The sequence below is a fragment of the Nerophis lumbriciformis genome, linkage group LG15 (assembly GCF_033978685.3).
Source record: "Nerophis lumbriciformis linkage group LG15, RoL_Nlum_v2.1, whole genome shotgun sequence".
Taxonomy (NCBI): domain Eukaryota; kingdom Metazoa; phylum Chordata; class Actinopteri; order Syngnathiformes; family Syngnathidae; genus Nerophis; species Nerophis lumbriciformis.
Window position 1 is genome coordinate 46,622,248 of NC_084562.2, and position 144,179 is coordinate 46,766,426.

Here is a 144,179-nt window from a genome sequence, read left to right on the forward strand (position 1 = left end):
AAGGAAAATGCCAATGCTGTTGCAAAAAACTGGCCTGACATCCTTACTGTACTACAGTATATGCAGTCGGTTTGGTTTTTTGGTCGGTTTTACCAAAAATTGTTATCTGTTATCTGTCCATTACATTGTTCAAAACAAGTAAGGAAAATGTTCCCATTCTAATTAAATTGTTGAAGTGGCATGGTGGCGAAAAGCTAAGCAGGAAGGCAAAGTTCTCAATTTACCAGTCAATCTACAGTATGTTTGTACCCACACCTATGGTCATGAGCTTTGGGTAGGTAAAATCATGGATACAAGAATTAGTTTCCTCTGTCGGGTGGCTGGACTAAGTGTTAGGTAAGGAGCTATTTTGTTCAGGAAGAGCTCAGGATAGAGCCGCTGCTCCTCACCATTGAGTGGGGCGAGTTGAGGTGGTTTGATCTAGTCCAGATACTTCCTGGAAGTCTCCTGGTGAGGCCTAGGGTAGGTCTAGGAAACGGGAGAGGGATTATGTGTCTCAGCTACTGGGTGGAACTGGAAGAAATGCAGTAGACCTGAAAGTCTACTAAAACTGGTGCCTCCACAACCTGGCAAAGCCACATTTCCACCTAAGGATACAGTTTGGTTTGGTACAATTGCCACTTGCAGGGTGTGTACTTGTTTCTTCTCATTCCTATTTTGTTATCATTCCACGGCAGATGGTTGTCCAAAAAAAGACAGATGGACTTTTATTATTAATTCTTCAAAGGGTAATTGGTATTCCTGTAAAATGGATATGGGAACTGCAAGAAATTATCCCCAATAATGTTTTGATCAATATTTGGCTTATAGTGATTGCCTGTGAATATTCTTATTCTTTCAGGTCAGGAAACTGTAGGGTTTCTGGTTAGAACCCAGCTACCTTGATCCCAGTCACTGCTGCTTTGTCTAGCGCAAGATATTTCACCAATCTTGCTCCAAGTGCCACCCACACTGGTGTACGAATGTGAATAAAGTTGGTATGGTATGGTATAAATGTTTGGTGGTGGTCGTAGAGGCTTTTGGCACAAATTGGCAGGCCACATTTTGATCAGTTTATACCTCAGGGCAGCTGTTGCTACAAGGGTAGCTTACCACCATCACAGACTGTGATGCTACTAAATGGTGGGCTTCAGTCTAAAACACTTTGATCTATCTATCCAATCTCTATTAATATTCTTATGTATTTTGGGGGGAATTTAATCAATCCTGACTGGATTGTTCAGATTGACTTTGAAAACAATCTTTACCCCTCATTCAAGCAGGTTTCATCAGTTTATACTCAGACTTATGTCGGACACTTCAATTCTAAGGGCATGGTGGCTGAATCCAAATAATTCATCCTCCTCTATCCTCTGTTCACCACTATCATCCAAGTTATTGTTGTGAACTTCCTTTTTACGGTGAAGTGACGAGTGCAAATCTCATATAAAGTCACAATAAGAACGTTGTGCTGCTATACTTAGCTTACTTAGGTAAACGTTGCATGGTGTTGTCATTTAAATGTACATGAGAAAAATATCTTGCAGATGTACTACTTGATACTAAGTAAGCAGTACAGGCCAAAAGTTTGGACACACAACCTTCTCATTCAATATGTTTTCTTTATTTTCATGACTATTTACTTTGTAGATTGTCACTGAAGGCATCAAAACTATGAAGGAACACATGTGGAGTTATGTAATTAACAAAAAAAGGTGAAATAACTGAAAACATGTTTCATATTCTAGTTTCTTCAAAATAGCCACCCTTTGTTCTGATTACTGCTTTGCACACTCTTGGCATTCTCTCGATGAGCTTCAAGCCCACCTGTAAATTGAAAACCATTTCAAGTGACTACCTCTTGAAGCTCATCAAGAGAATGCCAAGAGTGTGCAAAGCAGTAATCAGAGCAAAGGGTGGCTAGTTTGAAGAAACTAGAATACATAACATGTTTTCAGTTATTTCACCTTTTTTTGTTAAGTACATAAATGTGTTCATTCATAGTTTTGATGCCTTCAGTGACAATCTACAATGTAAATAGTCATGAAAATAAAGAAAATACATTGAATGAGAAGGTGTGTCCAAACTTTTGGCCTGTACTGTATATGTAGACTGGTTTGGCACTGGTTGCGGACTTGGAGAAGGCATTCAACCGTGTCCTTCGGAAAGTCCCATGGGGAGAGCTCAGAGAGTATGGGGTATCAGTCCACTTGATTGTGACGGTCCGCTCCCTATATGATCGTGTCAAATCTTGGTCGGCATTGCTGGCAGTAAATCTGATCAGTTTACAGTAAGGTTTGGACTCCGCCAGGGCTGCCTTTCGTAACCGATTCTGTTTGTGACTTTTATGGACAGAATTTCTAGGCCCACTCAGAGTGTTGAGGGGATTAGGTCTCTGCTATTAACAGATAATGTGGTCCTGCTAGCTTCATCTGGCCAGGATCTTCAGCTCTCACTGGACCGGTTTGCAGCACATCCAAGTCCAGGGTTTCTCGCACAGAAAATCTATCTGAAAATCTATCTATCTCTGGGATGGAGACAGGATCCTGCCCAAAGTGGAGGAGTTGAAGGAACCTTGAGGTCTTTTGCACGAGTGAGGGAAGAGTGGATCGTAAGATCGACAGGCAGATTGCTGCAGTGTCTGCAGCGATGCGAATCCTGTATTGGTCTGTTTTGGTGAAGATGGAGCTGAGCTGTAAAGCAAAGCTCTCAATTTACTGGTCAAGCTATGTTAAGTCACAAGTCCAAGCAGCCGAAATTAGTTACCTCCATGAGATGGATTTTGTCTTTCTGGAGGGAGCTCAGAGTAAAGCGGCTGCTCCTTCACATCGAAAGGAGGTGTTTAGGGCGCGTCTGACTGGTAGGAGGCCACGGGGAAGACCCTAGGACACATTGGAGAGATTGTGTCTCCCAGTTGGCCTGGGAACGCCTTGCGATCCCCCGGAGGGAGCTGGACTAAATGGCTCGGGAGAAGGAAATCTCGACTTGTCTGCTTAGGCTGCAACCCTTGTGAACCGACCTCGGATCAGTCAATCAATCAATCAATCAATCAATCAATCAATCAATCAGTCCGCAGTGGTCCTGACGTGCAAATCGGTCGTACGACCTGGGTATAGGGGCGAAAGACTAATCGAACCTTTAGAGACTTTAGAATTAGATATCCAGGAAGCTGGTCTTTTTGTTTTGGTTGCTTAAATCTATAGCAAACAAAGGGCTGCACAAGCTACGATGACATCCTCGGCTCAGATAAGCGGGGGAAGATGGATAAATGGATGGATTATATATGTAATCCAAGTAATATTTACTGTGGCAAAAAATGCAACTTTATTTTTCCAGTGTTATTTTGTTCTTCTCTCTCGGTTTAACAGCCACCTATTGCACAAGAGTGTGCATTGTTGTCTACAGAACCCCTGCTTGAATTTACAGTAATGTGTTGTGGTATTACAGAGGCTTTTGATTACATTTTCATATTTGCCAACCCTCCCGAATTTTCCGGGAGACTCCCAAAATTCAGCGGACCTGAGTGAGGACAGCCTGTTTTCACATCCGCTTTCCCACGTTATAAACAGCGTGCCTGCCCAATCACGTTATAACATCTATGGCTTTCAGAGAGTGCACAACTGCGCACACAACAAGGAGACGAAGCAGAAGAACGAGGAAGATACAGCCATGGCGATGCCGGCAACGAGTAAAATGAAGAAGTACGCTTGTAAGTTCCAAAAAGAATGGAAACAAGAATTTCAGTTTATCCAGGACTGTTCGAAGGGGAAGGGGTATGCTGCCTGTAAATTTTGTAGAACTAACTTGTCCATTGAACACGGTGGCCGAACGGATATACTCAGTCATGAACGGTCAGCGAAGCACAAAGCGGCGGCAACGCAGCACCGGTCACAGCCCAGTATTATGGGCCATCTCGCTAAATGGAGACCCGATAGTGTAACATATGCGGAGACAAAAAGGGCTATGCTGATAGCTGGAAGCAACATCCCGTTCTCATTTGTGGATGTCTACAACAAATCCGTGAAGGATATGTTCCCGGATTCAGAGATCGCTCGCCAGTACGCAAATGGCAGAACAAAGGCTACTCAAATAGTGAAAGGTAAGTGTTTTTTTTATTTTTAGTAAGCAGCAAGCACAGTACAGTTAGTAGAACAACTGTGTTTTCATTACTGTATATTTGATCAAGTCTTTCAAGTACAACAATGAGTAGATGAGTGTTATGTGTGTGTATATGTGTAAATAAATGAACACTGAAATTCAAGTATTTATTTTATTTATATATATATATATAATATAATAAATATATATATATATATATATATATATATATATATATATATAGCTATAATTCACTGAAAGTCAAGTATTATATATATATATATATATATATATATATATATATATATATATATATATATATATATATATATATATATATATATATATATATATATATATATATATATATATATGAAATACTTGACTTTCAGTGAATTATAGCTATATATATACTCCTCCCCTCTTAACCACGCCCCCCCGCCCTCAACCACGCCCGCTTTTAGCGGTGAAAGCAGAAGTCTTTGTGCAACTGTTTTCTTTTTTCATTCAACAAGATAACCACCTTCAAAAATAAGCACAAGTCTACTCTTGTTTCGATTTGTTCATTCTTTTACGTGCTTGTGATTCATATTGCCATTTGGAGGCCAACTCGTCTCTCCCCCTGCATCTAACTGCTCGTCGCCGCAATCGACGTTAATCATGTTAATTATTGCAGTTCAATAAACCGCAACATTATCTTTGGACAGTTATGGATAGTGTAGTCTAGGGCAGTGTTTTTCAACCACTGTGCCGCGGCACACTAGTGTGCCGTGAGATACAGTCTGGTGTGCCGTGGGAGATTATGTAATTTCACCTATTTGGATTAAAAATATTTTTTGACAACCATTAATTATAATCTGCAAATTATGTGGCGTTGTTGTGTGTCGGTGGTGTCCAGAGCTCGGCAGCGTAACCGTGTAATGCTCTTCCATATCAGTAGGTGGCAGCCGGTAGCTAATTGCTTTGTAGATGTCGGAAACAGCGGGAGGCAGTATGCAGGTAAAAAGGCGTCTAATGCATAAACCAAAAATAAAGAAAAGGTGAGTGCCCCTAAGAAAAGGTATTGAAGCTTCGGGAAGACTATGCAGAACGAAACTAAAACTGAACTGGCTACAAAGTAAACAAAAACAAAATACTGGACGACAGCAAAGACTTACTGTGGAGCAAAGACAGCATCCACAAAATACATCGGAACATGACATGACAATCAACAATGTCCCCACAAAGAAGGATGAAAATCACTTAAATAGTCTTGATTGCTAAAACAAAGTAGATGCGGGAAAATATCACTCAAAGGAAGACATGAAACTGCTACAGGAAAATACCAACAAAAGAGAAAAAGCCACCAAAATAGGAGCGCAAGACAAGAACTGAAACACTACACACAGGAAAACAGCAAAAAACTCAAAATAAGTCACGGCGTGATGTGACAGGTCGTGACAGTACACCTACTTTGAGACAAGAGCTATAGTGATGCATGCTTGGTTATGGTTTAAAGTCATATCCAACAATTGCGACAACGACTTTTTATTGTCAACTGAGTTTCGTTTTTTAAATGATTTCTGCTGGCGGTGTGCCTCCAGATTTTTTCAATGAAAACAAAAGTGCCTCGGCTCAAAAAAGGTTGAAAAACACTGGTCTAGGGGACCAAAACTGCCTTTTGCGCTATTACAGTACGTCAGACAACTTGCAACAGTTGGCGCAAAATACAAATACAGTACCTCAAATTTCTTCTTTAATATAGTAAAATTCAGTGGCGGGCCGTGCGTTTCCCACCTAGGCCTTCAATGATGTCCTGTATAGAATTTGGGGGAATGGAAAACATGTTTTGACCTTCACAATCCAGGGTGAGTAGTGTGAGTGGATGGTTGAAAGGTCCAAATCGGGTAAAAAAAAATAGCACAAAAATCTGAGAATTTTGGGCGTTATGGAACTTTTAAAATGTCTATTCATTGAAATTTCCCGTAAATTTGGGCATTTCGAATAATCTGGGATTTTTTTTAATATAGCACAATAGTCCAAGATGATATGAATGGGTTGGTGTTTGAATCGGTTGAGAAATGTTGACGTAGTAACACTTTGAATTGAAAATTGGTACTTCGGAACTCCTGGAACTTCAGGAAAACCAGGAATTTGTAAGAAAAAAAAACGTGACTATGGCAGTAGACAGGAAAGACCAGTGTGTTGTTTTATTTAATTTTAATAAGGATACAATGTTATGCAGAGGTGCACTCGAATACAGATACCCAGACTTTGAGGCTGATATATTAACTACTATGCAGTGGCATGTCCAGACTTTTCAAGGGTGGCACAGGTGTGGCACCTAGTTTTACAGGGGTGGCCCCCATATAACAGTCAGTCTACCCTAGCTACTATAGTAGGTTACCACGGTTACCACCACTAAGTATGGAGTAAACCTTAAGACAATTGCTGACATTAAACAAGATTGCAAAACATTGAGCTATTACAGTACGTCAGACAAAATACAAATACAGTATGTCAAATTTCTTCTTTAATATAGTAAAATTCAGTGGCAGGCCGTGCGTTTCCCACCTAAGCATTCAATGATGTCCTGTGTCCACTGATTACCTCTCAAAATACCATAATTTATGTCACCACATGACCATTGCTGGAGAAATACTATACAGGCATACATTTACACACTATTGGGCATTGAATCACAACCAACAGTGTACAAAACGGGTTATTTTCTGGCGCATTTAACAATCAATAAACCCGCATCAGCAATTAAAACACATCTTATGTGGTACTGTCAAAATTAAAATTGCAAAAAATATATTAAACGTGGAAAAATAAAGAAATAAAATATCTGAACTCACAATTTGTAGAACCCATTCAAGATGTAGTTTCTCTTTAAATATCCTTCTTGAAAATGGCCTTGTGTGGCCTATGTGTTGTCTTGTCTAATCATAAAAGATGCAGACGAGGCGTGTTGGCTGAGTTCTTAAAGTTTACTCCACAGCGTGCTCATCAAAAATATCCCTAAGCATCCCAAACATCCCCATGGCTAAACGGGGCTACTGCCAGAGCCGGCCCAAGGCATAAGCGTACTAAGCGCTTGCTTAGGGCCCCGCGGCCACCAGGGGGCCCCCAAAAGCAATTAACAAAAAATTCGTATTTTTTATTTTGTGCATGTACGAGTCTGACTGATGATTTCTAAATGATCAAAGATATATTATTGTACAAAAACACAATTTTAGGTCAACAGAGTGCTGCTGCTGATCTAGGCTTAGTGATTCTTCCTGCCTCTCTTTAAATGTAAAGCTGCCTCTGCTGCACCTGTGACGTTTGCCGCCTGCTATGGCGTCACATTAGTGCCAAAAATCCGAGCGCATAAAAACTGTTATCGCGCGCTGATTCTCCACTTCGTGCGCGCGCGCGACACCCTTTTGCGCGCGAAGTGGAGAATCAGCGCGTGATAACAGTTTTTATGCGCTCGGATTTTTGGCACTAATGTGACGCCATATCTTTCCTCTCAGATTCAGACAGGACTGAGCAGGTGATCAGAGGACCACTGTCTATTAAGGAGAACTTTTCATTCCCCAAACGGCATGATGGCCGAAGTTTTCATTATCATTATACCTACAGACAGCTAGTCAATGGGGAAAAAGTCAAGCGTAGCTGGCTGACTTATTCAAGAAGTAAAGATGCAGTCTATTGCTTTTGCTGCAAATTATTTTCCAAAAAGTCCTTAAAACTGGCAGCCGAGGGACAGCGGGATTGGGTCAACATAGGTGCACTGCTGAAACAGCATGAAAACAGTGAAGATCATTGTAGCAACATGGTGAAATGGAAGGAATTTGCCTTGCGTCTTTCAAAGGGGAAAAGTATTGATGAATTTAACTTCAGTAGACTGCGCTCTCTTTGTACAAAGTAAACATTAAATATGAACAATTAACTAAAAATGTAAACTAGTAATTAAAGACTAATAAGTACAAGACTGATGAGACAAGATGACTCTTTTACTGTAAATACAAAGCTTTATCACTTGGACTGTTCAACCCCAGGCCACTCTTGTAGCTGAATGTTTTCTACATTTTAAGATTAGGAACCATATGTGGCACTCTGGACATCATTCGTTCATTCATTGGTATTATTTATGTTCTTAACTGGGCCACCCCCATATCTTTATAAATGACATGTCATTTGTAAAGACATGCCAGGCTGACAATAGGATAATGTAAACAACACTGCCAGAGCCGCAATGAGTTTATAGTAGGTGTGTGAATGATCAACAATCAATATTATTGGCAGAAATAGAGGGCCCCAAAATCAAATTTTGCTTAGGGCCCCATGGAGGCTTGGGCCGGCACTGGCTACTGCGCATGCTCTTCACAGCTGTGGCATGCTGGATAATGGAGTTCTTATGTTAATAGCTCATAACTTCACAATATATATCTGCCTTAGGCCAGCTAGAAGGCCTTACTGACAACAACTCGTGATCTGATTGGCTATCGCAACTGTCTGTCAAATGTTTGTGCCCGTTCACTTAAAATGCACGGACGCCCGCATTGTTGATTCTAAAGGCCTCGGACAGATTTGGTACAGCATGACAACATAAGCTAGCTGAATTCTGATTGGATAAAAACTCTATAACCTAAAAACAACAGCACTGGAAGAGGCATAATATGACATGAAGAGAATATGAACACTTTTAGAAATAAAGGAAAGTAAATTAAAAAATACTTTTATTTTTTAATTATGATCATAATTTCTGGTTATGTTAGGCCAGCAGAGAAGGACTTGCTGGTCTTGACGGCACACCTATGGTAAAATTGTAACATTCATAAACCTTTATTTAAACATAAACAGATTAGGTCCTCATTCAAATCCAGTCTTTACATTGCTGGCAACAGAATAATTTAAAGGGGAACATTATTACAATTTCAGAAGGGTTAAAACCATTAAAAATCAGTTCCCAGTGGCTTATTTTATTTTTCGAAGTTGTTTTCAAAATTTTACCCATCACGCAATATCCCTAAAAAAGCTTCAAAGTGCCTGATTTTAACCATCGTTATATACACCCGTCCATTTTCCTGTGACGTCACATAGTGATGCCAACACAAACAAACATGGCGCATAGAACAGCAAGCTATAGCGACATTAGCTCGGATTCAGACTCGGATTTCAGCGGCTTAACCGATTCAACAGATTACGCATGTATTGAAACGGATGGTTGTAGTGTGGAGGCAGGTAGCGAAAACGAAATTGAAGAAGAAACTGAAGCTATTGAGCCATATCGGTTTGAACCGTATGCAAGCGAAACCGACGAAAACGACACGACAGCCAGCGACACGGGAGAAAGCGAGGACGAATTTGGCGATCGCCTTCTAACCAACGATTGGTATGTGTTTGTTTGGCATTAAAGGAAACTAACAACTATGAACTAGGTTTACAGCATATGAAATACATTTGGCAACAACATGCACTTTGAGAGTGCAGACAGCCCAATTTTCATCAATTAATATATTCTGTAGACATACCCTCATCCGCGCTCTTTTCCTGAAAGCTGATCTGTCCAGTTTTGGAGTTGATGTCAGCAGGCCAGGGAAGCTAGGGTCGATATGTTTCTCTTGATCATCTTCGGTGGCATAAGGGACGGTGTGAGCCAAGACATCCAGGGGGTTTAGCTCGCTCGTCTGCGGGAACAAACTGCCGCCATTGCTTGCCGTGCTACCGAGGTCCTTTGTCCCTGAATTGCCCACACACTCCGGCAGATTCAATGGGGGTCTGGCGGCAGATTTCTTTGACTTTATCGTTGGAAATGCATCTGCTTTGAGTGTCGCAGGATATCCACAAATTCTTGCCATCTCTGTCGTAGCATAGCTTTCATCGGTAAAGTGTGCGGAACAAACGTCCAATTTCTTGCCACTTTCGCATCTTTGGGCCACTGGTGCAAGTTGAATCCGTCCCTGTTCGTGTTGTTACACCCTCCGACAACACACCGACGAGGCATGATGTCTCCAAGGTACGGAAAACAGTCGAAAAAACGGAAAATAACAGAGCTGATTTGACTCGGTGTTTGTAATGTGTTTGAGAAAATGGCGGATTGCTTCCCAGTGTGACGTCACGTTGTGACATCATCGCTCCGAGAGCGAATAATAGAAAGGCGTTTAATTCGCCACAATTCACCCATTTAGAGTTCGGAAATCGGTTAAAAAAATATATGGTCTTTTTTCTGCAACATCAAGGTATATATTGACACTTACATAGGTCTGGTGATAATGTTCCCCTGAGTATTTACACAACAAATGAATGACCTGGACTAAGTAGAACTAGAATCACGGTGGAATAACAAAAGATGGTGAGACTGAGATAACGGTCAAAACATATGAATGTGCCCGGTCTTGTGTTGGCAGGCAAACACTTTAAACACGCTTGTGTAAAAAATATATATATTATAACTAAAATGACTTACGTTTAGTGAAGGACCACGAACGTCTGGAACCTGTCTGCTCATCATCAATCAAAACAGAATGCCCGCCACACGGATATTGGCGCGTACCACCCCCTAGACACACCCCTGCAGCTATGCCACTGTGAAGGAAATGCCTGACTTGATTGACACCCTGGAGCTTATTATCTTATAGTCGACCATTCCCATTTCCATTAGAGACAATACTATTCAGATGAAATTACATTAGTAAAAGTACAGGAAACATGAGGAAGATATTGTCGCTGTCCCATGAACTCTATGTACAGTATCTGATTCCATCGAACATATCCCATCTGAATTAGGATGAAAGGCAGGGTACACCCTGGATAAGGACTGGTTTTGACTTTTTAACGGATGATCTGAGTTTTGTGGTATGTACTCCTTAAGGGGAACTGCAATTTTTTGGGAATTCTGATGATCTTTTACAATCCTCTATGTGAGACAATCAGACGTATATTTTTTATTTTTTGTGCATTTTAACTTGTAAATAAAAGCTAGAAAAATTCAACTAACAATGGAAGTAATGGGATTTGCTCTATTCCGTCTATAAAGCTTTTTTTTTTTAAACACCCAAAAACCTCCAACAACATTTTACATACACGCTGTAAGTATGTTTGTAGTGTGGTAACAAGCATATCCATAATAACATGTAATATTTCCGTATTTTGCTCATTTTGAGCATTCAGTGGCACATTAATTTCACAGACGCATCAAAACTTTAGCTAATTCCTTCAACAACAACATGGCAGACTTCATGAGAGACAACAACGACTACTTTGGGACAAATGATGATCCAGAACCTTATATTATTTATCCTGAATATACGAATGGATGAGCTACAAGTCTTAGAAGCTGTGTGCTAAATAGATCCAGCAAGTAGCACTAAATGCTAAACAAGAAATACAAACTACACAAATAACTGGAATTTGCAGTTCCAGCAGGAATTGCGTGTGAATGCCCTATGAGTCGACGATATGCATGAGTGGAACTGAAATGCTTGAATGTCCAGGGTGAGTGGAGTGTGTGGATGTTGGAATGGGGTCGAATCGGTTGAGAAATGTGAGATATGAAGAGGTTCGTATATTGCCTATTAATTTTCAATGGGGAGAAATTCCTGGTAATTCCAGGTAATCAGGGAATTTTGGGAACCGGGAAACATGCTGGCTTGAATGTCCAAGGGGAGTGGAGTGTGTGGATGGTGGAACGGACAAAATCAGATGAGAAATCTAGGATATGCAGAAGTTTGTATATTGCCCATTCATTTTCAATGGGGAGAAATTCCTGGAAATTCTCGAGAAACCCGGAATTTGGGTGAGTAGTGTGTGTGGATGTTTGAAAGGTCCGAATCGGGTAAAAATATAGCACACAGATCTGAGAAATTGGGGCGTTGCAGAACTTTTAAAATGTCTATTCATTGAAATTTGGAACTTTCTAAAAAAATTAGATTTTTTTAAATATAGCACAATAGTCCAAGATGCAGCTGAGATATGCTCCAGCACCCCCCGCGACCCCAAAAGGGACAAGCGGTAAAAAAATGGATGGATGGATGGATGGATTTGAATGGGTTGGTGTAGGAAATGTTTGAATCGGTTGAGAAATGTTGACGTAGTAACACTTTGAATTGAGAATTGGTATTTCAGAATTCCTGGAATTTCAGAAGAAGAAAAAAAGTGGTAGACAAGAAAGACCAGTGTGTTTATTTAATGTTATTAAGGATACAATGTTATGCAGAGGTGTACTTATAACAATTTTATAGACAAGCAGGAGAAAATGGATGGATAGATAGTAGGGCTGCGAACTTTTGGGTGTCCCACGATTCGATTCAATATCGATTCTTGGGGTCACGATTTGATTCAAAATCGATTTTTTTTTATCGATTCAACGCGATTTTCGATTCAAAAACGATATTTTCCTGATTCAAAAGGATTCTCTATTCATTCAATACATAGGATTTCAGCAGGATCTACCCCAGTCTGCTGACATGCAAGTAGAGTAGTAGATTTTTGTAAAAAGCTTTTATAATTGTAAAGGACGATGTTTTATCAACTGATTGCAATAATGTAAATTTGTTTTAACTATTAAATGAACCAAAAATATGACTTATTTTATCTTTCTGAAAATATTGGACACAGTGTGTTGTCAAGCTTATGAGATGTGATGCAAGTGTAAGCCACTGTGACACTATTGTTATTATTATTTTTTTTTTTTATAAATATCTAATGATAATGTCAAGGAGGGATTTTTAATCACTGCTATGTTGAAATTGTAACTAATATTAATACTGTTGTTGATAATATTCATTTTTGTTTCACTACTTTTGGTTTGTTCTGTGTCGTGTTTGTGTCTCCTCTCAATTGCTCTGTTTATTGCAGTTCTGAGTGTTGCTGGGTCGGGTTTGGTTTTGGAATTGGATTGCATTGTTATGGTATTGCTGTGTATTGTTTTGTTGGATTGATTAATACAAATTTAAAAAAAAATATATAAACATAAAAATAAAATAAAATACACTAAAAAAAAAAATCGATTTTTTACAACTGAGAATCGATTCTTAATCGCGCAACGTGAGAATCACGATTGAATTCGAATCGATTTTTTCCCACACCCCTAATGGATAGATAGTCGCAGTGGAGACAGGGAGGGGGAGACTTTAGTCTTAGGGGGCACTACAGAAAATAATTGAGAAGCATGGGGATAGGTTGATTGGCAACACTAAAATGGGCCTAGTGTGTGAATGTGAGTTTGAATGTCGTCTGTCTATCTGTGTTGGCCCTGTGATGAGGTGGCGACTTGTCCAGGGTGTACACCGCCTTCCACCCGAATGCAGCTGAGATAGGCTCCAGCAACCCCCGCGACCCCGAACGGGACAAGCGGTAGAAAATGGATGGATGGATGGATGGATGCCTTAGCTGCATTGTTACTGTAGCCACCTCACAAATGCTGTATATTACAAATTAGAAAACATTTAAAAAAAAGTCATTTGAGTTCTTGTCTCACATTGGCATTGTAAATAAGTGGCAAAATCCCCCCCCCCCCCCCCCCCCCCCCAAAAAAAAGTGCAGTTCCCCTTTTTAAGTATGTAACCAAACAACCTCTTTTGTGTTGTGAGAAGCAAACATGTGTTTGCAAAAGCTTATGTGTTGTTTGTAACATTTACAATTCAGTTCTCGTCATATTTGAGGACCCTGATCCAAAAATAAGAGCTGTCAAATTTCCTACAGATTTCCAGCATATGCCCCCCAGTGCATATCCTTGCATTACTGGGAGAGATACATTTGTTGCTTAGCAACAACTACAGTTTGCTGCATGCTACATTATGTTCCAAACGCGATATGCTTCATGACTTTTAATGATGGTTCGGTCGCAGTTGAACGAAGGCACCAATATGGATGTTGTTTGTTTTTGGGTGTGAATTCATCTGAAAGAAAATTACATTTGAGGATAATTAAGCAGCCACTATTGCCTCTTTTTTAATCCTTCTCATCATTAGTAATTTACAGCAATTTACTGTTTAGCTGGAATATAAGATCATGTCTGCTGTGGGGCAGTAGAAATTTCAAGAGTCCAGAATATCAAACACATTGTTATTATTAGCTATAAGAAATCCTCATCAGCACAAAACATATAATGTGACATACCAAATCAAATCAATTTACACAGAATTGTAGGGATGGGTACAGATTTTGGTACTTTTTTAGGCACGGACCAAAGTTGTGTCGGTATACTACTGGGTACTACCATATTTTCATACCTTTGTTACATTCGGTTGCAGACTCGGCCGGCTCAAACACTTGGCAGGTTAACAAGCACTCAATCAATCAATCAATAAATTCCTTTATTGTCATTGTCATAATAACACTTAAGTCATAAATGAACAACGAGATTTTGTTTGAGCTTTGTCCAGCAGCATAGAAACTGCATTGATGTGCAGGTTGACAATAGTTTACATTTTAGCATTGTCAGGAAGATGGCGAATAGAGGGATGTGGGGGTGGGAACAGTCAGATGTCTGATGGGTGTTACGTTGATGTTGCAGCAATGCAATGTCCAGAGCACAATTATTGAGGTGGTGAAGAGTGAGGTAATAAGATGGTCCGGGGCAGCAAAGGGGCAGGCTGTTCATTTAGCAGTCTCACAGCCTGGGGATACAGACTGTGAGACATTCTGGTGGTCCTGGCACGAATCGATCTATATCTCCTTCCAGAGGGTAGCAGGTTGAAGAGGCCATGTGCTGGGTGGTATCTGTCCTTCAGAATGTTGTGTACTCGCTTTAGGCAGCGAGTTGTGTACATGGCACTCATCTCTGGGAGTATCGTCCTTGTAATTTTCCCCGCCGCTTTAACCACTCGCTGGAGGACCTCAAGCTGCAGTCAGAGAGAACCCAGTCGGACTGCCTTAATGATAAAGTTAAAGTACCACTGTTAGTCATACACACACTAGGTGTGTTGAAAGTACCCTCTGCATTTGACCCATCCCCTTGCTCCACCCCTGGGAGGTGAGGGGAGCAGTGAGCAGCAGCGGTGGCCGCGCTCGGGAATCATTTTGGTGATTTAACCCCCAATTCCAACCCTTTATGCTGAGTGCCAAGCAGGGAGGTAATGGGTCCCATTTTTATAGTCTTTGGTATAACTCGGCCGGGGTTTGAACTCACAACCTACCGATATCAGTGCGGAAACTCTAACCACAAGGCCACTGAGCAGGTTTTCAATAATGTTCCAATTTCCCATGCCAGAAAACACTCAAACGCACAGTAGGACTCCACTTTTCAAAACGCGCTAGCTCAATGCTAATTTACATTGGATTTGCCATACACATGCTACTGATAAGCATTAAAGATCTTACATGGCGATTTCAACACCTCCAAAAACAGCTGGTGTGTAATAAGTACACTCCTGTCTTTACAGTTTAAACATGTTTTAGGGCGCAACAAAAGACTAGATTCAGCTTACAGGCAAAGACTACTCCCTGACTAGGCAACAGCGTAGCCTATACAGTTCTGCCATCTCATGTCTTGGAATTGTAACTGTGTGCAAAGTCTATTATATAATACCTGTAAATGAGACTCAGAACAGACTAAGAAATCAAGATATAACAACTGGACAGCACAGTAATAATCATTATCAGCTCACTTAATTGTTAAATTTTAAAAATATATTTTATTTTCTTAAACAAATTGCCATTTATTAACACATGGACACACACAGAAGTACCAGAAATTGGTATCGTTGAGTACCGATTTCGATTCCCACGCTGCCAGGAACACATCCCTTCTGAACTTGTAATTAAAATGTATATAACCTAAACAGCTAAATGCTTCACCAACAAAAGACTAGATTCATCTTACAGGCAAAGACTACTCCCTGACTCCGTAACAACGTAGCCTATACAGTAATGCCATCTCATGTCTTGGAATTGTAACTGTGTGCAAAGTCTATTATATAAAACCTGCAAATGAGACTCAGAACAGAGTAAGAAATCAAGATATAAGAACTGGACAGCACAGTAATAATCATTATCAGCTCACTTAAATGTTAAATTAAAAAATATATTTTATTTTTTTAAACAAATTGCCATTTATTAACACATGGACACACACAGAAGTACCAGAAATTGGTATCGTTGAGTACCGATTTCGATTCCCCGCTGCCGGGAACACATCCCTTCTGAACTTGTAATTAGAATGTATACAACCCAAAGAGCTAAATGCTTTCCCAAATGATTACCCTCCACATGTCATTGTATCAACTAAGTGACAAGAGTATTTGTTGTGTTGCACATGAGATTGCTGCTCTTTTTGGACTCTGGAACTGCAGACTTCAGCCTCATTTTGAGTCGTTATGATTATTTCTGTAGCGGATTGAGGCAGCTGCCATTGATAGAGAAGCAATTTCATCAATGGATGACTTTATTAGGCACATACATTTATTGTAAGGCAGGGGTTCTTAACCTTTTTGACCTCTGGGCCCACCTTTTCCACTACAGAGGGCCCCAGGACCCACTAAAAAAAATTAACACTGAATTAGAAATCTTACTCTTGATTTTAGTCATATTCAATAACCTACTTACGGTTTAACAGGATACACCTTGCCTAATGATATGAAACTAGGATTGTCCCGATACTAATATTTTGTTACTGATACCAAAATGTATTTCGATACTTTTCAATACTTTTGGATACATTTCTAAATAAAGGAGACAACAAAAAATGGCAATATTGGCTTTTTTTTTTTTTACAAAAAAACTTACGGCACATTAAACATATGTTTCTTATGTCAGGCTTGGTCAAAAGATAGGACTCAGATGCAGAGTAGGGATAATTTGGCAGGCTTTTTTTTTGAAAGCTTACTTTTACCTCCAGAGTCAGGGCAATTCAATATAGGCTATAACTAACCTAGTCGGTGAAAAAGGTTACAAAAAAAGGAACAACCGAATATCACGCCAAAAGGAGGAAAACACAAAAACAATAACGAATTATACTTGGCGCCGTATATTCTATGAAATTTATTATAAACAAAAAACGCTCCAACAGGAGGAAGAAACAATGGCTATGAAACTTCTAAACTTTCTCTAATCTAATAAAGGTTAACAAAAAATAGCACTCAAAAAATTGAGGAAAAGGAAGAACTGTAAGAAAAACTGAAAGCCCACCACTTCGGCTGAAAAACTAAATAACAAAAAATCACTCTGCTGAGGAGGAGAAAAAGAGAACTCAAAATAGCAATGAAGGAATTCAGGATCAAGGTATTCAAACACGAGACGAGGCGAGGCATGGACAGGAACCTAGAGAGGCACGAATAAACGAGACAATCTGGCACAAAACAAAGGGAGGCGTGGGCTTATTAGACACATGAGGGTAATGGGGAACAGGTGGAAACAATCAGGGATCAGGGATGACGTCAGACTGATGACACAAAAGGAAGGGCAAGTGACCTTTCAAACTAAACATGCAATTCACAAGACAGAAAAAACCAAGACAAGACATCATTCACCGCGGTGTGACATCTTATTGCAATCAAAGAACAATTTTGTTCTTAAATAAAATAGTGAACATTCAATACAACTTGTCTTTTAGTAGTAACTAAGCAAACAAAGGCTTCCAATTTGGCTGCTGACGAATGCAGTAACATATTGTGTCATTTCTTATTCTATTATTTTGTCAACATTATGAGGGACAAGCGGTAGAAAATTGATTATTAATCTATTTGTTCATTTACTGTTAACATCTGGTTATTTTGTGTTTTAACATTTTCCATCTACACTTCTGTTAAAATGTAATAAACACTTATTCTTCTGTTGTTTGGATGCCTTACATTAGTTTTGGGTGATACCAAAAATGTAGGCATCAAACCGATACCAAGTAGTTACAGGATCATACTTTGGTCACAGGGACATATTTCCTGAGTTTATAAACTTAATATACATTTTAAAAAAGGAAAAAAGATATTGTGACCATAAAAAAATATCGACTAGATACGCTCTTGTACTCGGTATCATTACAGTGGATGTCAGGTGTAGATCCAACCCATGGCATATGTTTACATTGAGGAGAGCCAGCTTGCTGTTAGCGGTGAGCTATTGTATCCTCTTACGGTGTGTAGTGTAGCATGATTAGCTGTTCTTCGTCCTGCAGGGATGATACTTGTAAGAAACGTACTTTGCCGCCACGGAGGCGAGGATTAGTGATTCAGAAGTAGCTAAAACACTGTCTACTGCAGATAGATGTTAGCTGCTAGCTATAGCCATGTTTTTAAGCACATCTTGCTGAGCGGCGTTTCAATGTTATCGCTTCACCTTTTTAAGTCAAAATGAGTCCATTCTCCCTTTCTGTCTACACACCGTGTCTGCTTGTAAGTATTCCGTGCGTGTGCGTTGCTGAACATGCTCCTCTGCTCATAAAACCAGCAATGTCACGACGTGACGATGGCGCGCTGTCATGCCCATAAAAAAAAAAGGGAACCACTATTTTTTAGAGGCAGTATAGTACCGTTTTGAATTCATTAGTACTGTGGTAGCTTTTTAGTACCTGTATACCATACAACCCTAAATGAAATATGAAACCATGCATTAATCACAGAGATTGCTATTTATTTAACACATAAACCTTAGGCATAGGTTAGGCTGATTAGACAAAAAAATTACTAATCAAATATACTTCAAATATTTTAAATTGACATGCAATAACTGCTAAAATATTTGAAGTAAAGAAATAATAAATGTGTGTCTTAACCTCTTAAAGCCCAAGCTGTTTGTTTACGTGGTTTTTTTTTATTTCTCTTTGCTATTTGGGCTTATTGGACCCTAATTGGAATAAAAACTAAAAATCACCTTTTAATATGATGCACTTAGTCCATAAGTGCACAAACGTGTACTTCATGTGTAGTGACAAGCACATTTTAATTTTTACACTTTTTTTTTCCAAATTCCATTGTATGTTATACTCTTCTGACATCACCAGATAGCAGTATAAGTGTCCATATGTCGGCATAGACCACACAATTTTGTAAATAAGAGTTAAAATGTGTTGTCCACGCATGGGGCCACTAAGGCCTTTAGAGGTTAAGTAAACTGTCAATAAAATTAAAGTGAATTGAAAATACAACTTCACTACTTTAGTCATAATTTTTGCGATTAATAAATTTCTCTATGACTTTAGCTCTAGACTTCTGTTTGAGATTGTCATTACTGCCACACGTGGTGGAAAAGTGTATTACAACTGAGTACCGCTGAGAAACAGATGTTTTTTGGTGACCCAACAGTGGTTAAGAAACAGTAGTGCATAGGTGACTGAGCGTGTTGACCTCATTTTGAGTTCTTGTATTTTATTCCCATATGTGTGATATTGTAAAGAACCTTTGTGGAGCGATCACACCAACGAGGGGAAGTGTGAGTGCTCTGATCCGCACTCACACGAGCCAAACATGCCAGACTTTGGGTGCAGCACGTGTAGAATTGGCCTCGTGTGCGTATACACCCTTACGCCCTTAAGCACATACACCAGGGGTCGGCAACCCAAAACGTTGAAAGAGCCATATTGGACCAAAAATTCAAAACAAAAATCTTTCTGGACCCGCAAAAAAATGTAAAGTCTTATATAAGTGTTATAATGAAGGCAACACATGATGTGAGTGTCTATATTAGCTATAATAGCCTACTATCAAAGGCTGACGCAAATCTTCGTTGACAAAAATGTTGTATTTGAAAAATGTTTCTAAACATTTTTGCAACATTGGAAAATGGAGGCTTCTCACAGGATGAGATAACTTCCGGAAATGAATGTCTCAGAATGGCCAAAGCTATATATATATATATATATATGTGTGTGTGTGTGTCCAAGTTTAAGGAAACGGCAGGCTGTCTTCTTCTAAAGGATTTATTACAATCTTTGCATGCTGGGTAACTTTTGCTGTGGTCTGGAACAACATGGCACACAAACAACTAGAGAAATGCAGCCAATATTAAATACAGATAATGTGTCATGAGACATGCAAATATAAATTAAATACACAGAGGACATAAGTAAAGGAAATTAAATAAGCTCAAATATACCTCCAAACGAGGCATAATGATGCAATATGTACATACAGCTAGCCTAAACAGCATGTTAGCATCAATTAGCTTGCAGTCATGGATTGACTAAATATGCCTGATAAGCACTCCAGCAAATCAATCAAATCAACAAAGCTCACCTTGGTGCATTCACGCACAGCATAAAACGTTTGGTGGACAAAATGAGACACAGAAAAAGTGGCATAAAACACGTCTTTCTGTAGCAGCATCGGAGAAATTTGTACATGTAAACAAACCACGATGAGTTCACGGATCGCTGAAATTAGTAGGACAAAACGGTGCTTGCCAAATACTCTCATCAGTGAAGCATGGATAACATAAACAGTGTGATTTCTAACAATTAGGAAGTTTCTCCTACAGAAAATATATTAAAACAAGAAAAAAAAATGTTTTCTTCATCTTTTTCAATTTTCACACATCTCTGAAAGAGGTCCAGGGAGCCACTCGAGCCGCGGGTTGCTGACCCCCGACATATACGTATACCCACTACAACCCCACCAAAAGTATCAGATTAGAAATCGCATAAACCTTTTTTTTTGTGGCACATACATGCGGCGTACACAATTTAGCCAAATTGTTCCCCTTATTAGCCATAATGCAATTTACAATGAACAATTAGTATATTATTAAATCAGAATATTTTCCAATACATCCCTTCTCTAAAACATATTTTTACTGTAATTTCAAAAAAGATATGGGAGCCTGTGGATGTACTGAATGTATCATAGGCGCCATTTCTGCCAGTGGGGGCTCGGTGTGTGTGTATTAGTGTTGTCCCGATACCAATATTTTGGTACCGGTACCAAAAGTATTTCTGTACTTTTCGGTACTTTTCTAAATAAAGGGCAACACAAAAAATGTCAGTATTGGCTTTATTTTAACAAAAAAATCTAAGGGTACATTAAACATATGTTTCTTATTGCAATTTAGTCCTTAAATAAAATAGTGAACATACAAGACAACTTGTCTTTTAGTAGTAAGTAAACGAACAACGGCTCCTAATTAGTCTGCTGACATATGCAGTAACATATTGTGTCATTTGTCATTCTATTATGTTGTCAACATTATGAGGGACAAACTGTAAAAATGTATTATTAATCGACTTGTTCATACACAGTTAATATCTGGTTATTTTCTGTTTTAACATGTTCTATCTACACTTCTGTTAAAATGTAATAATCACTTATTCTTCTCTTCTTTGATACTTTACATTAGTTTTGGATGATACCACAAATTTGGGTATCAATCCAATACCAAGTCGTTACAGGATCATACATTGGTCATATTCAAAGTCCTCATGTGACCAGGGACAAATTTCCTGAATTTATAAACATAATATACATTTAAAAAAAACGTAAGAAGATTTTGTAAGGTTAAAAAATATCGATGTAATCATAGTAGTATTGACTAGATACGCTATTGTACGTGGTATCATTACAGTGGGAGGAAGCCGGAGTACCCGGAGGGAACCCATGCAGTCACGGAGAGACCATGCAAACTCCACACAGAAAGATCCCGAGGCCGGGATTGAACTCACGACTACTCAGGACCTTCGTATTGTGAGGCAGACGCACAAACCCCTCTTCCACCGTGCTGCCCTCCAAAGACATGCACCTGGGGATAGGTTGATTGGCAACACTAAATTGGCCCTAGTGTGTGAATGTGAGTGTGAATGTTGTCTGTCTATCTGTGTTGGCCCTGCGATGAGGTGGCGACTTGTCCAGGGTGTACCCCGCCTTCTGCCCGATTGTAGCTGAGATAGGCTCCAGCGCCCCCCCCCGCGACCCCGAAGGGACTAAGCGGTAGAAAATGGATGGATGGATGGATGGATCATTACAGTGGATGTTAGGTATAGATCCACCAATGGCGTTTGTTTATATTGTAGCGTCCCGGAAGAGTTGGTGCTGCAGGGAATTCTGGGAATTTGTTCTGTTGTGTTTATGTTGTGTTGCGGTGCAAATATTCTTCCAAAATGTGTTTGTCGTTGTTGTTTAGTGTGGTCTCACTATATGGCACATGTTTATGACAGTGTTGCCGTTGTTTATACTGCCCCCCTTAGTGTGACATGTATGGCTATTGACTAAGTATGCTCTTCATTCACTAGTTTGTAGCTGTGCCCAAAGTCAAGATGATTATATCAATAATTCCTTTTTCGGCACGATTAAACCTTTGGTTATGTTTTGTTAATTATATACTATATGATTTAGGACTTTTTTATTATGTAAAATGGACCAAACTCGCCATAAAATTAACAACAACAAGATTGATTTTTCAGAAATTAATTTAAAGATTGAAAGTTGCCATCAAACTCGGCATCCGTGGGTGCTTGGGCCCCGAAGCACCCACGGTATCACAACAACATTGGCGTTGTTAGACCTTCTTAAGCCCCCCTAAATAATTTGGTGGGGTTTTTTTTTTAGAAATACATGCCGACATATTCATTATAAAGTGGCCCAAATATGAGTTTAAATAAATAATCATACAACCTGTTATTATTCACTCAGTTTCCCCTCACTTCGTAGCATAAGGTAGAGAGCCCCTTTAGTGTGTCGGTATCCAATCCATTCCACTTGTTCATATAGAAAATGCCCACATCACTCAAATTCCAGTCCGCATTTTCTCTGCGACCTTGCTTGCGGTCCTGCAGGTGTACGCAGCACATTATCTTCCTTTACAATGAGTGAAGCTGCACAAAATCTTGTGTGTGCAATTGTAAATAATTTAGTTTTTAAGTTTTGTGTTTCTTGTAGAATCTATATAAAGTAATGTACATTAGCCTATTGTTAAAATAATGAAAAAAAACATCATTAAATATATTTGTTTTATTGTATTGTTACATTAATAGCTGTTGTATTATTATAGGATGGCTTGTTAAACATTTCATAGGATTTTCAGAGAGAGGAAAAACCAAGACATTTAATATAAAATGTAAAATGAATAAATACATAAAAAGAAAAAGAAAAAAAATGGTTAAAAGCCATCGTCCCGGGGAGCATTTAATTTCGTCCCGTGCATTTTTTTTTTAATGATAATAATAACAATGAATAATTTCTAAGTCTTTGTTAGCCGTTTGTGAAGTTTTGTGCTCGTGCGTAACGTTTGCTCGCATCCTGTGCATCTCCTGGGGGCTAAGCCCCCCCTGTCCTCAAAAGCTAGTGACGCCCCTGCACAACAATATTATAAATGATAAATGGGTTGTACTTGTATAGCGCTTTTCTACCTTCAAGGTACTCAAAGCGCTTTGACACTACTTCCACATTTACCCATTCACACACACATTCACACACTGATGGAGGGAGCTGCCATGCAAGGCACTAACCAGCACCCATCAGGAGCAAGGGTGAAGTGTCTTGCTCAGGACACAACGGACATGACGAGGTTGGTACTAGGTGGGGATTGAACCAGGGACCCTCGGGTTGTGCACGGCCACTCTTCCACTGCGCCACGCCGTATTAAATTAACACAAAAATCCACATAGTATGTCAATAAATACAACATTTAGGATGAAAGTGAGGACACAGGCCAACCTTACAGTCAGGTAAAAAGATGTGTTTTACACCACTCGTTTTTATGGGGGTGATGGAGTGAAGGGGGAATCAAACTGATATTTAGCCCCTACTGGCTTTTTTTCCCCCTGCTTTTGTTTTATGCAAAGCTCTTTTTACCACATGGTAGTGACAGATTGTTTGAGCTGAAAGGAAAAGCCATTCGAAGCTAATTAAGCAGCCATTCCAGCCTCTATTCGCAGGCAGCAGGGAGAGAGGAGCGCCGGCATTTGTCAGCGCCGTACCCAACGTGGGTTTAATTGACGTCCCTGGGACCTGACTGACAGCTTCTCCTACTCTGGGCCAATCACAAGCCGCGAAGAAAAAAAGCCGGAACCCCATTGGCTAAAGTCTATGGCTAGGGGGCGGTCGCACCCACGTGGGGTAGTGCATTGAAAACAACACGTGATAGGCTGAGGCGCTCAAGCACGGACGTGTAGTAGCTTACTGATTGGCTGGCAGAGAAAGCTTGAGGTCTTCGAAATAGGTCGACCAATTCTGGATATGGAATAAGGGGGATGCATTTTAATCTTCGTTTTATTGCAACTCATGGTGTGTTTTTTTTAATGAGTCTCACTCGAGTTAAAAACATAAATAGAATTCTTGTACGTATAGTCAGAAAGAGAAGCGCAAATTCAACACGGATATAAATGACTGCTTTCGCGTTTTTGAACAAGTTGTTGAACCTCGCCCGACTGTCACTCGGGATCCAAAATGGCGAACGCGTGACGTAACGTCTTCATCCACCAATCAGACGGCTGTTTCCCCACGTGGGAGCGGCGCGTTTTGATTGGCCGAAGCACCCAATTGGTTCGGGGGTCTTCTCGAGGCTGTCGCGTCCGCGTGTCAGCGCTCAGTCTGTGTGTGCGTGTGGTTGAGCGCGCGACGGAGGAACCTGCTGTAAGCTAGCTCCTGCCATATTTCACAACTAGCGACATTTTTTTTTTATTTTTTTTATTTTTTTTTTAATCAACCACTGCTATTTCACAACATTCATACACAGGACTCAGCGGAAGACGTTTTTGGCTACTGTTGGATTTAATCTTAAGAAAGGTTATATATCGTTAGGGGGGAGTGGAGGTTCCGAACTGAGGACATCCGCCGCCTCCGGAGTCCAAAAGGGGGGGAAGACGACGTTGGATATTTTCCCCACTTTTCGATGGCGACTTTTACAAGTGAAGGATACTACTGCGGCTTTTGTGTGGATATTACAATTTAAACCGTGCGAGAGGGAGAACACGGGGGAAATCCGTGGAGACAAAGGTAACGCGAGCGACATGAACAGAGCCGCTAACAAGGGTGGCGTTTGTGTGTGTGTGTGTGTGTGCGTGCGCGCACGCGTGTAGTCGCGCGCGCCCGTGCGTGTTTGTGTGCGTGCGTGTGCGTAATGACAGCCGACTTTGTTCCTAGTGTTTGGAATTGGACCACCAGAACAAGTCACCGTGTGTGTTCTTTACACGTCCGGCGGCTCACAACTCGTTACATTTACGAGGAAACAAGCACCGTGTTTGCTGAGGGTGTGATCCGAACCATCAACTTATGCACCGGAGTTGTTGTTTTGCAGTAACTCACAACAATGGAAATGTATGGATTCCATTTTTACGACCACCTTCTCACTGGTGTGTTTTGTTTTTTTTGGCGTGTTTGTGTTTTTAGGTGTGTAAGGAGAAGGAGAAGCCCCGATGTCCGTGGATTGAGCGCCTCGTCGCATCCGCTAACGGTGCTTTGTCCTCCGCCATCCTGTGCGACCTGGGGAAGGGGGTGGTGGCGGCGGTGGTGATTTACTACACCTGGATTACTTTAAGGAAAACACAGGGGGGAAAATAAGACGTTTCCCCAGCGTGAAGGACCCGATATGTATCCACAAGGCCGTCATCCGGTAAGTCGTTGTTTGATTTGTAAACTGGCCTCCTTGAGTGTGGAGTAGTGTTGTCCCGATACCGGTACCGGTACCAAAATTATTTCAATACTTTTCTACGGAGCCCCTAAAAGGACATGGAGGGAAACAAATGTTTTGCGAGATCTCGCAATGCTTTTTGCGAGACATCGCAATGCTTTTTGCGAGATCTCGCAATGCTTTTTGCGAGATCTCGCAATGCTTTTTGCGAGACATCGCAATGCTTTTTGCGAGACATCGCAATGCTTTTTGCGAGACATCGCAATGCTTTTTGCGAGACATCGCAATGCTTTTTGCGAGACATCGCAATGCTTTTTGCGAGACATCGCAATGCTTTTTGCGAGACATCGCAATGCTTTTTGCGAGACATCGCAATGCTTTTTGCGAGACATCGCAATGCTTTTTGCGAGACATCGCAATGCTTTTTGCGAGACATCGCAATGCTTTTTGCGAGACATCGCAATGCTTTTTGCGAGACATCGCAATGCTTTTTGCGAGACATCGCAATGCTTTTTGCGAGACATCGCAATGCTTTTTGCGAGACATCGCAATGCTTTTTGCGAGACATCGCAATGCTTTTTGCGGGATCTCGCAATGCTTTTTGCGGGATCTCGCAATGCCTTTTGCGGGATCTCGCAATACCTTTTGCGGGATCTCGCAATACTTTTTGCGGGATCTCGCAATACTTTTTGCGGGATCTCGCAATACTTTTTGCGGGATCTCGCAATACTTTTTGCGGGATCTCGCAATACTTTTTGCGGGATCTCGCAATACTTTTTGCGGGATCTCGCAATGCTTTTTGCGGGATCTCGCAATGCTTTTTGCGGGATCTCGCAATGCTTTTTGCGGGATCTCGCAATGCTTTTTGCGAGACCTCGCAATGCTTTTTGCGAGATCTCGCAATACTTTTTTACGGGATCTCTCAATTTTTGCGAGATCTCTCAATAATTTCTGCGGGATCTCGCAATACTTTTTTACGGGATCTCTCAATTTTTGCGAGATCACGCAATCATTTTTGCGGGATCTCGCAATACATTTTGCGAGATCTCGCAATACATTTTGCGAGATCTCGCAATACTTTTTGCGGGATCTCGCAATACATTTTGCGAGATCTCGCAATACTTTTTTACGGGATCTCGCAATTATTTTTGCGGGATCTCGCAATAATTTTTGCGGGATCTCGCAATACTTTTTGCGGGATCTCGCAATACTTTTTGCGGGATCTCGCAATACTTTTTGCGGGATCTCGCAATTATTTTTGCGGGATCTCGCAATAATTTTTGCGGGATCTCGCAATACTTTTTGCGGGATCTCGCAATACTTTTTGCGGGATCTCGCAAAAGTTTTTTTTTTCCCTATGTCAGTGAACCGTAAGTAAAACAGACAAAGCGATGGAAGAGCCTACCCATCATCCGTGGGAGAAGTTTATCGATTTCTATGTTAGTATTGGCCTAACATATAAAGACACCAAATCGTATTAAGGTCCCACAACAGAGCACAGATGATGGGTAGGCTCCCGCATGCTCCCGCTCCACCATCGCGGTGTCTGTTTCACTTCCGGTTCACTGACATAGGAAAAAAACTTTTTGCGAGATCTCGCAAAACATCCCTCCGTACTTTTCTAAATAAAGGGGACCACAAAAAATTGCATTATTGGCTTTATTTTAACAAAAAAATCTCACGGTACATTAAACATATGTTTCTTATTGCAAGTTTGTCTTTAAATAAAATAGTGAACAAACAAGACAACTTGTCTTTTATTAGTAAGTAAGCAAACAAAGGCTCCTAATTTAGTCTGCTGACATATGCAGTAATATATTGTGTCATATTTCATTCTATTATTTTGTCAAAATTATTAAGTACAAGCGGTAGAAAATTAATTATTAATCTACTTGTTCATTTACTGTTAATATCTGCTTACTTTCTCTTTTAACATGTTCTATCTACCCTTCTGTTAAAATGTAATCATAATGTATTCTTCTGGTGTTTAGATGCTTTACATTAGTTTTGGATGATACCACAAATTTGGGTATCAATCCAATACCAAGTCGTTACAGGATCATACATTGGTCATATTCAAAGTCCTCATGTGTCCAGGGACATATTTCCTGAGTTTATAAACATAATATACATTTAAAAAAACCCCGAAATAAGTTGTTGTGATGCCAACAAATCTCGACGTAATCATAGTAGTATCGACTCGATACGCGACTATATTTTGGTATCATTACAGTGGATGTCAGGTGTAGATCCACCAATGGCGTTTGTTTACATTGTAACGCCGGTGAGCTACGGTGTGTAGTAAAGCATGTTTAGCTATTCTTTGTCCTGCAGAGATGATACTTGTAAGAAACGTATTTTATTTGTCGCCATAGAGGCAAGGATTAGTGATTCAGAAGTAGCTAGAACACTGCCGACTGGGGCTGGACTTTAGCCGCTAGCTCGTTTCAGTGTTATAGCTTCACCTTTATCTTTAGTTTTTAAGCCAAAATGCGTCCATTTTCCCTTTTCTGTCTACACACATTGTTTGTTTGAAAGTACTCCGTGATTGTGCGCTACCGAACATGCTCATCTGCTCATAAACCAGCAATGACACGACGTGACGATGGTAGGGACGCGTGGGGGGTGGATCGGTACTTTTCAGAGGTGGTATAGTACTGAATATGATTCATTAGTATCGCAGTACTATACTAATACCGGTATATCGTACAACCCTAGTGTGGAGAGACCAGAAGTAAGGTTTTGGTATAGAGCATTAACACATTTAGGAACCTAATTGTTTTATAAGTACAGTGGTACCTCAGGTTTTTGTGAGATAGGCTCCAGTCCCTCGCGACCCCAAAAGGGACAAACGGTATAAAATGGATGGATGGATGGTTCCGAAAGGTCTGACGAAGACCGAATTGTACGAAAACCGAAGCATTTTCCTCATACGAAATAATGCAAATCCAATCTTTGCAGACACAAGACATTGATGCATTGATTATACATACGTGTCATTTAAAGCTGATTTCGAAACAATGTTGCAAAATAGTTGTATTTGTAAGTTGAGACAGTGTTCAACGTCAAATCCACGTTATTGGTTGGGAAATGACCAAAATTCAATGGTCAAATCAACATCACAACCTGACATTGACTAAACATTAAATAGCATGTTGTTCCAACATTAAGTTTGAGTTGCTCAACGTCGGGACCTAATTCAACAAGTTCTGAACATTGTTTTACTCGGTACGTGTCCTAGTCTGATTGTTCAAATAGTTCCTTTTTATGTACTTTCACACCTATTGTGAAGTCCTAGTGTCTATGCACACTCTCTAAAGCGACTATTGGTTATACAGCATGGGCTCTCTGTACACTGGCGCTTATTTCCTTTCAGTGCAGATACATGTATTGCTTTTCCGGTTGACCTATGACGTCACACCAGGCATCTGCGGTTCTTTACAAATCAACAGTTTAGCTCCATTGTACCTGATGTCGGCTGTAATATTGGCATAGATTAGAAATTTTACGTCTCTAATGGCTATGCAGATGTTAAATAGCAGACAGCATCAAGAAATAATCTTATAATGCGCTACGAACTTGACGCTATTACCAAGAATGTATCGGGCCGGATGCAGGTCCGGAGCAAAGAAAGACTGGCGGGGGAGAGTTTTTTCGAGAAATCTGACTAATTTAGTGCATGGACACGCACTGAATGTCTCTTGTCTGCTGGGATGAAATAATGCGCAATACATATAAATAGACTTTCACGTGTCCTTTATCTTTTATTGAAGACTCTTGTTGGCGTATAGCAGAACCATGTGGACGCTGTTCTGCTCTAATTTGTTTCAAACCTAACTATAAAGGGGTCCTATTATGCAAAATCTCCTTTTCTTACCGGATTATTTGTATTCACCTTAATGTCACGTCCGGCTCATTAAATATCCGAGGCTCGAAGTGGTGGTCAAGTGAGCGTCTGTTGTCAAAGCATTCAGGGCGGCTTTTCGCCTTTCTCAAAGAAAAATGCCCAATACTTGCGTTGTTTTAGGGTGTTGGAACCGTTCAAATCGCGAAAAAGATACAAGTTTCTTCGGAGTTCCTCGAGAGGTAATCAAGAAGGCGAAAGAATGCACAATTTTACGAAACGACGACGAGAAAAGTTGCTCTCAAATATAGCTTTCTAGTCCAAGAGAGCAGAGTTGAAGAACGCACAAGTTTGCAGTAATCACACCGTTAAATGTTTGTTCAATATACTTTTAATGTTTAGTATTTCTCATTTAAGTATTGTCTTGGTATTATTTGTATTTTATCTTGTTTCGGAGTTCTTAAAACACATTTTTGCTACAAATGTTTTGTAAACCACCAACTTGGCGAGTCTAAATAAAATAAATAAAAAGTAAGCAAAACCTAAAAGAGTTAAGCTTTACCAAAGGCAGCAATCAATAAATGAAGCTTTCAGCACAAACACAACGTTAAGCTCTACAGTTATATTTTGATAAAGACGGGTAAAACTACACATACTCGTTACGGCGCGTGCAACAACAACAAGGCAAAATGGCCCAAACTTGCAGTAAGCTGTGATCACGTCTCCCTCTTCTTACACAACCAGCCAGGTGTTCAGTGGTGTCTTCGATTATCTTTGAGTAAAGACTTGTTGGCGAAGAGTGGGAAGGGAAGAACCACGTGGGTGCTGTTCTGTTACAAACGTAGCCATAAAGGGGTCCTATTATGCAAAACCAACTTTTCTTACCTGTTGGTACCTGCTTTTGTGTATTTAGGATCCCATAAGTCCCGAAAATTTTAAATCAAACCATGGAGGCATGTCCGAGATATTTATTAAACAATCTTGCCCTCTTTAAAACATGCTCCAAATGAGGCACTTGTAATTTGAGACTTTAGTGACATATTTTGCTTTAGTTACATCAACGGATAACTCTATATATGGTAGAGGTTTACCCAAAGAGATTTGCGAGATTTTGCCATTTTTATTCAGTTGTAATCAATAGTGACGCGTTCCATTTGTACCGGGAAGTCGGAATTTCCAATTTCATAGTCGGATTTCCTACTCAGAAATTGGAAGAGTTCTCCTTTCCCCGGAGTTGGCTTCAAAGATTATGGCTATTATAATAGACACTTCTGTAATATCTGTTATTAGCACTTTTGCCTATTTTTTATTGCACTAAATCAGCCATATACGATGTATCGTTGGATGTTGTTGGAAGTTGTTTATATTCAGATAAGGCAAGTGGTAAGAATAGCTTTTGGGGAGGTGGCCATTTTAATATAATACCTCATAACTGGAATAATTATAACTCTGCTGTGACATTATTCCCATCTCCGACTTCCAACTTCTGAGGTTAATGGAATGCACCATATTTTATTTTGAAATCCTCTCTTTTTGGGACAGACTGGCTCGTACATCTAAATGAATGCTGAAATCTTCTGTTATTCTCATTTTTAATAAAAAGTACCGTGTTATGTTTCTAAGTGATATTTGTCACTATACTCAATATGGAAGCGCTAAAAACTACAACATAGCTGACGAGGTGGATGTTTGTATTCATGTTATGTAGACCACAAGGAATTGTTTTAAATAAAGAAAAACACATATGACCCTTTGGGTAGTGCACGCTTAGAGCTATATACTTGCTCAATTGAACTTTAGGATAAGCTTTCACAGCAGGTACAATCATTGAACACACTGGCCGGACTGTCTTTCTATACTGCTGTGTTAACTAGGAACTTTACCTTTTTATAATCCTGCCGTAATGTCCTATAAGCTATATCTTGATATAAATTGCAACTCCCTGCGATATTGATATATATCACAAATTATTATTTGGTATTTCAATGAAAAAGGAACCATTTCAAAACGTGATTCAAAGGCTCTCAATTTGGCTGATCACGTATGCGGTTACATTGCGCCATTCCACATTTTTATTAATCTGCTTGCTAAATTACTGTTAATATCTCGTTACTTTCTGTTGTAACAAGGTTCTTGCTACACTTCTGTTAAGATTTAATACGCACTTATTCCTCTGTTTAGATACTGTACATTATAAGGCGATACTAGAAATGCTCAAAAGCATCAATCCAATACCAAGTAGTTACAATTTACAGCTGCAGTATTGGTCATACCAATGCCAACACTGACACTTACAGTTTTCAAGATCAATAAATTATGAACTTCTTCGTCACAATTGTAATCAGACAAAAACACAGAATGACGATATAACAATATTGATTAATATTTACTTTATTACCAACTATTGGCTCTGATTTGAATCCTATGGCTTTCTCCCTAAAGGACCTACTGTGTCCAGGGACCCTTTTCCTGAGTTTAACAACAACAGAAACAACAAAATATTTTCTGATGGTAAAAAAATATAGATCTGATGACTAGCATATACAGATATTATACTTAGTATCGTTACTGTTGTAATTTGTGTCGGTCTTTCTACCTCTGTTTACATTCAAAAGCTCAATCTTAGCCGTTAGCATATCCTCCTACGGTGTATAGTGTAGCATGTTTAGCTATTATTTGTCGTCCAGTGACGATGCTTGTTAGAAACATAGTTCATTTACCACCATTGAGGTGGTGGTGGGGATTAGTGACTTATAACTAGCTTTGCACTGTGGAGGGACATTAGCCGCTAGCGAGAATGCTACTGTGCATTGAGGATGTGTCAAATTTGCGTGACACAGAATGTGTCATCAACATCCATTATCGCAATATAACGATAATATTAAAAGCTCTTTTGTCGGCCAAAATTATATAAATTATGTCATTGTTTAAACTTCACCTTTTGTAATTGGCTTCAAATTCTTTCTTAAAGTCAATGTTTTGTAGCTTCTTTATGACAGCTTCTTTCTTTTGCCCTATCATGGACTATTTTGCAGCCATATTTAATCATTAGAAAGAAAAAAAAAAAAGGCACAGCAACTAAGTTAGCAACACATATATATTTTTTGGGGGAGATCTCAATTCGGCTGAATGTTATGCGGGCAAACTGACCAGTCTGTTATGCTGAATGAAACCCAAATCGTAGTAAAAGTGGGGTGTACAAAAACGAATGAACCGCTTACAAAGCTGAAGGACGGTACATACGTCAGCGTTTGGCAGAAGCGTGAGGTCATAAACAAACAGATTTTTTCACCCATGGCATCTCCACACTTTGCAGGCACCTCACCAGCCAGGGCAGCCGGGCTTCAAATTCACAGTGGCAGAGTCATGTGACAGAATCAAAGACGAATTTCAGTTCCTGCAAGCTCAGTATCACAGGTAATGTGAACCTAATACGTGTAAACATCACTGGCTTCCTGTTGGACAGTAGAGAGAGGCCTCTGTTTTGTTTTCCATTCATAAACCAAAGCACTGCCATGCTAATTAAACATAATACCATTTATTTACATGGCAATGCCAGACAAAATATTCATTTTGATTGCCACAGAAGGAGCACAGAGTTAACTATTTCTTTCTCCTTCTTTTAAAAGTCTTAAAGTGGAGTACGACAAATTGGCCAATGAAAAGACCGAGATGCAGCGCCACTACGTCATGGTAAGGGCAAACATTGTAAAAGTGTCACTTGAATTTATTGTGGCATACCCTCCCTTAAGCCTCAGGTAAGCAGTCACAGGTGTTGCAGAGCTGTGATGTTTTGCAGACGCCATGTTAGTGTTCGTGCCTGCTATGGTGTTGTTGACTCACTACGTCTGTGTATTCATCGGATAAGAAGCGGCGGGCCGGGGGTGCAGCTGAAACCCGAGCAGGGGTCAAATGTCCAACTATTGATTGTGGGGTGTGACCACCCCCCTCTGAGGCCCCGGGGTCCTCTTTATGACCTGGTGTGACCCTTCTCAACACACCCAGCATGACCCACTGGGGGTTAATGACCGCTCTGCTGGCTTTGTGCATGAATCAAAGGCTTTCTCATATTTTTTTCCTCCTTTAACTATCCCAACCGGACACTTCTGACTCCCAGAGGGTTGTGAGATATAAGAGGCACTTGGTGTGTTTTTCATCAAACCATAAGATAATAAAGGTCACTGGTCTGTCTTAAGATGTATTCGGAATAATCCAATTGATTTATTGCAGTCCAACTGTACTGCATATGTTAAGTTATAAGCCAAGCTATTAATCATCAGACAACTTTGAAACTCGTAAATCAGGCTGTGAAGTGTATTTATTTTATGTACTAGACACCATGTCGATTAATATAGCTTCCAATACTGTACAATGAAAACAACTACTGTAATAGGTATCTTTACACCATGTGGCTGCATTTGGGCTTAGTTACAAACAGTATACCACAGACGTAATTAATTGATCTGTTGTTGATTTACCCCCTTAAAAATACATGAACAATCAATTTTTATGGTGGAATAGAATATAAACGAAATAACCAGTAAAAGCTAAATATACAAACATTTGTTATTGAGTGAAATAAGTACTTGATCTTTAGGTAAAACATTCCTTAGTACTTGATGGAGAAAACCTTGTTGGCAAGCATAGTGATCGGATGTTACTTGTCCTGGAACTTTTGAGGCTGTTGCTTGATAACTTAGTTTTAGATCCCTCCACAGATTTTCTATGGGATTAAGGACCAGTGGCTGTTGAGGCCACTCCAGGATCTTAATGTGCTTCTTCTAGAGACACTCCCTTGTTGCCTCGGCCTTCTGTTTTGGGTCAGTGTGATGCCTGAAGACCCATCTACCACCCATCTTTTGTGTTCGAGTTATCGTCTTTCTGTCTCATTGGCAGAGAAACGGCCTCAAAACTGAATGTTTACACCTCCATGTTTGACAGTATGCCAAATGTAACTGCCTGCTTGCTCTTCCACCATGATACGGACCACAGACTTCCGACTGGTCGCATACATTTTTTTAGGGTTTTATTACTTTTGGTTTTGTCCTGCCTCAAAAGTAATGAAAAGTTAGTCAAAACAAAAGGAACAATAGCCCAAATTGAGTCTCAGCAAAGAAATAGGCAATGCACAAATATGAGCATTTTATGAATATGATATTGTAGCGTCTACCGAAATGTTTTTAGAATGACAATGAGGTGGTCGATCAACAATCGCTTTACTAAACAAAGTGGAATGAACTGTCACCGTAACTACGTCAATACAGCATCAGCATTGAACAACTATCTGTTCTCTCAACAAGCTCTCTGCCACCCTACACAGTGAGTTAAGATGATGCCATAAAGCTCAATTATGGTTTTATGTGGCCACATCACATTCTTTTAAGCTTTCAGTCATTCAGGTGTTGATTGTCAAACTTCAGACGGGCCTGTGCATGTGTCTCCTTGAGCAATGTGACCTTGTGGGCACTGAATCCATTACAGGGAAGTCTGTTACCAATCTTTTCCTTGGTTTTTTCTTGACTTTGTTGAGCTCTTTAACCATCTCCACCCTTGTAATTCTTGATCCTTCACCTTTTTCAGAATCATACTTATTACCCCATGAGTTGAAATCTTGAATGGAGCTGCAGAGCGAGGGCGATTGACTGCTATTTTGTATTCCTTCCATTTTCTAATGATCGTGCTAATAAGAAATTACTAATTTTTGTGCTTCATGGGCACATACAATGCACAGTCTGTGGGGGTCAGAATTTCTGCTGTTTTGTTAGGGGATCAAGTTGTCATTCAGTCTCTCAAATTTAAATAAACTGATAACCTTTTAATATTTTCACATTTGTATTTGTTGATATTCTTTTTTTATATTAAATTAAACCTACACTAAGAATACTTGACTGTTCAAGTCTTTAAAAGGGGGTAAACTTACAAAATAATCAGGGTATCTGATAATTTCTCCCACTGTCTCATGTTAAACTCATCACAGAATGTGATATTTCTTTGATCCCATATGTACAGTATGTAATTTTAGGTTTGTATCATAGATTAAACTTCTTGAAATTGTTCTATTTTATCTGTGTTAGTGGAAACCACTTGAACAGAAATGTATTTATTACTGAAATGTTTCAAAGCATGAAGGGAATGTAGCAACCTAATGTGAATGTGACTATTCATAGTATTCATAAGCACCATATCGTCAATATTGCTGTCTTTGTGTAAATGTGCCAGGCTTGCAATGTTCCCAATTCAACATAATTAGTATTTATACAGTGATTTGGTTTATATCTTGTGACCATTAGTATGCACTAATTATGTATTATGTCTTATTTTCCACCTGCAGTACTATGAGATGTCCTACGGGCTCAACATTGAAATGCACAAACAGGTATGTAGCCATATCTGGCCCTTGTCTATGTTTAGCCAAAACAGTCTCTTTTTTTTCTCCCAGTCTTTGAGGAAGATATACACACACATGCACACACACACAACCTTAGTTTTGTACCCTCATCTAGAGATGCCTTTAGGAGGCACACAAACTGGATTCCTTGAGTGAAAATTCTGACAGGCTAAACAACAACATGAAGGGTGCACCGCCTGATGAGGGTGGTTTGATAAGATTAAAGTGAAGTATTTGGCAAACTGTCCAAGACTGTGTTTTAGTGTGGGCTCTGTATTTTCTGTTGTGTGTATGTGCATGCACGTTTCACAGGGGAAGTCTTCCTCCCTTGTGCCAATTGCACAAAAAGCTCATTAGTTCAGCTGCCAACCCGATCGGGCATCCTGCTGTAGGGAACTACTGCTAAAGATGAGAAGGACAAAGAGATCTGCACTTTCATACACCAGCCAAGGACTCACTTCAGTAAAATGGAAGTAATGAGGAAATGGAATCGGTCTTTAAATGCTCACATTTGATTGCAAACTGACTTTGATAACCCAATAACCGACACTTTCAGTAACAGCAGAATATATTATATAGCTCGGAGTTCGCATGAGATCTCATTAGATTGTGCTCAGATCTTCCTAATGTTGCGGCTGGTGAGTGTGTTGTGTGTGTGTGTGTGTGTGGGGGGGGGGGGGGCGGTATAGTTTGGATTCAGGTGTTGTATCTGAACTAGGAAAGTGAGTACATTCATAATGGAAGTCTATTTGTTTGGTTTGATGGGTGATGAGAATATTTTGATCCACATGACAATGTCTGGAAATTTTGGCCTAAAACTATAACTAAATTATATTTAATCAGCATAGTTTAAAGGGGACAGACGGCCAACTGTTTTTTCTTGTTTAGGGACAAGCGGTAGAAAATGGATGGATGGATGGATTTCCAATTTCTCAGATTGTTACATTCTGTTTCGCGTCGCCTTTTCCTACTAATTTTCACGTCCTTCCCATACGCTTATATTGCGTCCCTCTCCTGGCTGCCCCACTTCACCATTGATGTGAAGTGAATGATGGCCCTCGTATCATTAGCTGTGCAATATGATGAATGACAATTTGACGGCGGTCAGAAAGAGCGCAACGGAAGAGGTGTGGAGACGGCGCTTGGATCAGCTGGAACAGCAGCCTACTGCACAATTCATCAGGCAGAGACATTGTTGTGGGTATGTGCTTTGTGTATCTGTGCGCACAAAGTTTTTTTGTTTTATAAACCAGCTCGATGCCCTCTCCTTCCCACATTGAGTGTTGTCTGTTAGGCACTTATCACCAGCAAGGGATGTAGGGGTGGTTGTTCTGTCTGCATGCTGGTGGCGGTGGACAAAACAAGTGGGTTTAAGTGGGGAAGGATACAGGAAAGGAGTGAGAGGCCTCAGGCTAAATGGGTTAATCGACTGGTCCCTGTGTGTGTGGGTGTGTGTGGGTGTGTGTGTGTGTGTGTGTGTGTGTGTGTGTGTGTGTGTGTGTGTGTGTGTGTGTGTGTGTCCTTTTATTTTATCAATAAGCCTGCTGGTGTCAACGGAGCACTCTGAATAATGCATGATTCCCACCACCTCCCTTATCCCAGCCTTGATGAGCGGGTGTTTGTGATGACATCAGCGAGAGGTAAATGGACAGCCTCTGGCCTTGGATTATTGGATGTAGGCAGCCATATTACTTTGCTGTGCTGGAAGATTTATTGCGCTGTGCAAAAAGACATAAAGTCACTTTGTTGTTATCACTACAACGCAGGATAGAGAAGCAGAGTAATAAGTTCATGCACTCTTTTTTGCATATGTACAAATGCTTGTAGCCCTTATATGGTAATGCCACCCATATCATTACAAACGCACACGTATAATCGCATATTCTGATGCTTCAATAATGCTGCAGTGCTGAGTAGATGCTTGCGAGGCTGCAGGGTGGGGAATAATTTGTTTTGACGTGTCTGCAATGAAGGCAGAGACTGCACGCTGAAGGTAATCACCCTCGTTTGCTGTCAATAAGTGATTTTAATTAGTGCAGCTCATTAGGCGGTCTCAGCACCCTGCCCTGCTGACTTTGGTTGTGTGGGTTGCTCTCCTTTTCCATGACCGATGTTCTTTTTTTGTTTTTATCTCTTTTGCATTCTTAGCATACATTTAGATGACAGTTTTGTTGCTAGTTTTATGTGGCTTCTGTTGCACACTAGGTGGCCTTGCTGTGTGTGTCATGTCAGGACTTGTTAAAAACTCTTCAGGGCCTCTTTTTTCCTTTATCAAAACTGACTTCCTGGACAGTGGAAAAGTGTGAGAGGAGAAGCAGAGAGTAGCAGAAAGTGGGCTTATGCAAATGAATAATTTATCCAGGATTCCTGGAATTGTTTGCCAAGGTGATGATGGCCGACCTAGCTGTAAGCCAAAACAAACTTACTTCGCGAACACACAGACTGCCTCTCAAGGGAGGTTGATGGGGTTACTAAGGTTCTCTGTAAGCTGGTAGCTAGGCAGGAAGAACTAGGGGAAGAAAAGTATTGTGTACACTTAAGGCTTGGCATTATGGCTGAAAACTATCACGATATAAGTTTTTCATATTGGTCGATCAAAATTTATATTTTTATGATCTACGGAAAATATGGACCAGGAGAAAATATATTCAATGTAAATGTTAACAATTTTATTTAAAATGTAACTTTCCTCAGTTATTAAGGCAGCAAGGAAAGTAAATGTCAATACAAGCATGGAAAACACTCAATCAATGTAAATACAATTCTAAAGTCACAATACACACTTAACAATAACCTATTTCAATTAAGGTGCAAACATAAGGAATATGTAAGAAATGCGTATTGAAGTGTAACAACATAGTATAAAAAATTTAAATACAAACAAACCTTGGAAGAACTATTTTCTCTAGGTTTACTGCCAGGAAGTTATGGTGTCGGTGTAACATTTATTTTGGTCTGTTATTCTTATTTAAATATGAAAATAAATGTATATTATGCAGTAATTATTATTTAAATATTATTGGACCAAATAATTTTTTCGAAGTAGTACATTTGTTATATTTTGTTATTTATTTTAGTTATATAGTCCTGCGCTTTAGTTCATACCTGTTGTTTCCGTACATCCAACTACGGAACGGACGTGGGTTGAAAAGAAAAGATGAGGGCGGCGAAGGACTACGGTCCGTTGGGAAAAAAAAAAAAAAAGTTTAAGTTTTATTGACAATTTCCTTACTCTCTGCAGCTAGGGCTGAGCTGGTAATACGATATCAATATATAATGTGTTCGATAACATATTCGATATATAGTTATATTTTTGGGTTGGAAAAAACAAGAAATTATGAAGCAAGATTTGTTTAATGAAGTCACTCTCGCTTTGGGAACCCAGGAAACAGGAAGGGTCACTGAGCAATTGAAGGGACACGCTAACAGCCAATTACGTAACAGTATCAACTACACTTTTCCTGCTGTTCAGCTGCCAGTCCCATACCGTAGTCGAGGAGTGCAAGGGAGGGGGAACTTTCCCTCCAGGGTTGATGTTTTCGTCGGGGTAATACCCTTGACTTTACCCCACAATAGGTCTGCTATGTTTCACTTTCGGGTCGGAATGACGAGGCCGCCGACTTGTTACAATTTGGTTGCTTTATTCTTATTACTGCAGGACACAACCCGACACATTCGCCTCCCGTCTTACTGTCCCACTGTGGATACTCTGCATGGAGTGAGAAGAGAAACTATGATATCTTGATCTATCAACTCAATAACAGAAAGTTGTCTTTCGCTCACCAAAATACTGTGTAGTAGTCAATAGCTTATACACTACTACTACTACTATCTAGTGTCTCAAATCTACAACTACCTTCGAATCTACTTTATTTTATTTAGTAATAAAATATATCTTATTTTTGCGCTCATCGTACCTGGCTACCAGACACCATCTCCACTGATAAATAGCACCCTTGGTAAATTGGAAAGTGTTTTACTGTATTTATTTGCAGTAAAGTCATAAAATGTATCAATTATTGATATCAATCGATATAAAAAACGTATATTGTGTTATAGTATTTGGCCATATCGCCCAGCCCTGTCTGCAGGATTAATTTTTTATTTCTCTCCTCGCTTCATGCAAATAATCGACAGCGAGATATATTAATATTGTTTTATTAGCCCAGTCCTATGTACAATTCATTGCCCCTGTCCTTACTTTTACACTTAATCAGTGACCGTGGCTATTAGAGCATACTTGCCACATCCCGATTTTTGGGAGAGTCCCGAATTTTAGTGCCCCTCCTGAAAATCTCCCAGGGTCACCATTCTCACAAATTTCTCCCGATTTCCACCTGGACAACAATGTTACCACTAATGTAAGGTTTGCACCTGTGTCCTGCACACAGCAAATCTATGCCGCACACTAAATCAAATTCCATCTGAACTGCAAACGAAATAAACATATCATGTATTCTGTATGATTTTGCAATGCACCTGTGAGTGGCAAGTGACAACAAGTGGCCACAACAGATAATGATCGTCAACACTGTTCAATTATTATTATTCAACGTCTGTGCTTTATGGAGGACAGGAATTCCATTGAACACTTTGAGCAAAACTGTTAATATTTGGCTGTAACCACACCAAAAACATTCGTAAAAAACTTCTACAGAGCAAAACTGGTCATGGACAAAGTTACAGGAATGCACACTTTATCCCATGCTTACATCTAATTGTGCAACTAAATGTGATCTCTGAAAGGGGTACAAATATTCATAAGCAGGACTCCCACCCAGATTTACAATACTAGTAGCTCATTAAAAACAATGTTTTTTTTGTTATTTTCATTATAAGTGGGCCAAATTATCTCTGTTGAAAAATAATCTCATGGAAATGACTGCTCTCATTTGATTTGAATTATGTCTGGTTAGGGGAGTGCTTCTGAAATATTTTCTGTGATGACCCCCCCCGCTCTCCCCCATGACTATAAATAGTATAATTTGTCTATAAAATTGTTGTAACTATACCTCTGCATAACATTGTAAGCTTGTTAACATTAAAGGAAACAACACACCGGTCTTTCCTCGTCTCCCAACATGGTTACAGTGAAGCCGAGTGCTACATACGCGTCATCATATTCTGGTACGGTAATAAAAAAAATAAAAATAAATAAATAAATATATATATATATATATATATATATATATATATATATATATATATATATATATATATATGACACTTCTCCCTTGTGGACCTTTTGAACAATGTACAAAAAAAAGAAACAAGATTGACAGAGTAGCGATAGCATAAAACGTCTTCTACAGGATGATTACAGCGCCAACAAAAGAATATGTTTGATAAAGACACCTTTCTTTTGCTCCTCTGCAAGGACGCCACTTAAGTTAGGTGTGTATGTACTGAAAATGCATTTTTTTTTTCATGCATTTGTAATGGACTACATACAACAGCTCCAAGTGCCTCTTTCTTTCTGTGCTCTGTCTGAGAAGATAATTCCCAAACAACCCCCTACATCATATGCCACTTGTTTTCCACGGCAATTGAATACTCGTCAGAGACTCTGCTTTCCACTTGAGGGCTAATGCCTGCAGCGACAAACAGCCAAATGGCTTTCAACGCACCATTGACAGAAGGATGCAATGGATAGAGAGAGAGCCTCTCCATGCTGTGCTGCTGCTAAACAACCCTGAGTACCTGTAATTGTGGAGCTGCATTGAAAAACCTGTCAGCCTGAAGGCTTCTGTTTTCAATGGTTTGAAGTGACAAACTTCCAGTGCCTGTCTGTGCTGCTAAAAGCACCATTAAAAGTTGTCCCATTTAAAGTAGGAGTAATGCTGCACAAAAGCGCTGTGTCAGTGTGATGTTATCAGTAGTTTTCACCCTCAAAATGGCTGTTGTGATAATTAAACATGGCCATTCACCCTTCAGACCTCAAATTATAGGCCTGGAAAGTGATTACATTTGAAAAGGAAGCTGCTCATTTAGGAGTGTAAAATAATATAATGGCAGTATTGAGCAGCTGAAAGGCTAGCATGTTTGTGACATGGCGTTATTGTAATTAAATCGGTGTTTCAGCCTCAGAATTAATTTGAATAAGGCCAATGATTTAGGAATGTTTAACAGATAATACAGCTTGGCTCTTCAAACACCTGGTGCTGTGGATCCTGATAGAAGAAGGCGCTGTCTGAAACTTATGTGTTTCGGTATATGACAAATAGATTTTTAAATACGTTTTAGTAGGGCTGCAGCTATTGATTATTTTAATATTCCAGTAATCTATTGATTCATTTCTTTGATTAATCGAATAATTTGATAAAACACACTTTTGTCTTTGCTTAAATTTAACTTTAATTAAAGAAGGTTTTTTTTTTCTAATCACCTTTCTTCTTTCTTCTTATAAATGCACATTGAAACGTCACTAAAAGATTACAAAAACATGTAGCCTAAAACTAAATATAATAAACAGATAATAATGAACGAAACCAAACAAAAATACTCTGAAACTATGTTAATTGACTGACAATGTGTTTAACCATTTAAGACATACATATTTGAACATCTTAATTGGGGGGTGGGGTTTCATTATTGGACAAACATCTCATTAGGATTAACATACAAACTGTAGATGTTAACATGTCACATGTGTTTTATTAAAACAGCCGTTATGCAAGTCAAACAAATAAGATGACGTTAGACTTTTGTTTATGCTTGTTTACTGCTCTAAACACAAAGGGTGCTTTTTGTCAATGCATTATCAAGGTTTTGCTATTGTGAAAAGTCAGCTCTCTTTCATTGCGATGTCCCTATGCTCACTATCCCCCACTTCTTTGAGGCATCTTTGTTGTCACCTCGCTTCTCAGCACTCCGTTTCCGCCACATAAAACTCGGGCTGGGCGATATTGCTGAAAACTGTATCACTAAACATTTTTTCTATTGATCGATATTGATAATTATGTGTTTTATGGCTTATTTAAGCCTGCCAATAAAAACAGTAATGCAATTTCCAACTTACTAAGGGTGCTATTTAGTGGAGAAGGTGTCTGGTAGCCAGATAGGATGAGCGCAGCTAAGGTGGGACAATAAATGCAGTCAATTTGGTGTTTGTTTCAGTTTTGAGACACTTGATGGTAGTAGTGTATAAAGCTATTGAACACCACACAAAGTAGTTTGGGAAGCAACTATTTAAACCGACACATTGGAAGTGTCAGGGTGTTGCCGCACTGTCTGTTTTAAAACCAACAAAACTAAAGACAAGTTTCTGTTCTTGAGTTGATTCATCAAGATATCACTCCATGCAGATAATACACACTGCCACAGCGAGTCAGGAAGACTGCACAACCAATCTTGGTAGTTGATACTGTTACGTGATTGGCTGTTAGCCTGTCCTTCCCATTGCTCAGTGACACTTCCTGTTTGCAGGGTTTGCATTTTATATTGATATTATGTGTCTATCGCGATATGTATTGGTATCGTTTCAGCCCAGTCCTACATAAAACAGACCACAGCAGTGAAGGTACGCACCCACAGCGCGACTTGCAGCACCAGTACAGTAGGTGCATAATTCTCGTGCGCTCTTTTGCAGAAACAATGTCAGCGTATTTTAACTTCCGGGTACTCCACGTGGGCTGGATTTTTTACATTTGTATTAATTAGCCTAATTAAAGAAATTGTTGAAGCAACAAAATACAAATCAAAGTTTTTTTGTAATGCAATTAATCAATTTAATTGAAGAATCATTGCAGTCTTATTTCAGCATATGGCAAATGGATTCATAGACACTTTTAGAACCATATGGTCGCTTTGTTGTGGTCAACAAATCGATGCTGGTTCTCATGAATGTCCATTGTGTTTGCCTTGGTGTTTCTCTGATAGTGCAGTATGTCAGCATGCGGCTGTTTGCTATGCCCTATGTTATTTCTCTTGTAGCCATTTTCCAAGGAAGCGGTATGATGGTGAAACACTCATGCTATTGTGTGTCATTGTATGCAGCCCCCGCTAATGACGATGGTTTATGAGTCTCCAAAGAGCCCCCTCTCATGCACGTCTTCTTTTTTCAGCCTCCTTTCTCACTTACCCACTCCCTGTTATCCCTCATTAATTTCCTGTGCCGATCACATCGACAGGCTGAAAATTCAATTTAATGACCTGCCTCTGTGCTGCACCTAATATGATTTTACAGGCTGTTCTGGTCAGGACCCCGGCCTAATTTACATAACGATCATCCCTGCCAGATAGCGTTGTCCCAGCAACAGAAGAGGCGAAGAGGGGGATAAGTGAGGAAGCAGGGGAAGGGTGGGTTGGGGGTGTAATGTGTAGTAAAGATTAGCTGGGAGGGCTTTGAGCAAGCGTTGGCAGAAGGAGGGAGGCTGGATGAAGAGAGACAACAGTGAGCCTTATAGGTCAGGCAGACAACAGAGATAATTCTTTGCCCTGCTGCACCCCCTCTTCCGTCGTTCTCGTCTTGAGTGACACAACATGTTTTGAAGTGGCACCTCCTTTCTACTCACACCCATTTTCACAGTTAAGCACATTTAAAGTTGAACATGAGTGGAATGCGGCGCGCACACCTGCTGGGATTCCACACTTAATCTCTCAGAATCAATTAGTTCACCTCCCCCAGTTCCGTCAAACCACATTGCCTTAGTGTCAAATCACAGCATTTCACATCACAGTTTCTTGCTATCCCTCTTTTTAGAGCTTTTCAGCTCCTCTTCATCCCCTCCTCCTTTCTATGGAAAGTGAAGATTAAAAAACTTAAATGGGCTTGGGAGGAACATTTTGGGACCTCCAAGTGCTTTAGGCTGGCACTGCAGCCCATTTGTCCAGAAGCAGCTTTATAAAGTACTCCAGCTGCATGAAACCCTGCAGCATCGTCTTGCTCTCCCAGCTAATAATCTGTGGTCAATACCAAAGATGCCGCTGATAGATAGAGAGAGAGAGAGAGAGAAAGAGAGTGAGAGAGTTAAAAGGCCTGCTTCAGCCTGCCCCAAGCACTCAATGGGCAGTAATTATGAAGTATGGACCTCATTAGTTTCTCTCCAGCCAGATGGCATTAACATATTTCAGCCTCTTAATTAAATAAAGGCCTCAGTCTAATGGAGGCGAGAGAGCGTTGGACGTTATTTTGTTTTGGGCAAACCCAATTTAGTTAAGGGGTACAGGGTCTATCCAGCTGGACCACACAAAGATTGTTTTGCACATAGACCAATACACACTATGTTTTATTGTTTGCAGTCTGTGCTCACTGTGTACCCTTGACTGCCTTTCTGATATTTTGTTTCCATTCCCCTGCAGACTGAAATTGCCAAACGCCTCAACGCAATCCTCGCTCAAATCATGCCATTCTTGTCACAAGAGGTAAGTCTCACTTGCAAACTACTAAAATGGGACAACTGGAGCAATTTTGTTTACAGGGTGCACTTGAAAGTCGCCCATTATCTGTTTTAAGATGTAGCATTATATTAATGAATAAATACATTTAAAATATATATTTTTAAACATTTATATTAATAAATTAAGAATTTTACATTATTGTTTTAAAAGGGTCATATCATGATTTTTTTTTCTACATTTAAAACGCTTCTTTGTGGTCTACATAACATGTAATGGTGGTTCTTTGTTGAACAATTTACATAGATTTTGTTTTACAGACCTATTTTCAAGCCATTTTATTTCTCCCAGCTACAGTACAGGTCTGGAACTATACGCTGTCTAAGGTTAAACTTCTACCGAGTCTGTAACTTTCTAATGCTAGATCCTGGACGTATACATGTGTATATTGACAATAAAAGGATTTTCGAGTCTGTATCATGTGACTAACTCTGCAGCACGGCTGCTTCGAGTTGTAAAAAATAGAGGCTAACGGATGTCATCTACATTACGTAATGAAGGATTATTTAAATTTACTTGTCCACTGCCAAACACATTAGGCACTGATCTAATTAAAAGTAGTTTTATCGGAAATTATTATTGTGTTTTGCTGGAAGACGGTGACGCAGTTGTCTTACATTATGAGGCTAAGCTGGCTACACAACAAACCGAGCTAACATTGCTAAAGGCCACTCCTCTTGACAAAATTGGTGCAGCTCAGCTAAATTTGTTGGTTTTCTGACATGGACTTGTTTCTTCAGCATTGTCCACACGTTTAAGTCAGGACTTTGGGAAGGCCATTCTAAAACCTTAATTCTAGCCTGATTTAGCCATTCCTTTACCACTTTTGACGTGTGTCATTGTCCTGTTGGAACACCCAACTGCTCCCAAGACCCAACCTCCGAGCTGATGATTTTAGGTTGTCCTGAAGAATTTGGAGGTAATACTTCTTTTTCATTGTCCCATTTACTCTCTGTAAAGCACCAGTTGCATTGGCAGCAAAACAGGCCCAGAGCATAACACCACCACAACCATGCTTGACGGTATGAATGGTGTTCTTGGGATTAAAGGCCTCACCTTTTCTCCAAACATATTGCTGGGTATTGTGGCCAAACAGCTAAATTTTTGTTTCATCTGACATCACATGAACAAAGATAAGACCTTCTGGAGGAAAGTTATGTGGTCGGATGAAACACAAATATGCTTGCAATATGTTTGGAGGAGAAAAGGTGAGGCCTTTAATCCCAGGAACACCATTCCTACTATCAAGCATGGTTGTGGTGGTATTATGCTGTGAGCCTGTTTTGCTGCCAATGCAACTGGTGCTTTACAGAGAGTAAATGGGACAATGAAAAAGGAGGATTACCTCCAAATTCTTCAGGACAACCTAAAATCATCAGCCCGGAGGTTGGGGCTTGGGCACTTCATATTCTCCACTGCTCACTGGTGTTGCCATATCTGAGTTATTGTGTAGAAATATGGGGAGATAACTACAAAAGTACACTTCATTCATTAACGGTGTTACAAAAAAGATCAGTTAGAATAATACATAATGTTGGATATAGAGAACATACAAACCCTTTATGTATTGAATCAAAAATACTGAAATTCCACGACATAGTGAATTTGCAAACAGCTACAATTATACACAAAGCAAACTATAACCTGCTACCCAAGAATTTACAATTCTTCTCAAAAAAAGAGAAATATAATCTTAGAGAAAAATGTAATTTAAAACATTTGTATGCACGTACAATACTTAAGACCTTCTGTATATCTGTATGTGGAATTCAATTATGGAATGGATTAAGCAAAGCAATCAAACAATATACTAATATGATCCACTTCAAGAAACTCTTCAAACTTAAAGTGTTTACAAAGTACAAAGAAGAAGAACCATGACAAACATTCTGAATGGATTTCATCCATCCATTCATTTTCAAAATAAATTAATACAGCCCCATTCCTGGGTGGATCTCGCGTGAGCGGAAGGTGAGGGGGTTAATCGTTTTGCGTCGCAGTCTGCTGAACATGATGGAAAGCGCCACTCTTCATATCAACTGATGCTGTGGTCACAGTTTGAATTGCTACAAAACACATTTTAAAATATTCAACACTGTACTGCCGTCTGGCGACTGAAGTAGACGTCCATCCATCCATTCATCCATTTTCTACCGCTTATCCCTTTCGGACTGCACTGTCCAATTCGTCATGATTCATGTGTCAGGCAAACCGTAACGAATGCCCTTTTTGTTGTGCAAAGGTTGTGGAATAAAATATGTTATCTTGCAGAAGCTTAATCTACTCAAGTAAAGTACATGAGTCAGCTAAGGCAGTTAATGTCTTAAATGTCGCAACATTCTTATTTTTGAGCCTGCAGAAATATATAATGAACGGATGAAAAAAATACAGATATATTTTCCATGACTGATAAATTCTGTTTGTTGTGTTTATTGTAGCATCAACAGCAGGTGGCTCAGGCTGTTGAGCGGGCCAAACAGGTGACAATGACTGAGCTGAATGCGATCATCGGGGTACGTGGACTTCCCAATCTGCCTCTCACTGTGTGTATATCCCCTCTTCTATCTTTTTTTTTAATCTGACCTGAGGACAAGGGCAAACCTGCATACACAGAGGAGGGCTAGCACCCTAAAGACACAAAGATTGTAGCAATTCTAGAGTGCTACATTATCCTTGGAGGTTGCTTTGTATATAAGACAACCCTGGGAAAGGGCAATAGATTCAGGAAAAAAACACAGTTGAAAATAATGTATGTGTTATTAATCAGAAATTATTTTTCATTTACCTTTCCTGTTATGGCATTTGAACATTCGGACAGAATATCCTCTTCACTTGTGCAGACTTGCCTCGGTCTTTAGTGTATATTATTTTGGCTGGAGTTTACAATGTTTGCAATGTATTTTAAATGCAGTGCTCATGCTGTGGTCAGCAAACAGTGCTGTTTAAAATGTATATATATATATATATATATATATATATATATATATATATATATATATATATATATATATAATTTCACTTTTTGTTACTTCGCCACACTTTGTTTTCATGACAGTTTCCAGCTAAGTAGCTTTCCTCCATAGTCAACCCAATTGAGTAGTGAAGTCAGGATGGACACTGTAATCACAGCTGAGGCTGTTTTGAAGCTTAACGTTTTGTGTATACCTTGACATATGCTGTTTGGATCGACTGCAGTGTTTGCTGTCTAACAGAAATTATTGCCGTCTCTTTGATTCAATGTGGCGCAATTTAAGGGAGTGTTCTTTAAACCTCAGTAATTGGTCTTTTAATAGCTACAAGCCAACAAATACGCATTCTGCTCTCGTCAAAAAGACCTTTTTATTGATGTGGTCCTTCATCTGCTTTTATTTAAGCACTAGACGATTACTAATAGCCAGCTTGGAACCAGATGTAAAAGTGACCCTTTTGATTAGTCCTATGTAGCAGAGGTTAGTCAGTGGTTAGCTGGTCCCACTGGCAGGGGGTCACGCCTAATGAGAGTTGGATAGTGCAATTCCATTAAACTAAATGAGCCACGAGCACAACCCCCCAGTTTTAAAGATAATTACTTCCTATTTCCCCTTGAAAAGGGGTCAGTCTGTCCGCAACAGGGTTGACCTTTCTTTAATTACAGATGGGTAGGAACAGACAAAACACAGGCAGACGAAAGAAAAGCCTAATTATTTGGTTACAGATGTGGCAGGTAATCAATCTCCCTTCAGAGAGACTGTGGGATTTGACATTAAAAGATTGGCAGATCCTTAACAACATGTAAGGACTTTGGTGTGCCACAAGATGTGGATAAATGCCATATTTTCCATTATGTGCATGAAAAGCCACTTGTCATTGTCTCCACATTTTGCGGTGTCTTACACAATTTAGGTCGCACACATTGTTATAATATTCAACACAAAAAACATCTATATTCTGTGTAGGGGTTTGCCGATTTATCGGCCACCGATCAGTATTGACTGATTTTCATTCAAATGTGTGATCGCCATTGCTGATGAATGCCTTTCAATATGGACCACAAGCGCTGATGCCCTTGGGCTGATACTGTATTTTTCTGTAGTCCCCCAGCTGACAAGCTAGCAGCTAATTGTGTATCTCCATTCACAGTATGGCGCCGCTCCCCTAATCAAATAATAATCACCACCATTACAGCAAATGAACTGCATTTCTTAGCCTAAGTGTCATTATCATGTACATTATTACTAAAGGACAAGGCTAAACATGTTATACACTGAGAACTTGTTCCACGCCTGTTTTTGCAAAAACAAAGTACTGGCAACACTTTTCTTTTCTTTGGAACAAACACTCTCATTAGTGTTAGCATTAGCCATATTTTGAATCGCTGCTAAGGAACTAAGGGGGCGGGCAAGGGCTACAGAAGCTCATGATAGCAAAAAGTATGCTGGAGTAAAAAACTAAAAAATATATATTTTAAATCACCTGCAACAACTAAACTCTAATTTATCGATACAATTTATGTATCGCTTGGGCCTATGATCAATACTAGAGAGATTAGATTGATACATGTATATTCTCATAGATTTAGATTGGTCAGATCTAGTCTGACTAATCCAGTCTGACTAGATCTGACCAATCTAAATATAACACTAGATCTGACTCAGCAAAGTCTTTGACCATGAACAGATGAAGTCTACTTTGATGAGAGGCGAAACATCTTCTAAGACAAACCAAACAGTCCTGTTGCGATCGATCGATTGAATGCCCTGATAATGCAATGACCTGGATGAATGAGAACATCCATATAGGCACATTTGTATATGATAAAAAAAAAAGATGAACTAATTTAAATATTGTCTTGATATTGATAAACCGTCAGTAGCACTCACCATACATACCGTATTTTTCGGACTATAAGTCGCAGTTTTTTTCATAGTTTAGTTTCCAGTGCAACTTATATGTTTTTTTCCTTCTTTATTATGCATTTTCGGCAGGTGCGACTTATACTCCGGTGCGACTTATAGTCCGAAAAATACGGTACATTGAAAAATTTACGGTTTGTACATGTAGGCCTGGGCCGATAGTTAATAAGTCAAATAAAGTAGCATTACGAATAGTATTGCGAAGACATTTGTCATGTTATGTTGGTGTTCCTCACTCAGAAGCTGCCCGTTTTTTTGTATATCAACTGTTATTACATCTGCTTATCCTTCAGTGTTCATAATGTTACTTTGCAATTTTGGTTTAAAAACGTCTTAACTTAATTGTCAGTTAAGTGTTTTATTTGTGTATATTTGAGCCCCCCAAAGCCTCCTTAACATATTGTATTGCTTTTAGTTGTGATTTTTATTCAAGTGCAACATTTTGCCCACAAAGTATATTTTCTTGTTAATATTTGTTTGTTTTATTTAACTTTGGGATTTAAGTTTACATTACAATGGTAAAATATATGAGAAATACAAGTTTATTGCATTTCAAAGGATATACATGCATTATTATGTATTATCATAACATCAATGGTTAATTTGGTCCCTTTAAAAAATAATGGCAATAATATCGTTCATCGACAATAGTTTGTAGGTCAACTATTGTTGTCAAGCAAAATTTGACAACACATTTTGCTTGTCAAGCAAAATTTGTTATCGGCCCAGGCCTAAGTGCATGTGATCGGTATCGACTGATTTCCCTCATGGATGATTGATCCTAATGGATGATCCTTAATTATTTGTGTTGGATATTAGAATCCTGTATTGATTTGAAGCTTCAAACTGATTGACGTGATTTGTAAAAAAAAAAATATTTTGCTAAAACATTTTTCAACATAATTCATCAAATGATTGTAAAGATAATAGTTTGATTGATCAAAAATAAAATGCATTTCTAGTGTTGGCAACATGTTGAACAATGTTAAAACGCTCAACACTAAAACAAAGAAGTGCTGTCACACCCATTTTTTTTTTCATAATTTACTTAACTTCCTGAACATAGCACAAGATTGTACTCAGATAATCGCTGAGTAATTTCCTCATATACTGCATGTAAATTCCAGCCTGTGGAAACTGCTACTACTTTAATTGTTTTTCTTTTTTTAAATGTTTTCTTCTTGCGCACAGCAAATCTCTCTCTGGAAGCTTTGCATGCTTACTTTTATAAAGGAGCTCATGTTACCATACTATTTGAATGTGTGGGGTTATATGCTTCGACACATTCACTACAATAGGTTTGACATTAGTTTTAACCAACATGCCTGAGATCTAAATCTAAACAATGTATGTACTTGGTAATGGCAGAGTCCATACATGGTTGTACTTCTATCTTCATCTGTCTGAATCTCTTCTTGCCGTCTCTTCTTGATCTTTTCGCAGCAGTAGCTGCCTCACTTTTCCACCCTGATGGTCAGAAATCACTCATTCTATTTAAAATGGTTTGCTTTCAACCTAAGATGTATCTATTTTCAAAATACTTTAAAAGACAACACCTGACTTTGTGTGTGTGTGTGTGTGTGTGTGTGTGTGTGTGTGTGTGTGTGTGTGTGTGTGTGTGTGTGTGTGTGTGTGTGTGTGTGTGTGTGTGTGTGTGTGTGTGTGTGTGTGTGTGTGTGTGTGTGTGTTTAGATATTTCTGGCCTTTTTTTTAACATGGTCACATCACAAGAAGATATGATTATATTGAACTACAAAGCAATGACACAGCAGCTTAATCAGCACAAACATTTGCTGTCTGCTTGTGTAATCATATCAGTCAGGTGTTTTTAGGTAGGTAATGTGTGGTGATCATTGTCTCACTTGTTAAGCCAGTCTAACAGCTGCCTTGTGCTGGTGTTGATGCTTGCTCTGTTCTGCTCGGCTCTGTTCTGCGGGGAGTTGGCTTTGCTTTGCCTAGTTAACTTTAATTGCCTGTTTCCTGTGGAAGTTGCTTGAGCTGCAACGGCATTTACGCATAATGAAAAAAGATAAGAGTAAAAGGAAGCTAGGTCTTTACCCATGAATATTGAATTGGAAGCAATTTATTTCAGTCTCCCCCATTCCTATCTTCTCTTCTCTTCCCCACCCCATCCTCACCCTTTTCCCTCACTCGTCTGCCCAACCACATCTTGCTAATGAGGCTTCTTGATAACGATCCCCACACGCTTTTCCTCATTAGGCACACTGAATAGGAACGGCCCTGCCCGAATCCCAAACTCGCACTCTTTCATTCTCCACTCTTTTATTTATTAATTCTGTCTCGCTGCCTCTGTTTTCTCTTTTGCTGCTTTTTGTTTTCCACCTCAAAGGTATGCTTTTGCCTCCACACTAGGGCTGAACGATTATGATAGAAATGATAATCACAATTATTCTGATTGATATTGTAACCCCGATTATTTACACGGTTGTTCATTAATTTGAAAACATGAGTATTTATTGTACCATAAAAACTAAACTTTAAATATAGTTTTAAAAAACTGGATATAATTTAGTACAAATAAGCCTCGTGGCTTGGTTGGTAGAGCGGCCGTGCCAGCAACTTGAGGATTCCTGGTTCGATCCCCAGCCTCCGCCATCCTAGTCATGTTCGTTGTGTCCTTGAGCAGGACACTTCACCCTTGCTCCTGATGGGTCTTGGCTAGTGCCATGTAGGGCAGCTCCCGCTATCAGTGTGTGAATGTGTGTGTGAATGGGTGAATGTGGAAATAGTGTCAAAGCGCTTTGAGTACCTTGAAGGTAGAAATGCGCTCTACAAGTATAATTCATTTACTATTCCATGTAAATAACAATAGCAATATGTTAAATACGTTTTTTTACCATTTATACTTACTTTACCCCCATAGTGTGTGCTTTTTGAGTAAAATACAATTAAATACAATGTTTAATTAAATGCAAAAATCCTCACATTTATTGGTGCAATAAATCTTTTGACAATTTTGACAGTATTTTATGTCAAAGCATAATAATCTTATAAATGTATCAATAAGTGCTTTAAGTACATTTTGCTTGTGTAGGGTACTTTTTTTTGTTTTGTTAGATTTGGCGCACCGTGCTATTATTCTTAAGTTTGGGAAGTGTGCTGTGCTGTTGTTCTCAGCTTGACGAGTAAAGAGGCGACTCACTTAAGGCTGGAAAAAAAAGAAAGAAAGCGCTTCTAAAGTTGCGATCACTGTTTGTACGTTGATCTTACATCGAGGATGTCATTCACAACAACAGATGAGATGTGTTGTTGGTGTATGGATTGTTTCTGTTAGCTTTAGCTTCGTAGGTTTGTTGCTGTTTCAACCATTTTGACATAATTTACTTCAGGGTGGAGCGGTTGAGTGTGTTGGGGATAAATGTAGGATACATTATTTTCCCAAACAAATGTTCCTTATCTTTACAATGACAGTATTTTACTCGCATGTCAATTTCCCTGATATTATTTTGCGTTTATCAGCGGATTCTGTTTTATTGGCCAATTATGTGACTCTGTCCGCGGTTACGTGAATGCGGAAATCCTATGCCTTACTTTTTTGTTGAGTTTAGTGATTATTGATTAGGCATACTAGCGTTGTGTCAAAAAGTAGCAACCATGGTGGGATCCCAAATTTCTCTGAGACATGCATTTTTTTCCACTCAATCGCTCCTCATTTGTTTCACTGTCACAAGCTCCGGACTTTGCACGCACGTTGCCAGGCCCATTGTTTTTTTTCCGTGAGAAGCTATAATCGAAATTTTAATTACCGTATTTTTCGGACTATAAGTCGCAGTTTTTTTCATAGTTTGGCTGGGCTCCAGTGCGACTAATATATGTTTTTTTCCTTCTTTATTATGCATTTTCGGCAGGTGCGACTTATACTCCGGTGCGACTTACAGTATACTCCGAAAAATACGGTATATCTAATTGTCCAGCCCGCTGCACACCTTCACAATATTGACGAGTGGTAATGCTGCATTCTCTTTTGCTTCTATTTTTCCAGTTTGAAGTACTGAGCTGAATAATTCTGAATAATTCCCCGCTTCTAAATAAACATTTATATGCGGTATAACCTTTTCCCATTTACTGTAATGAATGTATGGATGGAGTAATTGAGGTTGTATCCAGTATCAGAGTAGCAATATTTTTTTTTTTTTTGGAGAGGCAGTTGATGGATGTGATAAGTGTTATTTAACCTTGTTTTAAACCACTTGCCTCCCTCTTGCCTGAGTGGCTGTTTAACTCCTGTCTATCGACTCACTCTCTGCCCGGACTGCCAGACATCCGAGGCCTCTTGGGAGTTGTCTGAACGCGTGCATCTCTCTGCTGACAGCATTCTTTTCAATGTTTGTAAATGTAGGCATTATGTTTTATCCCAATCAAAGTTACTCTGCCTGTACTATAATATTCAGACAACCTTCTACATCAGGGGTCAATGCAGATCATTCAACATACATAAACAGACTTTGGAAAACTATTTTCAAAATGGCCACTTGACTCTGTACTTACGGATTAAATACAACAAAATAATTGTAATCAAATTTAAAATTTTGTAAAACTGTCACTGTTATGTATAAAGCACATTGACTAGCAAAAAATGGAGAGTGGACTACAATGGTGGACGCTGGCAAATTTTCGGGACTTATGCAGCTCTCAAATACACATTAGCAGGTACCAACAGGTGAGAAAAGTTGGTGTTGCATAATATTGCGAAACAAAACACCAGAGAATATCTCCTTATAGGTTCCATTTGGGGTCCTTATAGACACATCATAATACATGTATGTTGAAGCACAGTACATCTGACTACAGTAGCTGTAATGCTCCGCGTTTCATCAATATTAGTGCGACTATAGAAAGCGGTGTGTAATGTTCTATATTCTCAATGAAACATCGTTTTGCTTACGGGTATTTTTTAGCATCATTTATTGAACAGGCGTCAACTTGCAGTCCACACGTATCTCTTATATTGCCATCTACTGGTCACACTTACCGTGTAAGCACAACCAGAATTAATAACGTAATGTAGGCGCACTGAGTTAGAAGCACTGTCGATTTTTGAGAAAATTAAAGGATTTTAAGTGTGCCTTTAAGTCTGAAAAATAAAGTTATTTAATTTGTTTGAAAAAGTAGCACCCAAGTGATTATATGGAAAGTGTGAACATACAAACAATAAGTACAGCTTGCTGCTGCTACTAACACGAATAGCTTTAACAATTTAGCTGCTGATAGCGTTGTGACCAACTGGGCTGATATTTTAACTTGGAACTATCAGTATTAGGCGTAGGCCAATAACAAATTTTGATTGACGATATATTTACCAACAAATTATTGCCAATAAATGATATTTTTGCCATAAATTTTATGAGACCAAATTAAACCATTTATTTAATAATACGTATTAATATATCCTTTCAAATGCAATAAACTTATGTTTTTTCTGTATTAATGTTGTAATTGAAATCCATCCATCCATTTTCTACCGCTTGTCCCTATCGGGGTAGCGGGGGGTGCTGGAGCCTATCTCAGCTGCATTCAGGCGGTAGGCGGGGTGCACCCTGGACAAGTCGCCACCGCAAATTAAAACGTCTAAATATCCAAGTTAAATAAGACAAACAAATAACAATACAATATGATTTGTTCAGAAAATGTTGCACTTAAACATTACAGCTAAAAGCAATAACATATTTTAAGGAAGGTATGGGGGGCTCAAAAATACACAATCATAACAATAAATAAAATAGGTAAATAAAGTGTTGAAAAACAAAGTTGCACTTTAATATATATTTAGGCAGAGGTCGAGTTGTACATTAACTGACAATCAAGTTACGACCCTCTTAAACAAAAGTGCAAAGTAACAATATAAACACTACAGTTTAAACAGATACATTAACAGGTCACATGCAAAGTAAAATTAAGTTTGGCAGCTTCCGAGTGAAGAATACCAACATGACCGCACTTTTAAAAATGCTTGTTTTATAACCGTATTAAATGGCAGCATGTCTTTAGCTTTGAGGGGCGGTATAGCGTAGTGGGTAGAGCGGCCGTGCCAGAAACCTCAGGGTTGCAGGTTCGCTCCCGGCCTCTTGACATCCAAATCGCTGCCGTTGTGTCCTTGGGCAGGACACTTCACCCTTGCCCCCGGTGCCGCTCACACTGGTGAATGAATGATGAATGAATGATAGGTGGTGGTCGGAGGGGCAGTTGGCGCAAACTGGCAGCCTCGCTTCCGTCAGTCTACCCCAGGGCAGCTGTGGCTACAAATGTAGCTTACCACCACCAGGTGTGAATGAATGATGGGTTCCCACTTCTCTGTGAGCGCTTTGAGTATCTAACAATAGAAAAGCGGGATATAAAATCTAACCCATTATTATTATTTAGTGATGTATTTAACCACACTTTCTGTGAGTGCACACTATTTTGCACTGTTTTGTTTACACTGTCGGTGACTGACCTGTCAGCTGGCTTCTTTACCAAACGCGAAGTGAGTAACAAGTGAGTTTGGACTGTCGAGTGGTTGTATTTCAAGAGGGTGTTGTTGTCGTCACGCACATTCGGCAAACTGGCTCCTCTGTGTTGATAGACTCAACTTGTTCCAAAGGTTTAAACTAAAATATTCCCACACTGACGAAAGGGACAAGCGGTAGAAAATGGATGGATGGACGGTACGGTGGCCTTTGGTTTTTTGATCATTTTGTCCTCGTTAGCTGCTACATGCTAACTAGTTGCACTGTCTGATGCTAACGGGCCACCCCGAGTCGCTGTACAAAGAGTCAAAGACACCTAATGAGGGCAAGATAATTCACCCCCTTCTGTTCATTCTGCTATGGTACAAATGCGCATAGCTGCTAAAAGCGACGACAAGCGTGAATGCTCTTGAAGCATGCGCATGCCGATTTTTCGACACTGAAAAACTTACCGATATTCATTTCCATTTATCGTCGGTTAATTGACTTATGAAATATCGGCCCAAGCCTAATCTGTATTATTATTAAAGATGACGCACATTTGCAGGTAGCAATGATGTCAAACAGCATATGCAGAATCATCATTTTAAAATGGTATTTTTACATTTTAAAACGTCTTCATTAACCCGCGTAGGCAACTTGTTTTGGTCTTGCATCCCTACACAAACTGTAACATTGTTAATCGTATTTAATGTGATTTGTACCGTAGTTGTTAATACAATTTTGAAATCTCTATTTTCTTTAGTTTTTAGCACACATGCTTTAAAATTAGCAGGTTATAAACAAAAATGTTGATATTATTTGATATCAGAGGAGAGGAAAAAATGTATCATGACCATTTTTTTTTTAACGCTTAGCCCTAGTTGCACATCTGATAATCTGATTGCAACGACGACATAGTGGACGCAGAGTATGTGGAGGGACACGCCATTTTCTGGCCTATAATTCCGAGTTGGATAACGTTAAAGTCATTTTAACAAGTTGGCGCTCATACAAAGGCTACAACGTTACATTTTTTTCCTTGAGCATGCACTGAGCACAGACAGTCACTACTTTTCCATGTACCAAATTAGCCTGACTCCTCAAATAGTTTGGTTTTATGTATTTTCACACTTACATGTGAAGTCAGTGACTACGTTTACACTGCAGGCCAAAGTGGCCCAAATCGGATGTTTTTGAGATCAGATTTTTTCCAGCTGACTCACTGAAAGTAAAATGTGATTTTTATCAGATTCCAGTGTAAATGTAAAACACATCACTGGCATGCGCACTTTGATAAAGTGAAAACAAAGGAAGTTAAACGGGAGGAAGTCGCTGCTACTACTACAAAATAAAAATAAAAGTTGCAAACCTTTAAAAATGAGTGTTCTTTACGTGAAAGTAAATGAAAGTAATATAATGTATGAATGGATTTATATAGTGTAATATATTTGGGAGGGTTGTAATCTTTTTATGGCTAAGTAGAGGAGATTGGGACATCAGCATGGATCTATGGGAGCCTTATTTTTCAACTATCATGTAAGCAAATGCGTCACAGTGTCAATTCCGGTCTTTCAACAATCGCTATTTCTTCGGAATCAAAATATATATTCATTTATTACATATAGCCTATTATTTGTGCACTATTGACAAGTGATGCACCGCAAATTTGGTCTTTTTAAATATAAACCGAAACTGTGTGTTGTAATGAAATATCCATTACTGCTGGCTACTGCGTCTTACTGCGTGATGTAGCTTGCCCAAAGCTGACGAAAAAAATCCCATTCAGGTCACATACAGGTCTGATTGCGTTTAGACAGAAGTAACATTTAAAAGATCAGATTCCAATCGGATTCAGGACGACCTCCTAATGTGACCTGAATTTGATGGCAAAAGATCAGACTTGAAGCACTTTGGGGCGTTTAGACTGGCAAAAAAAATCATATCTGTGTCACTTGATGGCAAACAAATCTGATTTTGTGTGCAGTGTAAAAGGGGCCAGTGTCTATGCACACTTTCAAATGCGACTATTGGTCATATGTCATGTGCTTACCGTACACTGGGGAGCACTTATTTCCTTTTAGCGCGGGTTAATGTATTGTTTTTCCGGTTGACCTATGACGTCATACTAGGCATCTGCGGCTCCTTGCAAGTAAACAGCCTAGCTCTGTAGTACCTGACGTCTGTCGTAATATTGGCACAGATTAGAAATATGTCTCTAATGGCTATGCTGATGTTAAATAACAGACAGCATTAATAAATGATCTTGGATTGTGCTACGAACATGACGCTACTACCAAGAATTAATCGGAGCGGATGCAGGTCCAAAGCAAAGAAAGACGGGAGGGAGAACATTTTTATAAAGGAATTTTTGGAAGAAAAATCATGGAAACAAAACTTTCGAAAGTGTCAGAGTTCATTCATAAGGCTCTCTGGATTAATGGAAGGAGTTTTAAATCCAAAGGAAAAGACTGTTCGTGCCCTGGCTGATACTGTTCCAGATGAAGGTTGCTGTTGTTCTGGACTATCTTGCCAGTTGTGTGGAATACAGAGTTATTGCTACTCAGTTGGCTTGCATAAATACAGCGTGAAGAGGTTTGTGCACGCTTTATTATTTGCGTTTAATAAACCTGCTTCATTCTCTTCATTTCATTCGTATTTTATTGGAGAGTCCGAATGAAGCTGGCATTCTGCATTTCCTTAGCTACCTTCTTAGATAAGTCTCCGTTTCTTTTATTTCTCCCATTGATGTACTTCAAAATGTTTTGTTCTTTTATTTTGTTAAGCAAATTAACAGTCTCCTCTTCATTACAATTGTTGTTAATGTCTTTATTAATGGTATCTGTTTCTGGGTTATATCCCGCGCGTTGAGACTGGCGCATTCGCAATACGAAGGGTCCCCTCGGTAGCCCACACCCACTGGAGAGATCTGGTTTTCAATTGCATAATCCAGCTGTGTTAGTCCAACTTTTCAGAAACCAAACACGATCGGCTTAAGGTGTTTCCATGGGTTGCAGAATGCTCATTTAGAGCCGAACTATTTGAGAAATCGACCTAATTTAGCGAATGGATATGTACTGAGTGAGACAGATGCTCTGACTCTGGAAACCAAGGCAATGCCATAGTCTTGACTTAACGGTGTTGCTGTGTGCAAGACTGGACTGGCCATTGATTGATGGATGGAGGTTTTTTTGTGTATTTTTTTTTTTGTTTAATTTTTTTTAACTCTCCCAGGCTATCCCGGGGACATACTGCTGCAGACAAGACAAAACATTTTTATAAAATGTCATCAAATAAACTTACTACCTCCTTTTATACCGCAAAAGATGTCATAGTGTTTTGTAATTTGGAGAGCAAACTGCGTGGGTTCGATCCCCCAGCTTGGTTTGTGGCAGATTTGGGGAAAAAAACCTACAATTCTGTAGTTCACTGTATTGTTAATTTTGTCAGCACAAAAATAAATTGTACTACCTATGGATGGGCACCGATACCCAGTTCCATAATGGCACCACTGCCCGCGTATGCGGTAGTACCCTGACCAAAAATAGCTATCAATGCTTCATTTTGGTGCGAAATGAATGTGATGTCAGTCATTTGCAACACGTGCTTAGAATTGATATTGTGAAAGTAACGCCTTGTAAGTAATGTAGAGTTCCAACAGAAGCACACAGAGTCCACTGTTCTTTTTAAACTTATTACTGTCCTTAACACGCCAACAGTATAACACGGTTAGCGTGTTAGGCTAGCCAGTAGCCACAATGACAACAAAGCTTTTTCCTCATTCTGCACCAATGACTGTTATGGCAAACAAGGTTGCATCGACAAACCCCTGGAATGAAGAGCAGCATACATATTACAAAAGTTGTGTTTTGCTTTTCTATATGTTCTGTATTGCTGCAATAAAAATGAAAAATTGTTGTGGATTGTATTTGTTTTACTTACTTTTGATTATATTACTTAGTTGTCATTTAATGTATATAATTGAAGTGTTTCAATAACTAGACTGTTCAACTCGAATGTCACAAAATTTCATGAAAATAAAAAGGGTTTTGTGTTTTTTTATTTTTTAAGTACCGGTTCAGGCACCATTTAAGCACTGGCACCATTTTTCAAATACGGATTTGATACGATTATCGGTTAAAATGTTAATGATACTCATCCCTACTACTACCCAAAATGCTTGTAAATGCATGATGAAAATAATATTGCTTATTATCAATCTGTCCCTCTCCATTCTGAAACACATGCTAATGCCCATGGATAGCAGGATTCAGTGTCCTTGTGTAAAAGTGCACACAATTACATTATCACATTTTGCATGGTTCCGTAAAATAAGCAACGGACGATAAACACCGTATCGACTGTAACAGCCTTGATGCTCTTATTTAGCAGAATCTCCGTGTAAAAGAGGCTAGTGAATGAGGTGTGTCAGCTGGCTGGTAGTCACTGTCAGCCTGATATTATGAATAAATGGATTGGCCTAGAAATACTGTAATGTTGGTGTAAGCCAGCTCTAATGCATGCATAGAGTGCAGTCATTCATGGATTCACTTCCCAGCCGACCCACTTGTCTCCTCTTCGTTCTTGTCTCCCTGTACTTGTTTGTAGCAGCAGCAATTGCAGGCGCAGCACCTCTCCCACGCAGCCCATGGACCCCCTGTGCAGCTACCCCCGCACCCCTCGGGTTTGCAGCCACCTGGCCTGCCTCCTGTGACTGGTGCTGGCTCTGGCCTGCTGGCGCTTGGTGCTCTCGGCAGCCAGGCTCACCTGCCTGTAAAGGATGAGAAGAACCATCACGACCTGGAGCACAGAGGTGAGGAGCACAGCATGACGCACGCACTGATTGAATAGATTTCAAAATTAACATGTGAAAATGTGTTGACTAGATTTAATGGGGTGTAGGTATGGTTACAGATTGTCCATGATCTATAATTAGAAATGTAAAGACCATTGGTGCTGGTCCATTCAGCAACAACAAACTAATCACTAATAATGATGATTTTTACCACCTGCATGTATTATAAATGATGCCTCACTAGACTGTAGTCCTGAAATTAATTTTGCATAGTTGGTCACATTGCACATTACTTTAATCTTTGACCTGAATACTATATTACATGTATCTGATGAAAGCAGTGAGATGTTGTTTCACCCATACTAATTTGTGTTTTGCTTTTTTCCTCTCTTGGCCCCTCATCTTTTCACTCACCTTTGGCTATTGCTCTGAAAGAACGGGAGTCCAGCACGGTACGTTTTTACTCTCCATATTTTTCTGTGTCCCATGTGTGTCCTTACTTTGTTGGTGAATATGTCTATCCGAAAGGGCTCCATCGAAACCATTGCCACCCGATGTACATTTTGTGTATAACAGTGCTCTTGCACAAGGGTATTGGCTGACTGAAAGCAAATGGTGAAGTCTGCCAAATATGAAAGCACCATCTATTCCAGAAGGAAAATGACTCCAATCACAGGGAGCGGATTAGTAGGCTTTAATTTCATTACAATTAAAAATGACTTTGACTTTTCTTCTATTCTTTCCTCTACCACTAGTGAATTTACTCCAGTATTTATACAAATCCCTTTCAGCTACTTTTATCCTGACATTTTTCTTTGTAAACATTTTTTCTAGTCCACGTCTCGTTAACTCCATACACCAGTCAGTCAATTTACCATCCCTATCGCTTGCTGTTTTCTCTTCCTAGCTCTCATGTTAAAGTCCCTGTTTATTGGACTGGATTATAGCGCTCAGATAACTGGAGCGTAATGCTCTGTTGGAGGGGCCAGATTAGGTTCCCAACTGACTGGCCTTTGTGAAGGGATCCCAAACCGCCTCCATCTTGTGTCGTGACAAGCACCCGCCAGTGCGGGTTTACCTGATCCTGCCGCACCTTTTTTCCCCAGTGTGCACCCACTCAGGCTTCAGGGCTTCTTATTCTCTTGTGTGTTGTAATCCAACACCAGACTCTGTGGAAAGTAAAGGGTGATTGAGTCTAAGCAGCCCCTTTAAAGGTCACAGACGTGCAAACAAAGAGAGGCTGTATTCTGTCAATCAAGTTCGTTTCAGAAGTTGCTGCAGAAATTTCCAATGAAGACCTGGCTAGTTGTGAAAGAAGACGGAGAAGTGTGCTGGCAAAGTGGAGAGGGGTGCTTGTGTTAATGAAAGCAAGTGCCATTTTTGACATGGAGCAGCAGTCTTTCGGCATTACAGTGGTACCTCAACTAACGAACACATTTTGTCCCACGACCGAGCTCATACTGTAACTCAGAACACTCATATCCTAAATCAGCCCCGCTCATTAAAATTAATTGAAATCAATTTAGTAATCCGTGCTTGGCTCTCCCAAAAAAAACACAATTTTAACATGTAACATGCTTTTTAAGAAGAAAAACAATCTTTTAGATAATAAATATTATTTTAAAAAACATTAGAATGCAGCTGAGATAGGCTCCAGCACCCCCCGCGACCCCAAAAGGGACAAGCGGTAGAAAATGGATGGATGGATGGATGGATTACAATAGTGGTAAAAACAGCTGCAATATTTAATGAAATAATATGATAATATTGTTCAGCATTAACGTATTATCCAGGCATTTAAGCTGCACCCATCAAATTTTAGAATAAATCAATATTTTTACATATATTAGCCGCATCGGACCATAAGTCACTGGTATATACCGATTCGAAATATTTTGTAAATGTTTATTTAAAGTACATACCTTAATTGTTTACAAACACTGCCTGTTACACGGCAGTAAAACTGATGATAAAAAAACTAACAGTGTCATTGTCATGGACCCATATGCTGCGGAAGCTAGCTCTCCAATCCGCTAAACAGATTCAATATTTCCAGGGTGACGTTTTGGTGAATTTACAAAATTGAAACGTTACAAAAAGAGTGCCCCTGTAAGTTAATAATACTAACAAAAATTGTAAAAGTGTCAGCATATTCGCTTATGCTAACGACGCTAGCTTGATTACATTACAATAGCACATACAAATATGCGGGAAAACACAGACTTCACACATGGGACGGTTTAGGAAGTATAAATTGTTTGTCATATTGAAAAATGTACAAAGTGAGTGATGGAGTGATGTATGAAGAATCCTTTTTGAGCAGAAACGCTATAGACGAATAGTAAATGAAACGCGATATACTTCCAATTCAAGGCACAAAATCGGAAGTATATTTTAAATTTGCAGCATCTGCAGAGCGCGACCTCACCTAAAAGATGGCGGCATAGAACCAACAATAACACACCTTTCCAATATCTCTGCTTGTGTTTTATGAAAACTATTTGTTGAATACAAAACATTATGGCCATAAGCTGGACCATATTATAAGCTGCGGGGTTCAAAGCAGAGGAAAAAAGTAACTGCTTATAGTCCGAAAAATATGGTTAGTGTCTCTTTCTAAGTAACAATACGAACTCGATAATCATTTGTGTAGTATACGAACGTATTTGAGTGACGAACCAGACAAATAAGTGTTGACTACAAGAGATACTGTATGTATGTCTGTATACCAAGGTAGTGCTCGGCGTACTGTTTGTTAAATTAGGACTAAACAGAACAAGCTGAAGCACGGCAAACATGGCGGCAGGCCTGATTCGTTGAGATATAATTTTAATGGCTTGTTTCTTTTATTCGGTCGCGCTTCTCTTCTTCTGTGCACTAACTTTCTCAATTCTGATAGTTGGAGGGCAGGTTTGTGTCGATCTCTGAGCGGCGCTCAAATGTGCACGTCAACTGTACTGTATAATCAAAACAAATGTTTCTTGTGTAAACAAACAAAGCAGGTACAGTAACGTGTACTAATGTATCAACTCTTGATTGCTCAAACGGCTCGACCCTGCGACAAATACTACTGTAACCGGCAGTGGAATGGGTTCGTAACTCAAATTATGTTAGCAACTTTTAAAGCATAACAAATAGCCGAGAGACGGCTCGTATTTCAAATTAATCTTAAATGTATGTACTCGTAAGTTGAGGTACCACCGTATTCTTTTTGACATTCTTTGCCTATGTCAGACTTTTCCCTCGACAACTTAATGTGTGTCTCTCTTTTGCAATGAAGACAAGGGTGTGTTGCTGTAGAGTTCTCTCCTCATTCTACATCAATGCCTGTCAGCCTGTTTGGCTGCGCCTCCCCGACGATGCCCAGACTACAAAAACCATGCTTTCAGCTCCTAAAAGAGTGCCAGTGCATGAGGGCATTCCCACTAGTGGGGAGAAGCCCATTGCCACACTGCTATGCTCTCATTACTTGCCAAGTTCCTTTTCATTTTACTTTCGCCTTTCTCCCTCTTTTTTTCACATCCTTTTGTTGCCTATTTATATTCTGTTTTTCCCTGTTGGTGACACCCTCTTCATTGTATCCTCACAATGCACTCATTTCTGTAGTTTTTCAATGGCTTCTTTTTATCTGCGCTAATTTCCACTGGAGATGTTTTTTTGTTTTTTTTAAACTTGCTGTCAGTCCATTAACAATCTGTTGTCTCTGACCTGGCACGCATGCACACAGTTATTAACTTATTGGATTCAAACTAAGAGACTCTGGCCACTTCCATATTACTGTTTTACAAATCTCAAGTTTATAATGTCCACTATATTCGCTCATATCCTTGTTTGGTTGAAACTTGCCAAAGTTGCTCCAAGCGTGTCTCCGAATATTTTACTTTGTGGATTAGTCAGGATGTTTGAACACAAACATGTCCTCGGTTTTCTTGTGCTCTCACCACCTTGATCTGTCCTGTACATAGCTTTGCTTTAGGCGCTACTGTTTTCGTCTTTCACAAATGATGGGTTTTCTCAGCTGCCACCCCTCTGTCCTCTCCTTCCCCTTCTACCACAAATCATTCCAGCGCCACTGTGCACTTGGCTTTAGTCAATATTGCCACAGCTTTGACTGAAGAATACATCCCAGAGTCATGTCTAGACTTAAGTAAAGTGTTAGCTAGAAGTTGGCAGAGCATTGCTTTCTTCATCCCATACATCTGGCACTATCCTTTACAAAAAATAATTAATGTGTGTACTTGTCACTCATGCCAAGGTGGAGGAAAATGACAGACTAGAGGCTCAGTTAGTTCCTTTACATTTTTACCATTATTCCTTCTTTCCATGTAATTAATTAAAGAGTCATCATCGTTTGGTGTACACTGATAAAGCTGTGTTTTGTTTGTTTGCAGAATAATTCTGTGTCACCGTCGGACAGCTTGCGGGCAGCAAGTGAGAAGCACCGTGGCTCGTCAGATTATGGACTTGATCCCAAGAAACGCAAAGTGGATGACAAGGACAGCATGAGCAGATATGTGAGTGTACTTGCTTCTGTCAAAACATCAGCAAGCGCAATTATTTGCTCAACGCACGCAAACCTAACAAAACCTAAACATACTGACAATAGCTAAATCCTGGATGTAACGTTTACCCACTACTATACTATGTGGACAAAAGACAAGACATTGGATGGATTTAGTTCCCAACACTCATTCAAGCATGTCTTTATGGACCTTGATTTGTGCACTTTGTACGCCATTTTGAAATTCCAAACAAAGATTAAGGAAAGTTTCAGGAAAACTAACCCAACTCCTAAATGATAAAAGTTTTCCATCCATCCATCCATTTTCTACTGCGTGTCCCTCTCAGGTTTCTATTAAGAAAATTCAAAAGCATACTTTTGTCCATATAATTGTGGCGTCTACTGTATAAATCACGTCAACACAATTTTCACTTATATTAGAATTGTTCTGCAAAAACGCATTTTTAAACATTCGTTTTCGCGTCCAAGTATCACTTCTGCGTTTTTTTATGAAATATCGCTAAAATACGATCTAAAATAAAAATTTGTTCAATGCTTGCTTCAGCCGCAGGTACTCGCTGTTCCTCTAGCCTAAAAGCTACATTAAGTTGCAGGACGGGCAGACCAAAACAAGGTCGCTAGTTAGTTTAACCATCGAGCTAGCTTATCTGTTCCGAATCAGTTGTAGTACTAGAGTATTTTTATTAGCTAGTAAGAAGGTATATTTTTAATGTGACTGATTGTAAACACAGGTCACAACTCCGGAAGTATATTACCTGAGGGGGCGTGGCTTCAGGGTTGAGTTGAGTTACTTTTCTGAGTTCTTTGCATGAATGTTATATAATTTTACATTGGTTTGGTTTTAGTGTATTTCGAACATGTACGCAGTCACAATATGTTAGATCATACAATTTACATTTTCTCATTTCTCCTAACATGTCTGAAAAGGAGTAGGTAGAAGCAAATTGTGTTTAGTCTTACCCTTTTTCCAATTTATTGCTATTACTGCCATATATGATCACTTCCTATTTTTATATTGTAACACAATTTACATCAATGAAATACAACAGTTCTCTTGATAAGCAGTTAAGTCAGTTATAATTCCCATAATGAGATGGGTTATATCTCATTTTCAATAAGGTTCAAGACGTTTACAAATTACAAGGAAGAGTAATTTTGATAAATACTTCCAGTTTGAACAGCCTCTTAAAGTGGATCATATTATTAAATTGTTTGACTTATTTGCTTACTCCACTCCATAATTTAATTCTACATAATAAAGGTCTTAAGTGTTGTAAGTGCATACAAGTGTTTTAAGTTAAGTTTTTCTCGAACATTACGTTTTCAGTGTTAATAATGTTAGTAAAATACCTACTGAAAAAACAAGAAAATAAGTGGTACATTACATGGGACGTGTAAGTTTAAAAAAGACAGCCAAATAAGGTTGGTAGATGAGAATAATTGTAAAGGTAAAAGGTAGTGTAGAAATGCACCCAATTGCAGACATTGTAGTCTTGATTTTTAACATTTTCTTTAGGGGTTTGCGTGGCAGCACTTCGTGCTGATTGAAATGTTCCTCTTTTTTTCCTCAAGGGGTGCTCACATTCCTGAAACTTTATTTACTTAATTATTCCCTTCATACAAGTTGTTAGTGATTTTTAATTTTTTTTTACAATATTAGTGTTTACCTTGTCCTGTGTTTGGCTTGTCTTCATTTCAGGACAGTGACGGTGACAAAAGCGATGACTTAGTGGTGGATGTTTCCAATGAGGTGAGACTGCGTTAGGACAAAGCTGCTCAGCCGCATTCCACAGTGTGAATGGTGCATGGAGACTAAACACAGCTGTCTGGGGGGGAAATCAACACCATCCACATTGTTGCCAATAAGTCTGTCCTAATGTTGGCTGTGTGTGCAAGGGTGTGAGTATTCTTTGTTGTAATTCTTTTGGCATTCATGCATAAAATAAGACAATGATAACAAGGAGCAGGTGAATAAGGAGTGTTTGTGTATGTGAACGTTTGAGCACACACAAGTCTATATATTATCTGTGTTTGCACATGAGGCCCCAGTTTGTTTGACCTACATGCCAGTCGCTTTCCTCTGGTCTGTTTGCTCAATCGCTCTCCTCGTCTGTCTCGTTTATCTCTGTAGGATCCAGCCACCCCTCGGGCGAGCCCCGCTCACTCTCCCCCAGAAAACGGACTGGACAAATCACGGCTCCTCAAAAAGGACGCAGCACCCAACAGCCCTGCGTCTGTCGCATCATCGGGCAGCACACCATCCTCCAAAGCAAAGGACCACACCCATATGACTGTGAGTGACACTCTAAAAAAAAAAAAATCGACTTGGTGAAATGATGGTGCTCTAGAGGGGGGTAAGAGGTTTTAACTGACAGACTAAAGGGTATTTGTCAAGTGAAGTGGGTGTTTGTGTGCAGGCCTAGTATCCAGGAGGCTTAGCAGTTAGCTACTATGCGGGGCTTGAAGGGGCAGTGGGTCGATGCACTCTGTGGAAATCAAACCCTGTGGCTTACTCTTCTCAATCGCCTTTATGGCTTAGCCAATAAATGGTTGTTTCTTCCTCACTGAGGCTATAAATAGCTCGAGACGTGCTGCTTTTTCCTTCCTTGTTTTCTGTCATCTCTTCCTCCTTTCTTAAAATGCTACTACCCAACATTGTCCTGATCCACTGGTTTGACATGAACTATACTTGTGTTCTATGATATGGACATAAACATATATCCTGATGACGATATACATCACGATATAGTAATTTTTTCTTATAAGTATACATATATACACATGCATCCATCCATCCATCCATCTTCTTCCGCTTATCCGAGGTCGGGTCGCAGGGGCAGCAGCTTAAGCAGGGAAGCCCAGACTTCCCTCTCCCCAGCCACTTCGTCCAGCTCCTCCCGGGGGATCCCGAGGCGTTCCCAGGCCAGCCGGGAGAGATAGTCTTCCCAGCGTGTCCTGGGTCTTCCCCGTGGCCTCCTACCGGTCGGACGTGCTTGAAACACCTTCCTAGGGAGGTGTTCGGGTGGCATCCTGACCAGATGCCCGAACCACCTCATCTGGCTCCTCTCGATGTGGAGGAGCAGCGGCTTTACTTTGAGCTCCCCCCGAATGACAGAGCTTCTCACCCTATCTCTAAGGGAGAGCCCCGCAACTCGGCGGAGGAAACTCATTTCGGCCGCTTGTACCCGTGATCTTGTCCTTTCGGTCATGACCCAAAGCTCATGACCATAGGTGAGGATGGGAACGTAGATCGACCGGTAAATCGAGAGCTTTGCCTTCCGGCTCAGCTCCTTCTTCACCACAACGGATCGATACAGCGTCATACACATGCAATGAATGCTAATTTCATTTATCTGTTCTCCTTTTATTTATAAAACACATGATGTATTAAAATGATATGCCAAATTAAAAAAGAATAAAAAAGTATTGCTAATACCAGCCCTTCTTATCGATGGTGTATACTAGACCAACATAAATTTAGAGATGACATCTGTAATTTCTCAGTGTCTTCGGGACTTCTTGTCATAAACTGTGCCTTTGGACAAAGACTCTGTTTTGCTTTTATGGTGTTTTCATCCCATTGTGGTTTTGAGGTAACATTTTAACACGGACTCTGTACTGTTCCTGACGTGTCTTCAAATGATAGAAAATAATAGATGTGTTCAAGTCACTAGCAACGACTCATTGTAGGCATGTTTCGCAAATTAGCTTACCATTATTTGGTTGGTGTCTGAGTTTTTTAATCCAAACAAAGCAGTTCCTTTTTCCTCTTTTTGGTATCAGTTCCTGTTTGGGTTTGTTAGTCTAGCTTCTGTTGTACTTTCCCTCTGTGCAATGTTGACATCCATGTTCCCGCAAAATAGCAGTTTTGCTGCAGTTACAGTTTCAGCCCAGACGTAAAAATTATGACAAATCAATCAATCAAAGTTCACTTATATAGCCCTTGTCTCAAAGGGCTGCACAAGCCACAATAACATCCTCAACTCAGATACCACACCAGGGCAAGAAAAAACTCAACCCACTGGGAACAACGGGAAACCTTGGAAGGGACCGCAGATGTTGGGACCCCTCTTGGGTGACCTGTGCAATGGATGACGAGTGAATAGAGTAAATAACATGAGAGTCGAGTCCATAGTGAGGCCAGCAGTGGATCCTCTTGTATGTAGACAAGTCAGCAGCACAGAGATGTCACTAACTGATGCATAGAACAGTGGTCCATCCATTTTTTTGGAGGATCTTCGAGATTAAGGGATGATGAGACACCGGCCGGTAGTTTACCATGTGGTTAGACTCGAGGTTAGGTCTTTGGAGGGTGAATAACCGCTGTTTTGAAATCTATGGGAGCAGTACCAGAGGAAAGTGATAAGTTAATAATATTCTGCACTAATGGTTCTAATATTACAAATCGCTCCTTCATAAGTTTCCCAGGAAGTGGGTCAAGTAAACATGTTGTTTTGTCCCATTTACGAGTTGAAGTAGTTTCTCTGTTATTTCTTCAAAAAGAGAGAGATTATTTTGGAGCTCAATATCTGTCGTACATACATTCGTATCTGCGTTAATAGAACCCAAATGGATGTGGGACGCGTTGTCTTTCATCTCCTTTTCTAATGAGTTCAATTTTCTTAGTAATGAAGTGCGTAAAGTCATCAGCCGAGTGGTTGGAGCTACCGTTGTAGAAGTCCTGTGTTGGGTTAGTGACGCTAATGTAATAAACAAATATTTAGGATCACTTTTATTGAGGCGGATTAGATTTGAGTATTAACTAGTTTTAGCTGTGGTAAGAGCGTATTTATAAGTTATTAAACTATCACTCCATACTTGATGCAAAACCTCAAGTTTAGTCGCACGCTATTTGCGTTTCACCTTTCTACATGATAGTTTAAGAGCTCTGGTTTCTTCTGTGAACCAGGGGGTACTTCTTTTCGGGGCCTTTTTTAGCTTTAGCGGTGCTATACTATCAATGACGTTGCGCAGGGCATCGTTAAAGTTGTTAGTGAGGTTATCGATAGAGCCCGCACAATTTGGGAATGGTGCCATCACCGAAGGCAGCAGTCCAGCAAGACTTATGATTGTGGCAGCATTAGTTTTGCGGCTGATAAAGCAGTGGTTATTAGTAGCTTGTTGACAAGGAGTCAGAACTTCGAATTTTATAAGGTAGTGATCGGACATTCCTATAGTGTACCGCAGTACCATAACTTTAGAGGTGGTGATACCCCGGAAAAGGAATAGATCTATTGTATTACCGTTGCGATGCGTGGGTTAATTTATTATTTGTACCACAGCTATCAATTATAGTCTGGAGCGCCACGCACGGAGGGTCTGATAGGGTATTCATATGGATATTAAAATTCCCCATTATAATTATATGATCTTTGTGCATCATTAGATCAGCAACAAGCTTTAAAGATATTTGCTGATACCCAAATAGGGCCCAGGGCGGGTGATCGATAACAGCTAGATGAAGATGTAGTGGTGTGACAGATCTCATAGTAAGCACCTCAAATGATTTATATTTAGAACTTAGGTTAAGGTTTTCATTGGATATCAGTGCGACCCCTCCACCCCTTTTAAGGGGATGGGTAATATGTGTACTCGTATAGTTAGGAAATGCCTCGTTAAGTGGAAAAAACTAATCTGTTTTTAGCCAAGTCTCACTGAGACCAATGGCGTTAAGATTGTTAACGCTATTATTTAATGACCTCATTAACTACTAGTGCTTTTGACAGGCAATGATCTGATGTTTAAAAGCCCATTATATTGGTTGTTTTGAGGCATTTTTGTCAATGGTATCTGTAATACTAATATTAATAATGTTAGTCTATTTTGCGTGGTGCGCCTTAAATAATTTTGATCACATTGATATGGTGGGGATCTTGAGATTATTTGCTTGGTGCTGCGATAGATTTAGCGCTTTACATATTGCCTCCTCAGTAGAATGCATGTATACCTCTGGCACAGTCGCTACAGAAAAAACATGTGAGTCATATATTATTCTACGAGAAATGCTGTGTGTTCAGGAATTTTTCAGCCTGGCACTGGTTAGTTCTAGCTTAACTGACTCCTCACCCGGGCTGACAGACACTGTAATTGCCTGTGTCCAAGCGTTCCCTAGTATAGTTAGTCAAGTGTGACTCAACGAGTAATCTATGTTTCTAGATAGAGTAATGGCGCCTTCCAGGTTAGAGTGAAGTCCGTCCCTCAGCAAGCTCGGTTTGCCCCAGAAAGAGGGCCAATTATCAATGAACATTAGTCCCTGTTCTTAACAAAAACTAGCCAGCCATTGTTAAGCAAGACTAAATTACTATACCTCTCATCATTGCCTCTCGCAGGCAGGGTGCCCGAGACAACTACTCAAGGCTGAGACATCTTTCTAGCGAGATTACAAGGCCTAGCTATGTTCCTCTTTGTAATATCTGATTGTCTCATTCTAGTGTCATTGGAGCCAACAAGTACAACTATGTTTGCGTAGCTAGTGGTGGGATTAGCCTGTTGTTTGTGTTTGCTAAGCCTGTTCCGAGTCAGCTCCCTAAGATTAGATTCAATGTCGGGTGCTCGGGCCCCGGAAATACACTTAATTATAACTGGTTTACTAAGTTGTATGTTACGGGTAATGGAGTCCCTTATGATTAAGGTGTGGTGTCCGGTAAACTGGGGTGTAGGACTAGCTGAAAGGCTAATTCTGTTGTGCGTTTCAACTGGTTCACAGTGGCTTTTAGGCCGCTTAGGGCTGCTACAAACTGGGCTAGTCAGCTTGCTAAAGTTACGACTTTGCTTTAACTGGGGGACACGGCCCTCTTGAAGAGCCAACCTGTCCATGAGTAAGGTGCACGGAGAAAAGAAAGCCATACTCACCTTCTTTCTTTCACCGAGTCAAGTTTGTCTTGTTTTTGGAGCACAGTAGCTTCGGACCGGGACGAGTTTAGATTCTCCAGCTCAGCAGCTAGCTAGCTGAAAGTGAGGTGATGAAACAGAAAGTGGGTGCTTTGTAAGTTTGATAAGACTGCAAAATATGTTTGAGAAGGAATAACAAAAGCTGTAAAACAATTAGAAGCACACAGATAGAAAGATAGCACTTACTGAGCGGTGAAACAGCGGCAGCGAAAGCTACATCATACAATAGACATTTTTATGTCGCACTTACTATGATATATATTGTGATATTGCACAGCACTAAACTATACCATTCAAGGTTTGTAAACCACATCACTCCACTTCACCACCCAGCCAGCTTCTCTACAGCCCTATTTAATGTGTGTCCCCAAGTTGAAACCCTGACTTTTCTTCCCTTGATTTGGAAAAGAAGACAGAGCTTAATTATGTGTTTGGGCCATCATCTAGCTTGTCCAGCTATGTTTAACGAGCTCGACTTCTTAGCAACGGTTTATGCTTTGACCTACGCCAACCACTCTAACCATGGCTGTAATGAATTGTCAGTGTTAGATTGGATTACCCTGAGCTGTCTGTTTGGATTGTCACTCTGGATTTTCTTGCCAGAGGGAGTTTTCGCAACTGCCTAGGTTTTTGTTATTTACACTTTTTTTCAACAGGCAGGTGTGTTCCTTTAGGACATTTGATATTTTCCACACTTCTTTTCCATGTCGCTGAGAACTATTGACTGTCCTTACAATACAAATGTGCAAAACCACTAAAAGGTGTTTGTTGTTTTAGAATGACAAGTCATCAACACCGAGCCTGAAATCCAACACACCTACGCCCAGGAATGAGGCGCCCACACCAGGAACGAGCACCACTCCTGGACTGAGGCCTCTGACAATGGGCAAACCTCCTGGAATGGAAGCATTAGGTAGTAGACACTCTCATACCCCTGAACTGTAAACATATTTTGCATAACGACAAAAAAGTCTGTGGTGTAGCTAGTTGACTAAGTTTTAAATAAACCAATGTCAGATTATTCAATCAATCAATCAATGTTTATTTATATAGCCCTAAATCACAAGTGTCTCAAAGGGCTGATTATTGAACCTTTCATGTTTACCATCGTATTTGGGAGTGTTCAATGTTTACAACTGGAATTTGAGCTATCTGTGGTGGTTGGTTGTGGCTGTTGGGGAAACAAAGACAAAGTCTGCACAACTATGCATTAACATGGAGAATTCTTAACAGGAAGTACCAAATCTATTTGTAGCAATTAGGGATGTCACAATAAATTATATTAGTTATGACTGCGATAAAAACAATTTTAATTAAAATGATCAAAAAAACGTGATTGATAGCCACACTTTTATAAACTCACAGACGGGCTGGCGCTAGCGTTCTAGCTTAAGTGCTAACATAAATACAAGATACAAAAATGTGTTTCTCTTGAAGAAACGACATACTCCAATCTAAACTTTTATGAACACATTGCTGTCTAAGCAACTAAGTTATTCAATTGTGCACAGTGATCGATATATATATATATATATAGATATATATTGGACAAGGGGGTGTTTTTACAGCCCATTCAAGGACCGCTGAACAGACACCACAACACCTGCCAAAACACTCTTATCAGTGAAGCAAAAGAAACACAAAACAAGCAAAATAGTGGGCTTTCTAAAAAATGTAAATATACCAGTGCGTGCATAAGTACTTTTTGAGCCCATTCAACAATACTGCGATAATAATGATAGTTTTGGTCATAATAACTGTGATATGAATTTTTTATATCATTACATCCGTAGTAGTGGTGTAAGTTTATCCAATTTGGGCCGCAACAAACTAATGTACAGTGAAACCTCAATTTACAAACTGTGGCCTGGTGGTTAGAGTGTCCGCCCTGAGATCGGTAGGTTGTGAGTTCAAACCCCGGTTGAGTCATACCAAAGACTATAAAAATGGGACCCATTACCTCCCTGCTTGGCACTCAGCATCAAGGGTTGGAATTGGGGGTTAAATCACCAAAAATTATTCCCGGGCGCGGCACCGCTGCTGCCCACTGCTCCCCTCACCTCTCAGGGGGTGAACAAGGGGATGGGTCAAATGCAGAGGACAAATTTCACCACACCTAGTGTGTGTGTGACAATCATTGGTACTTTAACTTAACTTATTTGGTTTTTAAAAGGGCTTCATAAATCAAAAAGTGTGTACAGTGAAGCAATTTTCTCCATAAGAAACAATGTAATTATGAATAATGGGTTGCAGCCTTGACAAAAGTCCATATTTTAGTGAAGGTTTGTACACTTTGAACATAATATAACGTGCTATACAGTACTGTATATCAAACACACATAAGGGGGTGATGGATCAACTTTAATATTTATTAACAAGCTGAACTGTGCTGTATGCACTGCTCTAGCAACACACGCTCACACACAAAAGTCACTATGGTGGTTTCACAATCAATCAGAAATGACAAAATCCTTAACTTTTAACAACAATATTTCTACAATAATCATTTAAAAAAGGAAAGGCCACCAACATTAACATTGACAATCAGCTGAGGAGAAAGCAGTAAAAAGGGACAGAGAAGGACGTCTGTGGGATCTGGGGCCGGGATCTGGGTTGTGTGCGGGAGAGGGGGTGTGCATGTGTGGGCTCTTGTGCCACGTGTAGTGTAGTGTCTTTTTCTCCACTGTGAAATAAGTCCGCTCTGGCATAATTTTTGAGAAAAGTCCGGTCTCATCACAATTAAAACTTACTGTAGTACAACGCCTGCCTCGTCAATTATTCCATACTTGTGACCACCATTAATGTACTCCTCGCAAATAGGTTTTTTTTTTAACTTCACAGCAATTTTCTCTTTCTTTCAACGCTGGTCTGTTGAGTTTTTGCGACTCAAAATGGACAAAACCTGTCAAAAAACGGCACACAGTAGTGAGTGATTGGTAATGTCATGCAATGTGCAGCAAGAAATGTGAAGGGCTCCGCCTCCTCACTTAAATACTGTGCCCAGCTTTTTGCTTGCAAGCGGAACACAAAATGAATTAATGAAGAATTCGTACAAAGAGACATGGTTCGCACATGAAGGCACATTTGGCTCGATCTAAAAGTTTGCAAATGGTTCCGCTATATGGGAAACTCACATTATTGGCTGTTTACTACATGACTTTTTTACAAAGTCCAGCTAAAGACAACACAACTGTCATTAAATGATGCACTCACGTAAATAAATCAAATAATGTAATATTTAAAGTGTTAAATTGTCTACAAGGTTTGTATGTAACTAACTGAAATGATCTTTTCTCCTCTGAAGCTGCCCCTGCCCTTCGCACACCGCTGTCTATTGCAGGTTCCTACGCCACCCCATTTGCGATGATGGGTCATCATGAAATGAATGGATCCCTGACCAATGCGGGTGTCTACCCTGGCCTTATTTCACCTCAGATGAGCGTGGCTGCTGCGGCTGCTGCTTATGGACGCTCACCAATTGTAAATATGTTATCTTCATGGTTCTAAATGTCCATTTCACACATGATATACTTGTAGCAAAACCCTTTTATGCAAGTAAATGATCCATCTTGGCTCATTATTGTACAATGTATTTACCAAATGACTTTGAGGCATTTAAATGTTCAGTCTGTATTTCCATAACTCGTTGTGAATATGTCTGCTCCTCTTCATTGTGTACTTAATGAAAAAGTGCAAAAACCGCTGTGCTCCCATGGCTTTGATGTTCCCTAGTTAGCATTCTAAAGGCTTAAAAAGGCTCTTTCCCAAAATGAATGTCATGTTTGAAAATCTCCCAGGTTTTGATTAGTATTAGCAAGTTGTATTATCTTGTAGAAAGCTTCTTTGTCTGCCATCGAGAAGAATCCACGGCTTTCAAGGGATTTATCTGAAAACATTACTATTTCTCAGGGTGCTAGCAGATGAAATGTGACATAATTTCTAACTTGACTATTGTACCATCTCATTTTATATCAGCACGGTATAATTTGTTTTTAATGCCACTCATTGCTTGTTTATGCAGGCGGGGTTTGACCCTCATCCCCACATGAGAGCTCCAGGCCTCCCAACCAGCCTCACTTCTATTTCAGGAGGAAAGCCGTGAGTATTTGAGCTCTTATGACATTATATTACAAAACAATTTTATCTTTTCAACAATCTGTGTCAAAATGACAGGAGACTAAAGTTAATCTCTCTCCTCTCCCCCCTGACTCCTTTGCAGGGCTTATTCTTTTCATGTGAGTGCAGACGGTCAGATGCAGCCTGTGCCCTTCCCTCCAGACGCACTTATAGGCCCAGGCATCCCACGCCACGCTCGTCAGATCAACACGCTGAGTCACGGGGAAGTTGTGTGCGCTGTCACCATCAGCAACCCCACACGTCACGTCTACACGGGCGGCAAGGGCTGTGTGAAGATCTGGGACATCAGCCAACCGGGCAGCAAGAGCCCTGTGTCCCAACTCGACTGTCTGGTAATTAGTTGTCTTTGTTTCTTGCAAGTCATGGCAGAATGCCCTATTTCACAGGGTTCCAGGCAGCAGTGATACATTATATACTCTCTGTATGACAGCTCATTGCTTCAGCCCGATTTCCCCATCCAACTGTAGCTTAACTCCAAATTCTAGTTGGACCGAATTGTGAGTAATTCAGCAGTGCCTGGCTGTGCTGTGCTGAAATAATCTTTTGCAGAGGAAAAAAGTCCTGCTGTGTAAATATGTTCTGATTGGCTGACCTTGTCTGCTGTTACCCAGCTCATTGTGTCCTCTCAACTGCCTCCCATTTCTCATTTTGATACTGTGGCTTCATACTGTTCATATGGCCTAAAACACCCGCAGATGCATTAAGAGTGCAATTCAGTCTTATAAAGCCATCAGGGTGCTGTTTTATCCGTAAAAAAATATTCACAGTATTGACTCCTTCCCTGTCTCCTGCCTGTATTTCTTGTTAAAGCTCATACTGTTTAACATCACTTTAACATGATAGGCACGCAGAGGCCTTTTAGAAAACCGCACAATTCAGGTTTACCAGAGAGGTACTGAACTCTTAATACAGTGATATTGTACCTCGGATTTAGTTAATAATCCATTATAAAATGTCAGCGGAAAGCAAATCGTATGAAAACAAAAGGACTTATTCCTATAAGAAATGGTGTTAAAAAAATTCTTCCGTCCAGGCAATGAAATTGATAATTGTAGCATTTTATTGTGAACAGCGATGAGTGACTAGGGAAAAGGGGAGAACCATACACACTACCTTCATACTATGCTACCAGCAGTTTTTTCTTGTATTCAATAGTGTTTCTCACATTCTTTATCAAAGCTTTCTTCGCCTCATCATTGCCTTATTTTACTATTGTACTCAATAAATCAAGCACAGATACTGATCACCAACACGTGATTCTTTTGTTTGGGCGCCTAATTCCACAGAATGAGAGCTACAGTGGTACTTCAACTTAAGAGTGCCCCAACTTAAGTGTTTTGAGATAACAGCGGTCTCTCTGCTATTTGTTACGCTTGAAGATGCTAGAAAAAAATTCACTATAAAAACATCCCTGCCATTAATTGGCATAGCAAATGCTACAGTGAATGCCGTAAGATCCGCCCAGAACATCTGGTCTTACTCGATAGTATTAGCTTATAGCTAGAGATGGACATAACTTTGTTTTCCAACTATGGGATGGAAGTGAGTGAGTGTGAAAGACTGTACTAAAAAGAAAAATGTGGATGATATTCATTGAAATAAAGAAATAAATCATCAAAAAATGACCGAGCATGTCGCCAACTTGGCGAAGCAATTCGAGCGTATCACTGCTAGTCTGCACCATACTGAAACAGAAGTCTGTTTTGTCTAAAATGTCAATATCTAATTGGCGGACATTTATCAATGAAAATAATCGAGAAAAGCTGCTGATGGTGTGATTGACGTGGAAGCAGTTTAAATGTATTTATTTCAATTAATTTCAATACGAGACATTTATTTGAGATACAAGTGTTTTGTGTTAAGAGCTGCCTCCCAGTTCGTAAATTGTGGTGCTACTGTAGTATGTCACGCCTAATGTTTGGTCAACCAATAATCAAGACTCTATACAAAAACCGGATAAAAAGGTAGCCGAAAATGTTTGTTTAAAACCAAATCAAGACAAGGAGTGGAATGTACAAAAACCGAGGTACCACCATATTATCTCTATGGATTTTCTGAACTGTTAGATTTTTTTAGATTGTGAAAATATTCTCAATTTATCTGGATGATGCTCACTACTTGTTTCTGCTCTAGAACCGGGACAATTACATCCGCTCTTGCAAGCTGTTGCCTGACGGCCGCACCCTGATCGTGGGTGGCGAGGCCAGCACGCTGACCATCTGGGACTTGGCATCACAGACGCCACGCATTAAGGCGGAGCTTACCTCCTCTGCCCCAGCCTGCTACGCACTGGCGATAAGTCCCGATGCCAAGGTCTGCTTCTCCTGCTGCTCCGATGGAAACATAGCTGTGTGGGACCTCCATAATCAGACCCTTGTTAGGTCAGTGCTCCCAACATGTCAATAAAAATGCCTTGCATATTACGGCGCTTAAAACCGCACCACTTACAGTATTTTAAGAATTGTGATTAAACCGGAGAGGCTTCCTCTTCTGCTCTGGGGACGGCGTGGCGAAGTTGGGAGAGTGGCCGTGCCAGCAATCTGAGGGTTACTGGTTCAATCCCCACCTTCTACCATCCTAGTCACATCCGTTGTGTCCTTGAGCAAGACACTTCACCCTTGCTCCTGATGGGTCCTGGTTAGTGCCTTACATGGCAGCTCCAGCCTTCAGTGTGTGAATGTGTGTGTGAATGGGTGAATGTGGAAATAGTGTCAAAGCGCTTTGAGTTCCTTAAAAAGGTAGTAAAGCGCTATACAAGTACAACCCATTTACCATTTACCATTTGCTCCTGTCTTATTCCAGGCAGTTCCAGGGCCACACAGATGGAGCCAGCTGTATCGACATTTCCCATGATGGGACCAAGCTCTGGACTGGAGGCTTGGACAACACAGTCCGCTCCTGGGATTTGAGAGAAGGACGGCAGCTCCAGCAACACGACTTTACCTCACAGGTACAGACAAGCTTAATCAAACATGTTCATCTCTCCTTTTCATTGTGTTCAACCTCCAAGGTTGAACACAATCCGTTATATACAAGTATAATGGGCATATTAATGAACTGTGGTCATTATAAAACCTGTAACTATCAGGGAACATTTTAAGTAGAATGTTAACATTCTTAATGTCGTGCGAGTGTTAACTTAACCCCTGTTCATTTTAATAATGAATGAGTAACGAAGGAACAGAACGTAATGCTAGGACAACTTCCTGACCTCCCACCCATGCATGGCTGCGGTTCAAACTTCAAAGTTGTGTCTTGCTTTTTTAACAAATTCCAAATTGATCATCCTTTAAAAATGAAGAGGTTTCACGGATTTAAAACAAATCTATTTTGTTTGTTCTTGTTCAGATCTTCTCTCTAGGCTACTGTCCCACTGGAGAATGGCTGGCTGTGGGCATGGAGAGCAGCAATGTGGAAGTGTTGCACCACACCAAGCCTGACAAGTACCAGTTACATCTGCACGAAAGCTGTGTCCTCTCGCTCAAGTTTGCCTACTGTGGTACGAAATATTATTTATTGCATTATTACCACACTAAAGGTTTGGTTGGCTGGGCAACATCTTAAATGGTTTGTCATGTACAGTGGTATCTCAGGTTTTGTACGCCCCAATTTTCGTATGATTCGGTTTTCAATTAAAAAAACATAGATTTTGCTCCTGTTTTCATATACCATCTCGACTATCATTCTGTCATCCAAATTACCTGCAGGATTTTGGAGCCTTTTTTCTGTGATTATTGCGGCCTAAAATGCATGAGTTTGGGCAGCTTTGTCCGAATTTTGCTGGAAAAGTCGAAATATTTTGAGGCTTTTTTTTTTTATTCATTGAATTTACTCAGGATTTTATTAGTTAGTTATCAATGCTATAAGTGTTTCTTCGAACTGTAACCCCAGAAATAGGGAAAAAAATATGCTACCTTTTTTATCACTTCCACGGGAACTCGCATTCTCATTGTCTCTCCTTCGACAAATGGACAAAGTTTTTTGCTAAGTAGAAACACAGCTAACCCAGCAGGACATTGGAACGTTCTCTTGCCGTCTGAGAAGTGTTGTATCCAAAATAGCTGCAATTGCTTTCTCTTAAGGTATTGATGTGGGATTTCCACAAGCGTCTGTACGTTTAGAGGAATGAGAAACACGGGCATGTCTGGATGACTCACCTTTATATTTGCAGTGGTTACCTACAAGTTATGAAACCGCTTTATTATGAAGCTGGCTGTGGCGCGTTCTTTCTGATGTCACTACCTGTGTGGGCATGGTCTTTCTGGCGTCACTTTCTCTCCAAACTCACTTTGTAAATGATCAATGAGTCCATACAAAGCTAAGTGCCGGAGATTCAAGAATTACACAGCTGACTTACCCGTGTAAAAATTTGTCCGAGGAGGGGGACTTTAAACGCTGATTTAGTGTGGCTGAAACGGGGCTTAGGCTAAATAATTATTAGTTTAAGGGGTTAAACGACTTAGTGTAGACATAGCCTTATTGTCCGCTGTCTGATCTGTCATCCACAAGTTGCAGACATTCTACGTGTATGTTTTACTCTTTAAAAGTGTTTGTCCATCTTAAACATTGATTTTTGGTCCAACACATTTACAAACAAAACGAGGTACCACTGTAGACCTCTGCCACTCACCTAAGTATTAGGGTCTTATTTTGGTTCAGGTGAATGGAAGCTGCAGGTCTCACAGTATTACAGCTGTGAACAAACGATGTAAACCATGGGCATGCTGCAGCTATCATGAGACTGAACTACTTATTAGAACCCATTACACAATATCAATTAACACTGCAGTGTTAAGAAGAAGGAACAAAAAAACTGACACGTGCGCGTGAAAGACACATCAACGACTTACATCACTTTGTCAGGGCCCATGGGGTTAACATGGAAGCTGTTATTTAACAGACATACCCATTGAGGAAAAATAATCCTCTCTTCAAACTGCTTTGCTCATGGGCACATAAGTTGCAAACTATAACTGCACACAAATGAACCGTTGTTTAACACCCACGACCAACCCCGAAAACTACTATAGCTGCTTTATTCAAATGATGCTTCTTCTGGGCTTTGCTACCATTAATTACACCGAAAGCCAACTAATCGTTTGGGTAATTAGAAGGTGATTTGAATAATTGTCTGACTGGGAAAAGTGTGAGCCCACATTATGTACTTTCTGATCACTTATGTCAGGCTATTGCCCCCAATTAGGGTTTCATGACCGTTGATATTTAGTCATTATGCAATAATGTTCTTCAACAAGAGTCTCTAAGAAGACTGTGTGCTTAGACTACAGATTGTATTCTGAAGACTTTCATTCTGTATTTTCAGGAAAATGGTTTGTGAGCACAGGGAAGGACAACCTGCTGAACGCATGGAGGACTCCCTATGGAGCCAGCATATTCCAGGTATCAAACAATGTCGAACAACAGCATACACTCGGGATGGGCAATATGGCCTAAAATCTACTTTGTGACCTATATTGCAGCCTCTTGTGATAACGATGTTACCAAAATTATTTGGCCACCCATCCAAATTATCAGAATCAGGTGTCCTAATCACTTGGCCCGGCCACAGGTGTATAAAATCTAGCACATAGGCATGGAGACTGTTTCTACAAACATTTGTGAAAGATTGGGCCGCTCTCAGGAGCACAGTGATTTCCAGCGTGGAACCGTCATAGGATGCCATGGATGACAGAGTCTGGTGTGGATGAACTTGACTGGCCTGCACAGAGTCCTGACCTGAACCCGATAGAACACCTTTGGGATGAATTAGAACGGAGACTGAGAGCCAGGCCTTCTCGACCTCACCAATGAGCTTTTGGAAGAATGGTCGAAAATTCCTATAAAGCAGTGGTTCTTAACCTGGGTTCGATCGAACCCTAGGGGTTCGGTGAGTCAGCCTCAGGGGTTCGGCCGGCGGAGCCTCCACCGCAGAGGTCAAGACACACCCAACTCATCGTGTAAATAAAACTTCTCCCTATCGGCGTATAATGGATGCTCCCAAACAATGTTCCCTCTAATTTTCCATATGCGTGAGCAAACGCAAAAACTCCTTGAGCATTCAGTGGAGCACATGTGAACGACGAGATGTGTCTGGAATCCGAGAAATTTCTGTACCCATGGAACTAAAGCAAACAATTGCCACGCACTTAGATGAGCTTGCAAAGTCTCTCGACGGATATTTCCCTACAAGAGAGTCATATCCAGCATGGGTGAGACAGCCGTTCACGTTTGCTGTTGAGACAGTAAATGTCAATGATGAATACCTCCACGAAATCATTGAAATTCAGGTTTCAACAGCAACTCTTCAGAACAACAACGCTTTCAACATTTTGGTGTCAACAAATGGAAAAGTACAGTATCCAGTTATTAGTTAAGCCCTGGAATTTTTTATACCATTTGTTACAACATATCTTTGCGAGCAATCCTTTTCGAGGATGCTGGACATAAAAACGAAGAAAAGGAACAGACTCTGCTGTGAAAATGACATGAGAGTGACACAGCAGAAGTCACACTGATTTGCAGGTGTGTATTTTGTTGTGAGTTCATGCACTGTGTTGGTTTTGTTCTTAGAACAAGGTGATGTTCATGCATGGTACATTTTGTGCACCAGTAAAAAAACATATAACTTTGTCTTGAATTTGAAAAAATATATATGTTTTATTTTTCACTAAAGAAGGGTTCGGTGAATGCGCATATGAAACTGGTGGGGTTCGGTACCCCCAAAAAGGTTAAGAACCACTGCTATAAAGACACTCAGCAACCTTGTGGACAGCGTTCCCAGAAGAGTTGAAGCTGTAATAGCTACAAATGGTGGACCGACATCATATAGAACCCTATGGTGGCAGGTGGCCAAATACTTTTGGCAATATAGTGTATATCACAATATATAATTTGGCTTCTAAATCATAATACATGTCAAACGAAGTTACGACTCCCAATTTAGCTGCTGACATATGTGGTTATATATTGCGCTACAACCTATTATTAATCTTGTTGCTAATTTACTTTCTGCTGTAACATGGTTCTGTCTGCATTTCTGTTAAAATGTAATAAGCACTTATTCTGTTGTTTGGATACTTAACATTATTTTTGGGCGATAATACAAATTTGGGAACCGATCCAAAACCAAGTAGTTAAAGGGGCACTATTGGTCATACATACTGATACTTAAACATTTTCAAAATCATTGAATGATTTCAATTTTAATCATAATTCTAATCCAACAACATCATAGGATGGCGATGTAACAATATATGGTACTCCAGTGATAACGATACCGCCTGGCAAGAATCAGTGTTTTAGAAGCAGCTTTGTACAGTGATGTGACATTAGCCGATAAATCGCTAGCGAGAACGCGTCCGTTCGCTTGTCACTGTCAAATTTGCGGGACACAGCTAGAATGTCTCGCCAACGTGGATTATCGCAATATAGCGATAGTATTAAAAGCTCAAAAGTCGGCATTAATGTAATTCATATCGTATGAAAATATCATAAAAGGGTAATAAAAAATAAAAAAAAGGATTCTACGCGATTTCGGGAATAACGCAATCGGTATTTCATAGACTCCAATGACAGCGTTCTATATCGAATTTTGAGTGTCCAGGCAATGTAAGTCTATATAGCAAAGGTAATAACTAACATACATTCAGGAGCTTGTAGAATAACCGCACTATACCCTGGTGGGATGTAATTGTGTTGCATTCCATTTATTAGCACAGCCTAAAACTGATGATTAAAAATCAATAAATAGGCGTGTGCAAATGTGTACGGGTATGGCAAATAAAACTCTTTGAGTCATAGAAATTTCCCCTGGAGGACCAATGAAGTACCTTTTAGTCCAAAATTAATAATACAATTATTATTTTTTTAAATGTTTTAACAATATTTTTGTTGATATTTATTGTTTTGTACTGTAGGGTTGTACGTTATACTAGTACTAATGAATTAAAAACGGTACTATACTGCCTCTGAAACATACCAGTACTATTTTTTATTGTTTTGTTTATTGCCATTACGGCACGCCGTTGTCACTGCTGGAGCAGAGGCACATGTTCGGCAACACACACGTACGGAGTACTTACAAGCAGACATTGTGTGGACACATAAGAGGCAGAATGTTTTTAAACCAAAATGCGTCCAAACGATAAATGTGACACTATAAACACCAAAGCGCCGCTCTACAGGAGGTGCTTTAAGACATAACTAGCAAGCGGCTAACATCCATCCGCAGTTAACTAATCATGCTTCACTCCACACCGTAGGAAGATACAATAGCGAACAGCAAGCGAGTGTTCCTGAATGTAAATAAATGGCTAGATCTATAGATACATCGACTGTAACGATACCAAGTACAAGAGCCATATCTCGTCGATACTACAATAATTACATTGATATTTTTTATCATTACAAAATCTATTGTCCTTTTTTATATTGTCTATAAAGTAAGGAAATATGTCTCTGCAGACAGAATAACTTTAAGTATGATGACCAATGTATGATCCTGTAACTACTTGGTATTGGATTGATACCAAAAAATTGTACTATCACCTAAAACTAATGTAAAGTATCCAAACAACAAAGGAATGAGTTATTATTACATTTTAACAGAAGTGTAGATGGAACTTGTTAAAACAGAAGATAACCAGGTATTAACAGTAAATTAACAACTATATTAATAAAGAGTAGGAAGAAGCTGAGTTTATTTAATCATACCCCTTTTCATACCTTATTCTCTGTAACAGAACAGTGAATAAATAAATACCATAGTAAGTAAACAAATATTAAATACATAAATAATCTTTATCTCAAAAAAAAAAAAGGGGGTTCAAGATGTCCATTATTATTCTTCTGTGTACTTTGTGAACACTTGTGGTTTGAACAGTCTCTTAAACTGAATCATATTGGTGCTTTGTTTGATATTTTTGGTTAATCCATTTTGACAAAATAATACAATCAGAATTTATGCGCTACGTTACTGCATACATCAGCAGCCAAATTAGGAGCCTTTGTTTGCTTACTGACTACTAAAAGAGTAGTTGTCTAGAATGTTCACTATCTTATTTAATGACAAAATTGTTCTTCAATTGCAAGAAGAAACATATGTTTAAGGTATCATTTCCCTTTTATTTTGAAATGTATCGAAAAGTACTGTTCCAATACCAAAATTTTGGTATTGGAACAACTTTACCCTACTGTTATTATGTTATTTCATAACTTATTTCCGTCAGTAATTAATAACACATCGATATCTCTAAGGAATATGTGATTTTATAAATGTGTTGTTGCAAAAAGAAGCAGTGCATGAATAATGTGATAATCATGAAACTGTGATTATTACTCAGACTAAATTCCTATATTAGTTGCATTACCTGGCATTCACCACTGCTGAACTTGTCTGTTAAGATGTTACCAGTCAAAGGAACATCAGTGTGTTTTCTCTTTCCTAAAGTGGGCGGTTGCTAAAACCTCCCGCAGGGCACTTGACTGCCTCGCACGTTGGCGTTCATACGTAGCTAACCATGACCCGGTGTTCTATTTCTTTGTGCAGTCCAAGGAGTCGTCCTCTGTCCTGAGCTGTGACATCTCAGCGGATGACAAATACATCGTGACAGGTTCTGGTGACAAGAAGGCCACAGTGTACGAGGTCATCTACTAGACCGTCCTCGTGTCCCCTCGCCCCGCCGTCCACCTGCAAGGTGGAACACATCAGGAAGTGACGATACGCCCTCGGATATGTCCACTGCAGGGGAGATGGTTTTTTTTACAGCGTGGGTTCACGTTTTTTGGCATTTTTCAAATGTTTTCTTTGTATTTTTGCCCAGTGAAGCAGCGCTTCACCACTGAGGACCGCCTGTCCACAGACGTCTTGTGAAAAGTGTACATATCGGATTAAATAGACATTTTCTATAAATATTATAAATATATATATTTTCATGTCCTGGGTGTACTTGTGGTAGGTTTGCTTTGGCTCCCGTTCTGTGAGAACATATCTGGGTGGGGTAGCAAATCATAGATGACAACTTTTGAACTGATTTTTCCTTGACGCACATTGTGTGGGCTGATTGTCTCAACACACTGCAAAGTGGGGGACATTGCGGAACATTTAAATGGCCTTTCATCTCGGTGATAATGTGGGCTTTTGATTGAGCCGGGCCAACCACTCATTTGTGCCACTGTGGGGACCCAGCAAGACACTGATACAATTTGTTGTAAATGTCATTCATATGTGTATATAAGATTTTTTTTAATTGTGTAATGCTCTGTCTGTGCTAGCTGTCTCCTTTTTTTTTTGCAAGACTTGTTTTTTTGGGAGACATTTAATGTTTAGCCCAACCCTTTGGACCTCAGTTGGCAGCAGAAGCACTGCAGCAGGCATGAACTTAATGACAATGTGCTTTTACGTAATGGGGGACACCGAAATGCACCATTGATTTCTTAACTACGGCCAAACGTCAGTCCATTCTAAACCATTGGAAACATTCTGCCCTTTCGTGTCTTATCGATATTCCTGGAATGTGTTGGGCCGCTCGTGGCTGGCAGGCCGGTGTGACGTGGAATGGCGTGGAATGACGTGTGCCTCTCCTCAGAAACCTGTGGGAGAAATGCAGACAAATACACAAGAGACTGAATCTAGTGTTGCTCATGTTGAAGACTGGAGTGAGTCATCCTGTTTTTGTTTTTTTGTTTTTTTACATGACAAAGTTAGCCTTTTTCCACAGAAAACAAAAAGGGGTTCGCATCCCACTGTGTTACACCAAAGTATGTAGCAAAAACTGTCAGCACTGGGAAGAATTGTACAATTGTTAATAAATCAAGAACTGTTTTTTGTATTTGTTTATTTAAGCACAATGATGAAACAAATGTGAGCCAATCCGTTTTTTTACGCTGCCAACACCAATCATCTGTGAGATCGACCGATGCCAATACCGATTAACTGTACATTTTTAATTGTGATGAGTGCTACTGACAGTTAAGCATTTCTACAACTCTATTTTTTTTTTGTGATAGAGTGATAGGAGCATTCATGAAGTTTGGTTCTTTTATGAATGTATTATGGGTCTACTGAAAATGTGACCAAATCTGCAAAAGTATACATACAGCAACATACATTATCAATTTTGGTGATGTAGAAAAGTTACAATCAAATCAAATTAGCTTCAAGGCATGGCCTCTTAACTTCATGTGAGTGATTATGATTGACGACACCTGTTGACTTTTCTGAGCCCATTTCAATAGGGCAGTCATTAGACTCGGTTGCAAACGCGACAATGGGAAAGATAAAGGAACTCAGCACAGATCTGAAAAAACAAATCGTTGACTTGAACAAGTCAGGAAAGTCACTTAGAGCCTTTTCAAAGAAGTGCAGGATCCAAAGAGAAACTGTGCAGACAATCGGCCGTAAGTATAAAGTGCATGGCACAGTTTTGTCACTGCCACGATCAGGAAGAAAAGGCAAGCTGCTGAGAAAAAATTGGTCAGGGTGATCAAGAGTCAACCGAGAACCACCAAAAAGCAGGTCTGCAATGAATTGGAAGCTGCTGTAACACCGGTGTCAGTGTCCACAGTCAAGCGTGTTATGCATCGCCATGGACTGAGAGGCTACCATGCAAGAAGGAAGCCCTTACTCCAGAAGCGACACCTTAAGGCTCGTCTAAAGTATGCTGCTGATCACATGGACAAAGATAAGACCTCCTGGATGAAAGTTATGTGTTTAGATGAAACACTTGTTGAGCTGTTTGGCCACAATACCCAGCAATATATTTGGAGGAGAAAAGGTGAGGCCTTTAATCCCAGGAACACTTTTCCTACCGTCAAGCATGGTGGTGGTAGTGTTATGTTCTGGGCCTGTTTTGCTGCCAATGGAACTGGTGCTTTACAGAGAGTAAATGGGACAATGAAAAAGGATGATTACTTCCAAATTCTTCAGGACAACCTAAAACCATCAGCTGGAGGTTGGGTGTTGGGCACAGTTGGGTGTTCCAACAGGACAATGACCCCAAACACACGTCAAAAGTGGTAAAGGAATGGCTAAATCAGGCTAGAATTTAAGTTTTAGAATGGCTTTCCCAAAGTTCTGACTTAAACCCCATTGAGAACATGTGGACAATGCTGAAGAAACAAGCCCATGTCAGAAAACCAACAAATTTAGCTGAACTGCACCAATTTTGTCAAGAGGAATGGTCAAAAAGTCAACCAGAAGCTTGTGGATGGCTACCAAAAGTGCTTTATTGCAGTGAAACTCTCCAAAGGACATGTAACCAAATATTAACATTGCTGTATGTATACTTTTGACCCAGCAGATTTGGTCACATCTAGAGCCATAATAAATTCATAAAAGAACCAAACTTCATGAATGTTTTTTGTGACCAACAAGTATGTGCTCCAATCACTCTAGCACACTGGTTCTTAACCTGGGTTCGATCGAACTCTAGGGGTTCGGTGAGTCGGCCTCAGGGGTTCGACGGAGCCTCTGCCGCGGAGGTCAAGACACACCCGACTCATCATGTAAATAAAAACTTCTCTCTATCGGCGTATTATGGATACCCTCAAACAATGTTCCTTCTAATTTTCCATATGCTTGAGCAAACGCAAAAACTCCTTGAGCATTCAGTGGACGTGCACATGCACTGTGGCCACACCAGCAGCCAGAGGTGGGACCAAGTCATTGTTTTGCAAGTCACAAGTAAGTCTCAAGTCTTTGCCCTCAAGTCCGAGTCAAGTCCCGAGTCAAGACAGGCAAACCCCGAGTCAAGTCCAAAGTCAGGACTGGAAAGTCTCAAGTCAAGTCCTAAGTCCTGCATTTTGAGTTTCGAGTCCTTTCAAGTCCTTTTAACCACAGACTAATATATTAACACAGATTGTGTATGCTTTTCAAACGCTGTATTTATTTATTAAAACAAGTGCATTTTAAATTGCAGGAAAGAAAATTGTGCTGACATTGCACTTTATAATAGCACTATTAACCAGTCATTTTAAACATTAACTCATTCCTTTACAGAACAAACACATTGAAAAATAAAGTGCAAATGTACTTATTTGTACAAAAGTGTTAACATTGAAAAAACATGACATATACGTGAACATAACAAAACCGGTGGTTGGGGACCACTGAGGTAAACAACCAACAGTATGTCAGAAAGCTAGCTAAAACAGTACACATATTCATAATATAGTATACATTTTAACTGACCTTTATTTTACTATTTTTGTCTTTTTTTTTAGGTGGCTAAAATACGCGGTGCTGCTGACCGCCGTCTAACGTTACGTGTGATATATTGACTAACGTAACCCTGCTTAAAAAAAATCACTGAACAAAAAGTATGAATAAGGTAGTGAACTGCAACAGATTCCCGTGTTTGCAATAACGTTATAACGTTAGCAGTGAGTTTACAGCCTCACTGATTTAACTACACAGCAAATAAAAGTCACGTTACTTAGCCAATAAACGTTATCTTACATTCAAAACTTACCGTTCTTTGTGCAACTTCAAATGCCGGACGAAGTTGGAAGTTGTTTCCTCTCCATCAGTAATTTTGGAACCGCATGTGTTGCATACTGCAAACCGTTTTGTGTTGACCACCTCGTAATTTTTATACCCAAACAAAATTATTTTAGGTATCATTTTTTGTTCACTGGCGTGTGGTTTGGACATGTCTTCTTCGTTGGTTGTCCTGCAATTTGATTGGATGAATGCTGTGTGATGAAAACAAAGTAGATCTAATTTGATTGGCTGTTGTACTGAGACCACACCAGCTGACACACGCAACGCTGATAGACAAGTACACAATGAAAAATACGGAGCGCTCCCGAATAACTTTTTCATCTTTGGGTTTTGGGGAAAGTAGCAAGTCGTGTCAAGTCATGTCAATTCAAAAGGCTCAAGTCCAAGTGAAGTCACAAGTCATTGATGTTAAAGTCTAAGTCGAGTTGCAAGTCTTTTTACATTTTGTCAAGTCGAGTCTAAAGTCATCAAATTCATGACTCGAGTCTGACTCGAGTCCAAGTCATGTGACTCGAGTCCACACCTCTGCCAGCAGCACACCAGTCCCAAACCTGACTAAATAAGTTAAATGTTTTATTATTATAATCAAATGACCGCAGTCATTTCCATGAAGATTATTTTCTAATATAAGTGTTTTGGCCCACTTACAATGACAATAACAAAATATATTGTTTTTCATGAGCTGTGTACTAGGTAGGGGGTCCTGCTTTGGAATAACTTGTACCCTTTTCAAATATCACATTTAGGTCCCACTAAAACATTCACATGTTGCACAATGAGATGTAAACATGGGATCATGTGTACATTCCTGTAACTTTGTTTGTAAAATATATATTTATTAGTATGTCTTTAATATAATAACATAATTTCATGATTAATATATATAAAGTAAGATTAAATTAAGAAAAAACTTTTTATTTTTCACTAAAGAAGAGTTCGGTGAATGCACATATGAAACTGGTGGGGTTCGGTACCTCCAACAAGGTTAAGAACCACTGCTCTAGCACAAAAAAATAAGAGTTGTAGAAATTATTGTAAACTCAAGACAGCCATGACATTATGTTCTTTACAAATGTATGTAAACTTTTGACCACAACTGTAAATCTTTTGGTTTTCGTACTCAGTCGTCCTGTGTCAGCTAAACAGACTCAATAACTACGCTATGACGTTTTGGTGAATTTACTGAGGATTTTGTGAAACTGAAACAATACGAAAATAATGCCATTGTACTTTAATGATACTAACACAGACACCTGTAAATGCGTTAGCTTATTAGCTCATGCTAGCGACGCTAGTGTCATTACATTATGATAGCACGTAGAAGCAAAACATTCCTGCAGACATCACATCCAGAGTTTGCAAACATTGACAAAAATAATTTTGAGAAAATGAAAATATTGACCTATCACTCTTGGTATCGACGCCACCAATTGATGGATGGATCTGTCCTCCTCTTACATGTTGCTTCCTAACTGTGACAATGCTGACACGGCAACAGTTGCTGTTATATTATCTTTCTCTCTCACTTTTATGAATCTACTTGTTCATTTTCTTTGGGTCCAGCTACACTTTTTTAAAAGTACTAAGAACTTCTTTCTTGGTGTTGTTTAAAGCTAGCTTGGCGGCTAGTTTAGCTATTAGCATGCCTGCTCCTGGCTTGCTTATGTAACACGTTTAGCCTTGTCATCCAGTAATAATTTACTCGAAAATGATGCTAACAAAAAAATATATATTTGTTTGCCTTATAGGAGTTGCTTGTTGAAAAAGGGGAACTGCCCTTTTTTTGTAATTTTGCCTGTCATTCACAACCATGACAGACAACAACACGTTTGTATTATTTTTTTTGCATTCTAATTTGTAATCGGCTAGCAATGGTGCTAATGGGAGTAATCATTTTGCCTATAAATCTCTAAAAAGTTAATTATAGATTATAAATCATGCCTCTCAACTGGATAGTAGAACGTTGTTGCCATAAACTGAGAAATTGGTTCACTTTTACATTCAGCTTAGACTCCGAGATGGCGAGAAAGACAAGAAGACGCTTGATTGTTGTTCTTTTTTTAACCCTTCATGTGGATTTTGAATAATTTATTCATCTAAACTGGAAAATATGAAAATCCCATCAGTCGACATCCAAGTGAGAGCAGACATTGTACAGTAAGCGATCATTGTATTATGGTTGTCTCTCATGAAGTTGAAAGAAATAGCAAACATTGTGATGGGTCTGTGGAAATCTGCCGATGTCTGCTTAAAATAACTAAAATATGTAAATTATTACATGTTATGACTGTGCATGTTAGTACATGACATATATTGATGTGTTGATGGAGGTTTGGATGGTTTTTAGAGTGCTTTATAGACTCCCAGTCAATTGTTCGCTGACCTATTTATGAGTTAGAATGCATAAAAAAAAAGAGATCTATGTGTGCTTATCTCATATAAGGATTGAAAATGATAGGTAAATGGGTTAATGGGTTATACTTGTATAGCGCTTTTCTACCTTAAAGATACTCAAAGCGCTTTGACACTATTTCCACATTCACCCATTCACACACACATTCACACACTGATGGCAGGAGCTGCCAGGCAAGGCCCTAACCAAGACCCATCAGGAGCAAGGTTGAAGTGTCACAACGGACATGACGAGGTTGGTAGAAGGTGGGGATCGAACCAGGAACCCTCAGGTTGCTGGCACGGCCACTCTCCCAACCGCGCCACGCCGTCCCAAAAGGACAATGTGGCAAAATTCCACCAAAAAAGTGGCATTTTGTGCAGCCGCTCTTTAAAGGGGAACATTATCACAATTTCAGAAGGGTTAAAACCATTAAAAATCAGTTCCCAGTGGCTTATTTTATTTTTCGAAGTTTTTTTCAAAATTTTACCCATCACGCAATATCCCTAAGAAAAGCTTCAAAGTGCCTGATTTTAACCATCGTTATATACACCCGTCCATTTTCCTGTGACGTCACACAGTGATGCCAATACAAACAAACATGGCGGATAGAACAGCAAGGTATAGCGACATTAACTCGGATTCAGACTCGGATTTCAGCGGCTTAAGCGATTCAACAGATTACGCATGTATTGAAACGGATGGTTGTAGTGTGGAGGCAGGTAGCGAAAACGAAATTGAAGAAGAAACTGAAGCTAATGAGCCATATCGGTTTGAACCGTATGCAAGCGAAACCGACGAAAACGACACGACAGCCAGCGACACGGGAGAAAGCGAGGACGAATTCGGCGATCGCCTTCTAACCAACGATTGGTATGTGTTTGTTTGGCATTAAAGGAAACTAACAACTATGAACTAGGTTTACAGCATATGAAATACATTTGGCAACAACATGCACTTTGAGAGTGCAGACAGCCCAATTTTCATCAATTAATATATTCTGTAGACATACCCTCATCCGCTCTCTTTTCCTGAAAGCTGATCTGTCCAGTTTTGGAGTTGATGTCAGCATCTGCTTTGAGTGTCGCAGGATATCCACACATTCTTGCCATCTCTGTCGTAGCATAGCTTTCATCGGTAAAGTGTGCGGAACAAACGACTGACCATTTCGTCGGCTTTCCCCACAGCCTCGTATTTTGAACAAATTTCCTCCAATTTCTTGCCACTTTCGCATCTTTGGGCCACTGGTGCAACTTGAATCCGTCCCTGTTCGTGTTGTTACACCCTCCGACTACACACCGACGAAAGTGAGAAAATGGCGGATTGCTTCCCGATATTTTAACTATCATTTTAGCCATAGTCAGCCTGCTAAACTACACCAATTCATGTACTTTTTAAAGCAGCGTCAATTTCCAAAAAAGGCCCAATGACAAACGCACACAGACAGACAGGCAACAATGCAGAAGTATTTTAAGATTAAAATAGCCAACATTTTAAGAATTAATCAAACATAGAATTCAACACATTGTGTCTATTAGAGTGCTAAAACTGTCAGGAGTTAACCCAGGGGTCGGCAACACAAAATGTTGAAAGAGCCATATTAGACCAAAAATACAAAACAAAAATCTGTCTGAAGCCGCAAATAATTAAAAGCCTTATATATGTATTATAATGAAGGCAACACATGATGTCAGTGTCTATATTAGCTATATTAGCTTACTATGAAAGGCTGAAGCTGACAGAAATGTTGTACTTTAATTTTTATTCTACCCATTTTTGCAACATTGGAAATCATTAGTAAAATGGAGGCTTCTCACAGGATGAGATAACTTCTGGAAATGACTGGCTCAGAATGGCCAAAGGTGTGTGTCCAAGTAAAAGGAAACTTCTTCTAATGGATTTATTACAATCTTTGCAATCTGGGTAACATTTGCTGTGGTCTGGAACAAAATGTGACACACAAACAACTATGAGAAATGCAGCCAATATTACATACAGATAATGTGTCATGAGACATGCAAATATAAATTAAATACACGTAGTAAATAATTAAAGGAAATTAAATGAGCTCAAATATACCTACAAACGAGACATAATGATGCAATATGTACATACAGCTAGCCTAAATAGCATGTTAGCCTCGATTAGCTTGCAGTCATGTATTGACCAAATATGCCTGTTAAGCACTCCAGTAAATCAATAAAATCAACAAAGCTCACCTTTGTGCATTAACGCACAGCATAAAATGTTTGGTGGACAAAATGAGACAAAGGAGTGGCATAAAAAACGTCTTTCTGTGGCAGCATCGGAGACATTTGTACATGTAAACAAACTACGATGAGTTCAAGGATCGCTGAAATTAGTAGGACAAAACGGTGCTTGCCAAATACTCTCATCAGTGAAGCATGGATGACACAAACAGTGGGATTTCTAACAATTAGGAAAGTTTGTGTCATGTTTGTGCTCTAAAAGAGGTCCAGGGAGCCACTAGGGCGGCGCTAAAGAGCCGCGGGTTGCTGACCCCCGAGTTAACCAATAGTCAATATACCAATGTGCAGCTTTTTAAACATCACAAAATGCTTTGTTTCTTTGCGAGGAAGTTAGATTTTTAGTTTTGTTGTTTTCATTGCTGCTATTTTAACTGTTTTCTTTTTTATAATACATAAATCAGGTCAATTGTTGGTCTGTGCACCTTCCGTTCATTCTATTTCGAATTCTTAAATGCAACTCAAAAAACACATTTCCGGCATTTTTTTCCAGTGTCATTTCTGAAACAAAAAGTTGGACAACTATTTAATGACACTTTTTTAAAACGACTATAGGACTCCTGCTGAACAAAGGTGTTACCGTTATGCTAAAAACATGCTAAACGCGAAGGAAACGCTAAAATACTGCTTCCGGTTCAATTTGTCATCACACACATAAACACGCATTTTTGCAATTTGGATGAACATGAATTTGATTTTTGTGTTTGCCTGGAAAAATAAAAATCCATAAATAGAAAACAGCACAAAATCCAATTTTATGGCAATATTTTAATGAAAATCCACCCGTTTTTTTTTTTGTTTTAAAATCTGTCATAAATTAAAAAAAAGAAAAACGGCCCTATCTTTGTTTTTTGATTTGTGTTTCAAAATTAAAGCTAGAATGAACAAAAGGTACACGGACCATTGTTTGCTGTTCCTTTCTTTCAAATGGACAACATTTTAAAGGCCTACTGAAATGCGATTTTCTTATTTAAAGGGGAAAGCAGGTCAATTCTATGTGTCATACTTGATCATTTCGCGATATTGCCATATTTTTGCTGAAAGGATTTAGTAGAGAACATCGACGATAAAGTTTGCAACTTTTGGTCGCTGATAAAAAAGCCTTGCCTGTACCGGAAGTAGCAGACAATATGCGCGTGACGTCACAGGTTGTGGAGCTCCTCACATCTGCACATTGTTTACAATCATGGCCACCAGCAGTGAGAGCGATTCGGACCGAGAAAGCGACGATTTCCCCATTAATTTGAGCGAGGATGAAAGATTTGTGAATGAGGAAAGTGAGAGTGAAGGACTAGAGGGCAGTGGGAGCGATTCAGATAGGGAAGATGCTGTTAGAGGCGGGTGGGACCTGATATTCAGCTGGGAATGACTAAAACAGTATATAAACACAAGACATATATATACTCTATTAGCCACAACACAACCAGGCTTATATTTAATATGCCACAAATGAATCCCGCATAACAAACACCTCCCCCCTCCCGTCCATATAACCCGCCAGTACAACTCGAACACCTGCACAACACCCTCAATCCCACAGCCCAAAGTACTGTTCACCTCCCCAAAGTTCATACAGCACATATATTTCCCCAAAGTCCCCAAAGTTACGTACGTGACATGCACGTAGCGGCACGCACGTACGGGCAAGCGATCAAATGTTTGGAAGCCGCAGCTGCATGCGTACCCACGGTACCGCGTCTGCGTATCCAACTCAAAGTCCTCCTGGTAAGAGTCTCTGTTGTCCCAGTTCTCCACAGGCCAATGGTAAAGCTTCACTGTCATCTTTCAGGAATGTAAACAATGAAACACCGGCTGTGTTATCTGGCACAACAGTCAGGGGGTGCATTCTACGACGGGGGTGCGTTATCCGGCACAACACCTGCCGCAATACACCTCTTCCCACCTACAGCTTTCTTCTTTGCTGTCTCCATTGTTCATTGAACAAATTGCAAAAGATTCACCAACACAGATGTCCAGAATACTGTGGAATTTTGCGATGAAAACAGACGACTTAATAGCTGGCCACCATGCTGTCCCAAAATGTCCTCTACAATCCGTGACGTCACGCGCAGGCGTCATCATACCGAGACGTTTTCAGCAGGATATTTCGCGCGAAATTTAAAATTGCACTTTAGTAAGCTAACCCGGCCGTATTGGCATGTGTTGCAATGTTAAGATTTCATCATTGATATATAAACTATCAGACTGCGTGGTCGGTAGTAGTGGGTTTCAGTAGGCCTTTAATAGTTATTTACATTTTTGTAACATCTGAATTAGCAGCACAGTTACAGTATAAATAAATATTTATGAATGAATTAGTGATTTTTGTTGCTTGTAAGCACATGCCTAAAAGAAATTAAGATACATTTAAAAGTCGGTGAAAAAATTAGAGCCCTTGAATATGTGCACGCTTTAGTATCCGATTAGTCGACTAATCGTTTGGATAGTCGATTAGTCGACTATCTAAATTGGCGTTAGTTGCAGCCCTAGTGTATGGAGATACATAATCCTAATTCAGACGGGGGACTAAAAAAAGATAATGGACAATGGCGATCACATACTTTTTCATAAAAATTCACAAAACAAAAAGAAAACAAAACAAAATAGATGATTAATCAATAAATAATTGCAACAAACAAACACAAATATGGCCAAAACACAAATTCTCTTAAGTGAGAACTACTGCACCATATCAGTCTTAAACATTCTGCACTTGGGTAAAAGTTTAAAGGACGTGTCTGAGGAATTCCTATGTAGGGGACCACAGACTTTAATACAACATGTATGACTGGATGAACGACAAATAAATAAATTACAATTATTCTGACTTATTCCTGCATAGGAATGGCCAGCTGATAACAAACATAACTTTTGAAAAATGTGTGCATGCAACATCTTTTTTTTTTTTAGGATGAATGTACTTCAACATGTTTAAAGCATATTACTGGAACCAATTCCGTGCAGATTATGCTTGAGTAGTACGTTTTAAGTCATTCTCAAAAATATTTTCCTCAAGTATGAGGAATATAAAAATCAAATATGGCTTTCTTGAGTTGCAATACAGCGTCATGAGACAGGGTTTTAACTGAGAAACCTTTTCGAAAAATACCATGTGATTTCATAATTTTTTGCTTAGATACTCAATGTGTTATCCTCGGGAAAATGTTGTTAATTATTTGATATACCAAGAAATTGTGAACAAGGGACTTGTTTCATTTTGATGTTGTTAGAGTCTAAAAAGACTCTTCTAAAAAGTACAGTTTTATTTGTTTGTATTCATCCATCCATCCATTTTCTACCGCTTGTCCCTTGCATTCGGGCGGAAGGCGGGGTACACCCTGGACAAGTCGCCACCTCATCAAAGGGCCAACACAGATAGACAGACAACATTCACACTCACATTCACACACTAGGGCCAATTTAGTGGATTCAAGGAAAGTTTATTCATCTGAAACCATCTTCAGGCGTATTCCAGTGTGGAATTGGCGCTTCTGATTAGACTTTCAAGGTCCGACTTATCATGGAAATATTTACTGTATGTCATCCATAGACAGGACTGAGATATAGCAGCAAAATCAAATTGAAAACAAAAGGGGCCCAAGAATAGAACCCTGCGGCACCCCTGACTATACTTGAGCTTTTATTGATAAAAGATCATTAATACAAACATATATGTGATTGATAACAATTTTAAAAAACTTAGTCAGGTGATACTGCTCATTCACTGGAGGAGCACGCTAGTGCTAGCTCATTAGCTAGTTTAAATGCTAACATAAATATTTACATCTTTCCCATTTAGAAACAACATACCCCAATATAAACTGATACAAACACATTACTGTCTGAGCAACTATACTACTATAATTGTGTACGTTGACCCTAAAGCAGGGTTGTCAAACTCATTTTAGATTGGGTGCCACATGGAGAAAAATCTACTCCCGAGTGGGCCGCACAGGTAAAATCACGGCACGATAACTTAAAAATAAAGACAACTTCAGATTGTTTTCTTTGTTTAAAAATAGAACAAGCACATTCTGAAAAGTTACAAATCATAATGTTGTTGTTCTTTTTTTACAACAGTATTCTATCTTTATTTGTCATTATTCATATTTTCTGAATAAATGATGTGATAATGTTCATCAGTCAACTCATTGGTGTTAACTTTCAATCTATCCAGATAACAAACATATATCAAAATTAAATTACAGGATGCTATTTATAGATCATAGTCTAAGTCTTTCCAGTTACTTGTGTTTTCTGTTACGACCGGGTCGCATGGTGCTGTGAGGTTCGTTCTCCCGGGATGCAAACGGACGACTCCGGACAGGACTTGCAGGTAGGAACATGATTTATTCTCATAAATCATAAAACGAAGACGGGAACAAACCAAACGAAGCGTGCCTAACACAAGGAAAGCTAGCGGAATAGCTCACAAGGAAAACACTAAGACGGGACTTAGCGTAAGACACGCACAGGGAACTAGAAAACATTGAACGTAGCAGTTGCGTAAAGCGAACAAAGAAGCCAGACCGACTGACTGGCAAAGGCAGGCTTAAATACTGTCTCTGATTACAAACAGGTGCGCGTCCCGAACACAAGAGGCAGGTGAAAATAATAAGTAGCTATGGTAACCAACTCGGAGGTGCACAAACAGGAACTAAAGGAGTCCAAGACAGGCGGTATAGCTTGGTTGGTAGAGTGGCCGTGGCAGCAACTTGAGGGTTCCAGGTTCGATTCCCGCTTCCGCCATCCTAGTCACTACCGTTGTGTCCTTGGGCAAGACACTTTACCCACATGCTCCCAGTGCCACCCACATTGGTTTAAATGTAACTTCGATATTGGGTTTTCACTATGTAAAGCGCTTTGAGTCACTAGAGAAAAGCGCTATATAAAATATAATTCACTTCACTTCACAAGACTAACAGAAAACACAAGTGACTCGAAAAACTTAAACAGACTATGATCCGGGCAGCGGATCATAACATATGTAATTTGATCATTTTCCTCGAATGATGTACTAACATCATGTGGTTTATTTTGTACATATGTAGCATCATCTACAAAGATACAAGGAATTACTATTGCGACATCTAGTGGACACATTTAGAACAGCAGTTTATTTCATTCAAAAATTTCAGGTTAATTTTTATATTTAGCAAACTCATCCGGCGGGCCGGATAAAACCTGTTTGCGATCCTGATCCGGCCCTCGGGCCGTACGTTTGACACCCCTACCCTACAGACTGTGACTATCTAAAAAAATAAAGTGATCTATTTCTACTCAAAGGTATAATGACAACAGGAAGTGAACTCGCGTGACGTCACATAAACCGGAAGTGATGCACCTAAATCCCAATTTTTTTAATTTATCATTAAAAAAACACTTTAAAACTTTTATGTATAAAAACGGAACAAAAAAAACATATTTAAACACTCAAATACATGTAATATGCCTGAAAAATATTAAATGTTTCTTCCGCCAATGAAAGTTTATTGTGTGTCAATCTACGTTTTTTGAATAAAACCCGGTTCAAAGATTTTAGTGTGTGTACTTTTGGAAGATATTCAACAATACTGTGATAATAATGATAACTGTGATAATTTTATTAAAAACAACAAAATAACATCCTTGTTTTCTTCCAAGAGTTTTTGCATTAATACAGCAGGTTGCTTCACTTCACACTGAATTCCACTCACATTTCACACGCGCCCACTTGCTCTCAGAACAATGACAAACTAGTTCAGCAGTCATCAGTGATTGTGCGTGTCAAAAATGACCAGTTGCAACACAACGTCACAACTATGTTGTGTTCCAATAGGCAATGAAACTGATTTATCCGTGCGTGTTGCACGCTGATAAGAGTCCTTGCATCCTGACTTACTCACTCGCCGATCAATTCCCCTTCTCTTTTTCCTTCTCTCCTTTCCTTCCTCTCCCACGTCCTTTCCCACTCTCCGGTTCTGCTCCCACCACAGGTGGCGAAAGCGTTCATTTTCACTTTTGTGGGGGTGCTGGGTGTGAGGCTGTGATTTCTGACTGTGCAAGTGAGAGAGAGAGAGACGGGAAGGATGGATATGCAATATGGGGACGTTTTTTTTTATTGTTCTGCCTTTCCCTACTGTGTGGGTTGAAGACACTACATATGTAGCATGTATTGCCACTTTTTTCTCTTACTTGGTATTTTTCCTGGCCTATACTTCGGCTTACGTGCCTAATTGGTTCTGTGACAGAGCTTGTAACCCAAAATACTTGTATCTTAAATTAATGTTCCCCATTGAAATTACAAACCCCGTTTCCATATGAGTTGGGAAATTGTGTTAGATGTAAATATAAACGGAATACAATGATTTGCAAATCATTTTCAACCCATATTCAATTGAATGCACTACAAAGACAACATATTTGATGTTCAAACTCAAAAACTTTATTTTGTTTTTTTGCAAATAATAATTAACTTAGAATTTCATGGCTGCAACACGTGCCAAAGTAGTTGGGAAAGGGCATGTTCATGGCCTTTCCTTTTTACAACACTCAGTAAACGTTTGGGAACTGAGGAGACACATTTTTTAAGCTTCTCAGGTGGAAATTATTTTCCATTCTTGCTTGATGTACAGCTTAAGTTGTTCAACAGTCCGGGGGTCTCCGTTGTGGTATTTTAGGCTTCATAATGCGTCACACATTTTCAATGGGGGACAGGTCTGGACTACAGGCAGGCCAGTCTAGTACCCGCACTCTTTTACTATGAAGCCATGTTGATGTAACACGTGGCTTGGTATTGTCTTGCTGAAATAAACAGGGGCGTCCATGGTAACATTGCTTGGATGGCAACATATGTTGCTCCAAAACCTGTATGTACCTTTCAGCATTAATGACACCTTCACAGATGTGTAAGTTACCTATGTCTTGGGCACTAATACACCCGCATTCCATCACAGATGCTGGCTTTTCAACTTTGCGCCTATTACAATCCGGATGGTTCTTTTCCTCTTTAGTTCGGAGGACACGACGTCCACAGTTTCCAAAAACAATTTGAAATGTGGACTCGTCAGACCACAGAACACTTTTCCACTTTGTATCAGTCCATCTTAGATGAGCTCAGGCCCAGCGAAGCCGACGGCGTTTCTGGGTGTTGTTGATAAACGCTTTTCGCCTTGCATAGGAGAGTTTTAACTTGCACTTACAGATGTAGCGACCAACTGTAGTTACTGACAGTGGGTTTCTGAAGTGTTCCTGAGCCCATGTGGTGATATCCTTTACACACTGATGTCGCTTGTTGATGCAGTACAGCCTGAGGGATCGAAGGTCACGGGCTTAGCTGCTTACGTGCAGTGATTTCTCCAGATTCTCTGAACCCTTTGATGATATTACGGACCGTAGATGGTGAAATCCCTAACTTCCTTGCAATAGCTGGTTGAGAAAGGTTTTTCTTGAACTGTTCAACAATTTGCTCACGCATTTGTTGACAAAGTGGTGAGCCTCACCCCATCCTTGTTTGTGAATGACTGAGCATTTCATGGAATCTACTTTTATACTCAATCATGGCACCCACCTGTTCCCAATTTGCCTGTTAACCTGTGGGATGTTCCAAATAAGTGTTTGATGAGCATTCCTCAACTTTATCAGTATTTATTGCCACTTTTCCCAACTTCTTTGTCACGTGTTGCTGGCATCAAATTCCAAAGTTAATGATTATTTGCACAAAAAAAAATGTTTATCAGTTTGAACATCAAATATGTTGTCTTTGTAACATATTCAACTGAATATGGGTTGAAAATGATTTGCAAATCATTGTATTCCGTTTATATTTACATCTAACACAATTTCCCAACTCATTTGGAAACAGGGTTTGTAATTGAAATGTTATTATTCTATTCTGCCCCCTTGCCCCCAAAAAAACAAAACACCACTATTTGAACACATAACTTGCTTTTAAATTAGAAAAACTAACTTTTAGTTAAAAAAAATATTGTATGTAAAATGACTACAGTAGTTTTATGAAGTAAAGTCATAATAATGTACAGAATATGCTTTGGAAAGCTGATTCCTACAGTATCTCTTGAACTGCTAAAACGTCAAACACACCATATTTTTTATGGTTACACTCATACGGCTTTACCACACTCACTTTCTTTGTTCCAAGGTTAAGTCAGTCTTGATCTGTCAGCTACTGTTTTTGTCACGGCGCATGCGCAATCCCACATGTCATCTGCTGCAAGCGCAGCCAGCCGGCAGCTCCGCTAGAAGAGCGCCGGGACACGCCCCTGCTCGCTCTTCTCGCATCGCGGCCACGTGCTTGCACGGCTGCAAGCAATCTGCATTCATGGCACCTGGGTCTGTTAAGGGCAGACGGCATAAAGACCAGCATACCCGAAGATCCAGTGCCGGAACGTAGTTCACTCTCTGTAGTAAGCATCCCGTCTCTGGCTTCCCTCCGCGTACTTGCTCTCTCTGTGCTTTCCCTGTGCCTGTGTCTTATGTCCTCTGTGTTCCCCGCAGTGTTCCCTCTGTTTCCCGTGATCGAGCTGTGTGCCTCGACTTCCCACCTGATTCTGGACTGCCTCCCTCGATCCTCGACCCCTGCTCGGACACGGACTTTGTCGCCTCTCTCCAGCCCCCGACCTCTCGCTTGCCCACGGACTGTCTTCTGGCCTTGCCCCTCTGGCCTGACAAAGGATTCATCCAACAGGCACATACAACAACCTCTGGTAACATTTACATTGTTAATTCTACACATTGTCTTGCACCACTCACACAGAGTAGCATACCATACCATACTATATCTACTTTATTTATAAAGCCCTTTAAGAACAACCACAGTTGAAGCACAAAGGGCTGTACACCACAAAGAAATAGAGGCAAAGGACAGACTAAAAATTAACATTTAAAACAGAAGTAAAGAACACATTGAAAAGCAAATACAAATTACCCTAAGAAAAATTTGTTAGATAAAAAGCAGTTAAAAAGTTAAAAACAGTTAAAAAAGTTAAAAACAGTTTAAAGTCTCATGCTGGGTTAAAAGCCAGTGAATAAAAATGGGGTTTAAGAAGGGTCTTAACAAATAGCCAAAGAAGGGGACTGTCTCACATGGAAAGGGAGATCGTTCCAGAGTTTGGAACACACACCCCAACGCATCATCAGTATCAATGAACCTATTGAACTGATCCCTGCCGTTGTGTCGTCTCCTTCCCCCGCTGTACGTAACAGTTTTTGTCGGATCTTAAGGATTCCGCTGTGACATTCACTACCCATAGACTTGTAACGCACATTTTTATTCGCAACCTGCATGGCTCTTATACCCAAAACTTGTGAGCTGGAACACTCGTGAACTGAGGTACAACTGTATTCCCGTTCTTTGGTCTTTAGGCCAAACTCCTACGCGATAAAATACACAAGGACCTCGGTTTTCCAACAGTATGACTCTAACTTTAACAAAAAAGTGACCTGGTTTTTCTGTAACGTCTCATACAGCCATACTCTAAATTGGGTGTAACAAACCAGTCAATTTGCTCAGGTATCATTCCGCAAATTCGAGTGCCCAAACAAAGAATCTCACGCAATGGTGGCCTATCAATGTGCTCTATTTTAGTATGATTGTAAACACATAACATTTTGAAAGATTTAAATAATTATATTTCATGTTAAAGTCTCATTTTACAAACAAGAAATTAGATTTTTCCAGTGTTTAAAGTCAGTTTAAATTAGTCTTTTACAATGTGTTTATGAAATATGCAATCAAATCAATGTGCAGGATTATTTGCTTGAATGAAAATATGTACTGTAATTTTGTGATTATAGCCAGCTCCTTTCCCCCCATGCGTTGAACCCTGCGAGCCATACAATGATGTTTCCGAATTCTCCAGCTTCACATGCCGCTGATAAATCCAGCCTCGTCACATCGGACCAGTGAAATTGTTCACACACTCACGCAATCATTCCGTCGGCCATTTAGCGTGTTATGGACTCACCATTATCAAGGAGAAGAAACAACGCTATGCACAAGACACAGCCCCGAAGCCGAAGACAAACGACCCGGCCATTGAAAAAGTAAATATGCCTGAAAGGCTTGATTGCTGCGCGCCGAAGAAGATGACTTCAGCGGTTTGAGCAGGAGTACAAGAAGGACAAAGACCCCGCTCAATGACTTCTCCGGTAGGCTATTTTATGTTGTGTTACAGTTACTGTTCTTTGTTACATTTGTGAACAAAAGCTTGCACCTAAATATTTCATGTTTGTTTGTGCAGCAAATATATGTAGGAGAAAATGTTTTGCTTTGATTGATTGATTGATTGAGACTTTTATTAGTAGGTTGCACAGTGAAGTACATATTCCGTACAATTGACCACTAAATGTAACACCCGAATAAGTTTTTCAACTTGTTTAAGTCGGGGTCCACTTAAATTGATTCATGATACAGAGATATACTATCATCATAATACAGTTATCACACAAGATAATCATCAGGGTGTATACCATACTTGCCAACCCTCCCGGATTTTCCGGGAGACTCCCGAAATTCAGCTCCTCTCCCGAAAACCTCCCGGGACAAATTTTCTCCCGAAAATCTCCCAAAATTCAGGCGGAGCTGGAGGCCACGCCCCCTCCAGCTCCATGCAGACCTGAGTGACGTGTTTTCCTCTACCGTAAAGCAGTTCGTCTGCCGTAAACAGCAATGTTGTGACACTCTTAAACAGGACAATACTGCCATCTAGTGCATTTGATGAAGGCACTTTTGTGCGTGCCACACAGCAATGCATCATCAGTTCGAAAAATAGTGACAGAGAATAGAACAAGGATGGACAATTCAACCCTTAACTCAACAATGAGTAGATGAGTGTTATGTGTGTGTATATGTGTAAATAAATGAACACTGAAATTCAAGTATCTCTCTCTCTCTCTCTCTCTCTCTCTCTCTCTCTCTCTCTCTCTCTCTCTCTCTCTCTCTCTCTCTCTCTCTCTATACATATATATATATATATATATATAAATATATATATATATATCTAAACAAATATATATATATATATATATATGTGTGAATGTGAGTGTGAATGTTGTCCGTCTATCTGTGTTGGCCCTGCAATGAGGTGGTGACTTGTCCAGGGTGTACCCCGCCTTCCGCCCGATTGTAGCTGAGATAGGCTCCAGCGCCCCCGCGACCCCAAAGGGAATAAGCGGTAGAAAATGTATATATATATATATATATATATATATATATATATATATCCATCCATCCATTTTCTACCAGGGGGGGGGGGTGTAGGGTTGGTTGTTATCATCAGTCATCAGGCTCACAAACTAGTCAGGTGCATGTTATATTTAAAAGCGTTCTATAGTCCGGAAATTACTGTATTTTACAGTTGATTGTATGGTGCTTTATATATATTTTATTTCCAGGGGGCGTAAATGGCACACATTACAAATTCACTGCGGTGTAAATAAGGGAAAAATCATAAAAACACCGATGCCAAACACTTGTGTACCTGACTGTCTATAAAAAAGAGATGTTTCAGAGCATTGCAATCCCCATGAAAGCTTGTACTAAAAGCTCCAGAAGGCCTGTTAGCACGCTGGCGTACCAAACATTGAGGTGGGTCGCTATTGTTCTTTTGACAGCCAACAGCTTTTTCAGTGAAGGAAAAATGATGTTCGTCATTCTCCTCCTGTCCTGGTTCCATTACAAGAGGCAGGTAAAGGTTCTTTTTTTTCCCCCTCACCTGACAGCCCTCTGATTCCATCTTTCTTTTATAGCACGACGGAAAGAAAAACTGATGAGCCTTTCCCATCTCTCTTTTCTCATCGAGACAGCTTTTTTTTTCATTTTCATCATGCGCCTCTCACTTCTTTTTTTTTTCTCCCCTTGCCATCTATCCAGCCGTGTTAGCCCAACCCCCTCATGCTTTGTTCGGTACCTCCAGCTCCTCTGAGCACTCAGACCGGAGCCCAACTAATAAAAACATGGTCTCTGCAGTGCAGTCATTTCTTAAAAAGAGGGCAGAGAATAGATTAGACAAATCTATTTTTTGTTCCCTCATGGGATATCACCAGGAGCTTGCAGGGAGCAGTGAGAGATTAAAGGTTTGCTGTGTATGGCTAAAGAACATTTGGCGTTCCAGCTCCCTGAAGTAATTGGACTGCCTTTGATAGCTTCTCCTCGCTCGCCTCCTCTGCTGACCGTCCTTCAGATGTAAAGCTTTCATCAGCCTCCGTCTGGACATGCAAGCACACTCAGGTTGCGGGCCTAAATTTTCACATTGTTAGCTGCTGTATAATTGAATGCTTTCAGACCTTAAAAACTATTCCTATTGATCTTTGATCACACAAACTGGTGAGCACGACCTTTAAACTTGATTTGTCGAGTTAAAAATATATATCTGTTCAGCCATACCAACTGCAAAGCTTTTGGCTATGGAATCAATTCCAGTTTATACAATATAGCAGTGTTTTTCAACCTTTTTTTTTTTGCGTTGAAAAAATCCGGAGGCACACCACCAGCAGAAATCATTAAAAAACGAAACTCAGTTGACAGTGAAAAGTCGTTGCCGCAATTGTTGGATATGAATTTAAACCATAACCAACCACGCATCACTATAGCTCTTATCTCAAAGTAGGTCTACTGTCACGACCTGTCACATCACGCCGTTACTTATTTTGAGTTTTTTTCTGTTTTCCCGTGTGTAGTGTTTTAGTTCTTGTCTTGCGCTCCTATCTTTTTTTGGTATTTTCCTGTAGCAGTTTCATGTCTTCCTTTCAGCGATATTCTCCACTTTGTTTTAGCAATCAAGAATATGTCAGTTGTTTTTATCCTTCTTTGTGGGGACATTGTTGATTGTCATGTCATGTTCGGATGTACATTGTGGACGCTGTCTTTGCTCAAAAATAAGTCTTTGCTGTCGTCCAGCATTCTGTTTTTGTTTACTTTGTAGCCAGTTCAGTTTTAGTTTCCTTCTGCATAGCCTTCCCTAAGCTTCAATGGCTTTTCTTAGGGGCACTCACCTTTGTTTATTTTTGGTTTAAGCATTAGATACCTTTTTACCTGCACGCTGCCTCCCGCTGTTTCCGACATCTACAAAGCAATTAGCTACCTGCTGCCACCTACTGATATGGAAGAGTATTACACAGCTACTCTGCCAAGCTTGAGACAGCACCGACCACTCAACAACAACACATCATTTGCAGACTATAATTACTGGCACCGTGGTTAAAAAACACTGCATTGATTGGTGTATTGTGATGACCAGGGGCATAGCACAAAATTATTGTATATATATATATATATATATATATATATATATATATATATATATATATATATATATATATATATATACACCGTAATTTCCGGACTATAAGCCGCACCAGCTAAATTTAGTGGAAAATACAGATTGCTCCATATATAAGACGCACCCGACTATAAGCCGCAGGCGTTTTGATGTGTACGGTAATTACCGTAGTATATAGGGGTTCCTTCTACCACGGAGGGGATTGTCGGGACAGAGATGACTGTTTGGGAACGCAAAGCGTCCCATTTATTAACAATACATTTTTCAATCATTCAATCAAACATCTTTGACATGGCGAACAGCATTCGTGCAGAGTACAAATAATACAACGGTGCAAAGTAATACAAAGTACTCGCCTGTAACACGGCAGTAAAAGTGCAGTCCCGCGGCCAGTCAGTCTTTAATCATTGTGTCATCGTCTTCCTCCTGCGTACTAAAACCACCGAAATCCTCTTCGTCGGTGTCGGAGAAGAACAGGTCCAAAATGGCGTCGTCAGCCACTCTCTCTCCTTTGTTCTCGCTCTCAAAACCTTCCTCTTCGTCAGTACAATCAACGGCTCCGGCTTTGTCAGCCGTTACGCCGTCCTCTTCATCATCACGACGCAGCAGTCCAGCTTTTCGAAAGCCAAAGTCAAGGGTACGTGCAGCAGCTCTATTTCCTTCTTTGACAGCCAGATCGATTGCCTTTAACTTAAAAGCAGCATCATATGCACTTCTCCGTTTGTTTTCCATATTGAGGGTGTTTGCATGAACACTTCCTTCGCGCAAACTGTCGCTGACGCTCTCCTACTCTTTGTTTTGCTCTCTCTCTTACCTGGCACCAGATGTCTGCCTCGGTCTCGCGCATCCTCGGTAGTGCGCCGCAGGGACCAGAACGAGGGAAAAAAGTAGCGGCTTATAGTCCGGAAATTACAGTATATATATATATGTATATGTATATATATATATATAGTCGAGGTTACTGTGGTTTATCCGTTATACAGTACTCAATATCGGGGTAGAGTGGAATATACGTTAGGTCAGGAAAAAACACAGATGCTATTTCATCCCTACAAGTCTGTTTCGCAGGTTTCCCTGCTCTTCAGGGGATTTTTTGGGGGTTTAGAGAGGTATGGGGAGAATTGTACATTTGCATATTGGGATCCCAGAGTTTTGTGCTACACCCCATGTCATCACAATACACCAAAAATCCCCCGAAGAGCAGGGAAACCTGCAAAACAGGCTTGTAGGGATGACATAGCCTTTGTGTTTTTTCCTAAACTATCGTAAATATATATATATATATATATATATATATATATATATATATATATATATATATATATATATATATATATAGTCATTATTCATTTCAAAATTATAAATGTTCCTCTATTTCAGAGTGTAAAGTAGATATTAGCTGATGCACATAGGCTTATCATCTGTGGATAATGTGAATCATATTGATACAAAATATTATGATTGTATTATTATCAGTGCAATTCCTGGGAGTTAACTCTGTCCCTGGCTTTAAAACCAAGTGACGCCTCAGTTTCTAACTTTAATCAAGGGTTCTTGAACGCACCACTTTTATGAGCAAATAAGCGCAAAAGTGGAACTTATGCATAACTTTCTTCTATGATGCCACAGATACATGTATTCTTTTTTTTTACCTTTCTTCTATTGCGAACCATTTTTGATAGAAGGGTGTAGGTGCTTTCAGACATTCTTAATTTGATTTAAGCAACCTAATTATTCAACATTTATGGCTATGTTAATGTTCTATTGACATTTAAGTAGTTTTTTTGGTGACTTACATATGGCTGTTTTTGTTTTTGCAGACAACACCTTATGTATGCGCAAGTCGGCAAATCTCAGCGTTAAAATAAACGGGTTACAATTTAAAGTCTTTTACATTTAAAAAGAAATATAATTATGTCATATTGTTTTTCTTTAAAAAAATAAAGGGTGATATTGTTTTATTTTTATTACTACATATTGACGACATATTAATTGCTGTATTGCGCTCAGCATTTTGGATGTGTGTATCAAATTGACAACCACGTAATGTGATTATACAAAGTGTTCACAATAACGGGGTTACAAAATAACAACATTACTAATGCTGTTACTTATACTCGTAACAAACAATCTACTTAATTAGTTTTATGTTCGCCATTACCAAAACATTTGATGTAACATGGCACGCTACTTTTGATGTGGCTTTATGTCAACAAAGAAGCACAGAAAATGCGTTTTTATTCATGAAAGCAACAACCAGCACCACACTAAAATTTATTTTATATCAAATAGAAGGAGGCTACACCACACAGCAAACAACATACAACATATAACTATACACACTACTGCGTGGGAATAATGAACAGCAAATCAATGATTGACGTGACAAGACTACAATGCACAGTTTGTAGACTGGCTCATTATTACATTTCATCTTTATTAAACAGAGGTAACACATTCCAGTGAAAAGATTCAACAGTTTAATAAAAATGAACTGTAATAACGAGCAAGTCTTATGAATGGCTCTTTGAAAGGAACGGCTCCTCAAGATACAGCTCCCTTCAAAGAGCCATGAATCCCATCTCTTTGAGCTAACGCTGTCTGGCTTTCTCGCTGACGTCACACTTGGCAACGTGCACCGCCTTTTTAACGGCACACACTCTGCTTTCATGAAACGTCTTTGAAATGCATATGTTAGATATTTTAAGTTTCTGACCTAAGAACACCTTTGTGTCTTCCCGGTAGAACTGGAAGAAGTGGCATACGACCTGGGAGTCTGGGCAGACCCAAATAAGTGGAGGAAAATGGATGGCTGTGGGGCTGACAGGTAACGCTCGATACTCAGTCGCTACAGGAAGACACGCTTTGATTTCATTGGATGTGTGAAGTGAAGCACTCCGAGCAACAACTTTAACTGCCAATGTAAACACTTGGCTCAGCAAAGCAAATCATTTGTACAAACAAGTAATTAGCAGCGTAGGAGTTCATATAAGAAGTAAAGGAGCTTCTATTGAACAAGACGGTTAATGCTCGTCCTTTTTGGATTTATTTAGAACATTCTGACGGCCTGGATGATATTGACTAAGCAATGATATAAACAGTGCATATATAGTCATAGTGCATATGTTTATGTTTACGTTCATCACATTTTTGCTGCAAGCATTGCTGCTTCCTCCCACGAGCCAAAAACACAAACAGTATGTCAGATTAATTGGAAGGGATGGAAGTAATCTGCATCACGGTGGCAGAAGGGTTAGTGCATCTGCCTCACAATACGAAGGTCCTGAGTAGTCTTGGGTTCAATCCCGGGCTCGGGATCTTTCTGTGTGGAGTTTGCATGTTCTCCCCGTGACTGCGTGGGTTCCCTCCGGGTACTCTGGCTTCTTCCCACCTCCAAAGACATGCACCTGGGGATAAGTTGATTGGCAACACTAAATTGGCCCTAGTGTGTGAATGTGAGTGTGATTGTTGTCTGTCTATCTGTGTTGGCCCTGTGATGAGGTGGCGACTTGTCCAGGGTGTACCCCGCCTTCCGCCCGATTGTAGCTGAAATAGGCTCCAGCGCCCCCCGCGACCCCAAAAGGGATAAGCGGTAGAAAATGGATGGATGGAAGTAATCTGGCTGAGAGAAGGGCAATAAGCAGTAGAAATTGTTTGTATTTTCATGTACATTATCATGCACTGACAGTAATATTGAGCTAAACCCAGCAAACAGAAATATATATTTTTGTTTTCCAATCTCGTACGTAAAAAATTCTATCACACATTTCTAGCTGATATATTTAAAATATTGAGCTCGCTTCTCTCCCATCAACTGTATATTACTTTTTCACATTCAGCTCATTTCATGTAAAAAAGTAAAAATGTAATCTAAATGTTGAATCCAAAAGTTTAATCTAAAAGTTATATAGAAATGTTAAATCTAAATATAGAATATTTAGATTTAACATTTGTATTTATATTTAATATTTAGATTTAACATTAGTATTTATATTTATCATTCAGATTTGTATTTAACATTTATATTCAGATTTAACACGTATATTCAATATTTATATTTATATTTAACATATAACATGTACATTCAGATTCAACGCTTAGATTTAACATGTGTATTTAACATTTAGATTTAGATTTAACATGTATATTTAACATTTAGATGTAACATTAGTATTTATATTTAACATCTAGATGTGTATTTAACATTTATATTCAGGTTTAACATGTGTATTCAATATTTAGATTTAGATTTAACATTTGATATGCATGTTTAGATTAAACGCTTAGATTTAACATGTGTATTTAACATTTAGATTTAGATTTAACATTTAGATTTAACATGTATATTGAACATTTAGATTTACCATTAGTATTTAACATTTAGAATTACCATTATTATTTATATTTAACATTTAGATTCAACATGTATATTTAACATTTAGATTTACCACTAGTATTTAACATTTAGAATTACCATTATTATTTATATTTAACATTTAGATTTAACATGTATATTGAACATTTAGATTTACCATTAGTATTTAACATTTAGAATTACCATTATTATTTATATTTAACATTTAGATTCAACATGTATATTTAACATTTAGATTTACCATTAGTATTTATATTTGACATCTAGATTTGTATTTAACATTTGTATTCAGGTTTAACATGTATATTCAACATTTAGATTTAGATTTAACATTTAATATGTATATTTAGATTCAACACTTAGATTCAACATGTGTATTTAACATTTAGATTTCGATTCAAGTGGTAGGAAATGGATGGATGGATGGATGGATTTCGATTCCACATCCAACCTTTAGATTTAGTTTAGTCTTCATTTGAAGGGACAGTGCAATTCTTATCAGTGATGAGGCAGGAAGTGGCTAGGCAGTAAATTCCATATGAAGCACTCTGTCATTCTTTCATTTACAGTTTAAATATGCTAATTTACACAAAACTGGGCCCCCCGTTGATCATGGGTCCCCACGCACAGCGCATGATCTGCATATAAGGTTCTGCTAGCCCCCTTTTTCATTACCATTTGCACATCTTGGAAAGGGACAAGCGGTAGAAAATGGATGGATGGATGGATGGATGGATTAAAATCAAAACAAATATTTCCAGTTAATTATAGCTGAACATGCCACAACTAAGTAAAGTGAATGTGTGTATGGTATGAAGTCGCCTCTATGTTTGATACCAATGACCTAATAAAGCTTTTGATTCATCTTGAGAGCTCCTTTTATTTCAAAAGGCAGGCGTCTCCGCCGCCACACAAACATCCGCTGTGGGCAATTTTACACTTTTCATGGAAGCCCATTGAAATCACTCTCATGAGCCTGTCACATTACCTTGGCATTTCACCTCCAGCAACCATGACCCGCTCCCCCAAACAAATGACCCTTTCATCCAATGCAAAACCCCCTGTCACTGTTTCCTCCCCGCAATGACCTCTTTTGACCCCCTCCTTCCTCTTCTTTGTGTCACACTTAAGCTACCATTTATTCTCCAAGCTATATCATTGTTAGCATCAAGTCATTGAAAAAAAATCAGATGCATTGTAAACCTCGGTTTCTGTTAGTAAAAAACAAAAAACAAATCTGAATTATGTCTGTGTAATAATAACACAACAAGACGATTTACTAAAGGTTTGTGTGTATTAAAATACTTGCAAACTTGAAAGCACACGCAAAGATGATCTACAGAGTTCGTGTGCAAAGGATTGCGTCTTTTAAATGTGGAAAATAGAGAATGTAATACATTTAGTGTGTCTGTCTTCATGGATATGGAAAATATGTGCTGATAGCCACAATACTGGAAGCAAATATAATGATTTTGCACTTGCAATGTGATTCATCAAGATTGAAACTGTTCTACGGCCGCTGTTAGACTTAGACTTAAGCTATATCTACACTAAGCCGGATAACCCTTCGTGGAGGGGGGGCGTGGCCTGCGGGCCTGCCGCGGAACTGGGTGTTGCCAGGGCCGGCCTCAAAGACAGCGACAGGTGCGTAGATGGCCAACGTCGGCCTTGTTATCTAATCACCTGTCGCCTTTATTAGCAGCAGCCGTGATGAGACGAGTAGTTAGAGTTGGCGGTGCTGCTGGGCAGACGCAGCTGGGAAGCAAAAGGCTCGCACCTTGAGAACAAAATAGAACAGTGTTATACCCTGAATTCCTGGCAGTGTGTACTTTTACCATCATATTTGTACATGTCGTATTTGCTGATGTTGCTCTATTGTTGTTGCTGTTGTTGTTGTTGTTGTTGTTGTTGTTGTGTTTGCTGTTGTTGTTTTTGTCTCTCTGTCTAATCCCCCTCTTGTCCCCACAATTTCCCCCTCTGTCTTCTTTTTTTTTTCTCTTTCTATCCCCTCCTGCTCCGGCCCGGCTGCACCAAATGATAATATAAATACATTTAATAAAGTCAAATACAAATAAGGCAACAAGAGAAGTATCCTACACTTCTCTTTTGTAAAGTAAATCTGAACAGCCGATATGGGCATCTACATCAACTATATGATTTTGCCTGAGAAGCTGGACAGGACAAAAAAAGAAGAAAAAAAAGATAGGATGGAGTTAGACCGTGTAGTATTTTATACGTAAGTAGTAAAACCTTAAAGTCACATCTTAAGTGCACAGGAAGCCAGTGCAGGTGAGCCAGTATAGGCGTAATATGATCAAACTTTCTTGTTCTTGTCAAAAGTCTAGCAGCCGCATTTTGTACCAACTGTAATCTTTTAATGCTAGACTTAGGGAGACCCGAAAATAATACGTTACAGTAATCGAGTCTGTTTAGCAGATTGGAGAGCTAGCTTCCGCAGCTAGTGGGTCCATGACAACGACTTCTGTTTTGTTTGAGCAACCGTTTTACTGCCGTGTTATAGGCACCGTTTGGAAACAATTGAGGTATGAAAATAAGCATTTACATTATCTTTCTGTGTAAATAACTAATTTCACAACGTAGATATCTGCAACTGCTGCGTGGCTAATATGTGGAAACTAGAGATGTCCGATAATATCGGCCTGATAAATGCGTTAAAATGTAATATCGGAAATTATCGGTATTGTTTTTTTATTATCAGTATCGCTTTTTTTTGTTTTTTGTTTTTTATTAAATCAACATAAAAAACACAAGATGCCCTTACAATTAGTGCACCAACCCAAAAAACCTCCCTCCCCCATTTAAACTCATTCACACTCATTCACACAAAAGGGTTGTTTCTTTCTGTTATTAATATTCTGGTTCCTACATTATATATCAATATATATCAATACAGTCTGCAAGGGATACAGTCCGTAAGCACACATGATTGTGCGTGCTGCTGGTCCACTAATAGTACTAACCTTTAACAGTTAATTTTACTCATTTTCATTAATTACTAGTTTCTATGTAACTGTTTTTATATTGTTTTACTATCTTTTTTATTCAAGAAAATGTTTTTAATTTATTTATCTTATTTTATTTTATTAATTTTTAAAAGAAGTACCTTATCTTCACCATACCTGGTTGTCCAAATTAGGTATAATACTGTGTTAATTCCACGACTGCATATATCGGTTGATATCGGTATCGGTAATTAAAGAGTTGGACAATATCGGAATATCGGATATCGGCAAAAAGCCATTATCGGACATCCCTAGTGGAAACATATTTTTTCTTCTAAAATTTAGTAGGTGCTGCTCTATAGTCCATAAAATATGGTATTTGGATTTTGAGAGACCAGGCCCTTGATGTTTTGTGCTGATTCAAATCGAGTCAACCTCGCCAACAACAAACCACTATTAGCGCTAACCTGGGCACCTGTCTCCGTTTTGTCGTACACACAAACACAGCGACTTTCTCTCTCCTCCGTGCTCTTGACCTGTCTCACACACCATTACCTCTGTGAGGCGAAGAGACAACCCCGGTCGGGGGAGATGGTGAGGAAGGGGAGCACCGTGGGTAATGTCAGTAGACACATGTCAAAAGTACAGCCTGTGTCCTGAAAAAGCTGTGCACGCCGTGACAGCGGTCCCCCCCCCTCCCCAACCCCAACGGCCCCCCCCACGACCCCGCATGCCGTGCCTGCCCCCGAACTGCATCCAGCCGACACAAAAGCTTCCCGTGTTTTCCCCCCCGAGGGAGGAAGAGAGGCAGCAGGAAGGGTCATCAGCACGACTCCGCTGGGATAAATGCATTTCCTCTTGTAGTTCCACTCCGCTGCGCAGCTATTGTCCTGTCGAAGGCCTTTGTGGGTCTGCGTGAAAAGCAACAGCATGAGCGTGCAGCTGCGTGTCCTTTTTTAAGGCGGAGTGGAGGAAAAAGGCTGATTGACCAATCAAATGATCAATACCAGAATCACTCTTAACGACTAAGCAGGATCACATGTACGAACACAACCCACATTCTTAATTATCCGTCACATTATTGCACTGTATCGTCTCTTTCCCTTTGCGTTCATTGCGCTCATTCAATCGGCAACCGGGACACATTCACGGCCTCACAGACTGTGCTCACCCCGCACTCTGTATACCCTCACACCGTATGAACGAGGGCCGTGCTGATCGACCGACTGTCATGTCTGTGTGATCATGTTTTGTTTTAGTCATGTTCGGTTTTGTTTTTGGACTTTTTGTGCACTTTTGTTTTGTTTTGTCACCATAGCAACCCATTAGTTTTCACCTGTCACATCACGCACCTGTTTCACGTTTTGAGTCACGCACCTGTTTTCGTTAATCATGTCGGTAGTATTTAAGTTCATTGTTTTCAGTTCGTCGTTCTGGCGAAATCCCGGATTCATACACTTTTACCTCTGCGCACTTCATTGCCATGTCCAAGTAAGTTTTTTTCTATTAACGCCACAGTTAGTGTTTTTTGTTTAATTATTCACAGTTTTTTGCCCACGTGCAAGTCTTTTTGTTTCGTTAGTCAAGTTTGTACATCCGCCTTGAGCGCGCTTTTTGTTCCTTTGAGTGTTATAAATAAATATGTATTTACCTTCACGCCATGACCAGTCCAGCTTTACTTGCATCTCGGGAAAACAAACACACCATAGTCCTCGTCTTGACACCGACCACCGATCAGTATTGGTACATTTTTGGTGAAAAAAGAATGTGATGACCATTGCTGACACTGCACACTAAAAAAAAATGCTGGGTTATTTTTGATAACCCAATTTATGAGTTGCGAGTGTTGGGTTACATTTTAGAGTTATTTTTATGGAGAGCATTCAATTTTGTGGGTTATTAGGGTATTATTTCAACTCAATTTATGGGATTTCAAAACTATGAACCATTTTTGGGTTTTTTTTCAATGAGTAACGCATTTTTGGGTGAAAGGCCTTTTTTCAATTTTTATTAAAAAGATACTTTTTTCTTGAAGGGAATTTTATTAAGGATTAATCTCATTAACATTATTTACAATCACACATCTTATGTTGAAGTACCAATGATTGTCACACACACACGAGGTGTGGCGAAATTATTCTCTGCATTTGACCCATCACCCTTGATCACCCTTGGGAGGTGAGGGGAGCAGTGAGCAGCAGCGGTGGCCGCGCCCGACAATCATTTTTGGTGATTTAACCCCCAATTCCAACCCTTGATGCTGAGTGCCAAGCAGGGAGGTAATGGGTCCCATTTTTATAGTCTTTGGTATGACTCGGCCGGGGTTTGAACTCACAACCTAAAGTTCTCAGGGCGGACACTCTAATGTACATTAAAACATTTGAGCATGCTGTATAGAACTACTATTGTCATGGGGGGGGCGTGGCCTGCGGGCCTGCCACGGAACGGGGTGTGTCAGGACCGGCCTCGAAGACAGCGACAGGTGCGTAGATGGCCCAGGTGGGCCTTGTTATCTAATCACCTGTCGCCTTTATTAGCAGCAGCCGTGATGAGACGAGTAGTTGGAGTTGGAGGTGCTGCTGAGAGACACAGACGCAGAAAAGACACTTTGCACCTCTTGAGGAAAATAAAACAGTGTTATACCCAGAATTCCGGGCTCTCCTGGCAGTGTGTGGTGGTCTGAAGAAGCCACTAGAGGGCAACCTCTACACCATGACTGCAGATTGTTTTCACCTGCCTCAGATTAGTGTTCGGGACGCTCACCTGCGCCTGGGCACTAATCAGAGAGCTACTTATTCCCTGCTTTTCGCCACACTCAGTCAGGCTTTCTTATTTGCTTCCACGCAACAGTTACGACGACTACTGATTTGATTCCTGAGCTAAGTTTTACCTTTTTGTTTGCCTCTTTAGATGCTAAGCTTTTCTTGTTCGCTATTCCGTTACGCTTCCCGTGCTATCGGCACGCTGGTGCTCTTTTGTTTGTATCCCGCATGATTTATGGACAATAAATAATTTCCTTACCTGTACCTTGCCTCCGGAGTCTCGTCTGCATCCTGGGAGAACGATCCATGCAGTAAGATGTCGACTATGACCATAACTTTTGTCAAAAAAATGTCACTCATATCTGGCTTTTGAGTATATTTTAATGGAATAAAAATTATTTTGATCAGTAGTTGGGAAGGAGTAGAACAAACCAGCATTAAAATGTATAGTTTTTAACCAAATATTGGGTCAAAGAGTGCTTAATTGCGCAACCCAATAGTTGGGTCTGGAATAACCCAACATTGTAGTGAGCATAACTCAGATTTTGTGTGAAATAAATTCAACCCAATAGTTGGGTTATGAATCAACCAATGTTGAGTTAGCATAACTCAACTTTTGGGTTAAATACTTCAACCCAACTGTTTGGTTGGGAATAACCCAACATTAAGTTATCATAACTTTTTGGTTAAATAATTCAACGCAAAAGTTGGATTGAAAAACATGTTGAGTTAAAATAACTCAAATAAGGGGTTTGTCCTTTTCTGAACCAGTAGTTGGGTTGAAATTGGGTTATTTTTAACCCAACATTTTTAGTGTGTGTATTTGGTTTTAGTCCCCCCGGCTGACAAGCGGCTAGCAGCTAACTATGTATCTCCGAAACAGTGTGGAGCCGTTTCTATAAGTTAATAATAATCACCTCCATTACAGCAAAAAAACAAAATTTCTTAGTATCTTAAGTATCATTAACAAGTACATGTTACATACAGCGAGCGAGCCATGAGCAGACATGCTAATAGCTAAGCTACCGCTAATCGAGCTTTAAAAAACACCAAGAAAAACGTGCTTGGTAAAGTTTAGAAAGTGTAGATGGAACCACGTTGCAGCAGAAAGTAAGCTGTTCTTAACAGAAAATTAACAAGTATATTATTAAGTTAGAGAGAGGATAATATATAACAACAACATTTGCTGTGTCAGCATTGTTACAGTCAGTACACGACACGTAAGAGGAAGGTGGATAAATCCATAAATTGGTTCTGTTGATACCTGTAAATGATTGATATCAAAGTGTTTAGGGCGATATATATATTTTTTCTCAAAATAATTAGTTGTTGTTTTTTTTAGTGTTTACAAACCCAGGGAATAATAAGTCCTCACTCATGGATGACTGGGTTTGGTATCAGCAGCATAAAACCCTAATCGTAACACCCGTAGTATGAACTAAAATTTGATACATGTTGCCTTTGCTTATACTGAAGGTAGATTAAAGTGTTTAAAAACTATTTTTTTCGCTATTTTTCTCAAGCTGCTGTGTCTTCCCTGAAGTACAACATTTGTTACTGTGATGATCCGTTGCCCGGATCATGTTTTGTTTTAGTTTAAGACTCCCTTAGTTCTGTTTCAGCACCCCTTGGTTTGTGTTTCTTGGTTGTCATGGGTGCTGATTATTTTCGCCTGCCTCTGACTAGTGTTCGGGACGCTCACCTGCTCCCGGGCACTAATCAGAGAGCTATTTATTCCTGCCTTTGGCTGTCTTGTTTGCTGTAAGCAACAAGTTACGTTTGTGTAAACCTTGCTTCTGGTACCTATGCCTGTTTTATCTTTTTTGCCTTAGCTCCCCGTGCTATCGGCACACTTGTTTTTATTTTTGATTGATTTACGAGAAGTAAATCATCGTCTTACCTGCACATTGCCTCCGGAGTTCCTGCTGCATCTTGGGAGAACTATCGGCGCATAAACATGTGACCCAAGCGTAACAGTTATACTTGCACCAAAAGAGAGAATGACTAACTTTGGGAATGTTTGCCAATTGTTCTATTACAGTGGTTCACAAACTTTGTTTTACCAAGTACCCCCTTGGAAAAAACTTGTCCGTCCAAGTACCACCATAAGGGCCAACATTACAATCTAATAGCGTAATAATAGGAAACAAGGCAGAGGTTTAAGTTAACAAGTATATTTTACATTTTTGGCCACTGTAACATTACACACAATTTGAACAGTCACACTGTGTTTACATAAATGAAATAAAACACTGTACTTTAATCAAGTGATTCTTTGAAGTGAAGTGAAGTGAAGTGAATTATATTTATATAGCGCTTTTCTCTAGTGACTCAAAGCGCTTTACATAGTGAAACCCAATATCTAAGTTACATTTAAACCAGTGTGGGTGGCACTGGGAGCATGTGGGTAAAGTGTCTTGCCCAAGGACACAACGACAGTGACTAGGATGGCGGAAGCGGGGATCGAACCTGGAACCCTCAAGTTGCTGGCACGGCCACTCTACCAACCGAGCTATACCGCCCCTTTGGCGTACCACTAGATCTTATGTGCTCTGTACCGAGGATGTCGTTGTGGCTTGTGCAGCCCTTTGAGACACTTGTGATTTAGGGCTATATAAATAAACATTGATTGATTGATTGATTGATAGATCAGGCCTGGGCAATTATTTTGACTCGGGGGGCCAAATTAAGAGAAAATAATGTGTCTGAGAGCCGGTACATCCATCTATCTATCTATCTATCTATCTATCTATCTATCTATCTATACATACATACATATATATATATATATATATATATATATATATATAAGTTGTGAAAATCTTGCTGTACAGTATGTGTGCGTGGGTCCTATTTTCAGGGACACTAACACAAAATTTCACCATAATGTCTGATTGAATGCTAAAAACGTTATGACAGACTGCTGTCATGTCTGTGTAATCATGTTTTGTTTTAGTCATGTTTTGTTTTGTTTAGTTATTGGACTCTTTAGTTTCTGGCTTTTCACTCCCTTGTCTTGTTTCCATGGTTACCCATTAGTTTCACCTGTTTCACGTTTGGACTCATTGTGCACTCTTGTTTGTCACCATAGCAACCCATTAGTTTTCACCTGTCACGTCACGCACCTGTTTCACGTTTTGAGTCACGCACCTGTTTTAGTTAATCATGTCTGTAGTATTTAAGTTCATTGTTTTCAGTTTGTCTTTCTGGCGACATCCCACATTTATGCTCTTCACATTCCTGACACTTGTTTTTTCATGTCCATCTTTCATGCTGCAACTTTAGTCCAAGCCAAGTAAGTTTTTCTTTATTAATGCTATAGTCTTTTGGTTTCATAGTTTGTTCTCCGCCACTGTGCGCGCTTTTCGTTTGTACTTTTTTTGCTATAGTCTTTTGGTTTCATAGTTTGTTCTCCGCCACTGTGCGCGCTTTTCGTTTGTACTTTTTTTGATAGTAAGAAACAATCATGTACTCACATTCCCGTCTCGCCCGAGCCAACTTTCCGTTGCCTTCCGGAAAAGCAAACACCCAGGACCAAGTCTTGACAACGGCCTGAAAAAACAGAATGGAATTTAAAATGTTTTTTACTGAATGAGACACCCAGAATGTACATGAAAATAAAGAAAGTGGAATTTACAATATTAACTATGACCGATAAAACACTGAATATTTACAACATATGAACGTCACACCCCTTCTCGATCTGCATATTTTACAATCAAGCGAAACGCAACAAAAATGCAACAAACACAGCGAAATATGAACGATTACCATAGTAACTAGTATATCGTGCAAAAGCGCAGATTCCAACCATTGAAATACTTTGTATAGTTCAAGACTTGCGGTCATTTGAAAACATCACTGAACATCATACAGTTTCAATCTTAAAGATCTAAAAACATTTTTTGGGAATGTCCAGATTGAAAAGCTTAACGGGCCGCATGCGGTCCCCGGGCAGGTCTGGACTAGATGGAGCCTACGTATCACAGTTTAAGAATCACTGTTCTAGAATCTTTCTGTGTCATTTCCAGCTAGTAGATTACTTTGCAACAAACATTTAGTACAGCTACAGATTGGTCTTTTTGCATCACAGCCCGGCCAACATAACCCCTCTAAATATAACCGCCCCTGAAGATACACAATTTGGATGCAAAACAAGCCCGGTGAGATTGAACAGACATCAGATGACGAGTTCAAGCTTTAACTTTGCGCTCGAGGTGAGGTCAGGGATCACCTTCCCCCAAACACAAAGTGGGAAAATCATCTCCTTATGTTTGCGCTGGGAGACTAATACCTGGCCCCTTTCAAGGCCTGCGAGTCCTCCAGCTTTATCTGGAGGGACCGGCTCATTGGGGTCAGATCTATTGACCGGGAATAAGTGGACATCTGGAGAAGGACAGAGGTCACATTTAAAGTCTCCCTATAAGTCTTTGCAGACAGAACACACCACAGGTAATGAGATCATTTTGAAAGAGATATAAAGTCTTCATCATGTTCGGAATATATTCCATGTGCTCTTTAGGTAATGTTTGTGCATGGAAGTGTGTTTTTTATAATGAGTACCTAACCTTTAAAATGTTGTACCTCACCCTTAGATTAACAGTCCACGCAGAGAGAGCTTTAAAAAAGACCGATTACTTTCTTTTTTTCCAACCTATAAATGTTACAATGTTAGGTACCTGTGGTAAATCCTCAAATTATAGTTTTTTTTTTACAGTGGGCCATTTGTGACATCACAGATTGACGGACGTACATACGGGGTCACTTTTGGCTCATGTTCTCTGCCATGGCCCTGCTCTGCTTTCTTATGTGGATTCCCGGAGCCACCAGTGTTTTTTTAATTTCTGTTTCATGGCTTTCCTGCCTGCTCTGATGTCTATTTGTCCACAACGTTTAATACCGGACTGTTTTGTCGAGACTACGAAATACAAACTCTGACAAAAAAACGGCGCCATTGCAACATTACGACATGGTTTGAGGAAACTTGAGAAAAGGTGGGATTATTCCGCTGTAGTGTTGTCCTGATACCAGTACTTTTTACAGGTGGTATAGTACCGAATATGATTCATTAGTATGGTGGTACTATACTAATACCGGTTTCCCGTCCTCCCCTATTTCAATGTAATCTAATGTTCTGACCGGCGAATCAATTTGATGTTTATGAAGTTTATTTTCAACTCTGACTGAAAAAACATAGCAGTGATGTTTGTCTTCAAGTTACATATTTGACAGTGCACATTTTGAAAAGATACATTCTGATACTTTTGGAGAGGGTGGGAGTCTTTAAACATGAACCGTTTGCAGACATGTATTTAATAGATGACTGTTGAGCAACATATATAGATAATATATGCTGCTCAACAGCATATAATATGCTCAATTATTTGCCACCAACATTTTTTTTGGTTTGAAAATACTTCTCTTTTATGTCAAATCAATGTCTTGTTGGCAAATATTTTATTTTGGTTAAAAATCTTATTTTGTGGTTGCAAATTTTTTAGGTTGCACGACTTTTATGGGGGGTTGCAAATTTTTGGGCGGTTACAAATCAATTTTAGTTTTGTTGACAGGGCCTTCTCTGGATAATATGTTAAAATATATATTTTTTGATCAGTCTCAGATGATGACTTGATCATTAAGGTATGATTGCTTACCATACTTCCACCCTCAACACAATTGGATGAAAAATACCAAAAACAAATAAGGATTGATTCCAAAAAAATGAGTGGCAACCAAAAAAAATGAATGGCAACTAAAACCAAAAAAATGAGTGGCAACCCAAAAAAAATTTGTGGCAACCAAATGAATGATTTGCAACCAAAAAAAGAGTGGAAAAAAACACAAATGACATTTTAAACACAAAATTATTTGCAAGTACAACTTTTTTTGTTTAAAAAAATACTTTATTTTTTTTTAAATCAATGTTTTTATTTACGAATCTCTGTTTTGTTTTCACATTTTTTTGGGGGGTTGAAAATTTTTTTTTTCGTTGCAAAAAAAACACATTTCTACCCATAATTATCCAGCTTTCACCGAATCAAGCCTTAACTGAAACAGGTGAAATGTGGCAAAATGCGTCCGTTTGCAGCTCTGTTGGTCATTCTCTGGGTGGGCAGGTCATCGATGTCATAATGCTAAAACAATTATTTGTTTTCCTAATATTTTTGTATTTACTACTAAAGTCCCAAAGATGGACTGGTCTATTGAGAAGGACTAATTCCACAACCAGCCATTAATGGATGACGACAAAGTACAGAAGATGCAAAATTAGAGGACAATTCGAAAAAAGTACCGTATTTTCCAGACCATAGGGCGCACCGGATTATTAGTCACACTGCCGATGAATGGTCTATTTCCGATATTTTTTCATATATAAGGCGCACCAGATTATAGGGCGCATTAAAGGAGTCATATATATATATTTTTTTTCTAAATATAAAACACTTCCTTGTGGTCTACATAACATGTAATGGTGGTTATTTGGTCAAAATGTTGCATAGATTATGTTTTACAGATCATCTTCAAGTCGCTTTCTGACAGTCGCCTCAGAATGCGCCGTTTTGTGGGCGGTCTTATTTACGTGGCTCACCTTCGGCAGCGTCTTCTCCCCGTCATCTTTGGTGTAGCGGTGTAGCGTGCAAGAACGGGGGTGAAAGAAGTGTCAAAAGATGGAGCTAACTGTTTTAATGATATTCAGACTTTACTTAAATCAATAAAGGAGCAGCGTCTCTTCATCCGCCGGAAATGCGTCCCATGAAAAACCGTCCGACCGGAACTCTCTAATTACTAAAGTTCTTTGGGTGAATAATGTAAATTCACTACACCGGTATGTTTTAGCGTTTTCATGGCAGATATAAGTAAGAACTTTACACTGCGTTATATTAGAAACGGCAACAGTGGAGGATGAATGTCCCATAAGAAGATAGAGAAAAAGAAGAAGCTTATCGGCAGGGACTACAAAGGCGGATGCGCGCAATTCTTCAGGACTTATGCAGATCCCAAATACACATCAGCAGGTACCTGAAGGTAAGAAAAGTTACTTTTGCATAATATTGCGAAACAAAACACCAGATAATATGTCTTACCTTATACACACACCATAATAATATTCATATGTTGAAGCACAGTACAATCCATCACGCGGTGCGGCTTCATAGCTTACCAAAGTCGTACTAAAATATTTTGATCAATTTTTGAGTGCCGTGTGTAATGTTCTATATTTTCAATGGAACATATAAAATGTTGCTGTTGTTTACTCGAGTCATATTGCAGTCTACACATATCTTTTGTGTCTGACTGCCATTATGTTGCAGTCTACACTGCCATCAACTTGTCACACTTATCATTACACCATGTACCAAATAAAATTGCTTTGAGGTTGGTAAGCAAAACCAGAATTATTCCTTACATTAGGCACACCGGGCTATAAGGGGCACTGTCGAGTTTTGAGAAAAATAAAATGATTTTAAGTGCGCCTTATAGTCCGGAAATTACGGTTACATTAAAAAAAGTGTTTAAAGGGGAACATTATCACAATTTCAGAATGGTTAAAACCATTAAAAATCAGTTTCCAGTGGCTTATTTTATTTTTCGAAGTTTTTTTCAAAATTTTACCCATCACGCAATATCCCTAAAAAAAGCTTCAAAGAGCCTGATTTTAACCATCGTTATAAACACCCGTCCATTTTCCTGTGACGTCACACAGTGAAGACAACACAAACAAACATGGCGGAAAGAACAGCAAGCTATGGCGACATTAGCTCGGATTCAGACTCGGATTTCAGCGGCTTAAGGGATTCAACAGATTACGAATGTATTGAAACGGATGGTTGTAGTGTGGAGGCAGGTAGCGAAAACGAAATTGAAGAAGAAACTGAAGCTATTGAGCCATATCGGTTTGAACCGTATGCAAGCGAAACCGACAAAAACGACACGACAGCCAGCGACACGGGAGAAAGCGAGGATGAATTCGGCGATCGCCTTCTAACCAACGATTGGTATGTGTTTGTTTGGCATTAAAGGAAACTAACAACTATGAACTAGGTTTACAGCATATGAAATACATTTGGCAACAACATGCACTTTAAGAGTGCAGACAGCCCAATTTTCATCAATTAATATATTCTGTAGACATACCCTCATCCGCGCTCTTTTCCTGAAAGCTGATCGTCCAGTTTTGGAGTTGATGTCAGCAGGCCAGGGAAGCTAGGGTCGATAGGGGGTTTAGCTCGCTCGTCTGCGGGAACAAACTGCCGCCATTGCTTGCCGTGCTATCGAGGTCCTTTGTCCCTGAATTGCTCACACACTCCGGCAGATTCAAAGGGGGTCTGGCGGCAGATTTCTTTGACTTTATCGTTGGAAATGCATCTGCTTTGAGTGTCGCAGGATATCCACACATTCTTGCCATCTCTGTCGTAGCATAGCTTTCGTCGGTAAAGTGTGCGGAACAAACGTCCAATTTCTTGCCACTTTCGCATCTTTGGGCCACTGGTGCAACTTGAATCCGTCCCTGTTTGTGTTGTTACACCCTCCGACAACACACCGACGAGGCATGATGTCTCCAAGGTACGGAAAACAGTCGAAAAAACGGAAAATAACAGAGCTGATTTGCAGAGGTGTGGACTCGAGTCACATGACTTGGACTCGAGTCAGACTCGAGTCATGAATTTGATGACTTTAGACTCGACTTGACAAAATGTAAAAAGACTTGCAACTCGACTTCGACTTTAACATCAATGACTTGTGACTTCACTTGGACTTGAGCCTTTTGAATTGACATGACTTGACATGACTTGCGACTTTCCCCAAAACCCAAAGATGAAAAAGTTATTCGGGAGCGCTCCGTATTTTTCATTATGTACTTGTCTATCAGCGTTGCGTGTGTCAGCTGGTGTGGTCTCAGTACAACAGCCAATCAAATTAGATCTACTTTGTTTTCATCACACAGCATTCATCCAATCAAATTGCAGGACAACCAACGAAGAAGACATGTCCAAACCACACGCCAGTGAACAAAAAATGATACCTAAAATAATTTTGTTTGGGTATAAAAATTACGAGGTGGTCAACACAAAACGGTTTGCAGTATGCAACACATGCGGTTCGAAAATTACTGATGGAGAGGCAACAACTTCCAACTTCGTCCGGCATTTGAAGTTGCACAAAGAACGGTAAGTTTTGAATGTAAGATAACGTTTATTGGCTAAGTAACGTGACTTTTATTTGCTGTGTAGTTAAATCAGTGAGGCTGTAAACTCACTGCTAACGTTATAACGTTATTGCAAACAGGGGAATCTGTTGCAGTTCACTACCTTATTCATACTTTTTGTTCAGTGATTTTTTTTAAGCAGGGTTACGTTAGTCAATATATCACACGTAACGTTAGACGGCGGTCAGCAGCACCGCGTATTTTAGCCACCTAAAAAAAGACAAAAATAGTAAAATAAAGGTCAGTTAAAATGTATACTATATTATGAATATGTGTACTGTTTTAGCTAGCTTTCTGACATACTGTTGGTTGTTTACCTCAGTGGTCCCCAACCACCGGGCCGCGGCCCGGTACTGGTCCGTGGATCGATTGGTATCGGGCCGCACAAGAAATAATTTTTTTTTATTTTCTTTTTTTTATTAAATCAACATAAAAAACACAAGATACACTTACAAGTAGTGCACCAACCCAAAATAACTCTCTCCCCCCTTTTGTTCTGGGCATTGAACATGAAGACTCTTCCTTCACTGTTCCGAGTGGCCATGAGAGTCTTGGCAGTGCCTGCCTCCAGTGCTCCAGTGGAGCGAGTTTTCAGCCATTGTGGCATCATACTACGCCCCCATCGTGCACAAATGACTGACAGACTCTTGGCTAATTTGGTCTTTTGCAAATGCAATGCAGCATAGGGCCCTGACATATAAAAAGTACAACTTTTTTGTTATGTTCACGTATATGTCATGTTTTTTCAATGTTAACACTTTTGTACAAATAAGTACATTTGCACTTTATTTTTCAATGTGTTTGTTCTGTAAAGGAATGAGTTAATGTTTAAAATGACTGGTTAATAGTGCTATTATAAAGTGCAATGTCAGCACAATTTTCTTTCCTGCAATTTAAAATGCACTTGTTTTAATAAATAAATACAGCGTTTGAAAAGCATACACAATCTGTGTTAATATATTAGTCTGTGGTTAAAAGGACTTGAAAGGACTCGAAACTCAAAATGCAGGACTTAGGACTTGACTTGAGACTTTCCAGTCTTGACTTTGGACTTGACTCGGGGCTTGCCTGTTTTGACTCGGGACTTGACTCGGACTTGAGGGCAAAGACTTGAGACTTACTTGTGACTTGCAAAACAATGACTTGGTCCCACCTCTGCTGATTTGACTCGGTGTTTGAGAAAATGGCGGATTGCTTCCTGATGTGACATCACCTTGTGACGTCATCGCTCCGAGAGCGAATATTAGAAAGGCGTTTAATTCCCCGAAATTCACCCATTTAGAGTTCGGAAATCGGTTAAAAAAATATATGGTCTTTTTTCTGCAACATCAAGGTATATTTTGACGCTTACATAGGTCTGGTGATAATGTTCCCCTTTAAAAGCTCAGTCGACGATCGCGTTCACTTAGTAACCCCAATGTTTCAGTCTTACCAAACAAAGAACCGAGCGCTTCATAATTTGATGGAGTGTAAAAGCACTTCAGTCACTCTCTCGCTTCCAGCCTCTCAACAGCCAGATTTAAGAAGGCTCTGAACATTGTAGGGGACGCAGGTAATTGCCCTCATTTGTGGCCCTGACAAAAGCCCGTGTTTCTGCTGCTCTTAAGTAATCTGTAGAGTGTCACTCAAGGATTCTCCAAGGCTGCTGAAAATTGGATGTGTCTTTTTTTTTCCCTCCTCGACAACCAAACTCAGGCTATTATGAGATTCAGCGAGGCGTCCTTACTACATTTCACTTGTAGCTGGCTTTAACTGGACACGCCACACGTCGCGTCTAAGTGGCTTCTCTCTGGTGAGATGATCAGATTGGGATGGTGGTGAGATTGGTATGGTAATGTGACTGCCCCGGCGACATCGACGACTACGTGGCTTCGACAAGCGTTAGGGAGCCTTGTGTCTAAAAGTGTTCTGATGCAAGAGCCATATCTCTCGAAAGCAAATACGAGTAAAAAAGAGTTTTGTTGTGGTAACAGCTCTGATCCAAAAGTTGCATTCACCTGGGCATGAATGTGTTTAATTGTTTGAATCCGTGTGTTTACAACATCTGCAATGATTTTGAAAAACAAGAATTAGGTGCACAAGTTGGGTTTTAAACAGTGGACTTTTACAATATTTGCTAAACAGTAAAGTAACAATTGGTAAAAATAAAAAATACATCCATCCATCCATCCATCTTCTTCCGCTTATCCGAGGTCGGGTCGCGGGGGCAGCAGCCTAAGCAGGGAAGCCCAGACTTCCCTCTCCCCAGCCACTTCGTCCAGCTCTTCCCGTGGGACCCCGAGGCGTTCCCAGGCCAGTCGGAAGACATAGTCTTCCCAATGTGTCCTGGGTCTTCCCCGCGGCCTCCTACCGGTCGGACGTGCCCTAAACACCTCCCTAGGGAGGCGTTCGGGTGGCATCCTGACCAGATGCCCGAACCACCTCATCTGGCTCCTCTCGATGTGGAGGAGCAGCGGCTTTACTTTAAGCTCCTCCCGGATGGCAGAGCTTCTCACCCTATCTCTAAGGGAGAGCCCCGCCACTCGGCGGAGGAAACTCATTTCGGCCGCTTGTACCCGTGATCTTGTCCTTTCGGTCATAACCCAAAGCTCATGACCATAGGTGAGGATGGGAACGTAGATCGACCGGTAAATTGAGAGCTTTGCCTTCCGGCTCAGCTCCTTCTTCACCACAACGGACCGATACAGCGTCCGCATTACTGAAGACGCCGCACCGATCCGCCTGTCGATCTCACGATCCACTCTTCCCTCACTCGTGAACAAGACTCCGAGGTACTTGAACTCCTCCACTTGGGGCAAGATCTCCTCCCCAACCCGGAGATGGCACTCCACCCTTTTCCGGGCGAGAACCATGGACTCGGACTTGGAGGTGCTGATTCTCATCCCAGTCGCTTCACACTCAGCTGCGAACCGATCCAGTGAGAGCTGAAGATCCTGGCCAGATGAAGCCATCAGGACCACATCATCTGCAAAAAGCAGAGACCTAATCCTGCATCCACCAAACCAGATCCCCTCAACGCCTTGACTGCGCCTAGAAATTCTGTCCATAAAAGTAATGAACAGAATCGGTGACAAAGGGCAGCCTTGGCGGAGTCCAACCCTCACTGGAAACGTGTCCGACTTACTACCGGCAATGCGGACCAAGCTCTGGCACTGATCATACAGGGAGCGGACTGCCACAATCAGACAGTCCGATACCCCATACTCTCTGAGCACTCCCCACAGGACTTCCCGAGGGACACGGTCGAATGCCTTCTCCAAGTCCACAAAACACATGTAGACTGGTTGGGCAAACTCCCATGCACCCTCAAGGACCCTGCCGAGAGTATAGAGCTGGTCCACAGTTCCACGACCAGGACGAAAACCACACTGTTCCTCCTGAATCCGAGGTTCGACTATCCGGCGTAGCCTCCTCTCCAGTACACCTGAATAGACCTTACCGGGAAGGCTGAGGAGTGTGATCCCACGATAGTTAGAACACACCCTCCGGTTCCCCTTCTTAAAGAGAGGAACCACCACCCCGGTCTGCCAATCCAGTGGTACCGCCCCCGATGTCCACGCGATGCTGCAGAGTCTTGTCAACCAAGACAGCCCCACAGCATCCAGAGCCTTAAGGAACTTCGGGCGGATCTCATCTATCCCCGGAGCCTTGCCACCGAGGAGCTTTTTAACTACCTCAGCAACCTCAGCCCCAGAAATAGGAGAGCCCACCACAGACTCCCCAGGCACTGCTTCCTCATAGGAAGACGTGTTGGTGGGATTGAGGAGGTCTTCGAAGTATTCCCTCCACCGATCCACAACATCCGCAGTCGAGGTCAGCAGAACACCATCCTCACCATACACGGTGTTGATAGTGCACTGCTTCCCCTTCCTGAGGCGGCGGATGGTGGTCCAGAATTGCTTCGAAGCCGTCCGGAAGTCGTTTTCCATGGCCTCACCGAACTCCTCCCATGTCCGAGTTTTTGCCTCTGCGACCGCTGAAGCCGCACACCACTTGGCCTGTCGGTACCTGTCCGCTGCCTCGGGAGTCCTATGAGCCAAAAGAACCCGATAGGACTCTTTCTTCAGCTTGACCGCATCCCTCACCGCCGGTGTCCACCAACGGGTTCTAGGATTACCGCCACGACAGGCACCAACTACCTTGCGGCCACAGCTCCAATCAGCCGCCTCGACAATAGAGGCGCGGAACATGGTCCATTCGGACTCAATGTCCAGCACCTCCCTCGTGACATGTTCAAAGTTCTTCCGGAGGTGGGAATTGAAACTCTCTCTGACAGGAGACTCTGCCAGACGTTCCCAGCAAACCCTCACAATGCGTTTGGGCCTGCCAGGTCTGTCCGGCATCCTCCCCCACCATCGTAGCCAACTCACCACCAGGTGGTGATCGGTAGAAAGCTTCGCCCCTCTCTTCACCCGAGTGTCCAAAACATGAGGCCGCAAATCCGATGACACAACTACAAAGTCGATCATGGAACTGCGGCCTAGGGTGTCCTGGTGCCAAGTGCACATATGGACACCCTTATGTTTGAACATGGTGTTCGTTATGGACAATCTGTGACGGGCACAAAAGTCCAATAACAAAACACCGCTCGGGTTCAGATCCGGGCAGCCATTCTTCCCAATCACGCCTCTCCAGGTTTCACTGTCGCTGCCAACATGAGCATTGAAGTCCCCCAGTAGAACGAGGGAATCACCCGGGGGAGCACTCTCAAGTACTCCCTCGAGTGAATCCAAAAAGGGTGGGTACTCTGAGCTGCGGTTTGGCGCGTAAGCGCAAACCACAGTCAGGACCCGTTCCCCCACCCGAAGGCGAAGGGAAGCTACCCTCTTGTCCACCGGGTTGAACTCCAATGTACAGGCTCTGAGCCGGGTGGAAACAAGAATTGCCACCCCAGCCCGGCAACGCCAGAGTGGAAGAGAGTCCAGCCCCTCTCGAGAGAACTGGTTCCAAAGCCCTTGCTGTGCGTCGAAGTGAGTCCGACTATATCTAGTCGGAATACACATGAATTACAAACCCCGTTTCCATATGAGTTGGGAAATTGTGTTAGATGTAAATATAAACGGAATACAATGATTTACAAATCATTTTCAACCCATATTCAATTGAATGCACTACAAAGACAAGATATTTGATGTTCAAACTCATAAACTTTATATTTTTTTGCAAATAATAATTAACTTCGAATTTCATGGCTGCGACACGTGCCAAAGTAGTTGGGAAAGGGCATGTTCACCACTGTGTTACATGGCCTTTCCTTTTAACAACACTCAGTAAACGTTTGGGAACTGAGGAGACACATTTTTTAAGCTTCTCAGGTGGAATTCTTTCCCATTCTTGCTTGATGTACAGCTTAAGTTGTTTAACAGTCCGGGGGTCTCCCTTGTGGTATTTTAGGCTTCATAATGCGCCACACATTTTCAATGGGAGACAGGTCTGGACTACAGGCAGGCCAGTCTAGTACCCTCACTCTTTTACTATGAAGCCACGTTGATGTAACACGTGGCTTGGCATTGTCTTGCTGAAATAAGCAGGGGCGTCCATGGTAACAATGCTTGGATGGCAACATATGTTGCTCCAAAACCTGTATGTACCTTTCAGCATTAATGGCGCCTTCACAGATGTGTAAATTACCCATGTCTTGGGCACTAATACACCTCCATACTATCACAGATGCTGGCTTTTCCACTTTATGCCTACAACAATCCGGATGGTTCTTTTTCTCTTTGGTCCGGAGGACACGACGTCCACAGTTTCCAAAAACAATTTGAAATGTGGACTCATCAGACCACAGAACACTTTTCCACTTTGTATCAGTCCATCTTAGATGAGCTCAGGCCCAGCGAAACCGACGACGTTTCGGGGTGTTGTTGATAAACGGTTTTCGCTTTGCATAGGAGAGTTTTGACTTGCACTTACAGATGTAGCAACCAACTGTAGTTACTGACAGTGGGTTTCTGAAGTTTTCCTGAGCCCATGTTTTGATATCCTTTACACACTGATGTCGCTTGTTGATGCAGTACAGCCTAAGGGATCGAAGGTCACGGGCTTAGCTGCTTACGTGCAGTGATTTCTCCAGATTCTCTGAACCCTTTGATGATATTACGGACCGTAGATGGTGAAATCCCTAAATCCCTTGCAATAGCTGGTTGAGAAAGGTTTTTCTTAAACTGTTCAACAATTTGCTCACGCATTTGTTGACAAAGTGGTGACCCTCGCCCCATCCTTGTTTGTGAATGACTGAGCATTTCATGGAATCTACATTTATACCCAATCATGGCACCCACCTGTTCCCAATTTGCCTGTTCACCTGTGGGATGTTCCAAATAAGTGTTTGATGAGCATTCCTCAACTTTATCAGTATTTATTGCCACCTTTCCCAACTTCTTTGTCACGTGTTGCTGGCATCAAATTCTAAAGTTAATGATTATTTGCCAAAAAAAAAATGTTTATCAGTTTGAACATCAAATATGTTGTCTTTGTAGCATATTCAACTGAATATGGGTTGAAAATGATTTGCAAATCATTGTATTGGGTTTATATTTACATCTAACACAATTTCCCAACTCATAGGGAAACGGGGTTTGTACATGCAAAAGCCGGGCTTTTAATCAAAATCGTTAGTAAATAATAATATACAGTGGTACCCTAACTTACCAGTATTTTGCGATACGAGCTCTGGTTTTTTTGCTGTAGAGCACGGGTGTCAAACTCATTTTAGATGGGGGGCCACAAGGAGAAAAATCTACTCCCAAGTGGGCTTGATTAGTAAAATCACGGCACGGTATTTTAAAAATAAAGACACCTTCAGATTGTTTTCTTTGTTTAAAAATAGTGAAGTGAATTATATTTGTATAGCACTTTTCTCTTGTGACTCAAAGTGCTTTTGCATAGTGAAACCCAATATCTAAGCTACATTTAAACCAGTGTGGGTGGCACTGGGAGCAGGTGGGTAAAGTGTCTTGCCCAAGGACACAACGGAAGTGACTAGGATGGCGGAAGCGGGGATCGAACCTGGAACCTCTCAAGTTGCTGGCACGGCCACTCTACCAACCGAGCTATACCGCCCTATATAGAACAAGCACATTCTGAAAATGTACAAATCATAATGTTTTTTGGTTTTTTTTACACTTCATTTGTCGTTATTTATACTTTCTGAATAAATTATATGATAATGTTCATCAGTCAACTCATTGGTATGGAGCCCCTAACCCTTTTTTTGTAATAATTTGTATTTTATTTTTTATTTTTTTAGACATGTATCTCATGCGCACGAGAAACTTTTTATAATGTTATAAAAAAAAAAATTAAAAATTAAAAATTAAATTTTTTTGCACACGAGAAAAGTTTCTCGTGTGCACGAGATACATGTCAAAAAAAAAAGAAAGACATTATAATTATTTTTTTTTTTTTTTTTTTTTTAGACAAGTATCTCGTGCGCACGAGATACATGTCTAAAAAAAAAAAATTATAAAAAAAAAAAATTCCCCCATGTCCCTTTAGGGGCTCCGTATATTGGTGTTAATTTTCAGTCTATCTAGAGACAAAAAATAATATCAAAATAAAATTACAGTATGTTATTTATGTAGTTTGCTCATTTTCCTCAACTGGTGCAATAACATGTGGTTTATTTTATTTTTTACATATGTAGCATCATCTACAAAGATACAAATAATTGCTATTGCAACATCTAGTGGACACATTTAGAACAGCAGTTTCTTTCATTCAAAAATTTCGGCTCATTTTTATACTTGGCAAACTCATCCCGCGGGCCGGATAAAACCTGTTCAGATCACGTTTGACACCCCTTACATTTGAATTACGAACCTCGAGTGTGTGAATGTGTGAATGTGTGTGAATGGGTGAATGTGGAAATAGTGTAAAAGCCTTAGAAAGGTAGACAAGCGCTATACAAGTACAACCCAATTACCATTTACATTTACCTCCATACCGCTTGTGACTACCACAACAAAACCTACTTTTTGATACAGTCATTCCTATCTAAAAGTTTATTTTTCTTTTTAAAGGGCACGTTGCATATTCAAATTGTGGTGTTTTGGGGTGAGGGGTTGGGGTAAGGGGCGGTAGTACCAATTTAAGGGGAATAAAAAACCCTAAATGTATATTAGTTTTAAATGATTTTTGGTTTTGTTTACAAAAAAGTGCCAACATACGTGCTCTGCGATTGGCTTGCGACCGGTCAAGGTTGTTCCTCTTGCCAGCTGGGATAGGCTCCAGCTTACCTGAAGCCTAATGGGGATAAGCGGTATAGAAAATGGATGGATGGATGGCATTTATGATGTTTTTTTTGTTTTGTTTTTTTAAACCAACATATTCAAATAAGAGAAAAAAAACATATTTAAACTTGGAGCATCGGTGCAAACGTCTCTACTTTTCCGTCCGCGTTGACGCTCCTGAGGGTGAGAGGAACTCTATTAACATAAACCATTGCCTGATGATTGCAACAAGCCTGCCATGAAGCGGGAACTGTTGGCCCTAAAAAGAAAAAACTAATTATTGCATGAATTCGGTTAAAAAACAGCTTTTTCAAACACAAATACCCTGTTGCGTTTGACTTATGATACAATTCTAAATTGTCAGTTGTTGTGTTAGTTCAGCCTCCTTCCCACACTGTGCGATTCAAGAACTCCTTCATTCCACACTCCATCCAGCTGTATAATCACTCGCCATACGGCAATAGATGATATCTGCCTATTACCTGACACCTGACATGTTAGCTACTTCTCTTTGTTTATAATGTTTATAATGTCTATTTTCTATTTTCTGCTGGATCGACTCTCTATTTTATGCTGCTCCTGTCACTGTAGATCAGGGGTCTCAAACTCAATTTACCGGTGGGCCACTGTATGCAGAAACTGGGTGAGGCTGGGCCGCAAGAAAAGATTTCTTAAAAAAAATCTAACATGCACTTTTTAATGAATTCACCTTCTTTGAATGGCTTTCTCGCCCTAGCAACCATCTCACTCACCATGTAGCTAGCTTTGACTGCTGCATCGCTCTTTTTGCTTGCTTTCTTGACGAAATCGTGTTGCCTTAGTAGACTGGTTTTAACATTTGCAACCCGGTTCACTCTCTCATCTCCCTGGTATTTTGCATACTCCTCAGCATGTCTAGTTGTATAATGACGTTTCAAATTGTATTCCTTGTGCACCGCAACTTTCTCAGAAAAGAGCTATAAGGATTATTCATAAAGTAGCTCGCCGTGGAGTTTACAGTTACGGTAGCACAATTAGCCCCAAACGGGCTAACATCACCACAATAACGTGTTACACGTCTGATTCGTCCAGCGACTCTCTGTCGGAGTATCAGCGCTGGGGTCCAGTGCACCACAGTTTTGTATTGTCGCTCGGTCCTTCGGCGGAGTGCTTTGGAAGCTACCGGACCGCTCGTCTTCCCCACCCGGACTGTTTACAACGAGGGCAGGAGCGAGCAGGCGGGTGAGCAAGGGAGGCAGGGAGGTAGGGAGGAAGAGCGTGTGCGGGTGTCGTGGAAAAGCGGCAAAATGTTTCTCTGCTTGCATCACGCAAGTGACGTCAATGCATACTTGCCAACCTTGAGCCTTGAGACCTCCGAATTCGGGAGATGGGGGGCGGGGGGTTGAGGTGCGTGTGGGGGGGTTGAGGTGGGCGGGGTTGGGAGGAGGCAGGGTTGGGGATAAGGGGGGTGTTTTTGTAGCCCGGAAGAGTTAGGGCTGCAAAGGGTTCTGGATATTTATTCTGTTGTGTTTATGTTGTGTTTAGGTGCGGATGTTCTCCCGAAATGTGTTTGTCATTCTTGTTTGGTGTGGGTTCACAGTGTGGTGTATATTTGTAACAGTGTTAAAAAATAAATACAATAAAATATGAACACCCTCAGTGTGACATGTATGGCTGTTCCTCAAGTATGTCTTGCAATAACCTGTGTGTGTCTGTGGAAGGCTCATACAACATGTGTCTTGGCCGTCACGTTGTTAGTATGGAGAAAAAGATGATGCGGTGACATTTTCTAGAGGACACTAAAGGCAGTGCCATCATGGCATGCCCTTGATATTGTCGAGATTCCTTCAGCGCCGCACAAAATGCTGTCAAGCACGTTTCATTTAAAACTAACAATACACTTTCATATCAAGGTGGGGGCCGCAAAATAACGTCTCGCGGGCCGCAATTGGCCCGCGGGCCGCGTGTTTGAGACCCCTGCTGTAGATTCTGTAATGTCGTACATGGTCATTGGTATATATTGTATATATGTTATAGACATAATATAATATATCTGTATGTATAATATACTGTACACAAATTATGTATATATGTTAGATTTTTTTATCGCTATATTAGTCTATTTATACCTGCATTGTCCTTTCCATCCTTACACTTTCCATCATTGTAACTGAGCTACTGTGTTGAATAATTTCCCTTGTGGATCATTACAGTTTGTCTAAGTCTAAGTCTAAGTCTAAGTTCCAAAGAGGCAGGAAATCAACAAATCAGGGAGTTTGTGCAACTCATTGTCTTGTAATTAATGTACATCAGAGCTATTCAAATGTTTGTATTTTTTTGTATTTAGTGAATTAGATTCCGTAACTAGTGTTTGGATCCCACTGTACGCAATATCCGAAGAGCATGGAAAAAAGCATTTCACTGTGGTGTACTCTGCATGTGACGAATAAAACTTAAAACTTGAAACTTGAGTTTTAGGAATACATATTTATTGACGTACTTTGGTATGGTCAGGGAATTCCTTGTATGTGAGTTAGGTGTGTGAGAGAGAGATTGTGAAAACTGACTTTTGCATACGGGCTGAGACAAAAACACTCATTTTTAAAGTGTTGCGACTTTTATTTTATTTTGTAGTAGCCACTTCCTTTGTTTTTACTTTATTGAAGAGTGCATGCAAGTGGGTCCACATTTACACTGGAGTCTGAACAATAAGATCATATGGACAGCCATAAGTGTTTACATTTTGCTTTATATTTATTATTCTACTTATTTTTGTGCCTGGTTTTGTATTTGTTTTGAATCATCCCGTGAGGTGTATATTACTTCTTTTGGTTTTTTTGTTCGGTTTGTACTTCATGAAGTTTTGCACTTGTGTTTTTGTGTGTGTTTTTTTTGTTTGTTTTCGTTATATTTGGATGTAGTTGTTGGTTTATATGATATCATTAAGTAAGACTACGTATTATGCTGAAGGGGGCAGGAAAATATAAGATTTTTCTTCATCCTGCTCCTTCTCAGGTAAATGTATAATTGAATGATTGTGGTATACTTGTCTATCGATCAAAGATGCACATCAATGAAGGAGATAAATACAAATGAAATGAAATGATACAAATCACATTTTAGTTGCAGTGTAAACAGTCAGCTGGAACAAATCAGATCTCGAAAAAGTCCGATTTGGCCCATTTTGGCCTGCAGTGTAAATGTAGTCTATGTCCCCTTTAAATGCGTCTCTGCCAAATATAAACATATCCACACAACTCGTTACTACGCCTGTATGCCTTCCTAAAGTCTTGTTCACAGGACACCATCTGGTGTGTCCCTCCCCAAAAAGATCTTGCTAAACAGCGTGAACGTGCTCAAGGAAGTCGAAAATGTCAAATCATTGGATGACACAAATATTACAGTGCACCCTGACTCAACCCTAAATCAACCATGGCGTAGGAACCAATCACAACCCAGCCCCGATCTGCATACCGAGGCTTTCAAGCACACAATATGGCATCAGTGAGGCGGCAGCTCTGGCTCCGATTTCAAGGGACATTTAGCCTTCTATTCAGCCATCAACAAAAGATGGCCACTCACGCGCCAGGAGGGAGGCTGCGCTCGCCGAGCTGTCACCGAGCTCATTTGTTCTTTTTTGTTTACCTAAGCTTCTCCCTTTTTTTTCTTTCCGCTACCTCCAGAGACTTCAAGCATGGATGGCTGACTGATTGGACTCCCAATCAGTCGTGCATTACTCCAGTGGGCGAGATAAAGAGAAATCCCAATGGCAGTCGGGAGAATATTCTCATTTGCATCCAATTCATCTGGCAACGTTTTAATTGTTAAAAAATATCTGTACGGAGTAAGAATGCACTTAAGCATTCTAATGTTCACTAACTGTTTTTGTATCATTATTTCCTGGGAGGAAACCTCTTCATTGAGCCTTTTGACTTGTGGGCATACTTGCCAACCCTCCTGGATTTTCCGGGAGACTCCCGAAATTCAGCGCATCTCCCGAAAAACTCCCGGGACAAATGTTCTCCCGAAAATCTCCCAAAATTCCGGCTGAGCTGGAGGCCACGCCCCCTCCAGCTCCATGCGGACATGAGTGACATCCTGTTTTCACGTCCGCTTTCCCACAATATAAACAGCGTGCCTGCCCAATCACGTTATAACTGTAGAATGATCGAGGGCGAGGGTGGGTTTCTTGTTAGGCAGTTTCATTAACGTCCTCCCAGCGCGGTAACAACACACAACAACAGCAGTCACGTTTTCGTCTACCGTAAAACAGTTTGTCTGCCGTAAACAGCAATGTTGTGACACTCTTAAACAGGACAATACTGCCATCTACTGTACATGCATATGTGAAAATAACATCTACGGCTTTTAGAGAGTGCAGTGCACAGCTGCGCACACAACAAGGAGACGAAGCAGAAGAACGAGGAAGATACAGCCATGGCGACGCCGAGCGCCGACGACGAGTAAGATGAAGAAATACGCTTGTAAGTTCCAAGCCGCAGCTGCGATTGGACCTGGATAGCCTCCGGGAAGAAGTAGTTGACTACCAAGTGCCTGGCAGTGAAGATCTTCCTCAGGAAGCAAAGATTGACCGGTTTTGGGCCATGCTTTGGAGAGATAGAAGATTCCAGACTCTAGTGCATTTGATTAAAGCACTTTGGTGCGTGCCACACAGCAATGCATCATCAGAGAGGGTGTTCAGCATGGTTAGAAAAATAGTGACAGAGAATAGAACAAGGATGGACAATTCAACCCTTAACTCAACAATGAGTAGATGGGTGTTATGTGTGTGTATATGTGTAAATAAATGAACACTGAAATTCCAGTATTTCTCATATATATATATATATATATATATATATATATATATATATATATATATATATATATATAGCTAGAATTCACTGAAAGTAAAGTATTTCTTATATATATATATATATATATATATATATATGAAATACTTGACTTGGTGAATTCTAGCTGTACATACACAATATACTCATCCCCTCTTAATCACGCCCCCGCCCCACCCCCGACCACGCCCCCCTATCCCCACCCCCCACCTCCCGAAATCGGAGGTCTCAAGGTTGGCAAGTATGCTTGTGGGCGACACCCGGTCCAAAACAAAATATCCTGCTGGAGGGCGAGCGAATGGGAACGGGAGGAAAAAACAATTTATTTTGCAGGTTTATTACATGACTTCACACATTCCTGCACAAAGCGGGCGGAATCAAAACAACACCATAACGGCAGGAGAAAACGCAAGCGAGTTAGTTTCTCCTTGTCGTTCAAGGTGAGAGATGTTTTACTGCATTCCACTTGGATCATTGCTTGACTTCCGTGATATGGACCTCCAAGTACACGTCAAACTACTTCCATGACCGCCATAACCACAACACCAGGGGGAGCTCCACAAACCACGTCAGACCCAGATTCCGATCTAACAAAGGTCTTGACTCATTCTCCTTCTACGCCACATCAATATGGAATGCACTCCCAAAAGGTGTAAAATAAAGTGCATCTCTATCCTCCTTCAAAGCCGCACTAAAAACAGCACACACCTGAGGACAATTAAAACGGCAGCCTATTTAACCTGGCTGCTGACAACATGTGAGCACCGGAACTTTGCCTCCAGTTTTCAACAGTCACATATGTCATTGGTCTTGTCAGAGAACTCCCTAGTTCGTGTTGTACCCATTCCTTCAGGTTTGCCTTATTATTCCTAGCCTTGTCTACCGTCTTTATTTTTACTTTGTTATTTTCTGTTTTACTTCTTTCTTGAAGTATTTTTCCCTCGCCTCATCTAGCGCTTTTGGTTTTTTGGATTGTATATCTCTTAGTAGTTTTTGCATGGTGTGTTTTTTGTGTTTTCCACCATCGCTTTGTTTTGCTACTTTGTGCTACTTCCTAAATAAAGGGAAGAACTCTTGATAACACGCTACACGTCTCTGCATCCTTGGGATCCACTCACCTATTGGTTAGAGTTCCATTGTTTTACTCCGCATACAGTCACACAAAAATGAATGCAACGTTTTTAGAAACGCCTTAACTGTGTTCAACCAATCAGGGTTCGACAGCACAGCCCGCACCCCTAATGTTCTCGGGGAACTTCCCATAGTCACACCCCTTCACTGGTTTAGATCATATCTCTCCGACCGCACTCAGTTTGTTCAACTCTGTTCATTCAAATCCCCTCCGTCTCCCGTTTCCTCTGGTGTCCCCCAGGGCTCTGTTCTAGGTCCCCTGCTTTTTTTCATTTACATTCTTCCCCTGGGCAATATTTTCCGTAAATTTAAAATATATTTTCACTCTTATGCGGATGACACCCAGCTCTACATCTCCACCAAACCAATTGCCTCTCTCCCCTCCTTCCTCCCTTACAGACTGCCTCAGTGAACTCAAGCAGTGGTTCTCATCCAATTTCCTTCAACTCAATAGTAATAAAACCGAAATCTTACTTGTCGGTACCAAAACCATTCTCGCCAAAACCAACAGCTTGTCCATTACTCTCTGCAATTCCTCTGTCTCACACTCCTCCCAAGTCAAGAGTCTGGGTGTCATCCTCGACAGCACACTCTCCTTTAAAGCCCACATAAACAACACTACCCGGTCTACTTACTTTCATCTTCGAAACATTAATCATCTTCGCCCATTCCTTACCCCACATACTGCTGCTATACTAGTCCATAGCCTGGTCACCTCTCGCCTGGACTACTGCAACTCTCTCCTGTTTGGTCTTCCTCACAAGTCACTTCACAAACTCCAGCTTCTCCAGAATTCTGCAGCCCGGATAATCACCAGAACCCCTTCAATTCAGCACATCACCCCTGTTATGCAGCAACTCCACTGGCTATCCATCAAACATCGCATCCACTTTAAAATAATTCTCCTCACTTTCAAAGCCATCCATAACCTCTCTCCATCATATCTCTCTGACCTGATCCATGTCGCCACGCCCTCACGTTCCCTAAGATCCTCTTCATCCATCCATCTCACTGTCCCTTTATTTAAACTGTCCACCATGGGAGCCTGAGCTTTCAGCCGCTCTGCCCCACATCTTTGGAACTCTTTACCACCAGACCTTCGCAACTTAGATTCAATATCCCTCTTCAAATCAAGACTCAAAACACACCTATTCCTGACTGCTTATTCATTGTAATCATCTTTTCTTTTCTCTTTGTTGTTGTTTTTTATCCAATTTGATTTTATTGTTGTGATTTTGTACGGTGTCCTTGAGTGCCCAGAAAGGCGCCTTATAAATAAAATGTATTATTATTATTATTATTAGTCCCACTTTGCTTTAAGGAACTAAAATTAGTTCCTTCAAAGATAAGCCTACCCGGGCGGTTTTAGGTGGAAACACAGGGGAGTACTTTATTTTTGCAAGAAATGGACATTTTCCTGTAAAAGTTCCTGCGGTGGAAAAAAGCCTATTCCGAATAATCGAGTGCCCCAAAAAATAATCCAGACGTTAGTGACTAAGTCTCAGTGCTTTTTTTAATTTATTGTTTAGGTCTGCAACAGATTCCAAAGAGAGTTGCAAGGGCCAGCACTTGTATGAAGAAGGTGAGAAGCACTACCTCATTCAAGAAAGAAAAACAAGTAGTAAAGTACGAATGTACCTCTAACAAGGGTCTTGTTGCTTTAGAATAGAACGATCATGTTAAAAATAATTGCCATTCTAGGGACGTATATTTATTTAAAAGGCATTGGCACTCAACACACTCTCTAGGATTTTGCAATTCAGGCAAATTATTCCAAAACTTTCTTAAAAAGGCTGCCACGAAATGAGGAATTTTAGGCCACAACAATCACTAAAAAGAAAACATCCCGGAGGGACTGACTGAACCGAGGAGGCAACTGGACTTAATGTTACTTCCATATCCATATGACTCAGTGAAATACGCATTCGGATCCCACAGTGGTTCCACAAAAGTCGGGTATGTGAATAATGAAGAGGTTTTGTTGGACTGTGTTATATTGTCCCACAGAAATAAAGACCTGAATGAGAACTCTCCAGGGTGCTGATTACACAGCCTTAAACCCAGCACCATTTGAACACTGTCTGCATTTGTGTGCATATATATGACAACACATTCAACAAAAGTAGTTTAGTGTCCTTCACTAAAACATATTTTCTAACCAAACAACACTTATTTAAAGGGGCTGTTTGCAAGTTGCTCACAGTTAAATGTTTCAAAACAAAACAAAAACAAAACACCAATGGCTACTTTATGTTACCATTAGTGGTTTAACAAAACACATTTTTACTGACAAATGTCTATATTTTTCACAATTACTAAGTTTATCTATCATATTTTCCAGACTTTAAGCCGCTACTTTTTCCCCATGTTTCGAGCCGTGCGGT

At 40.1% G+C, this 144,179-nt stretch overlaps 1 protein-coding gene across 8 annotated transcripts; it reads left to right on the plus strand.

Moving 5' to 3' along the window:
• Positions 1-24,121: 24,121 nt before the first annotated feature.
• LOC133616156 (transducin-like enhancer protein 3-B) lies at positions 24,122-87,672 on the plus strand. Of its 8 annotated transcripts, none has more exons than XM_061975287.2 (21): positions 24,122-24,194; positions 25,299-25,521; positions 32,700-32,800; positions 33,013-33,076; positions 35,715-35,759; positions 45,072-45,134; positions 47,606-47,710; positions 61,114-61,317; positions 61,693-61,752; positions 65,692-65,814; positions 67,522-67,572; positions 67,954-68,115; positions 73,491-73,626; positions 76,018-76,193; positions 76,735-76,811; positions 76,933-77,182; positions 78,984-79,231; positions 79,653-79,800; positions 80,199-80,349; positions 82,174-82,250; positions 86,398-87,672. In XM_061975287.2, exons 2-21 carry the CDS (start codon positions 25,498-25,500, stop codon positions 86,503-86,505), a joined length of 2,373 nt encoding a protein of 790 aa, XP_061831271.1. In that variant the 5' UTR covers positions 24,122-24,194; positions 25,299-25,497; the 3' UTR covers positions 86,506-87,672. The 8 variants fall into 8 exon arrangements, with proteins under 8 accessions (XP_061831271.1, XP_061831275.1, XP_061831270.1 ...); XM_061975291.2 differs by lacking the exon at positions 24,122-24,194 and adding an exon at positions 24,883-24,905 and having other exon boundaries at positions 61,114-61,318; positions 61,736-61,752; XM_061975286.2 differs by lacking the exon at positions 24,122-24,194 and adding an exon at positions 24,883-24,905.
• The last annotated feature ends 56,507 nt before the right edge of the window (positions 87,673-144,179 follow it).

Coding starts and splice junctions, on each gene's coding strand:
- LOC133616156 (XM_061975287.2), top strand. CDS start 25,498: ATGTATCCACAAGGCCGTCATCCG. Junction 45,135..47,605: donor TGCCATTCTTGTCACAAGAG/GTAAGTCTCACT, acceptor TGTTTATTGTAG/CATCAACAGCAGGTGGCTCA. Junction 68,116..73,490: donor AGGACCACACCCATATGACT/GTGAGTGACACT, acceptor TTGTTGTTTTAG/AATGACAAGTCATCAACACC.